General features: G+C 45.9%; 1 protein-coding gene across 1 annotated transcript; it reads right to left on the reverse strand.

The window, feature by feature from the left end:
* Window positions 1–12,314: 12,314 nt before the first annotated feature.
* Window positions 12,315–65,462, reverse strand: LOC137504607 (vomeronasal type-2 receptor 26-like). The gene is made up of 4 exons (XM_068233191.1): window positions 65,083–65,462; window positions 58,833–58,944; window positions 16,253–16,376; window positions 12,315–13,186 (listed from the first exon to the last, which is right to left on the reverse strand). Exons 1-4 carry the CDS (start codon window positions 65,460–65,462, stop codon window positions 12,315–12,317), a joined length of 1,488 nt encoding a protein of 495 aa, XP_068089292.1.
* Window positions 65,463–144,179: the final 78,717 nt, after the last annotated feature.

Here is a 144,179-nt window from a genome sequence, read left to right on the forward strand (position 1 = left end):
TAGAAGAAGAAGAAGAAGATATAGAGGAAGAAGAAGAAGAAGATATAGAAGAAGAAGAAGATATAGAAGAAAAAGATTTAGAAGAAGAAGATATAGAAGATGAAGAAGATGAAGAAGATATAGAAGAAGAAGATATAGAAGAAGAAGATGAAGAAGAAGACGATATAGAAGAATAAGATATAGAAGAAGATGAAGAAGATATAGAAGAAGATGAAGAAGAAGATATAGAAGAACAAGATATAGAAGAAGAAAAAGAAGATATAGAAGAAGAAGAAGAAGAAGAAGAAGAAGAAGAAGAAGAACATATAGAAGAAGAAGAAGATGAAGATGACGTAAATGAAGACTTCCAACTTAAAACCATTTTGGACACACCTTCTCATGCAAACACTTTTCATGAAGTTATGTAACTATTTTTGATACCTTTTTTATAACTACTACATCACCACCTAATCACTTGATGTTTTTCTTCATAAAAAAGGTGGTTTCATGCATCATTGACCTCCAAACAAGTTTTACAAGCTATTTAAGGCCAGCTCGAATATTTTACTCGAATACAGACTCGGATAGTGACGTCGGATATCCGAGGTCGAATCGGATATTCGATTACATCGGATATTGAACTTCGAGTGAATTCGGATAGTTTACTATCCGAATTCGACCAAACTCGAATAGGATAATGAGGTATCCGAGCAACACTGTATAACATAGTAGTCGGTATTAAGAGGTCCTCTCAGACTCAACACACAACATACAATCTTAGTTGTACATATTTGACAAATCCATGTAGTGTAAGGGCCTACATATTTCTAATAAGAAAACATTTATTGCTTGGATACGCTTTTAAACTACATGAAATTGTTACGATTTATTAACCAAGATTGAATGGTGTGTGTTCAGACTCCATGTATAGTAGCTTTGGATTATCCCTAACGGTATGAGAAAATTAACATAGTTGTATCTGCTTTATGGTGCCCAGTGCTTAACAAAGAGGTGGAGAGACAGAGGCCTGATATCATCATGCTTCAGGAGACTCATTTTAAACATGACTCTCACCCTGAGCTAAGGTTAAAAAAACTTTCCGATTGTTTATTATGCTTGCGGTAAAACGAAGAAAGGAGGAGTGGCTATCTTAGTAAAACAAGATCTTCCTTTCAAAATGTATAGATCATATCTTGATCCACAGGGCCATTATATATTATTACATGGCCAATTAGCCCACACAGAGTTGGTTATTGGTAATATTTATACTCCTACTACGCACCAGATTCATTTCCTGAACCGAGTACAGAGGCAATTAGAGACTTTCCCAACTGATTCCTGGCTTCTAGGGGGAGATTTTATTCTGACATTCTCTGCAGCACTAGATATATTAGTACCTAGACTAAATTCTTCCCAGAATAGGATAGAATATCTGTGTAGAGAGTTTAGAAAATGGGTTAGAGGAATGCATTTGGTAGACCTATGGAGACTAGCCCACCCTACTTCTTCCAAGCAATATACGTTCTACTCTAATCCTCATGATTGTTTTAGTAGATTAGATTACTTTTTTTGCATCAAAAATATTGATTTCTAAAATTACTCAGACAGAGATACATGACATAACCTGGTCTGACCATGCCCCAATCACAGCTTATTTAAATTGCTATACAAGGCCAAGAGGCCCATTCCACTGGCGTTCGAACAAATCGTTGCTAAAAGATGAAGTGATACATAATATAGTTAAACGTGAAATAGAAGATTATTTTACTTTAAACCAAGGGTCAGTAAACAACCCCTCTGTTCTCTGGGAAGCCCATAAGGCTGTCATAAGGGGATCTCTTATTAGAGAAGCAGTACAGAAAAAAAAGAAATGATAAAGCTCTACTGGATTGGAAGTTACGTACTCTTAGAGAAGCAGAGTCTAGATATATGCTTTTTCCTTCAAAGATTAACTTTCGATACTGTCAGGAAGCCAAATCAAAAGTATATGATCTACAAATATGGAGAGCAGAGAGGGCACTACTTTGGACTAAACAATTGTTTTATGATAAGGGAAGTAAACCCCACACTCTCTTCGCAAGGAGATTACGGGAGCTTAAGAAAAAGAGGGGGATCTATGCAGTAACTAATAAACGGGATAACTTCAGCAGACCCTGCTCATATTGCATCAACCTTTGAATCTTACTACTCAGAATTATATAATCTTACCCCCAACCCCCCCCCCCCCCCCCTCCCCGGAAGCCAGGAATCTTTACATTCTAAAATGGGAAAGTTTCTAGATAGACTAAATATCCCTAGATTCACAGCTGAACAATTGGAGGAGTTAAATGCACCGAATGAGTAAGGAGAGATCCGAGAGATCATTAAGGCTCTACCGTCTAGAAAGGCACCAGGCCCTGATGGGGTTTCATATGCCTATTACAAAAAATTCAAACATGTTCTAGTTCCATATATGTGTGATATGTTTAATGCTTTTTTTAAAGGAGAGACAATCCCTATGAGCATGAAAATATCCAATATTGTTATGATACACAAAGATGGTAAGGACCCGCAAGATGTACGCAGCTATTGCCCCACATCTCTAATAGACTCAGATTTAAAGATCTATACCAAGTTACTAGCAAACAGGTTGACCCCAATGCTACCTACGGTTATTGATGGAGACCAAGTGGGCTTCATCACTAAACATCAAGCAGGCGACAATACTCGTCGGGCAATAGATATTGTTGACTGGGTTGGGAACTCAGGAAGGCCTTCTCTGCTCCTGTCCTGAGTTTGGATGCAGAGAAGGCCTTCGACAGGGTAGCATGGCCGTATCTCTTTGAGGTACTTCAACATTTTGGTCTCTCGGATCTTATCCTTACTGCTATCCGTGGACTATACTGTGATTTACAGGGCAAGGTATGTGTCCCTTTGACGACCTCCTCCTTGTTCAAGTTATCAAACGGCACCTGGCAGGGGTGTCCTCTTTCCCCCCTGTTTCCTTTATGTATAGAACCGCTAGCTATAGCAATAAGAGAATCTAGGGATATCTCAGGTATATCTATTGGTGAAAGAGATTATAAATTATCTCTCTTCGCTGATGATGTGCTCTTATCATTATCTTCACCAGTCACATCCCTCCCCAACCTATTGAAAATAATACATGCTTTTGAGTTATTTTCGGGATTCAAGATGAACCCAGATAAAACAGAGGCTCTTCCTCTTAACACCCCCCAATAGCTTTTAGAGGCTTTGCGATATGGGTTCCCCTTCAGATGGAAAACGGATAGTATAAAATATTTAGGAGTCCAGATTGGAAATACCTATAGAAAAGTGTACGATCTCAATTATGTGCCATTATTAGCTCAACTACGTCGAGACCTAGATAGGTGGAATCAATATAATATTTCTTGGATTGGCAGAATTTATACCATAAATATGAATCTGCTGCCAAGATTTTTATATCTATGCAAAACCTTATCAATTGCTATTCCCTCCGGGGTTCTCCATCAAGCTACAAAAAGATGTACTACGATCTATATGGGCTAGGGGACGACCAAGAATCTCACGTACAGTTTTACTATCAGATAGGTCTAGGGGTGGCTTTTCAGTCCCTCATTTCCGTTTTTGTTATTTGAATGCAGAGTAAACAGTTGGATAAGCGCTCAGAACAAAAAGTCTCTATTAAAAAGTTCAAGTATATTCAATGATTCCTGGCATAAAAACATCACAGGGACATATCCCCCCCCCCCCCCCCAACGTGGAGAGACTCACCGGACTTTGCGGCCTGAAAGGGCCCGACAAGGCCTTAGGGGTATAGGCCACCCCTCAGCCTCTCTGGCAACCTCCGGAATGCTGCACTCTCCGCTTCCAGCTTGCTTGGCCGATTTTAGGCGAATGCCACCTCCATGCAAAAACAGAAGCCGCACATAGCGTAAAAGTGCTAAAGGGAATAATCCCACTTTTATTAAAAAACTTAAAACAACAGGCACAGCCTGAACGGATGTATCTTTAGCGGCTACGCAGGAGTGGGGGACAGCAACAGCTAATTGCTAAATGCTCTATCAGCCCGGCGTCTCCCCACCTCGTAAACCCTGGGGACCCCGCTGTGTAACTCAAACTCGGCGCGTCAGACCAGTCACTGCGGAGCTACGGAGCGGCGCAACGTCTGATGTCACTGGACGCAGTGACTGGTCTGACGCGCCGAGTTTGAGTTACACAGCGGGGTCCGCAGGATTTACGAGGTGGGGAGACGCCGGGCTGATAGAGCATTTAGCAATTAGCTGTTGCTGCCCCCCATTCCTGCATAGCCGCTAAAGATACATCCGTTCAGGCTGTGCCTGTTGTTTTAAGTTTTTTAATAAAAGTGGGATTATTCCCTTTAGCACTTTTACGCTATGTGCGGCTTCTGTTTTTGCATGGAGGTGGCATTCGCCTAAAATCGGCCAAGCAAGCTGGAAGCGGAGAGTGCAGCATTCCGGAGGTTGCCAGAGAGGCTGAGGGGTGGCCTATACCCCTAAGGCCTTGTCGGGCCCTTTCAGGCCGCAAAGTCCGGTGAGTCTCTCCACGTTGGGGGGGGGGGGGGGATATGTCCCTGTGATGTTTTTATGCCAGGAATCATTGATTATACTTGAACTTTTTAATAGAGACTTTTTGTTCTGAGCGCTTATCCAACTGTTTACTCTGCATTCAAAAAGCTATTTTCACTAATAGTCAGGCAGCGCTCCACCGTGCATGGACTGGTGTGTTCACAAAATTCTCTCAAAGCAATTTTATGTTTTTTTCCATTTCCTGTGAGTGCTTACGTACATTTCTGTTTTCGTTTTTATTATTTAGCTTCTCATATTTGCCAAATAGCTGAATGGTTAGCTACCCCGTTACGCACTAAGTGGGCAGAATTGGAACAGGCATCAATATCTCCATTCCAAAAACATACAGATAAGTTAATTGGCTCCCTCTAAAATTGGCCCTAGACTACAGTACTTACACTACATAATAGACATATGGCAATGGTAGGGATTAGATTGTGAGCTCCTTTGAGGGACAGTTAGTGACAAGATATAACTGTACAGGGCTGCGTAATATGTCGGCGCTATATAAATACTAAAATAATAATAATAAAATATCTCCATATGCAATAGGAGCACTTCCAGGCATGTTAGAGGTTATTCCAGAGGGGTTCAAACCAATCCTCAATGCAGTTAAATTTACTTGGCAATTATGGCGTAGAGCATCTAAACAATATACACCTGTTTCGTTTTCCATTTCGACTAGTGTATCTGAAGGGGAATCCATCCCTCCCAAGAAATTCCTTGACTAAATGTGAGGGTCACTTATCTACCACAGAACCCTATAAATTAAGTGATTTATATGATCACTCCTGCTCCAGAATGCTGACTTTTTCTCAAATTCAGGATAAATATCCGATACCACATCAAAAATGTTATGAGTTTCTCCAAATTCGCTCATACGTTACTAGAAATCTTGGGTCAGCTTCATGGGTGTCCCTACATATGGCAAATTAGGGCATTTGCCTCTCCCTGGCCGCCAGCTGCCCCCCCCCCTGGCCGTCCACTACTAACATTTAATAAAGTGCCTGTTTGTTCGTGTATTCTCCCCACAGTGCTCGCAGAGCTCCCCTACTACAGTCTCCTTCCGCCTCCTGGCCAATAGAGACACAGCTCTTCCTCACCTCTCCGCCCCTTCCTAGCATAGTATCCACAGAAGGATCTGCCACTGGCCCGCCTTTACCCCGCCCCCCACCAGCCAGACGTTCGAGGTTTCTCTCTAGGGTGCTGCAACTATGCGTCCCCCTGACACTGCTAACATGGCAGAGGTGAGGGTGAGCTGCGTGGGGGGACGAATCAGTGCAGCAGTGATAAGTGCAGAGGAGAGAGGACAGGTCTCCTGACAGGCAGCTGTTCCCTGTGTGAGCAGCTCAGAGCTGTGTATATCGGCATGTAGCATATGAACAGTAGGATGCTGATATACACATCTCTGAGCTGCTCACAGTGCACAGCTGCCTTGTCAGGAGACTCACACATCCTCTGCTATTATCAGTGCTGCTGCCAGGAGATCAGGAGATCATCACTCCTGATAAAAACAGAGACTGACCACCTGCTGGGGAGAAAGAGCAGCAATGAATACATGCTGACAGTTTAGGGGGAAGGGTGAGGGGAGATAAACAAGGGCATACTAAAGGTGGCCATACACTGGTCGATTTGCCATCAGATTCGACCAACAGATAGATCCCTCTCTGATCGAATCTGATCAGAGAGGGATCGTATGGCCACCTTTACTGCAGATTGTGAACCGATTTCAGCCTGAAACCGTTCACAATCTGTGGTGGTGGTGCTGCCGCTGCTCCACGCCCCGCATACATTACCTGCTCCGCCGGTGCGAGTCCCCTGGACACCGCTGCTCCGTCTCCGTGCTGGTATGGTCTCCGGCATGCTTCACTTCTTCCTGACCGGCAGGAAGTTTAAACAGTAAAGGGCGCTCTACTGTTTAAACTTCCTGCCGGGCAGGAAGAAGTGAAGCATGCCGAAGACCAGACCAGCGCGGAGATGGAGCAGCGGTGACAGCGGGACTCGCGGCGGCGGAACAGGTAATGTATACCCACTGTATTGCGTCGGGCATTCGAATGCTGCTATCGACGCACTCCCGACCCGCCGGCGCTCGAAAAAAATCTTCCGCACGGATGGATCGACGGGAGTCGACGAGAACGATGGATTTTGGACGGAAATCCATCATTCTGTCAGCGGTGTGCGCGGCGATTTCACAGCCGTTTCGATCACTGTGATTGAAACGGCTGTATATCGGCGGGAAAATCGTTAGGTGTATGGGCCCCTTAAGTTAGAACAATTATATAGGATTTTGCTCAAGGTGCCCATAGATCTAACGATTGTGGGCAGATCCACTAAGAGACAGATCTCTCTCTGATCGAATCTGATCAGAGAGAGGTCTGTCAGCTGCCCATACACCACATGCTGATTCCTGATTGATTTCAGCATGAACTCTGTCGAGAATCAGCCTTGTGACCCCGCATCCACCCCTGCACTGACCCCATAATGTGTCCCCAGGTTCCCTGTGCAGTGTATGTTACCTGTCAGTGTCCGTCTCTGCACTGCCTCACATACATATGCTCTACGTAGTTGCCGGGGTATGCGTATACATCAACATGCACCCACGTATATGGCAGTAGCCACCCAGGGTATGTGTATGTGAAGCAGTGCTGAGACATTGGTGGACACAGACAGGTAACGTACACGCACAGGGCACCTGGGAGCACACTTTACATTGGGGGACAGCACCGGGGGTTCTGTAGCGTTCGTGGGGGTCCCTTTCACTACCTGAACTGAAAGTCCCAGTCACTACCTGAACTGGGGGTCCATTTCACTACCTGAACTGAACTGGGGGTCCCTTTCACTACCTGAACTGGGGGTCCCTGTCACTACCTGAACTGGGGGTCCCTTTCACTACCTGAACTGGGGGTCCCTTTCACTACCTGAACTGAACTGGGGGTCCCTTTCACTACCTGAACTGGAGGTCCCAGTCACTACCTGAACTGAACTGGGGGTCCCTTTCACGAACTGAACTGGGGGTCCCTTTCACTACCTGAACTGGGGGTCCCTTTCACTACCTGAACTGAACTGGGGGTCCCTTTCACGAACTGAACTGGGGGTCCCTTTCACTACCTGAACTGAACTGGGGGTCCCTTTCACTACCTGAACTGAACTGGGGGTCCCTTTCACTACCTGAACTGGGGGTCCCTGTCACTACCTGAACTGGGGGTCCCTTTCACTACCTGAACTGGGGGTCCCTTTCACTACCTGAACTGAACTGGGGGTCCCTTTCACTACCTGAACTGGAGGTCCCAGTCACTACCTGAACTGAACTGGGGGTCCCTTTCACGAACTGAACTGGGGGTCCCTTTCACTACCTGAACTGGGGGTCCCTTTCACTACCTGAACTGAACTGGGGGTCCCTTTCACGAACTGAACTGGGGGTCCCTTTCACTACCTGAACTGAACTGGGGGTCCCTTTCACTACCTGAACTGAACTGGGGGTCCCTGTCATTACCTGAACTGAACTGGGGGTCCCTTTCACTACCTGAACTGAACTGGGGGTCCCTGTCATTACCTGAACTGAACTGGGGGTCCCTTTCACTACCTGAACTGAACTGGGGGTCCCTGTCATTACCTGAACTGAACTGGGGGTTCCTTTCACTACCTGAACTGAACTGGGGGTCCCTGTCATTACCTGAACTGAACTGGGGTTTCCTGTCATTACCTGAACTGGGGGTCCTTGTCACTACCTGAACTGAACTGGGGGTCCCTGTCACTACCTGAACTGGGGGGCTCCTGTCACTACTTAAACTGTGGGGTCCCTGTCACTACCTGAATTCAGGGGCTCCTGTCACTAACTCACTAACTAAACTAGGAGGCACCTGTCACTACCTAAACTTGGGGGCTCCTGTCACTACTTAAACTGTGGGGTCCCTGTCACTACCTGAATTCAGGGGTTCCTGTCACTAACTCACTAACTAAACTAGGAGGCACCTGTCACTACCTAAACTTGGGGGCTCCTGTCACTACTTAAACTGTGGGGTCCCTGTCACTACCTAAACTGGGGGGCCCTATCACTACCTAAACTGGGGGCTCCTGTCACTAACTAAACTAGGAGGCACCTGTCACTACCTAAACTGGGGGCCCTGTCACTACCTGAATTTGGGGGCTCCTGTCACTAACTAAACTAGGAGGCACCTGTCACTACCTAAACTGGAGGGACGGAAATCCATCATTCTGTCAGCGGTGTGCGCGGCGATTTCACAGCCGTTTCGATCACTGTGATTGAAACGGCTGTATATCGGCGGGAAAATCGTTAGGTGTATGGGCCCCTTAAGTTAGAACAATTATATAGGATTTTGCTCAAGGTGCCCATAGATCTAACGATTGTGGGCAGATCCACTAAGAGACAGATCTCTCTCTGATCGAATCTGATCAGAGAGAGGTCTGTCAGCTGCCCATACACCACATGCTGATTCCTGATTGATTTCAGCATGAACTCTGTCGAGAATCAGCCTTGTGACCCCGCATCCACCCCTGCACTGACCCCATAATGTGTCCCCAGGTTCCCTGTGCAGTGTATGTTACCTGTCAGTGTCCGTCTCTGCACTGCCTCACATACATATGCTCTACGTAGTTGCCGGGGTATGTGTATACATCAACATGCACCCACGTATATGGCAGTAGCCACCCAGGGTATGTGTATGTGAAGCAGTGCTGAGACATTGGTGGACACAGACAGGTAACATACACGCACAGGGCCCCTGGGAGCACACTTTACATTGGGGGACAGCACAGGGGGTTCTGTAGCGTTCGTGGGGGTCCCTTTCACTACCTGAACTGAAAGTCCCAGTCACTACCTGAACTGGGGGTCCATTTCACTACCTGAACTGGGGGTCCATTTCACTACCTGAACTGGGGGTCCCTTTCACTACCTGAACTGAACTGGGGGTCCCTTTCACTACCTGAACTGGAGGTCCCAGTCACTACCTGAACTGGGGGTCCCTTTCACTACCTGAACTGGGGGTCCCTTTCACTACCTGAACTGGGGGTCCGTTTCACTACCTGAACTGGGGGTCCCTTTCACTACCTGAACTGAACTGGGGGTCCCTTTCACTACCTGAACTGAACTGGGGGTCCCTGTCATTACCTGAACTGAACTGGGGGTCCCTTTCACTATCTGAACTGAACTGGGGGTCCCTTTCACTACCTGAACTGAACTGGGGGTTCCTTTCACTACCTGAACTGAACTGGGGGTCCCTGTCATTACCTGAACTGAACTGGGGTTCCCTGTCATTACCTGAACTGGGGGTCCTTGTCACTACCTGAACTGAACTGGGGGTCCCTGTCACTACCTGAACTGGGGGGCTCCTGTCACTACTTAAACTGTGGGGTCCCTGTCACTACCTGAATTCAGGGGCTCCTGTCACTAACTCACTAACTAAACTAGGAGGCACCTGTCACTACCTAAACTTGGGGGCTCCTGTCACTACTTAAACTGTGGGGTCCCTGTCACTACCTAAACTGGGGGGCCCTGTCACTACCTAAACTGGGGGCTCTGTCACTACCTGAATTTGGGGGCTCCTGTCACTAACTAAACTAGGAGGCACCTGTCACTACCTAAACTGGGGGCCCTGTCACTACCTGAATTTGGGGGCTCCTGTCACTAACTAAACTAGGAGGCACCTGTCACTACCTAAACTGGAGGGCTCCTTGCGCTACCTAAACTATCCAGGCCAGCCAGCCCAGCATCACCACCAGCCAACCAGCCCAGAATCGCTGCCAAAAAGGCCACAGCATCACCACCAGCTAGGCCAGCCCAGCATCACCGCCAGCCAGGCCAGCCCAGCATCATCCCCACCTAGGCTAGCCCAGCATCATCCCCAGCCAGGCCAGCCCAGCATCATCCCCAGCCAGGCCAGCCCAGCATCATCCCCAGCCAGGCCAGCCCAGCATCACCGCCAGTAGAGGAGAATTCAAAAGCCAGGTGAGAGGTGCCTACCATATTAAGAGGGCATTCTGCCTATTTATGTGAAATGCTGTCTATTTATGTGCCTCATGATTGCTGAATTTGTCTTGTTGGGGGCCTCATGATTGCTGAATGTGTCTTGTTGGGGGCCTCATGATTGCTAAATTTGTCTTGTTGGGGGCTTCATGATTGCTAAATTTGTCTTGTTGGGGGCCTCATGATTGCTGAATTTGTCTTGTTCGGGGCCTCAAGATTGCTGAATTTGTCTTGTTGGGGGCCTCATGATTGCTGAATTTGTCTTGATGGGGGGGCCTCATGATTGCTGAATTTGTCTTGTTGGGGGTCACATGATTGCTAACTGCGAGACTATGGAAAAAGCTGAATCATCATCAGATGAGACAATGGCATTAAACTTACTTTTTTAGTTTTTATAAACAGAAAATTAAAATTGGGAGGTTTTAAAAAGATTAATACATTTTTCAGGAGTAGGATGAATGAAATTGTTTATCTTCACAGTTTATTTTCAACTTGGATTTTCCATAATGTTCATGTATGAGTTAAAACATTTGTATTTAGTTTAAATTGCCATGTTGGCACTTTGCGATAGATAAGTGACTTTTGGGTTGCAGTTTGAACACTCGGCCTCCAAAAGGTTTGCCACCACTGTCCTAGTCTAATGTCCCACTATTGCTAAATTCACGTAAATTTGGCCCCACCCGTGACCACACCCACATTCTGGTCCTTGGCCACACCCACTTTTCGGCGCGGCGCGCGTAAAAAAAATGGTATTTGACACCAGATAGGCTTAGCAAGATATATCATGGTACCTCCAATTTGTGCTGGAGACAATGTGGGATGATAGGTACTATCGATCATATCTTTTGGTACTGTCCAAAAGTTTCTATTCTATGGAAATCAATTCAATCCTTAATTTATAAGACTATAAAGAAACATATCCCACTAGATCCGTGGATATATTTATTGGGAAAACCAGCTTCAGGTTTAAAGTCGCACACCCAACGTATGCTTAACAATCTCCTCACTGCAACTAGATTAACTATAGCAGCATTCTAGAAAAGGAATTCATGCCCTAGAGTAGAGGATGTGATAAATAGAATTAAAAATATAAGATCTATGGAATATTTGACCTCTTTAGTTCAGGAAAAAGAACAATTTAAAAAAGTCTGGGATTACTGGGATCTGAATGTAGAGGGGGAGGGAAGGGGGAGATTTGAATCAGATTGTTACCTTGCCTTTAAGTGATATATATTATGTCTTGGCTCTATGAGAGAATCTATATGGATGTCTTCATCTTTTGTCTCTTTTTCTAGACCCATATGATGCTTTAGGTCTCTTTTTTCTACAGCATTTTATGTGATGGACATTTTACTAAGAAGAGAATCGTACCTGCATATGCTTTTATACAATGCCCTATTTTCTTAATTCAATTGATGTAATAACCACACATAGACATAGATGATGTTTATAGTTGCTTTTATTGTGTTCCTCTTTTGAGCAAAAATGTCTATGTGTTGAACTGGAGATAGGTACTGCATTGTTCATGACATTCTCTTGCAGTTAATAAAGAGTTATAAAAAAAAAAAGACCAGTTCCGGTTTTCAATCCGAATATGGACGGATACTGGGGTCGGATATCCGAATTGAATTCGGATTTCAAAATTTCAAACTCAGATATCCGACCCGGATCGGATATCTAGGTATCCGGATCCGAATTAGTTCCAGATAGTGAAAAGTGGTAAGTTTCATATCTTCAGTGTTGTCCCATAAAAAGATATGATAAAACATACCGGTACGTGCTTATCTTCTATTTAAGTCAGGTCTAAGAAAAATAACATAGCATTTAGGAAGAAAAATACAGCATAATAACCCAGCACTGGAAGACAAGATTGCAAATATCTCCACCGCCACCATGTTGATTCCTGATGAGCTCAGATAGGTGGGAACAAATGCTGTCCACACACTGAGAAATATTAGCATGCTGAAACTTATGTTTTTGGCTTCATTATACCGATCTGGGAAATCCTTAGCTAGAAATGCAGTGGCCAAACTTGTCAGAGCTAAGAGTCCAATGTAACCAATTTCTAAAAAGAAAGCCGGGACTGAACCCACATTGCATACTAAGACCACTGTATCAGTGTCTATGCTGACATCTGGAAATGGTGGAGAAGATGAGATCCATGAGACTGTTAGTAAGATCTCAGCTAGAGAACAGAGACAGATCATTGTTATGGACCACCTAGTCCTCAAGAGTTTCTTCAGTTTACTTCCAGGCTTTGTGGCATTAAAGGCAATTAGAACAATCAAGGTTTTAGAAAATATAGTGGAGACTGAAACTGTGAAAGCTACTCCAAAAGCTGTTAGTTGGAGAAGACAACGTATACTAGAGGGCTGACCCATGAATAGCAATGGACAGAGGAAACTGAACATCAGGGAAATAAGAAGGATGTAACTCAGAGTCGGATTGTTGGCTTTCACAACTGGAGAAGCTTGACATTTCCAAAATGTTCCAAAAATAGCCACTGTTGCACTGAAGAGCAGCAGACTGAAGAGTGTAATCAGAATGCTTAAACTTTTCTTGTAGGTAAGAATTTGGATATCCTTTGGAATACACTGATCTCTGTTGTGATTGTGTTTCTCAAACGTGGAACACTTGAAACATCTTTGGGAGTCTGAAAAATGGAATTAAAGTAATTTTAATATTTTTTTTCATCTAGGGAGGTCAAACATTTAGGGGTCTCCTTTTTAAAGTTGTTTCACAGATGCCACTATGAACCCCCCTTTCCAGAGGCTTACACCCACAGGCCCGGGGGTAGCTAACCTAGCCTCTCTCGGAGAACCAGAGGTTGGGATGAGGTTTTTGTCCATGGTCCTTTGGGAAGAGGGGGAGGCTTTACCACCATGTTTTCCACAGCACCCATATCATGGACCATGCAGTCTGGTATAGCTCAGAGTGCAGAGCCTCACACAGTCTGGACTCCAAATTCTGGCTATGCCAGCCTGCATGGGTGATAAGTGGTTAAAAAGGCTTGGAAGGGATGACCCCTTGTTTATTTTTATGCAAATAATAGGTATGTTTGCCAGGGATCCTTATACAGCAGCATTGCGGCTGTACAGTTATCCCCGGCAAAAACATTGCAACTTACTGTGGATTGTCGTTGCTCATTACACTATCAGTGTGCTAACAGGAAACCCCGGCAGGAAATTCACTGCCTTAGCTCGGGATATACAGTATGTAAATCTGCTGTGCTGATGGGTGGGGATACATTATTTAGCTAGCAAATTTAATGATTCTAGCATGTATGGGAGATGTGCCATTTACTTCAATGCATTTCAACCAAAAATATACTGGCAAATTCACGAAAATGTGAAATGCAGATTTTAAAGTGAAATACGTGGCCATTTCACCCAAAAAAATGTTGGTAAGCAAAAACAGCCCAAGATGCCGAGACCCACGAGATTTAATTTTCAAATGCCTTATAGCCACAGTAAAAGAACAGCACAACTGCAGTACAATGGGAATACATTTGTCTATTAAAGTTGTGGTGTGTTTATGGCAGTGTTGCTTGTGAATTTTTTAATGCGATTTTAAAAAAAATATTTGCAAAAATACATTGTATTTTCATAATACGGTCAAAGAAAACAATTTTTTACCGCAAAAATTCACAAAAAGCATTAAAACTGTTATTGTTAGTGCAGATATCTGTGAGAAATGCAAAAAGAAACCCCACAAACTTATTAAAAAATTGATTTATGATGGCATGTTTTCTCGAAATTTGAATTTTACATAATTTTTTTCCAAAAATAATGCAAAAAGAATATCAGCATTTTTGCTCATTACTGGTTTATGGTTTGTTGGTAATGTGGTTCATGTACTCAGGTCTGATGATGGAAATAGAGTTCGGTTACCAATAAGAGGAGAGCAAGCAGGTAACAAAGGAAATTGGGAAGTTGTAGAGGCCACCTACCACATTCTTACAAATAACTTTATTACCAGGCAGAAGCAGGGCACAATACCGTTTTAAGAATATAAAAGAAATGTTGTAGGCATCTTCTCAGTTAGTAGGATCAATCCGGAAAACTCATTTGAAATCATTAGAGTGTCACTGTCAGAAGATATGTGGTGCAACCTATAATGGTTCAGTGTAGCCAATAGCGATGAGCAGGGACAGTCTCAGGAAATGGACATCTGTCCCTGCATGTGCAGGAGCCAAAGCAGAGGGGTTAACTCACTGAAACCACCACCTCTCAATGATGAGGCTGAGGGGGGTGTAGCAACACCCTAAAGAAAAGGACACAGAAACAACAAATTTGGGAGCCCAAAGAGCGTAGTATGTTCAAATAAAGGGAGAGAAAAAAATAATATAAAAAGGGCTACTCACAAAGGCAGGTTGCAGAGGGGTAACCAACCACTTGAATCAGGTGGAGACAATGAACCCGACTTGACTCGGGGTGTCCAGCCTGGACTGGGGATGGTCGCTCTCTTATAAGGTAAAAAACTGTTTCAAACTATGGTGTCCACCATGTCAGGCCAGAACAGACCCCACTCACCACAAAGTGTGTTCAGAATTGGGCTGAAGAGGCACCAATCCACCTCTCTATCTTTCTCTCTATCTCTCTATGTTCAAAACTGTAACTTTATCTGTAAAAATAGAAGTGTTAGAAAATGGAGAGTAGTGTGGAGTGTCTCTTTGAGAGGTGCAATTGAGGTAAAGAGGAGCCCAGATGTGTATAAAACTAGGTTTAAACCAAGGATAAGATTCAAAAGTAGTAATGCGGTGGTTTACCTCAAGAATGACAATCTCTTGGGACATAAGGCGCCTTTTGTCTTTTGGCTCATTTACAACGGGACTGTTATTGGCCTGAGGAGGCGGGCTTGCACCGTGAAATGCGTTGCCTTTGCACTAATAAGCATCTCTGTCCCAAGATATTGTCATTTTTGAGGTAAGCCACCGCATTTCTTCTTTCAAATCTTATCCTTGGCATTAACCTAGTTTTATACACATCTGGACACCTTTTTACCCCAATTACTCCTCTTAATGAAACACTCCACACTGCTCTCCATTTTCTAACACTTCTGCCTTCACAGATACAGTTCCAGTTGTGAACATGGAAGTGTTGGAAGATAGAGAGGCAGATGGAGTGTATTGGCTATTTGTGTAACATGCATTTCCATAGCAATGCATGTGTTACTCATGTACCATAAGTTGTGCTGCTAATTACACAATGCAAACAACTCTGCTGTTTAACCCCCCAGGACCGCCTCATGCCAATGGGCGTGGCCGCGGTGGCAGCCCCAGGACCGCCTAACTCCAACTGGTGTCAAGTCCTGGGGCTGCAGTTTGCAGGAGATTGCGTGCATGCTGCGCGTGCATCTCCTGCTTGGGGGCGGAGCTCCGCCCCGCCTTCAGTCTGTTAGATGGCAAAACCGGCATCTAATTAACATGTACAGCGCTGCAATCAGCAGCAGCGCTGTACTGGGGACAGCCATGTGACACGGCTGTCCCCTCCTGAGGCTGTTGGTGGGGAGAAAAGTGTGTGTGTGTGGGGGGGGGGGAATCACTAGTGTGCTATGTTGTGCGGCCCTGCAGCTTGGCCTTAAAGCTGCAGTGGCCAATTTAACTAAAAATAGCCCGGTCTTTAGGGGGGTTTAGCACTGTGGTCCTAAAGTGGTGAAAGTACCAGTAATATTGCCATGCACTGTCTGTCTGAGCTTGTGTACAACAATAATGTATTACCAGTTGAGTTGGATATTTCCCCATCTGGGCACTGGACACAGTCATAGCAACATGGAGATTCCTTGTCCCGTTTCACTTTTCTGTATCCCGCTTTACAGGACTCGCAACACACACTTTGCGGCATCTTGGTGCAAAACAGACAAAAGTAATAAATAAGGGCATGTAGGCATGGTATATGTCAGTATTGCATTTTATTTGATGTGCTACATTAACCAGTTCCGTACCACTGGTTCATATATATACACCCCTGGAGACTTCACTCAACACCCAGGGGACAAATGTACACATATCCGTTTGTTTACCAGTCGCCGCGTCGCAGAGCCGCCATTCCACCGCAATCTTGCTGTTTTGTGCTCAGGGAATGAGAACAGCTTGTTCTCAAACCCGATCACAGTGTCTGTAATGGATGAGTGCCTGCAACAATGAGGCACAGCTTCTCATTCACAAAACCCGAACGTAAACAGTACTTCCCTATATTGTTTATAGCACATGGAAGTAAGTGTAGTGCCATCTTGTGGCCAAAAATTAAAAATTCACTCTAACACAACATTACATACACAAAATATCCTTTCCTATAGTTACCAAAATAAAACCCTTGTAAAAAAAAAAAAAAGACACATTATTAAAAAAAAAACATACAGTAAATAGTTACCTTATAGACTTTTAAATATGTATGTCATGAGGGTATATTACTGTTGATTTTGCAAATAAAGGCTCATAATTATTGTGATAGGATTAAAAATCACAAAACGGAAAAAAAAATACAACTTAAATTCCAGATAAAATATTATCACCAAACATTGTACTATGGCCACAATTGTAAACATTGTAATAACCAGGACAAATGGGCGAATAAAACATGTGGGTTTTATGTATCCAAGCACACTTTATTTTAGCTGTCGCCCATCCATGGAGCTTAGTCTTTAAACAAGCGCTGCAAGTGCAAAACTGTTGTCGACCATCTCTCCTTGTGTCAGCTTTAGAAGGGTGATGTATATTTGATGAAACATCTGCATATGTTACCATGTACATCTGACTCATAACAACTACATTAAATGGAAGCTTCCTTTCCTCAGCTTCCCACATTGTCTTTCTTAAAGAGAACCCGAGGTGGGATTTAATTATGCTAGTGGGGCACAGAGGCTGGTTGTAGTGTTGGGCGAACAGTGTTCGCCACTGTTCGGGTTCTGCAGAACATCACCCTGTTCGGGTGATGTTCGAGTTCGGCCGAACACCTGACGGTGCTCGGCCAAACCGTTCGGCCATATGGCCGAACTAAGAGCGCATGGCCGAACGTTCCCCGAACGTTCGGCTAGCGCTGTGATTGGCCGAACGGGTCACGTGGTTCGGACCCGAACGCGCTCTGATTGGCCGAACTGTCACGTGGTTCGGGTAAATAAATACCCGAACCACGTCATATCTCCGCCATTTGTCTGTGGGTTTAGCTTTGGGTAGGCAGGCAGGGTAGTTCGCGCTCCAGCCACGCTAGCCAGGGTCCCCCCCAGTCATTGTGTGTCGCTGCTGGGAATAGTAGTACACCGCTCGCTCAGCATTCTGTTTACTGCCACTCTGTGTACCTCGCTCAGCCACACTATATAGCATTCTGTTTACTGCCACTCTGTGTCTGCTGGGAATAGTAGTACACCGCTTGCACAGCCACACTATATAGCATTCTGTTTACTGCCACTCTGTGTACCTCGCTCAGCCACACTATATAGCATTCTGTTTACTGCCACTCTGTGTCTGCTGGGAATAGTGGTACACCGCTCGCTCAGCCACACTATATAGCATTCTGTTCACTGTTCTGTGTCTGCTTGGAATAGTGGTACACCGCTCGTTCAGCCACACTATATAGCATTCTGTGTACTGTTCTGTGTCTGCTGGGAACAGTAGTACACCGCTCGTTCAGCCACACTATATAGCATTCTGTGTACTGTTCTGTGTCTGCTGGGAACAGTAGTACACCGCTCGCTCAGCCACACTATATAGCATTCTGTTCACTGTTCTGTGTCTGCTGGGAATAGTGGTACACCGCTCGCTCAGCCACACTATATAGCATTCTGTTCACTGTTCTGTGTCTGCTGGGAATAGTGGTACACCGCTCGCTCAGCCACACTATATAGCATTCTGTTTACTGTTCTGTGTCTGCTGGGAATAGTGGTACACCGCTCGCTCATCCACACTATATAGCATTCTGTTCACTGTTCTGTGTCTGCTGGGAATAGTGGTACACCGCTCGCTCAGCCACACTATATAGCATTCTGTTCACTGTTCTGTGTCTGCTGGGAATAGTGGTACACCGCTCGCTCAGCCACACTATATAGCATTCTGTTTACTGCCACTCTGTGTACCTCGCTCAGCCACACTATATAGCATTGCGTACTCTGCCAGTCAGTGTGTATATTGCTGGGATCAGTAATACTCCACTCACCGTCAACCACTATATGAGCTCAACATGAGTTCCCCAGAGACCTCCGCTGTGAGCAGCACTCCCAACAACAGCAACAGCCAACGCCCCACGCAAGCTATAACATCCACCCCAGCAGCCAGTGGTCAGCAGCAGCCCTCCCCGGAGGAGAACGTTGTGTCCATCAGTCCGTCGCCAGAGCGATTAATGAGGGCTGCCATTGAGGAGATGATGGGGCCTGATGTGGAGGAGGAGGTCTGGCTCAGGCCAGCATCCCAAGTTAATGTTGAGGACGATGAGGGGTCTGTGTCTGGGGATGTTGGGGTGGCAGAGGTGGTGGGTGGGTCAGACTCAGGAGAAGAGTTGTATGATGAGGATGATGATCGGGACCATCTGTATGTGCCTCAGAGTCCGACCCCGGAAAACATGTTGTATCGTGTGTTTAGGTACTAAAATCTGCGTTCCCTCCCAGTAGTGTTGGGCGAACAGTGTTTGCCACTGTTCGGGTTCTGCAGAACATCACCCTGTTCGGGGTGACTATATAGCAGACTATATAGCATTGTGTTTAATGCCACTCTGTGTACACGGCTCAGCCACACTATATAGCATTGTGTTTACTTCCACTCTGTGTCTGCTGGGAACAGTAGTACACCGCTCACCCGCCACTGTATAGCATTGTGCTCTGTGTCACTGCTGACAATAGTGGTACACCGCTCACCCACCACTGTATAGCATTTCTGTACTGCCACTGTACTGCTGCCAGTCAGCGTGTACTTTAAGGATAAGTGAAATGAGGAAGAAATCCGGTGAAAGAGGGAGGGGCAAGGGAAGAGGTGTTTCCCCTGACGGTTCACGTACAGGCCACAGGGGAGCACCCAAGAAAACCCACTCAATACTGCCCATGTTGTCCAGGACAACAACCCTCACAGATCCAAAAGAACAGGACCAGATAATTACTTGGATGACCTCTCAAGCGTCCAGCAGTGGGTTAAGCAGCACCAGCACATCACGCACGAGGTCCGAGTCCTCAGCCAGTTAAAGTCTGGGCTTTCTTTGAAGACTGCACTGAGGATGTTACCATGGCGATTTGCAAGGTGTGCAAGACCCGCCTGAGCAGGGGGAAAAGTATTAACAACCTCTCCACCACCAGCATGAGCCGCCACATTCTATCCAAACATCCCACTCTGTGGGCAAACGCGGCAGGACAGGGTACCACCAGCAACACTGCCTCCCTTGGGTTCACCAGACTCACCACCAGACCCGCCTCAGCAGCAGCAGTAGCCCAGCCATTGCGTGGTTCACAACATTCACAAACATCAGACGATGCTGACACTGTCACTTTCCGGACTAGTGCTCTTGAGGTCTCCCAGTGTTCATCAAACACAACAACCAACAGCCCTTCGGTGTGCAGCGCTACGGTTGAGTTGTCTGTTTCTGAGATGTTTGAGCACAAGAGGAAATTGCCAGCAAATGACCCCCGGGCCGTGGCAGTAACAGCCAGCCAGCATAGCCAAGCTTCTGGCCTGCGAAATGCTGCCATATCGAGTGGTGGAGACAAACAGCTTCAAGGGCATGATGTCAGTGGCCATCCCACGTTACGTGGTTCCCAGCCGCTACCACTTTGCGCGCTCTGCAGTGCCTGAGTTGCATGAGCACGTGGTCAGCTAAATAACCCGAAGCTTGAAGAATGCCGTTGCCTGCAAGGTTCACCTCACCACTGACACCTGGACGAGTGCGTTCGGCCAGGGTCGATACATCTCCCTTACCGCGCACTGGGTGAACCTTGTGGAGCCTGGCAGCGATTCCTCACCTGCTACGGCGCGGGTGTTGCCCACGCCGCAAACAGCTGGATAACAACAGCAGCACCTACCTCTCTGACTCCTTCTCCTCCAACGCATCTCAAAGCTGTACCTCATCCGGAAATGCTAACCCAGCACCAGCAGCAGTAGGATCGTGGAAGCAGTGCAGCACAGCTGTTGGCATGCGTCAGCAAGCGTTGCTGAAGCTGATCTGCCTTGGGGATAAGCAGCACACAGGGGAGGAAATTTGGAGGGGAATAAAGGAACAGACGGATTTGTGGCTGGCACCGCTGGACCTGAAACCGGGCATGAAGCTAGACACCTGGCACGAACTGGCAATGTACGCAATAGAGGTGCTGGCTTGCCCGGCAGCCAGCGTTATGTCGGAACGCTGTTTCAGTGCTGCCGGAGGCATCATCACAGATCGGCGTATCCGCCTCTCCACAGAAAATGCAGACCGTCTGACTCAAATTAAAATGAATCAATCCTGGATTGGAAACGACTACGCAACACTCCTGGACCCCAACCAAGTAACATGACCGATGAACATCTGGGATGGTTTAGCGTTTCCGGTCCCTGTTTATTGAACCTCTCATCTGTATTACATTTATGACTGCATGGCGGCAAAAAGCATTGCTGCTATATCCGCACGCTTTTTGTCCTCATGCAAGGCCTGGGTTGTTGTGTCTCACAAAGCGTGGCCTTCTCCTCCTGCGCCTCCTCCTGTTCCATCACGTGTGCTGCTGCTGCTGCTGCTGCTGGGTTAGCGTTGCCGCGTGGTCCCTGTTTATTGAACCTCTTATCTTTATTACATTTATGACTACATGGCGGTACAAAGCATGCTATCCGCACGCTTTTTGTCCTCATGCAAGGCCTGGGTTGTTGTGTCTCACAAAGCGTGGCCTTCTCCTCCTGCGCCTCCTCCTGTTCCATCACGTGTGCTGCTGCTGGGTTAGCGTTGCCGCGTGGTCCCTGTTTATTGAACCACTTATCTTTATTACATTTATGACTGCATGGTGGTACAAAGCATGCTATCCGCACGCTTCTTGTCCTCATGCAAGGCCTGGGTTGTTGTGTCTCAAAGCGTGGCCTTCTCCTCCTGCGCCACCCTCCTCCTGTTCCATCACGTGTGCTGCTGCTGGGTTAGCATTACCGGTCCCTTTTCCTGGAACCTCTTATATGTATTACATTTATGACTGCATGCCGACAAAAAGCATGTTACCTGTGCAAAGAAAACAGACATTTCCCGCATTTAAAAGACAGTTTTCCCTTTGAAACTTTAAAATCGATTTTCTCAAAAACTATAAGCTCTTTTTGCTAAATTTTTTTTTCCTCTTGTACCCACTCCCAAGGTGCACATACCCTGTAAATTTGGGGTATGTAGCATATAAGGAGGCTTTACAAAGCACAAAAGTTCGGGTCCCCATTGACTTCCATTATGTTCGGAGTTCGGGTCGAACACCCGAACATCGCGGCCATGTTCGGCCTGTTCGGCCCGAACCCGAACATCTAGATGTTCGCCCAACACTAGCTGGTTGTACACACTAACACCAGCCTCTGTTGCCCCATGGTGTGCCTCCAAGACCCCCCTGCGCGCCGCTATACTCCCCGCAGTGCTAGCGACAAGCAGCGTGTTGCCAGCACAATGTTTACCTCTGCCTTTCTGTTAGTGCCGTTCCTCCGCCTCCTCCGTATCGGCGCTACCCGCCCGCGTCCCTTCCCTCCCGCTGATTGGAGGGAAGGGATGAGGGCGGGTAGCGCCGATATGGAGGAGGCGGGGGAGCGGCGCTAACCGACAGGCAGAGGTAAACATTGTGCTGGCGACACGCTGCGTGTCGCTTGCACTGCGGGGGCTTTAGCGTCACGCAGGGGGGACATGGAGGCACACCATGGGGCAACAGAGGCTGGTGTTAGTGTGCACAACCAGCCTCTGTGCCCCACTAGCATAATTAAATCCCACCTCGGATTCTCTTTAAATTGATGTATCTAATTACTACTGCTTGGAGTGAATACACGGTGTGGATAGGAACATTGTACAGTGTCTGTGTTGCCTAACCCAGGTCAGTTTTGAGTGTGAAGGTTTTCCTTTTCTATTTATGATTGAAGAATTGTTTTAAAACCATAGTGGCTGAAAACTGAGAAATAATGATTTGTTTTCCTTTTTTTCTAATTATTCCCTTTAAGATGCATATAAAGAAAAAAAAATTCTTATCAAAATGTACCAACCAAAGAAAGCCTAATTCATGGAAAATGAATCAAGATATAGATCATTTCAATGTGATAAGTAACAATAAAATTATGGGCTAATGCATGGGAGGAGCATGATGTGAAAATCGCTCTGGTTGTTAATGGTAAAAAACCTGTGGTTGGGAAGTAGTTTAACCACTTAAGGACCACAGTCTTTTCGCCCCTTAAGGACCAGAGCCTTTTTTTCCATTCAGACCACTGCAGCTTTCACGGTTTATTGCTCAGTCATACAACCTACTATCTAAATGAATTTTACCTCCTTTTCTTGTCACTAATACAGCTTTCTTTTGGTGTTATTTGATTGCTGCTGCAAGTTTTGGTTTTTATTATATTCATCAAAAAAACATGAATTTTGTCAAAAAAAATGTTTTTTTTTTACTTTCTGTGATAAAATTTGTCAAATAAAGTAAAATTTCTGTATACATTTTGGTCCAAATTTATTGTGCTACATGTCTTTGATTTAAAAAAAAAAAACATTCAGTGTATATTTATTGGTTTGGGTAAAAGTTATAGCGTTTACAAACTATGGTGCCAAAATTTTCCCATTTTGAAGCATCTCTGACTTTTCTGAGCACCTGTCATGTTTCATGAGGGGCTAGAATTCCAGGATAGTATAAATACCCCTCAAATGACCCCATTTTGGAAAGAAGACATCCCAAAGTATTCACTGAGAGGCATGGTGAGTTCATAGAAGATTTTATTTTTTGTCACAAGTTAGCAGAAAATGACACTTTGAGACAAAAAAAACCCTAAAAGTTTCCATTTCTGCTAACTTGCAACAACAAAAAAATGAAATCTGCCACGGACTCACTATGCTCCTCTCTGAATACCTTGAAGTGTCTACTTTCCAAAATGGGGTCATTAGTGGGGTGTGTTTGCTGTCCTGGCATTTTGGGGTGATAAATTGTAAGCACCCCTGTAAAGCCTAAAGGTGCTATTTGGACTTTGGGCCCCTTAGAGAAGTTAGGCTGAAAAAAGTGCCACACATGTGGTATTGCCATACTCAGGAGAAGTAGTATAATGTGTTTTGGGGTGTATTTTTACACATACCCATGCTGGGTGGGAGAAATATCTCTGTAAATGACAATGTTTGATTTTCTTTACACACAATTGTCCATTTACAGAGAGATTTCTCCCACCCAGCATGGGTATGTGTAAAAATACACCCCAAAACACATTATACTACTTCTCCTGAGTACAGCGATACCACATGTGTGGCACTTTTTTGCACCCTAACTGCGCTAAGGGGCCCAAAGTCCAATGAGTACCTTTAGGATTTCACAGGTCATTTTGAGACATTTGGTTTCAAGACTACTCCTCACGGTTTAGGGCCCTAAAATGCCAGGACAGTATAGGAACCCCACAAATGACCCCATTTTAGAAAGAAGACACCCCAAGGTATACAGTTAGGAGTATGGTGAGTTCATAGACGGTACTTTTTTTGTCACAAGTTAGCGGAAATTGACACTTTGTAAAAAAAAAACACTATAAATCAATTTCCGCTAATTTGTGACAAAAATAAAATCTACTATGAACTTGTCATACACCTAACGGAATACCTTGGGATGTCTTCTTTCTAAAATGGGGTCACTTGTGGGGTTCCTATACTGCTCTGGCATTTCAGGGGCCCTAAACCATGAGGAGTAGTCTTGAACCCAAATGTCTCAAAATGATTTGTGCAATCTTAAAGGTACTCATTGGACTTTGGGCCCCTTATTGCAGTTAGGCTGCAAAAAAGTGCCACACATGTGGTACTGCCGTACTCAGAAGAAGTAGTATGTGTTTTGTGGTGTATTTTTACATATACCCATGCTGGGTGGGAGAAATATCTCTGTAAATGACAATTTTGTGATTTTTTTTTTACACACAATTCTCCATTTACAGAGAGATTTCTCCCACCCAGCATGGATATGTGTAAAAATACACCCCAAAACACATTATACTACTTCTCCTGAGTACGGTGATACCACATGTGTGACACTTTTTTGCAGCCTAGGTGCGCTAAGGGGCCCAAAGTCCTATTCACAGGTAATTTTGAGACATTTGGTTTCTAGACTACTCCTCACGGTTTAGGGCCCCTAAAATGCCAAGGCAGAATAGGAACCCTACAAGTGACCCCATTTTAGAAAGAAGACACCCCAAGGTATTCCATTAGGAGTATGGTAAGTTCATAGAAGAATTTATTTTTTGTCACAAGTTAGTGAAAAATGACACTTTGTGAAAAAAACAATAAAAATCAGTTTCCGCTAACTTTTGACAAAAAAAATAAAATCTTCTATGAACTCGTCATACACCTAACGGAATACCTTGGGGTGTCTTTTTTCTAAAATGGGGTCACTTGTGGGGTTCCTATACTGCCCTGGCATTTTAGGGGCCCAAAACCGTGAGTAGTCTGGAAACCAAATGTCTCAAAATGACTGTTCAGGGGTATAAGCATTTGCAAAAATTTTTGACAGGTGGTCTATGAGGGGCGAATTTTGAGGAACCGATAAGCAGGGTGGCCTCTTAGATGACAGGTTGTATTGGCACTGAAGTGCAGGAAGCGCAGGATGTTCTCAAATCGTGACCTGGACATGGCAGCAGAGAACATGGGCATGTGATTGATGGGTGTCTCAGGGGGTGATCAGAGGGGAAAATAGATGCAATCAATGCACTGGGGAGGTGATCGGAAGGGGGTCTGAGGGGGGATCTGAGGGTTTGGCCGAGTGATCAGGAGCCCATATATAAATAACACACCTGATTCAATGCAAATAACACATGTTACCCTAAATGTAGAGGACTAAATTTAAAACTTAACCTTTATTAATGTTTCTAAAATGGAATCTATTTTGCTAATATTTGCAAAAGATGTGACACATGGGTGGGAGGTATTGTCACGGTCAGAAAAAAACACCCTCCACTTCCCCACTAGTAATTTATAAACCCTACACAAAACTCGACATGTTTCATTTCCTCTATGGGAAATTTCGTCAGGAGTGAAAAGTGCTCAGTGCTAGAGTGCCATAGTGCTAAAATATAATTACAGTATAAATCACATAACTAATACAACATCAGCAAAGTAACAGAGTATCGGCCGCAATCCTACAGCCCGCTAAGGAAGTAACCGCTCCAGCCTCCCTTTTATAGTATACTGGATAACCTCCAGGAATCATGGGTAGGGCGGGTACTGGAAACGCCCCTCAGAGGGGTGTGTGAATAATATTGATTGGTCCCTATGAGCCCACATGGGGCAAATTAGGGCCTGATCTGATGGGTAGGTGTGCTAGGGGGTGACAGGTGGTGACAGGAGGTGATTGATGGGTGTCTTAAGGTGTGATTAGAGGGGGGAATAGATGCTAGCAATGCACTGGCGAGGTGATCAGGGCTGGGGTCTGAGGGTGTTCTGAGGGTGTGGGCGGGTGATTGGGTGCCCAAGGGGCAGATTAGGGTCTGATCTGATGGGTAGCAGTGACAGGTGGTGACAGGGGGTGATTGATGGGTGATTAGTGTGTGATTAGATGGCATAACAGATGTAAACAATGCACTTTGGAGGTGATCTAAGGGTGTGTTTGCGGGCGATCTGATGGTGTGGGTGGGTGACCAGATGCCCGTAAGAGGCAGTTTAGGGTCTGATCTGATGGGTGGCAGTGACAGGTGGTGACGGGGTGATTGGTGGGTGATTGACAGGTGATTGACAGGTGATTGACAGGTGATTACAGGGGAGAATAGATTATACAGTACACGGGGTGAGGTCTGGGGGGATCTGAGGGCATTCTGAGGGTGTGGGCGGGTGATTGGGTGCCTTAGGGGCAGATAGGGGTCTGATCTGATGGGTAGCAGTGACAGGTGGTGACAGGGGGTGATTGATGGGTGATTGATGGGTGATCAGTGGGTGATTAGATGGCAGAACAGATGTAAACAATGCACTTTGGAGGTGATCTGAGGGTGGGTCTGCAGGCGATCTGATGGTGTGGGTGGGTGATCAGATGCCCTTAAGAGGCAGGTTAGGGTATGATCTGATGGGAGGCAGTGACAGGTGGTGACGGGGTGATTGACGGGTGATTGACGGGTGATTGACAGGTGATTAACAGGTGATTACGGGGAGGATAGATGTATACAATACACAGGGGGGTCTGGGGAGGATCTAAGAGTGTGTGGGGGGGGGGTGATCAGGAGCCCCCAGGGGGCAGTTTTGGAGCTAATCATAAAAATAGTGTTGACAGATAGTGACAGGGAGTGATTGATGGGTGATTGGGTGCAAACAGGGGTCTGAGGGGTGGGCAGGGGGGGTCTGAAGGGTGCTTTGGGCGATCAGAGGGAGTTTGGGCAGATCAGTGTGCTTGGGTGCTTACCTGCGTGGCTGCAGCCTGCCCTGGTGGTCCCTCGATCACTGGGACCACCAGGGCAGGAGGCAGCCTGTATAATATGCTTTGTATACATTACAAAGCGTATTATACACTTTGTATGCGGTGATCGAGCAGCTAGCAACCCGCCGGCGCTTCCGAACGGCCGGCGGGTTACTGTGCAAGGGGGCGGAGCCTGTCGCTGGCGGCTGATCGCGTCACAGATGACGCGATCGCCGCATAACCACGCCCACCCACCGCCGATGGGCATATTGTGGTCGTTTGGGCCCAGCCCTTGCCGCCGCCCATCGGCTGTGGGCGGTCGGCAAGTGGTTAAGAGGATCTGTAACCAAGGATTGAACTTCATCCTAATCAGTAGCTTATACCCATTTTCCCATGAGAAACCTTTACCTTTTCTCCAATAGATCATCAGGGATGTCTGTATGGCTGATATTGTGGTAAAAGCCTTCCCACAGTGTGATTTTAGGCCCTAGGTCTTGACATCACATTGTGGGAGCCTTGTTGCATTGTGGGAACTGTGGGGGCTGTCTTCAACTGTCAAGAAACCAGTACCTCCCTCTTTGCATATGTATAGTTTTAAAAATGCAACCTGTTCGCCTATTGCATTGTTGGGGGGCATGATTATAGAAAATGGCAGTTGGTGCTGTCTGTTTTTTTTTTTTCCATGTTTGCCAGTAGTAAAGATAAATACATGCGTGCTGATTGTGGATCATGTGAAATTGGTTTTCTGCACTGATTGTTATTCACATTACAATCCGGATTACTTCAGGAAGAGCCTTATTTTTAGATGACTACTGTACTTGTGACCTATATGAAAAATATATATGGTTTGGTCACTGGTAACCTGATGAACATTTTCATATTTCTTTTATGGGGTTGACCTAAACCACAGCACCATCATTGCAATTCTCAGTAACGGAATGTCCTGCACTATTCATGTCTGATATAAATGTGATCCATATTCTTTAAGGGTTGCAGAATGTGTTATTATTATTTGTGTGTGATGCATATTCCCGGGGATGTGGACCGGTCATATATTTGAGACTAATATTTCCCCCAAATGTAAGGGGTCAACGAACCTCTAGAGCAGGGGTTGCCCCTGAGTTCCACCCTTTAAAACTTGATCCTACATAAGGAAGAGACTGAAATCTTTTCAAAGGTCTTTATTTACCAACATCTAAAGATTGCAAGCTAGCAAGAGAACCCCAGGCTAGCTTCCATTTTTGACTGAATTCTGAACAAAGGAACTTTCCATTTTGTTTGGACTTCTCCAAGCCTTCGTCAGGTGAGACTCACCTGATGAAGACTTGGAGAGGCGAAACGCATTGTGACGTCAGTAGCAGAGGTTCGTTCACCAGAGTGCCAGCCTGCCTTCCCTCTTCCAACTGGGACTGACCACTTCTGGCCATAGTGACAGAGACAGGACCCACCTTGTGATTCACAAAGGGTTTTTACCCTTGAGATGTGATTTTAACTTCCAATGTCTAGTAAGTGCAATGGTTTATTACGGGTGTGAATAAAACTTTTTTTATATGTGCTTCACGAGCCAGCACTTTTCTTCTCCTCTCTACTGTTTTAAGTTTAAGCTGCCTGTCACCCGGGCCAAAACAGCTGCAGAGGATCGTGATAAGCACAAAGCCCTTGTTCATTTACCAGCACAATGAAGCACAAGATTGCACATCACTTTATGTGACTTCCAATGTAAGTCTGCACACAGCAGAGTGAACAGATCCAGAGTTGGAGGGGTTAAAGTTCTGCTGTGCTGCACTGCCAATTAAAGTGTTTGAGAGAAGTGGGTAGCAAGAAATGCCCCAAGTACACATAGGTGCCACCAGTATTAGATATTTAGATGTAGCCCATAGTATCAGATAGTCAGAAAGCCCACCCTAGTAGTAGGTAGTCAGGGCATTCACCCCAAAATTAGGTAGCCAGAGGGCCTACATGCAAAACAGTGAGTAGAGTCTGTGGGGAGGTAACATACCTGACCACACACAAGCAACCCAATCTAGATTCATCCTCCTCAGCCTCGGAGTCTTAATACTACTGGTACAGCAGGTCACATGAGGAGTGATGCCACTGTAGCCATTGAGATGGGTTGCTGAGAATAAAGTGAGATGGGATGCTGAGAATAAAGTGAGATGTGTTGCTGGATTGCAGATGGGTAAGTTACCTCTCCAAAGAATCCGCTGGTGACTAGTTACTTGTGTGACTCCGCAGTACATGAGACCTCCAGTGAGGCCCTTGGTCCCCGAATGGTACAATAAGGTCTGATGCAGCTGCATCAGCTGCCTTGTAGGTAATCTGGCCTAAAGCAGTTTTCTCATGGCCCCCATGCAGACACATGGGCCACTGTTACACCACCATTATTCATGACTTCAAAGTGAACCCGAGGTAAAAATAAACCGATGAGATAAACAACTGTATTTATCCTCCTACTCCTAAAAATGACTTTCTTAAAGTGTACCACAGATGAAGCAACCTGTTATAATTAACACTATGCACAAATAGGGACATGAGAACAGACACTTACCCTGCTGTCTTTTTCATGCTGATCTGCCATGTGAGCTTGTAATCCCTTCTGTAAAACCACCAACTGAGCTCTCAGTCGGCTGCTTCATTAGGGAGTTCAATAACAGTGAGAGCAGTCTGCTCAAGCCCGCCCCCCTCTCTACCTGTGTTTTCCCTATCTGTGAGAGCAGCCTGCTCAAGCCCACCCCCCTTTCTGTCTGTGTTCTCCATATCTGTGCACAGAACGGTATCACAGAGAGCAGTGCCTGTGATAAGAGAAACAGTTCAGGAAACATAGATTTATTTATCTATGCAGCTTACTAATGTCAGGGCTTGAGTTACTCACTTATCTCTCCCAATCTGAGCTAGGAACATACAGGTCCAATTACCCTTTCTCTGAAACAAAAGGCAATCACGGCTTCTGCAGTATTAGCAACCTTTGATCTGTGTACAATTATCATTATTTAAGTATTTGCATTCCACAGAGAGACACTGCTCTAAGGGCAAAAGTGATTACAGCTTCACACCACAGCACAATACTGATGATGACTGTACACAAATCAAATGCAGCAGCAGCTGTGCTTGTGTTTTGTTTCATCTGTATTAGTGCCATACAGTTACAGAGCAGACAAGAGACACGACATGTTTCGGGCGTAGCCCTTCCTCAGGTATGGAAGGGCTACGCCCGAAACATGTCGTGTCTCTTGTCTGCTCTGTAACTGTATGGCACTAATATAGATTACTTGAAGAAGCTACTTGTGTGCTGTCTCCTTATTGTGGTTAAAGTACAAGTGAGTGCAGGAGTGGTGTACCTGCGGGAGTTCAGCGCCGGCTTCCAGGCCTGGAGAAGAAGAGGCCTGTGACCAGGGCCGGATTTAGGACAAGGCAACCTAGGCCATGGCCTAGGGCACCACAGGAGCAAGGGCACCAAAGCAGCAGGCTAAACTGGTGCAAGCTTGCAAATGCTGCAATGCAGGGAGATCAGGCGAGCGCCTGACCGCAGTACTCTGCTGCTAGCCGCCTGTGCAGCAGCCATCTTGCTCTCTGTGCACGTTTGCATTGTGGCCGGCGGCTAAAGACTTAGGCAGCATTAGAGATGGAAAGGAAGGAGAAGCGTCTGCACTGGAGATGAGTGGAGAAATGAGTGACACAGATTGGCTGCTGTGGTGTGAAGGCGAGCTGGCTACCTATACTGAAGGGGGGGTGGGAGAAGGAGGGATTAAGGGAGTCATCTGGCAACCGATACTGGAGGAAAAGGGGGGAGGGGTCATCTGGCTACCTATACTAGAGGGAAGGGGGGAGGGGTCATCTGGCTGCCTGTACTAGAGGGAGGGGGGGGAAGGGTCATCTGGCTACCTATACTGGAGGAAAGGGGTCATCTCGCTATCTATACCTAAAGGGGGCGGCTGGTGACAGTGGCCTTGGGCGGTAAAGAGTACAAATCCGGCCCTGCCTGTGACAGGTGTGTGAAGTGTGAGTTCTACAGCCTAATGACGGTGGCCATCTTGGTTGATTTTAGACACAATATAAAAATGAAAAAAAAAAAATAAATAAAATAATGAAATGAAATGAGCATGGGAGAGCAGCAAAATTTACAGTAATAGCATGTATTTTGCATGCATTTTTTATATACAGTACAGGCCAAAAGTTTGGACACAGCTTCTCATTAAAAGAGTTTTCTTTATTTTCATGACTATGAACATTGTAGATTCACACTGAAGGCATCCAAACTATGGATTAACACATGTGGAAGTATAGTACATAACCAAAAAGTGTGAAACAACTGAAAATATGTCATATTCTAGGTTCTTCAAAGTAGCCACCTTTTGCTTTGATTACTGCTTTGCACACTCTTGGCATTCTCTTGATGAATTTCAAGAGGTAGTCACCTGAAATGGTTTTCACTTCACAGGTGTGCCCTGTCAGGTTTAATAAGTGGGATTTCTTGCCTTATAAATGGGGTTGGGACCATCAGTTGCGTTGTGGAGAAGTCAGGTGGATACACAGCTGATAGTCCTACTGAATAGACTGTTAGAATTTGTATTATGCCAAGAAAAAAGCAGTTAAGTAAAGAAAAACTAGTGGCCATCATTACTTTAAGATGAAGTCAGTCAGTCCGAAAAATTGTGAAAACCTTGAAAGTGTCCCCAAGTGCAGTCTCAAAAACCATCAAACGCTACAAAGAAACTGGCTCACATGCGGACCGCCCCAGGAAAGGAAGACCAAGAGTCACCTCTGCTGCGGAGGATAAGTTCATCCGAGTCACCAGCCTCAGAAATCGCAGGTTAACAGTAGCTCAGATTAGAGACCAGGTCAATGTCACACAGAGTTCTAGCAGCAGACACATCTCTAGAACAACTGTTAAGAGGAGATTGTGTGAATCAGGCACTCATGGTAGAATATTTGCTAGGAAACCACTGCTAAGGACAGACAACAAGCAGAAGAGACTTGTTTGGGCTAAAGAAAACAAGGAATGGACATTAGACCAGTGGAAATCTGTGCTTTGGTCTGATGAGTCCAAATTTGAGATTTTTGGTTCCAACTACTGTGTCTTTGTGCGGCGCAGAGAAGGTGAACGGATGGTCTCTACATGTCTGGTTCCCACTGTGAAGCATGGAGGAGGAGGTGTGATGGTGTGGAGGTGCTTTGCTGGTGACACTGTTGGGGATTTATTCAAAATTGTAGGCATACTGAACCAGCATGGCTACCACAGCATCTTGCAGTGGCATGCTATTCCATCCGATTTGCGTTTAGTTGGACCATTATTTATTTTTCAACAGGACAATGACCCCAAACACACCTCCAGGCTGTGTAAGGGCTATTTGACCAGGAAGGAGAGTGATTAGGTGCTGCGCCAGATGACCTGGCCTCCACAGTCACCAGACCTGAACCCAATCGAGATGGTTTGGGGTGAGCTGGACCGCAGAGCGAAGGCAAAAGGGCCAACAAGTGCTAAGCATCTCTGGGAACTCCTTCAAGACTGTTGGAAGATCATTTCAGGTAGTGGTGCTCAAATACCCCTTTTCAAAATTCGAGTTAGGTCGAATTCGAATAGTAAATTATTCGAGATCAGTCGAATATTCGAGTCGAATAATTTTTACTATTCGATTCGACCTCGGAATTCGAGCTCACTATTCGAGTCGGTATTCGAGCTCATTATTCGAGCTGACTATTCGAAATGGCCTTAAATAGCTTCCAACACTTGTTTTGAGGGTGAATGATGCAAGAAACCTCTTTTTTTCCAAGTAACAACAGCAAGTGATTATGTGGGGATGTTCCTTTAAAAAAAAAAAGTTGAAAAGAGAAGTTGTGTCCAGAAATTTGTTCAGTACTGTATATACTTCTTCTTCTTCTTCTTTATCTTCTATATCTTCTTCTTCTTCTTCTTCTTCTTCTTCTTCTATATCTTCTTCTTCTATATCTTCTTCTTCTATATCTTCTTCTATATCTTCTTGTTCTTTTATATTGTCTTCTTCTTCTTCTTCTTCTTCATCTTCTTCATCATCATCTTCTTCTTCTTCATCTTCTTTTTCTTCATCTTCTTCATCTTCTTCTTCATCTTCTTCTTCATCTTCTTCATCTTCTTCTTCATCTTCTTCATCTTCTTCATCTTCTTCTTCTTCTTCTTCTTCATCTTCTTCATCTTCATCTTCTTCATCTTCTTCTTCTTCTTCATCTTCTTCTTCTTCTTCTTCTTCATCTTCTTCATCTTCTTCTTCATCTTCTTCTTCTTCTTCATCATCTTCTTCTTCTTCATCTTCTTCATCTTCTTCATCTTCATCTTCTTCATCTTCTTCATCTTCTTCTTCTTCATCATCTTCATCTTCTTCTTCATCTTCATCTTCTTCATCATCTTCATCTTCTTCTTCTTCATCTTCTTCATCTTCTTCATCTTCATCTTCTTCATCTTCTTCTTCATCTTCTTCTTCTTCTTCTTCATCTTCTTCATCTTCTTCTTCATCTTCTTCTTCTTCTTCTTCATCATCTTCTTCTTCTTCATCTTCTTCATCTTCATCTTCTTCATCTTCTTCCTCTTCTTTTTCTTCATCATCTTCTTCTTCATCTTCTTCTTCTTCATCATCTTCATCTTCTTCTTCATCTTCATCTTCTTCATCATCTTCATCTTCTTCTTCTTCATCTTCTTCATCTTCTTCATCTTCATCTTCTTCTTCTTCTTCATCTTCTTCTTCTTCTTCTTCATCTTCTTCATCTTCTTCTTCTTCTTCTTCTTCTTCTTCTTCATCTTCTTCATCTTCTTCTTCTTCTTCTTCTTCTTCTTCTTCTTCTTCTTCTTCTTCTTCTTCTTCTTCTTCTTCTTCTTCTTCTTCTTCTTCTTCTTCTTCTTCATCATCTTCTTCTTCTTCATCTTCTTCATCTTCTTCTATATCGTCTTCTTCTTCACTTATTTCTCTTTTCAAATTTTTTTTTTTAAAGAAATGCAGCTATTTTTGAGCGTAACAAATAGCTGGTGGCGCACGCATGTTGGAAGCGCCATTGTATGTGCTCCCTGGCAGTGGAAACACACAGACAGCAGGAGGTAAATTCAGCAGTAGAGTTGGGCCGAACCTCCGATTTTAGGTTCGCGAACCGGGTTCGCGAACTTTCGCGGAAGGTTCGGTTCGCGTTAAAGTTCGCGAACCGCAATAGACTTCAATGGGGAAGCGAACTTTGAAAAAAAAAAAAAATTATGCTGGCCACAAAAGTGATGGAAAAGATGTTTCAAGGGGTCTAACACCTGGAGGGGGGCATGGCGGAGTGGGATACACGCCAAAAGTCACCGGGAAAAATCTGGATTTGACGCAAAGCAGCGTTTTAAGGGCAGAAATCACATTGAATGCTAAATGACAGGCCTAAAGTGCTTTAAAACATCTTGCATGTGTATACATCAATCAGGGAGTGTAATTAAGGTACTGCTTCACACTGACACACCAAACTCCACTGAACAGAACAGGTATGCAGTGGCGGGTTCACTGAACAGAACAGGTATGCAGTGGCGGGTCCACTGAACAGGTATACAGTGGCGGGTCCACTGAACAGAACAGGTATGCAGTGGCGGGTTCACTAAACAGGTATACAGTGGCGGGTCCACTGAACAGAACAGGTATGCAGTGGTGGGTTCACAGAACAGGTATGCAGTGGCAGGATCAATGAACAGGTATGCAGTGGCAGGATCACTGAACAGGTATGCAGTGGCAGGATCAATGAACAGGTATGCAGTGGCAGGATCAATGAACAGGTATGCAGTGGCAGGATCAATGAACAGGTATGCAGTGGCAGGATCAATGAACAGGTATGCAGTGGCAGGATCAATGAACAGGTATGCAGTGGCAGGATCAATGAACAGGTATGCAGTGGCAGGATCACTGAACAGGTATGCAGTGGCAGGATCAATGAACAGGTATGCAGTGGCAGGATCAATGAACAGGTATGCAGTGGCAGGATCAATGAACAGGTATGCAGTGGCAGGATCAATGAACAGGTATGCAGCCAGGGACAAGCTAAGGCTAACTAATCTTTCCCTATGAGAGACTGCAGTAGCTCGCCCTACTCTAACTAATGCAGGCACACGAGTGGCCACGGCCGCCGCTGCCTGCCTATATAAGGGGGGGTGGGGCTCCAGGGGCTAGTGTAGCCTAATTGGCTACACTGGGCCTGCTGACTGTGATGTAGAGGGTCAAAGTTGACCCTCAGTGCATTATGGGGCGAACCGCAATGGGGCGAACTTTTCCGCAATAAAGTTCGCGTGCGGTACCCGCACGCGAACCACCTAGGTTCGCGCGAACCAGGTTCGCCGGCGAACCGTTCGGCCCAACTCTATTCAGCAGCAGGAGGAGGAGGATGAGTGTGTGGCAGCAGGCAGTCAATGAGGCAGGCAGCGTGACATAATAGCCCTGGTACCTAGCGGTGATACCAGGGCTGTAAATAAACACAGCAGGCAGGAGGTCCCAGACAGCGGTCGTGCAGCCCACATTGTGTCCAATACACAACTGGGACAACACAGTTTTCAACCCGGGCACCTCAGAAAAATTAAACCTTTTTTTTTTTTTTATGGTTTTGTAGTTTTGTTTTTACAACAAATTACACAGACAGATATAGCTATTTTTTGACGTAATAGCTGGTGGCAGAGTGGCAGCAGAAGGTAAATCTGTGTACCCTGGCGTTGGGAAACACAGACAGACAGACAGCAGCAGCAGCAGCAGGAGGAATGGAGGAGTAATGTGAGCAGCTATTGTTTGACGTAATAGCTGGTGGCAGAGTGGCAGCAGAAGGTAAATCTGTGTACCCTGGCGTTGGGAAACACAGACAGACAGCAGCATCAGCAGGAGGAATGGAGGAGTAGTGTGAGTGTGGCAGCAGGCAGGCAGCGTGACATAATAGCCCTGGTACCTAGCGGTGATACCAGGGCTGTAAATAAACACAGCAGGCAGGAGGTCCCAGACAGCGGTCGTGCAGCCCACATTGTGTCCAATACACAACTGGGACAACACAGCTTTCAACCCGGGCACCTCAGAAAAATTAAACCTTTTTTTTTTTTTTTTATGGTTTTGTAGTTTTGTTTTTACAACAAATTACACAGACAGATATAGCTATTTTTTGACGTAATAGCTGGTGGCAGAGTGGCAGCAGAAGGTAAATCTGTGTACCCTGGCGTTGGGAAACACAGACAGACAGACAGCAGCAGCAGCAGCAGGAGGAATGGAGGAGTAATGTGAGCAGCTATTGTTTGACGTAATAGCTGGTGGCAGAGTGGCAGCAGAAGGTAAATCTGTGTACCCTGGCGTTGGGAAACACAGACAGACAGCAGCATCAGCAGGAGGAATGGAGGAGTAGTGTGAGTGTGGCAGCAGGCAGGCAGCGTGACATAATAGCCCTGGTACCTAGCGGTGATACCAGGGCTGTAAATAAACACAGCAGGCAGGAGGTCCCAGACAGCGGTCGTGTAGCCCACATTGTGTCCAATACACAACTGGGACAACACAGTTTTCAACCCGGGCACCTCAGAAAAATTAAACCTTTTTTTTTTTTTTATGGTTTTGTAGTTTTGGTTTTACAACCAATTACACAGATATAGCTATTTTTTGACGTAATAGCTGGTGGCAGAGTGGCAGCAGAAGGTAAATCTGTGTACCCTGGCGTTGGGAAACACAGACAGACAGCAGCATCAGCAGGAGGAATGGAGGAGTAGTGTGAGTGTGGCAGCAGGCAGGCAGCATGACATAATAGCCCTGGTACCTAGCGGTGATACCAGGCCGTAAATGAACACAACAGGAGGTCCCAGACAGCGGTCGTGCAGCCCACATCGTGTCCAATACACAACTGGGACAACACAGTTTTCAACCCGGGCACCTCAGAAAAATTAAACCTTTTTTTTTTTTTATGGTTTTTTGGTTTTGTTTGTAAAACAAATTACACAGATATATAGCTATTGTTTGACGTAATAGCTGGTGGCAGAGTGGCAGCAGAAGGTAAATCTGTGTACCCTGGCAGTGGGAAACACAGACAGACAGCAGAAGGGCAGTACACAGCAGCCCACTGTAGGTGTAAAATGTGTGGCTGCAGGCGACGTAATAGTCAAAGTGAACCAGGCTGGCTTAGTGAGCAGGAGCCAGGAGGTGGTAAAGGGTGGTAAGGCACATTAACGATGGTTCTTAGCCAGTTCATGTCCCCCTCTCGCCGACAACAGGGGCCAGGAACTCGCCTTCCACCCACGCCTGGTTCATCTTGAGAAACGTCAGTCTGTCCACAGACTTGTGAGACAGACGTGAGCGTTTCTCGGTGACCACACCACCAGCTGCACTGAAGCAGCGCTCGGACAGCACGCTGGAAGGGGGGCAGGACAGCACTTCCAGGGCGTACTGCGCCAGCTCGCTCCAGATCTCCAGGCGCTTGACCCAATACTCCATGGGATCAACAGGGGCATCGCTGTCAAGCCCGCTGTAGGACCCCATGTAGTCAGCCACCATGCGGGTCAGGCGCTGGCTGTGACCGGTGGAGGATGCTGCTGCATGCACCTCCTCTCTAGTCACTGCTGCCGGAGCCTCTACAGTCCTGTAGAGCTCGTGGCTGAGAGACAGCAGGTCTGTGGGGCGCTTGCTGCTGGATGCAGGCACCTGCTGCTGCCTCTGTGCTGGCTGCTGGACAGTGGGGGTGGAAGGCTGGGGGAAGGCTTCCTCCAAGCGCTCAACAAGGGCCTGCTGCAAGCTCCTTATTTGTTGCGCTGGGTCTCCTCCTGCAGGCGGCAGGAACTGGCTCAACTTCCCCTTGAGGCGTGGGTCCAACATCATGCTGATCCAGATGTCCTCCCTCTGCTTCATCTGGATCACCCTGGGGTCTCTGCGCAGGCACGTCAGCATGTGCGCTGCCATTGGGAAGAGGCGGGCCACGTCTGCTGGCACATCGACGGCAGTGCTGCTGTCCTCATCCTCCTCCTCTGCCTCGTCAGCCTCATCCTCTCTCCACCCCCGCACCAACTCAGCTGCACTGTGCTGATCCCCCTCATCAGCAGCAAGGTCAGGGACCTCCACCAAGTCCTCCTCCTCCTCCCCCTCAGAGGTGGACTGTGCAGCTGCTTGCCGCTCCTGCTGGTCCAAGGCTGCCGCTCCCTGTTCCAGCAAAGCATCGAGGGCCCTGTTCAGCAGACAAACCAGGGGCACCCACTCGCAGACCATAGCATGGTCCCTGCTCACCATGTTAGTGGCCTGCAGAAAGGGAGCCAGCACTAAGCACACCTGCTGCATGTGCCTCCAGTCATCATCGGGGACGATGGACGGGATGTTGCTGGTCTTGTCCCTTCTCTGAGCGGCGGAAACAGTGGCCAGGGCAAGGTACTGTTTGACAGCGCGCTTCTGTTCAACCAGACGCTCCAACATCGCCAGGGTGGAGTTCCAGCGAGTCGGAACGTCAAGGATCAGCCGATGGCGTGGCAGATCCAGCTCCTTTTGCACGTCTTCCAGGCTCGCACAGGCTGCAGCCGAGCGCCGGAAGTGACGCACAACGTTCCTTGCCGTTTCCAGCAGTTCGCCCATCCCCTGGTAGGTGCGCAAGAACTTCTGCACCACCAGGTTCAGCACGTGGGCAAGACAGGGGATGTGGGTCAGGTTTCCCCTGTCTATTGCGGCAACCAGATTGGCCCCATTGTCGGCCACCACCTCTCCGACTCTGAGGCCTCTGGGGGTCAGCCAAATCCTCTCCTGCTCCTGGAGTTTGGCCAACACATGGGTTGCCGTCAGCTTGGTCTTCCCAAGGCTGACCAAGTGCAGCAGCGCTTGGCAGTGGCGGGCCTTCACGCTGCTGCTGAGGCGGGGGGTTTGGCCAGGTGTGCCGGAGGATGGCAGAGGATCGGAGGAACCTGCTGCAGTTCCCCTGACCCTGCGGGGTGGCACCACCCACTGTGTTGCTGCTGCTGCTGTGCCCGCTGCTGCTCTCCCATCCTCACCCCCTTCCACCAAGCTGACCCAGTGGACAGTGAAGGACAGGTAGCGGCCTGTCCCGAAGCGGCTGCTCCAGGAGTCCATGGTGACGTGGACCCTTTCACCAACCGCGTGCTCCAGCCCTCGCTCCACATTGGCCATCACAAAGCGGTGCAGTGCAGGAATGGCCTTGCGGGAGAAAAAGTGTCTGCTGGGGAGCTGCCAGTCTGGGGCTGCGCAAGCAAGCAGCGCACGAATGTCGCTCCCCTCCTGCACGAGCGTGTACGGCAGGAGTTGGGAGCACATGGCCCGTGCCAGCAAGCCGTTCAGCTGCCGCACGCGACGGCTGCTGGGAGGCAGAGCCCTAACCACCCCCTGGAAGGACTCACTCAAAAGGCTCTGGCGTGGCCTTTTGCTGGCACGGGAATCAGCAGACACAGCGGAGGAGGCCACTGAGGACTGGCTGCCAGAACAGGCCTCAGTGTCGGCGGCAGGAGTTGCAGAGGGGGGAGGAGCAGTGCGTTTCCGCACTCCTGCTGGTGCTGCTGGAGGAGCAGGAGGGCGGGTGGCTGCTGTTGCTGCTGCTGCTGAAGGCTGTGCAGTGATGGGTGTGGTGCCACTGCCAGCACCAGATGCCTTCAGCCTCTGGAACTCCTGATGCTGGTGGAAATGTTTCGCAGCAAGGTGGTTGATGAGCGAGCTGGTGCAGAACTTTAAGGGGTCTGCACCTCTGCTCAACTTCCGCTGACAGTGGTTGCAAGTGGCGTACTTGCTGTACACTGTGGGCATGGTGAAAAAGCGCCAGATTGGTGACAGAAACATCCCCCTACGGCATGGAAGCGCTGCTGCCTGTCTCCCTGTGGTGGTTGGGGGGGGGGCTTGGGGGGCTTGGGTGCGGCTGGTGGTGGTACTGGCAGATGCTGCTGCTGCTGCTGCTGAGCCTGAGACACCAGCAGGCTGTGGGACCTGCCTACTGCTGCTGCCAATGCTTGCAATGATGCGCCTCCTTGCAAGGCCCACAAGAGCATCCTCCTCCTCCTCCTCAGAGCTGCTGAGGACGACATCCCCTGGAGGTGGTGGCACCCAGTCTCTGTCTGTCACCGGGTCATCATCATCCTCCCCCTCCTGAAACATGTCCTGCTGGGATGAGGACCCCCCAAACTCCTCTCCTGATGCATGGATGGGCTGCTTGACTGTCGCCACAGTCTTGCTGTCCAATCCCTTATCCCCCAAAGTGCCCATCAGCATCTCCTCCTCAAAATCGCCAACAACAGCAGACAATTGACTCATGATGCCTGGGGTCAAAAGACTGCTGAATGACAGGTCGCCAACTGACGGTGAACTGGCCTCCTCCCCAGGCCCTGCTGGGCGGCTGCTGCGAACAGGGGTGGTGGTGAGGGTGGAGGCCTCGGATGCAGAGCTGATGGCGGGCTGCTCATCCTCCGTCATCAGTTGCACCACAGTGTCTGCATGCTTTTCCTCAATGGGACGTTTCCGACCCGGCTGGAGGAAAATCGGAGCAGGTGCTACACGCTGCTGCTGCTGTGTCTCTGCAGCGTGAGTTGCAGATGCTCCTGCTGGGCGGCGCCCAAGGCGTCCACGGCCAGTGGCTATGGGAGGAATGTTAGCCACTGACGCTGCTGCTGCTGCTGCGGAACTGTGCATGGTGGCGCGCCCGCGCCCGCGGCTTGCCACAATGCTGCTCCCTCTCCTCCTGATTCCCTTGCTGCCCTTCCCCTTGCCCAAACCGCGCTGGCTGCCACTTCCAGACATCTTCGATGTTTTGGGCGTATAGACAAAAGTTTTTTAAAAGGGCGGGTGAAAAGTGGGGTACTTTAATGGAGTGGGTTGGTGGGTGAGGTGACTGAGTGAGTGTCCCTAGTACAGTAAGTAAGTAGTAACAGTCAGGAAGTACAACTAGCAGTTACAATAATCAGTAGTATTCACAAGTAAATTTAGTGTGTGTACACTACAGACAGTGAGTGCACGCACGCGCAAACACGCGCAGGAGCTAGCCTATGAACAGTGACTGAGTGAGTGTCCCTAGTACAGTAAGTAAGTAAGTAGTAACAGTCAGTAAGTACAACTAACTAATTACAATAAGCAATCAGTTATCAGAAGGAAATAGAGTGTGTGTAGTGTGTGTACACAGACAGTGAGTGCACACACGCAGGAGCTAGTAGCCTATGAACAGTGACTGAGTGTCCTAGACTCCTAGTACAGTAAGAGTAAGTAGTAACAGTAAGTACAACTAACTAATTACAATAAGCAATCAGTTATCAGAAGGAAATAGAGTGTGTGTAGTGTGTGTACACAGACAGTGAGTGCACACACGCAGGAGCTAGTAGCCTATGAACAGTGACTGAGTGTCCTAGACTCCTAGTACAGTAAGAGTAAGTAGTAACAGTAAGTACAACTAACTAATTACAATAATCAATCAGTTATCAGAAGGAAATAGAGTGTGTGTAGTGTGTGTACACAGACAGTGAGTGCACACACGCAGGAGCTAGTAGCCTATGAACAGTGACTGAGTGTCCTAGACTCCTAGTACAGTAAGAGTAAGTAGTAACAGTAAGTACAACTAACTAATTACAATAAGCAATCAGTTATCAGAAGGAAATAGAGTGTGTGTAGTGTGTGTACACAGACAGTGAGTGCACACACGCAGGAGCTAGTAGCCTATGAACAGTGACTGAGTGTCCTAGACTCCTAGTACAGTAAGTAGTAACAGTAAGTACAACTAACTAATTACAATAATCAATCAGTTATCAGAAGGAAATAGAGTGTGTGTAGTGTGTACACAGACAGTGAGTGCACACACGCAGGAGCTAGTAGCCTATGAACAGTGACTGAGTGTCCTAGACTCCTAGTACAGTAAGAGTAAGTAGTAACAGTAAGTACAACTAACTAATTACAATAAGCAATCAGTTATCAGAAGGAAATAGAGTGTGTGTAGTGTGTGTACACAGACAGTGAGTGCACACACGCAGGAGCTAGTAGCCTATGAACAGTGACTGAGTGTCCTAGACTCCTAGTACAGTAAGAGTAAGTAGTAACAGTAAGTACAACTAACTAATTACAATAAGCAATCAGTTATCAGAAGGAAATAGAGTGTGTGTAGTGTGTACACAGACAGTGAGTGCACACACGCAGGAGCTAGTAGCCTATGAACAGTGACTGAGTGTCCTAGACTCCTAGTACAGTAAGTAGTAACAGTGAGTACAACTAACTAATTACAATATTCAATTACAATAATCAATCAGTTATCAGAAGGAAATAGAGTGTGTGTAGTGTGTACACAGACAGTGAGTGCACACACGCAGGAGCTAGTAGCCTATGAACAGTGACTGAGTGTCCTAGACTCCTAGTACAGTAAGTAGTAACAGTGAGTACAACTAACTAATTACAATATTCAATTACAATAATCAATCAGTTATCAGAACTTGGAAATAGAGTGTGTGTAGTGTGTACACAAACAGTGGGCTTGATTCACAAAGCGGTGCTAACTGTTAGCACGCCTGTGAAAACCCCCTTAGCACGTCTAAAGAAGCTTTTCGCGCATAAAACTTTACACGCGCAAAACTTTATGCGCGTAAAACTTTATGCGCGTACTGCACAGTGCACAGGGCGCACCGTGCGAAGTGCCCATTAAAGCCTATGGGACTTAGCGCGCGTAAAACTTTGTGCGCGTAAAACTTTACGCGCGCAAAGTTAGCGCACGATCTGATTGAGAAATCCGGTGCTAACCTACTTAGCACCCTGGTTAGCGCGTCTAAAGACTTTAGACGTGCTAAGTAGGTTAGCACCGCTTTGTGAATCAAGCCCAGTGAGTGCACACACGCAGGAGCAGCTAGTAGCCTATGAACAGTGACAGTGAGTGTCCTAGTACAGTTACAGTATATAACTACAATACTAATACAATCAGTAGTAAAGGACAGCAGAAATACTGGTATAGAATAGAGAGAAATAAACAGAGGACAGGAGGACAGCTGCCCACACAGGCAGGCCCTGAGGCCTAAAGCTGTAAGCCTGCAGCAGCTGGCCTGTCTCTATGTAACACAAAAGCTACTAACTAAAATACAATGTCTAACTAACTAACAACAATATAGGTGTGTATAGGAGGTGTATGTGAGCAAAAACGCTAGGTAAATGACCACAATAAAGCTCTTGCTAAGCCAAAGCACAAAGGAGCAACTCTCTCTCTATGCAAGTCTCAGGCAAGGACGGAGAAACGTAACATGGCGGCCGCTATTTATAGGGTAGGGGCTGGCCAGGGTCCCCCTCTGTGATTGGCTGCCGTCAGAGGGCCTGGGAGCCCTCTGATTGGCTCTAAGGACATCAATCTGGGCTATGACGCTATTCGAGCTCGGTACCGAGCTCGAATAGCGCCGTTTGCTCGAATAGCTCGAATAGTGAATGGGCTATTCGAGTGTACGCGAATAGCCCATTCGAATAGCTACAGCTATTCGGAGCTCGAATACCGAGCTCGAATAGCTGGAAAAGAGCTCGAATATTCGAGCTACTCGAATATTCGAGCTCTGCTGAGCACCACTGATTTCAGGTGACTACCTCTTAAAGCTCATCAAGAGAATGCCAAGAGTGTGCGAAGCAGTAATCAAAGCAAAAGGTGGCTACTTTGAAGAACCTAGAATATGACATATTTTCAGTTGTTTCACACTTTTTGGTTATGTACTAGACAAGACAAGACACATAACATTTACATTGTGCTTTTCTCCTGGCAGACTCAAGGCACCAGAGCTGCAGCCACTAGGGCACACTCTATACGCAGTAGCAGTGTTAGAGAGTCTTGCCAAAGGTCTCCTACTGAATAGGTGCTGGCTTGCTGAACAGGCAAAGCTGAGATTCGAACGCTGGTCTCCTGTGTCAGAGGCAGAGCCCTTAACCATTACACCATCCAGCCACTCCACATGTGTTAATTCATAGTTTGGATGCATTCAGTGTGAATCTGCAATGTTAATAGTCAGGAAAATAAAGAAAAAAACTCTTTTTGAATGAGGTGTGTCCAAAGTTTTGGTCTGTACTGTATACATATCAAATAGAATGATAACATCGTCCTTTATTTTTGTACCTGAGAGAAATATGGAGCCCACAGATCAGAAGTATTGTCCATTTTAAGCTGCTCCCCAACAGGAGACGAGACATCAAATCTTCCGACCTTTACTGGTAACAGTCGTATTATTGAAGTAAAAAAAACCTTAAGTATATCAAAATACGCAGGAACGCTTTTGTCACCATCAAAGTAGATTGTGTCTCCAGAAGTTGTGGTGAAATGAACTTTTTGAAGGAATAAGTTAAGCTGGTGATAAAAGACATGGTTTATGACAGGGTCTGTTAGCATGTATTTAAAAAGGAAAACCATGGAGTTTCTTTGTAGTGGGAATTGACTAAAGATAACCTTTTTGATTTACAGAATTGTGAAATGGCTTGTCCTTCAGAAGACATTGTCTGCACAACAGAAAGACTCACTTAGATTCCTAACTTACAAATAGTGTTGGGCGATCAGTGTTCACCACTGTTCGGGTTCTGCAGAACATCACCCTGTTCGGGTGATGTTCGAGTTCGGCCGAACATCTGATGGTGTTCGGCCAAACTGTTCGGCCATATGGCCGAACTAAGAGCGCATGGCCGAACGTTCCCCGAACGTTCGGCTAGCGCTGTGATTGGCCGAACGGGTCACGTGTAGTGTTGGGCGAACATCTAGATGTTCGGGTTCGGGCCGAACATGGTCGCGATGTTCGGGTGTTCGAGCCGAACTCCGAACATAATGGAAGTCAATGGGGACCCGAACTTTTGTGCTTTGTAAAGCCTCCTTACATGCTACATACCCCAAATTTACAGGGTATGTGCACCTTGGGAGTGGGTACAAGAGGAAAAAATTTTTTAGCAAAAAGAGCTTATAGTTTTTGAGAAAATCGATTTTAAAGTTTCAAAGGGAAAACTGTCTTTTAAATGCGGGAAATGTCTGTTTTCTTTGCACAGGTAACATGCTTTTTGTCGGCATGCAGTCATAAATGTAATACAGATAAGAGGTTCCAGGAAAAGGGACGGGTAACACTAACCCAGCAGCAGCACATGTGATGGAACAGGAGGAGGGCGGCGCAGGAGGAGAAGGCCACGCTTTGAGACACAACAACCCAGGCCTTGCATGAGGACAAGAAGCGAGCGGATAGCAATTTGCATTTTGTCGCCATGCAGTCATAAATGTAGTACAGATGAGAGGTTCAATAAACAATAAACAGTAATTGGTGTTGTCCAGAATGCGCACAATGCGTGGGTCGCGTTCAATGCAGTCCTAGGCCGAAGAGGTCATAGCCTAGGGTCACAAAAACCTGTTTATTTGGGCAATTTCAATGGTGGCGAGTTTGACGTACATAAATCGCAGCAATGGCCGTTAGCAACGTCTGAATCTCACGAAATGTCTCATGCAGGTAGAAGACATATTGTTAGACTTGGGCTCCAAAGATGGGTTCCCTACATCTCTGCAAACCAGAGTTACAGGGCTCCAAATTTGGTAAAATCCCCCATAGGCTTTTATTGGGCCTCCTATTTACAGTTCCAAAATCTCACATCTTTTCAAAGGGCAATTGCTCAGCAGTGGCAAATTTTCTAGCATTGTAGGGACCCTTAGGGGGAACATGACTGGTGAGTTTCGGGCCCCTAGGCCAAAGAGGTCATAGCCTAGGGTCACAAAAACCTGTTTATTTGGGCAATTTCAATGGTAGTTATGCTGACGTACATAAATCTCAGCCATGGCCGTTAGCAACGTCTGAATTTCACAAAATGTCTCATGCAGGTAGAAGACATATTGTTAGACTTGGATTCCAAAGATGGGGTCCCTACATCTCTGCAAACCAGAGTTACAGGGGTGCAAAATTGGTAAAATCCCCCATAGGCTTTCATTGCCTCCCTATTTCACTTTCCAAAATCTCACATCTTTTCAAAGGGCAATTGCTCAGCAGTGGCAAATTTTCTAGCATTGTAGGGACCCTTAAGGGGAACATGACTGGTGAGTTTCGGGCCCCTAGGCCAAAGAGGTCATAGGCTAGGGTCACAAAAACCTGTTTATTTGGGCAATTTTAATGGTAGTTATGCTGACGTACATAAATCTCAGCCATGGCCGTTAGCAACGTCTGAATTTCACAAAATGTCTCATGCAGGTAGAAGACATATTGTTAGACTTGGATTCCAAAGATGGGGTCCCTACATCTCTGCAAACCAGAGTTACAGGGGTGCAAAATTGGTAAAATCCCCCATAGGCTTTCATTGCCTCCCTATTTCACTTTCCAAAATCTCACATCTTTTCAAAGGGCAATTGCTCAGCAGTGGCAAATTTTCTAGCATTGTAGGGACCCTTAAGGGGAACATGACTGGTGAGTTTCGGGCCCCTAGGCCAAAGAGGTCATAGGCTAGGGTCACAAAAACCTGTTTATTTGGGCAATTTTAATGGTAGTTATGCTGACGTACACAAATCTCAGCCATGGCCGTTAGCAACGTCTGAATTTCACGAAATGTCTCATGCAGGTAGAAGACATATTGTTAGACTTGGATTCCAAAGATGGGGTCCCTACATCTCTGCAAACCAGAGTTACAGGGGTGCAAAATTGGTAAAATCCCCCATAGGCTTTCATTGCCTCCCTATTTCACTTTCCAAAATCTCACATCTTTTCAAAGGGCAATTGCTCAGCAGTGGCAAAGTTTCTAGCATTGTAGGGACCCTTAGGGGGAACATGACTGGTGAGTTTCGGGCCCCTAGGCCAAAGAGGTCATAGCCTAGGGTCACAAAAACCTGTTTATTTGGGCAATTTCAATGGTAGTTATGCTGACGTACATAAATCTCAGCCATGGCCGTTAGCAACGTCTGAATTTCACGAAATGTCTCATGCAGGTAGAAGACATATTGTTAGACTTGGATTCCAAAGATGGGGTCCCTACATCTCTGCAAACCAGAGTTACAGGGGTGCAAAATTGGTAAAATCCCCCATAGGCTTTCATTGCCTCCCTATTTCACTTTCCAAAATCTCACATCTTTTCAAAGGGCAATTGCTCAGCAGTGGCAAATTTTCTAGCATTGTAGGGACCCTTAGGGGGAACATGACTGGTGAGTTTCGGGCCCCTAGGCCAAAGAGGTTATAGCCTAGGGTCACAAAAACCTGTTTATTTGGGCAATTTCAATGGTAGTTATGCTGACGTACATAAATCTCAGCCATGGCCGTTAGCAACGTCTGAATTTCACGAAATGTCTCATGCAGGTAGAAGACATATTGTTAGACTTGGATTCCAAAGATGGGGTCCCTACATCTCTGCAAACCAGAGTTACAGGGGTGCAAAATTGGTAAAATCCCCCATAGGCTTTCATTGCCTCCCTATTTCACTTTCCAAAATCTCACATCTTTTCAAAGGGCAATTGCTCAGCAGTGGCACATTTTCTAGCATTGTATGGACCCTTAGGGGGAACATGACTGGTGAGTTTCGGGCCCCTAGGCCAAGAGGTCATAGCCTAGGGTCACAAAAACCTGTTTATTTGGGCAATTTCAATGGTAGTTATGCTGACGTACATAAATCTCAGCCATGGCCGTTAGCAACGTCTGAATTTCATGAAATGTCTCATGCAGGTAGAAGACATATTGTTAGACTTGGATTCCAAAGATGGGGTCCCTACATCTCTGCAAACCAGAGTTACAGGGGTGCAAAATTGGTAAAATCCCCCATAGGCTTTTATTGCCTCCCTATTTCACTTTCCAAAATCTCACATCTTTTCAAAGGGCAATTGCTCAGCAGTGGCAAATTTTCTAGCATTGTAGGGACCCTTAGGGGGAACATGACTGGTGAGTTTCGAGCCCCTAGGCCAAAGAGGTCATAGCCTAGGGTCACAAAAACCTGTTTATTTGGGCAATTTCAATGGTAGTTATGCTGACGTACATAAATCTCAGCCATGGCCGTTAGCAACGTCTGAATTTCACGAAATGTCTCATGCAGGTAGAAGACATATTGTTAGACTTGGATTCCAAAGATGGGGTCCCTACATCTCTGCAAACCAGAGTTACAGGGGTGCAAAATTGGTAAAATCCCCCATAGGCTTTCATTGCCTCCCTATTTCACTTTCCAAAATCTCACATCTTTTCAAAGGGCAATTGCTCAGCAGTGGCAAATTTTCTAGCATTGTAGGGACCCTTAGGGGGAACATGACTGGTGAGTTTTGCTACTGCTGAGCCATTGCCCTTTGAAATGGTGTGAGATTTTGGAACGGTAAATAGTAGGCCCAATGAAAGCCTATGGGGGATTTTACCAATTTTGGAGCCCTGTAACTCTGGTTTGCAGAGATGTAGAGACCCCATCTTTGGAATCCAAGTCTAACAATATGTCTTCTACCTGCATGAGACATTTCGTGAGATTCAGACGTTGCTAACGGCCATTGCTGCGATTTATGTACGTCAGACTCGCCACCATTGAAATAGCCCAAATAAACAGGTTTTTGTGACCCTAGGCTATGACCTCTTCGGCCTAGGGGCCCAAAACTCACCAGTCATGTTCCCCCTAAGGGTCCCTACAATGCTAGAAAATTTGCCACTGCTGAGCAATTGCTCTTTGAAAAGATGTGAGATTTTGGAAAGTGAAATAGGGAGGCAATGAAAGCCTATGGGGGATTTTACCAATTTTGGACCCCTGTAACTCTGGTTTGCAGATATGTAGGCACCCCATCTTTGGAATCCAAGTCTAACAATATGTCTTCTACCTGCATGAGACATTTCGTGAAATTCAGACGTTGCTAACGGCCATGGCTGAGATTTATGTACGTCAGCATAACTACCATTGAAATTGCCCAAATAAACAGGTTTTTGTGACCCTAGGCTATGACCTCTTTGGCCTAGGGGCCCGAAACTCACCAGTCATGTTCCCCCTAAGGGTCCCTACAATGCTAGAAAATTTGCCACTGCTGAGCAATTGCCCTTTGAAAAGATGTGAGATTTTGGAACTGTAAATAGGAGGCCCAATGAAAGCCTATGGGGGATTTTACCAAATTTGGAGCCCTGTAACTCTGGTTTGCAGAGATGTAGGGAACCCATCTTTGGAGCCCAAGTCTAACAATATGTCTTCTACCTGCATGAGACATTTCGTGAGATTCAGACGTTGCTAACGGCCATTGCTGCGATTTATGTACGTCAGACTCGCCACCATTGAAATTGCCCAAATAAACAGGTTTTTGTGACCCTAGGCTATGACCTCTTCGGCCTAGGACTGCATTGAACGCGACCCACGCATTGTGCGCATTCTGGACAACACCAATTACTGTTTATTGTTTATTGAACCTCTCATCTGTATTACATTTATGACTGCATGGCGACAAAATGCAAATTGCTATCCGCACGCTTCTTGTCCTCATGCAAGGCCTGGGTTGTTGTGTCTCAAAGCGTGGCCTTCTCCTCCTGCGCCGCCCTCCTCCTGTTCCATCACGTGTGCTGCTGCTGGGTTAGCGTTACCGGTCCCTTTTCCTGGAACCTCTTATCTGTATTACATTTATGACTGCATGCCGACAAAAAGCATGTTACCTGTGCAAAGAAAACAGACATTTCCCGCATTTAAAAGACAGTTTTCCCTTTGAAACTTTAAAATCGATTTTCTCAAAAACTATAAGCTCTTTTTGCTAATTTTTTTTCCTCTTGTACCCACTCCCAAGGTGCACATACCCTGTAAATTTGGGGTGTGTAGCATGTAAGGAGGCTTTAAAAAACACGAAAGTTCGGGTCCCCATTGACTTCCATTATGTTCGGAGTTCGGCTCGAACACCCGAACATCGCGGCCATGTTCGGCCTGTTCGGCCCGAACCAGAACATCTAGATGTTCGCCCAACACTACTTACAAAGCACCCAAAGTGTGCAAAACAAAGAGTTCCATATTTAGGATCAATAAATAATTCACAATCAAATTTTATCAACTTGTATCAGTAGCAGTCCCCTTGTCTCTTTGGTTGTCAACTTGTCATATTGTCTATATTGAGCAATTGTCATTTCAAGTTAAAAGACAACCGAGGTGACATGTGACATAATGAGAAAGACATGTGTAAGGCACACAAATAACTATGCTGTATTCATGTTTTTCTTTCTCTGCCTAAAATAGTTAAACATCAGGGGCTTGGTTCACTAAAGCGTGCTAACAGTTAGCACGCTGGTGAATAGCCCATTATCACGCCTAAACTCAGTTTAGGCGTGATAAAATAAACTCAAGCGCAAAGCAGCGCGGTGCGCGCACAGCGCCCATTAAACGCTATGTGACGTTGTGCGCGCACCGGACTTTGCACGCGCTGGACTTTGCACTCGACTTTATTCCTCAAAACGGTGCTAACCTACTTAGTGCAATGGTTATCACACCCAAAAGTCTTTAGGCGTGCTAAGTTGGTTAGCACCACTTTGTGGATCAAAACCTAAGGTATGCAAGTGACCGTTACTGTCTGGGTCGAGACCGGTTCGGACTGGGTAAGACTATAGCATAATCCTCACTGATAAGAAATGACAGCAATAAAACACTTTCCTGTCAGTAATTGGCTTCTGAGAGCAGGAAAAATAGTCAATAATTCATAGATTTGAACTCTGGCATACTGCAATGAAGGTGTAATGGATTGTGGAGACACCGCCGCGCGGTCTGACAGTGAGGCAGCTGTTTCCGCGTTCAGACCAGCGGTTTCTCCTCATCAGCATGCGTCTGGTTTGTCTGAACCTAGTAGTGCACACAGATGGAGAGCTACGCGCGCGCGCGCTGCAAGACAGGCTCTTTAAGCCAATAAGAGAGGGGTCATCTGATCGGGACGATCAGCTGATCCCGGCGTGGCAGGGGATTGGCTGAAGGGAACTGGGCGGTGCTGAGGAGCGCTTTGCTATATATACTCCTTGCCTGTCAGTTGCTAGTTGTCTGGCGTTGCGAATGCTTATGTGTTAGCACTCAGACCTTAGTCAGATCCTTCAGTGTGGTTGAACCAGGAGGACCTGGGAATCCACACTTAGCCAGATTACTGTGTTACTATTGTGTTATACTTCAGACTAGTTCCAGGGTGTTGAGACCACAGACCTCACACCCAAGACTAGGGATACTGTGTTACTATTGTGTTATACTTCAGACTAGTTCCAGGGTGTTGAGACCATGGACCTCACACCCAAGACTAGGGATACTGTGTTATTATTGTGTTATACTTCAGACTAGTTCCAGGGTGTTGAGACCACGGACCTCACACCCAAGACTAGGGATACTGTGTTATTCTACAGACTAGTTCCAGGGTGTTGAGACCACGGACCTCACACCCAAGACTAGGCCTTGTTTGATGTCTGTTATGACCTATTGCTTTTGCTTTCCTGACTCTCCTTCTGCTTTCTGATTCGGTGCCTACGCATATCTGATTACCTGTTGCCAACCTTGCCTGTCCCTGGTTACCGAATCAGCCTTCTGTCTCTGTACCTTATCTGCTCGTGTGTTGCCGACCCGATCTGGCCGACCCTTCTGGCTGTCACCCGACCCCTGGGTGTTCAGTCCATCTGCAGGGACCCCCTGTCTCTCAGAGGGACCTCTCTGCAAACCAGTCAGAGGCTCATCCTCTAGGAGTCCTTTGACTGCAGTAGAGTCTGACTTTTCTGGTTAGAGTCATCTGCTCATCAGGTGATTCTACTTATTACTGTTGCACCAATAATCAGATTCTCTTTGTGTGCTGACACCGATCGTTACAGAAGGTATCAATGAGCAGAGACAATGAAACAGTAAAAACTTAAAAACTAGATTTAAATATAAATTAAAACTGTGGGATATCTAAACAAGTCCTTTTTAGGAGAAGGATGATAGATACTATTGTTTTTCTCATCAGTTTATTTTCACCTCGGAAGTCCTTTAAAGCGGAATATAACCCAGCATTTAAACTTTGCTCTAAAACATTATTTACAACATATTATATGCAAAAAGCATTTTTTTTTTTTACTAGACCAGCATTGGAAGGGTTACACACAGAGCTTTAAAGTTCCGTGGAGAGAACTGCTCCCTGTAGCCGAAGTTTAGATAGATACATTTTTTTTTTGAAAGTATAATTTTTATTCATATTTTGTATAAACAATGCAACTGTGCCAGCCAACCATGGCAGCACTTCAACAACAATAACATTAACATGGACCTGACCATTATCCATTTCAGAGCAGATTCATATAGTACATTATCGCTCAAGACTGAGATGTGGGAGAAAGAAAGAACAAAAGAAAGGGGTGGCATGACCCAGGTGCATCTCCCTACAAACACCCAGGAAAACTTCTCCTTTTCTTTACCTTGTAGCAGTATTTAATCTTCAAACTTTAGTTTGTAATGCAGAATCCAACAAGACCGTATTTTCTTGAACTTTTTAGGGCATTTTCTCTTAAGGTTTGATAATTGCCAACTCTTTATGTACATATGAGGACCAATCCTTTTTGCTGGGAGCTAGGGCTTGCTTCCATCTGAGTGTAATCATCTTTCTGGCGTATGCAACAAGGGACCTATATGCCTGCAATTTGTGTGTAGAAAGCGAGTTTTCGGGTAAACATCCCAATAGAAGATGTTCAGGGTTCATATCGAAAGCGGTTCCAAATACTCGCTGAAGTTCTGCGTGTATCTGTGACCAGTAGGAGCATATACGTGGGCAGAGCCATACCATATGAAAAAAATCTGCGGCTGGTTGCTGGCATCTGCCACATCTATCTGATGCAGCGGGATCAATTTTGCATAATTTGGTTGGTGAGAGATAGCTCCTATGTAAGAATTTAAGGGCAATAAGACGGTCCCTTGCAGCTACGCCCGTCGTGACAAAGTATCCCAAAATATTGTTCCACGTTTCTAAAGTTAAACTAGGAATATCTGTTTGCCATGACCGAAATAACTTGTCTATTTTAGCCTGTCCCTTGGAGGGAAATGTTTTGTATATTACAGAGACAACATGTTCCAGATCCTTTTTTATGATTTCCCCCTCAGTGGTATGGGTCTGCACCAACAGTGTTCTACCCCCCTTGAGGAATTGTGCCTTTAAGGCATGCTGCAGCTGCAGATACCTAAAGTACATATTGTAGGGGATACTGTTATCCTGTCTGAGAGTGGTAAAGGATTTTATTTGGTGATTATCTGTTATATCTTTTAATTTATAAATCCCATAATCTGCCCAAGCTTTGGGATCTGGCACTGTTAAGAATTCATGTAATGATGGGTTCATCCACAATGGGGTATGAGGGGATATCTGTCCGGGCCGCTGAGAGATTTTATTTATTTTTTCCCATATCTTGACAGTTACTAACATATTTGGCGTGGCTCTAGGGATTTGTCTGCTCCCACTGAATGGTAGGCTGGAAAGAGCTAAGAAGGATCCCATTATTTCTACTTCCAAGGCAGTTGCTGGATTGGTTGGGGACTGCTCAAACCACCATCTGATGGTGACTGCAGCTGAAGCCCAATAATAATGTTCAAAGTCTGGTAACCCAATGCCTCCACTATTCTGGTCTCTTTGCAAAGTAGATAGTGCTATACGTGGATTCTTAGGGTACCATAACAATGACGTGACCGCTTTATTAATAGATTGGAAGTATTTGGCTGGGATATATACAGGGCTGTTTCTGAAGTAGTACAAAAACTTCGGGAGCATGTTCATCTTAATAGCATTAGCATGACCTAGCAGGGATAAAGGGAGCGTCTGCCACGTTTTGCATTTCTGCTTGAGTTTAGATAAGATCGGGTCGAGGTTAAGATTATAATAATCATTAGTGTTTCTGGTGACCTTAATACCCAGATAGGTAAATTCTGTGACCCACTGGAGGGGAGTGGGAGCCGGTTGTGGTAGTATCTGCCCATCTAACTGTAGTATAGTAGATTTATCCCAATTTACCTTAAACCCTGAGAACGTGCCGTATTCTTTGATGATCCCCAGAGCATTAACCAAAGAGGGGCCAGAATCTGAGAGATACAATAAGAGATCATCAGCATATAGCGAAAGTTTTTCTACCCTGGTACCATATGCAAGGCCCCCAACCAATGTGCTAGCTCGCAGGAGTATAGCAAGTGGCTCTACGACCATAGCAGAGTGGGCGAAAGCGGGCAGCCCTGACGGGTACCCCTGGAAAGGAAGAAAGGAACCGAGACTGTATGTCCTGTGCGTACTCTGGCCCTCGGCGTGGTGTAGAGGGTCCTAAGCCAGCCGACAAATTTTTCACCCAGCCCAAAATGAAGGAGTGTTCCCCATAGGAAATTCCAGTCCACCACGTCGAAGGCCTTTTCCGCATCAAGCGATACTATAATGCGGTCCCCGGGCTTATCATGCGTTATGGCCAGGTTAGTCATAAGCCTTCTCAAATTGATGTCCGTCCCCTTTCCAGGAATAAATCCTGATTGGTCAGGGTGTATGAGCTTAGTAATTATCATATTCAGTCGAACAGATAGTATTTTTGCCAGTATTTTATAATCTTGATTGAGCAATGAGATAGGTCTGTATGACTTACATACGGTAGGGTCTTTACCCTTTTTGGGGAGAACAGTGATTAGAGCCTCGCACATGGACCCAGGGAGACTATCATTCTCAAGGATATGTTTAAATGTCTTCTGCAGGTATGGGAACATATCTTTGCTGTATTTTTTATAAAATTCGGCTGGTAGCCCGTCAACCCCTGGTGCTTTAGAATTAGGTAGGCCTTTGATGACATCCCGTATCTCCTCTCTAGTGATGTCCGCCTCCAGGAAAACTCTGTCATCGGCAGACAACACCGGAAAGGAAATTTTCCCCAAGTATCCCTCCAGCTGGGCCACTGTATAATCTGCATCTGATGTGTACAGGGTTTGGTAATAGTGTAAAAATTCCTCATTGATGCCCTCTGGTGTTGTCAGTGAGTCACCAGTAGGGGTTTTAATGGTCCCGATATGATATATTTGTTTTTCTTCCCCTATTAGATAGGCCAGAAGCCTGCCCGTTTTGTCTCCCTGCTCATATATCCTAAGACGGCGTGTTGTTTCAACCCTCGAGGAAGCTATTAATTGTTTGTTAGATAAATGTGCCACAGCTACCTGCCAGTTGTCATATGTACTTTTAGATTTATGATTGAGAAAGTCTTTTTCTGCTGCCTCAGCAGCCTGTTCTGCATTAAATAAAATAACTCTATCCTGAAACCGGGCTTCCGATATAACTTTAATGTAGTTTCCTCTAGCAACTGCCTTATATGCATCCCATACCACCGAGGGGGCAGCGGAAAGGCTATTAAACCGCCAGTATTCCGTCAGAGGTTGTTGCATGCTAAGCGTTACGAAATCGTGGTCAATCCAACCTGGGGAGAGTTTCCAAAGGGGTCTGGGCGTGGTTGCGGATAATAGTAAGGTGGTTTCAAGCGGGGCATGGTTCCGATATGCCTCTGGGCAGTAGTTTAGTGTGGCCCATCTGCACAGCCATAGAGGGAGAAGCCAATAACAGGTCAATCCTTGACAATGCACAGTAAGATGTTGAATGACATGTGTATCCTGGTTGGTGAGGGTTGTGCATCCTCCACATATCTAGTAAATTGTAGGATTGCACCCAGTTGTATAGTAGTAAATTGTCCCTAGGGTTAGGCGTCATTCTATCCATAGAGGGGGAGAGAACCATATTAAAATCACCGCAGAGCAGTATTTTAGTCGTTGGGAATTTAGCTACTTTGCTCATGATTTCATTAAGCAAGGACAAGTTTGCCGGAGGTGGATTGTATAGTCCTACCAATACTATCTCTTCTGTATATATACGGGCATGGATTATTATATATCTGCCCAATTCATCGATGTGGAGATGAATCAATTGAAAGGGAACTGTTTTATGTATAAGGATCGCAACCCCTCTAGAAAAGGATGAGTATATAGCATTATAGTAATGCCTTACCCACGGCTTTTTTAGTGCAAGTGTTCTACTGCCCTGCAGATCTGGGGGCTGTGACTCTTAAGATAGTTAAATACTAGAGACCTTTTTACTTTGGAGTTTAAGCCCCTAACGTTCCACAGTAATAGTTTAACCATCTTGGAGGTATATTATAAATATTTCACACAGTGTAGTAGGTTTTATATATTTACCACCTGGTGTTTGCGTGGTGTAAAGCACTGAGTATGCACCCGAGTCAGGCCAGTCTCCAGCCAGAGCTGTATCAGAAAGAGTGGAAAAATGGTCAGTACAGAACAAAACAATTAAAACATTAACAATGATAGGCCTTAACCAACATTGGCCTATAGGTCCCATAACCCCCACCCTGCTACGCCCTAACAACCTGTCTGGAGTAGCTTTTAGATCCCTGAACTTGTCCCTTCCCTAACTATCCGTCAAGGAGTAGGGTCGACTGAAGAATAGCCCGCGTTACCTACCGCAGAGCTATGTTAGGGGGTGCCAAGACTAGTATGGAGAGGAGGAAAGAGGGAGGGGGCCCTGCCGCCTGGCCACTCCCAACCGCATCAAAGAATGTTAACAATTGCACTTAACTAGTAGATTACTTGAACCTGAATTTTAACTCACTGGCTGGTAACAACCGTGTAGGGATGATATGATTGCCGACACATCTTGTGTATCAGAGAGTTGATAGAGTATGATTATAGGCCAGAGCACAAGCTAGAGACTAAGCCCTATGATGGAAAACAGGGGGGGGGGGGGGGGATGATCTTGCTAATTTATAGAAAAGAGGTACACCCAGGTGGCACTAACTTTCCTAAATACAAGGTTATCAGAGCCCCACTGCAGCCCGCACTGTAGGTATTATTATTACTGTGTGTCTCACTGGGTGCATACATGCCATGATGTCCCTTGATCAGTTGCAAAAAAGAATATATACATGAACCCTCATACACACGTATTCTGAGTTTACATTGGGGGCTATGTCGGCTTGGCTGAGAACGAAAGAGTCTGATAACCATATGCACAGTTCCAGAATATTTCCATCTGTGAAGACCATAGCGGCCCTGCCTCATACATGGGTATGCAAGGGTCTCTTGTACAGTGCAGCAGTGACCTCCAGTGGCCTAGCATGAGTCCGTCATCCCTGCTGTTTCATGCGTAGATACAAAGCGAATAGGGATCTTCAGCCCTGAATCGCAGTTATATAGCAGTGAAAATGATAACATATCAGTTCCATCATAAGGTGCATTGTTCAGTGCGTTCATTGTAGATATAAAGTTGCATGGCCTATAAGCAGTTACCTGGTAATTGAGATATAGTACAAATCCCTCTGATCACCATGCCGCAAAGATAAAGGAGGGGAGGAGGAAAACAATCACTTATCTGGAAGAGTGTCCAGCCATTTTGAGACATCTTCTGGTTTTTCAAAAATTTTAACCGTCTCTCCGTCCTGCACCCGTAATTTAGCGGGGAATAGCATCGCATATTTGAGGTTGCGCGTTCTCAGCTTGGCTTTCACTGGCACAAAAGATTGCCGTTGCTTTTGCGTTTCAATTGTATAGTCGGGGAACAACATTATTCTAGCGTTTTCAAAGCTGAGCTCCCCAGCCTGCCTGGCTGCCTCCAAAATGGCATCCCTGTCCTTAAAGTTAAGGAGCTTGAAGATCACTGGTCGTGGGGGGCGCCTGGTGGGCCTTGCTTGGCTGGAATTCTGTGGGCCCGCTCAATAACAAAATGCGCAGAAAAAGTGTTCTCCGGGAGCAGTCTTTTGAGCAACATTTCTATATATGAGGAGACATCCTTACCTTCAGCCCCCTCCGGGAGGCCCAGCAACCTCAGGTTGTTTCGTCTGTTCCGATTTTCTGCGTCCACCGCTCGATGCTCCAGAGCGGTGAGACGCTTATCCATGCACGGAATGGCGGCATCATGCGCCCGGACTAGGTCTTCTGTGCCGGAAGTGCGCCTCTCCAGTTCTATGGTACGGGACCGGATTGCAGCGAGGTCCTCCCGGAGAAGGCCGAACCTGGAGTCAAGGTGATCAAATTTCTGAGTGAGGGTAGCTTGGCAGGTCTGGATGGCAGCAAGCAAGTCCACCGTGCTCGGGGCTGTATCGGATTCCTCTGCTTCCATGTCTGCCGCCTCCTCGTTCTTATCCGCCATCTCCTCGTGCTTGCTAGACTTTGTGCGAGCATTTTGCTTAGATGGGGCTGGGGTGGCTGGGGCATCGGCTTGTATCCCACCTTTGTCAGCCTTGTCTCTCTTGGAGTTTCGCTGCGCCATAGTGATGGGGTAGGGAGATGGTCGATTTGCCGCGTGGGTATGGCGGGAGGGCCCCGGGGGAAGGTTCCAGAGGTCGTCTGCAGCGGTATTAACGACCCCTGCCACGGTCGGTTCTTGTTCACAGTAGTCTGGCTCGGTCATAGAGGCTGTGCAAGTGCTGAGAATGGCTGTTCAGGTCGGTGGAACAAGTGCAGTGTGAAGATACGAGATGCCAGGCAGCGGAGCTCCTGAACCCACGTCCTCTCACTCCGCCACCTTGGCCACGCCCCAGATATATACATTTGAATAAACAGAATGTAACAAGTGAGTAATGTTACACACTCTTTGATTGTCCTCCAGCTCCTGCATAGTCAGAGAGAGTGAGTCAAATTCCACACTTCTATCACATCACCACACTATCTATCTAAACTTCGGCTGTGGGGAGAAGTTCTCTCCACGGAACTTTAAAGCTCTGTGTGTAACCCTTCCAATGCTGGTCTAATGAAAAAAAAATGCTGGTTGCATATAATATGCTGTAAATAATGTTTTAGAGCAAAGTTGAAATACAGGGTTATACTCCGCTTTAAGTGCAACCTAACCTAGCCAATAAAAATGTAACAAAACAAAAGGATCTGCTTCTCATTACAGCCTTGGTAAACTGAATTAATTTGTTTCATGTTTTATCCGTATGGACACAAAGGTTGATCTACCTTCCACTGCTGAAAGTTGCTTAGTTGGTTCTTTGCTTTCCCAGCAATGGTCATCATAGCATGAAGAGCGTGGGCCAGAGCGTATGTTGCAGTATAAATGCCATAGGAAATCCTGAAAGTAAAAATATCCAGAAGTGATAGAAAATCCTCATTTAGAGTTTCATTCCCATTGCAGTGAGGAAGAGAGCCAACATTATGCCTAAAAATGCAATTAGCTACAGCTTCCCAAAAACTCTGAAAAAGCACATCATTTGGGAATTGGGCCGGCCTTAGGCTATAGAAATACTCTTTAAAGCCAGGTATAACTCCTTGCTGTAATGAAATAGACAAGCTTCCATTAAGTGTCTTTTTGATATAAAAAAACCTCAATTTTGTGACCTCGCTAAAAAATAAGGACATGATCCAAACTTTGTTGGGCAACTGAAGTATTGAAAAAATTCTTGCAAAAGAGGTAACAACATTTGCATGAACAAATGCCACAATCACATTAGCAGAGGTTTTCGTGATTTTGTCTTTGATTTCCTCTGTAGGATTCAGTTCATGGAATTCAATGTAAAAAGCTACACAACCCCCATAATTGTTCATTTCCTGTTTAAGTATCTCACCAGCCCTGTGGCCCGTTTCTTCAGCTGATACCAAGATTCCAACCCATTTCCATCCAAAATACTTCAGCATCATCACAATTGCATCTATTTCAGCCAACTGTTTGGGAAGAATCTGGTAAAATGATGGTGACTGGGCTGTATCTTTAAACATTGGACTCATCGATCCATAACTTATCTGTAGGTCAAAGAACAGTTTCATATTACAAAGCCATTAAAAGTAAATAACGATTAAGTTTTCAGGATTAGCCACTTCTGTACCACGCTATTTTGTGATGATCTGTGCTGCGTGGGCTCTCCAGCCCACAGCACAGATCAGGTTGCAGCCAGGCCGATCAGACTTCCCCCCTTTTTTCCCCACTAGGGGGATGTCCTGCTGGGGGGGGTCTGATCGCCGCCGGCTGCTTGCGCTTGCGGGGGGGGCTCTTCAAAGCCCCCCTCCGCAGCACTTCCTGGTCTCCTTCCCCTTCCCTCCCTCTCCCTCCCCCTGTGAGCGGCGCAGGACGGATTTCCATCCTGCGCCTGATGGGATAGGCTTTAGCCTATCAGATGCCGGCGATCCCCGGCCAATTAGAGGCCGTGGATCGCCGATCTCCTCCACGGCGCTGCTGCGCAGCAGCGCCGTATACATGTAAACGCCAGGGAAGATCTTCCCCGTGTGTTTACATTTACCCTGCTAGCCGCCGATCGGCTCGCAGGGTGTTCACGGAGACACCCTCTGTGAGCTGACATGGAACCTCATGGAATCCACTTCAGGATTCAGGGGCGTATATATGCGTACGCAGAATCCTGAAGTGGTTAAAGAACTTTGATTTATTCTTATAAGATAACAATAGAAAGGGTTACCATATGTAAAATGGAAAGGTGGAGGTTACGTAAAGCGGGATTGTCACCATAAAAATCAAATTTCAAAAGCAACTTGTCTGAGTGTATTAAGTGACAAAGATGCTAATCCTGAATTCAAAACTTTCAAAACTTTTTTTGCTGTTATGGTTCAGAGTTATCACATACCTTATAGGGGCACTGGCCCTTTAATTGCCATTGCCATCAACTGGCAAAACAGTAGCATGCTGGGGAGTCTTTTTATCTTACTAATATTATAAATGTGAAAGTATGGATGTTTGGATGTTTGTTACTTAATCACGCAAAAATGGCTGAATAGAGATGGCCCGAATAGTTTGACGTATTCGGCAAAGATCAGGTATTTGCACTCGCCGTGCACTTGGCGATATTCGACCCACCCCCATACAACATAATTTGGCTAAACGTTGACCCCTTACATCTTAGTCAGCAGGCACATGGCAGCCAATCAGCTTGCACTCCCTCACGGACCCACCCGCCACAGTGTCTGCCATGTTCCAGTCTGTTTTGGGCTGAAATAGAGAGAGGAAGGAAAAGACATTGCTGGAGACAGGGAAAGCGGTAGTTAGGCTTGTTTATTTTGATCCTCGATGGCTGATAGCAGTTTAATCATCCCAAATAGCCCTTCCAAGGGTTACTTCATCCTTCTGCTGTTTTTTGTTTTGTTTTGTCTTGTTTTGTTTTTTTTTATTTATTTATTTTTTGTGTGTGTGGACAATAGAGAAGCAATAATAGTTGGAAGGAATTAATTGTGGGAATTGTTTTATCTTTAAAGAGAATCTGTACTCTAATATTCTTACACTAAAAAGCATACCATTCTATTCCTTATTTTCTCCTGTGCCCCTCTGTGCTGTTTCTGCCACTCTCTGCTGCAATCCTGGCTTGTAATTAACAGTTTTAGGCAATGTTTACAAACAAACTAACCAGCTTCTAATAGGCTCAGCTAAGCATAGTGTGTGAGTATGCAGGGGGCCTGCAGAGGGTGTGTATCGCTTCTACCAATCACAAGCAGCCCTGCACATTCCACACAATCAAAGCCTTAGCCAGACAAACAGGACAGAGGAAAGATACATTGATTTATTACAGAGACAGTGTAATTAGGAAGAGCTGCAGTAAGCCCCAGCACATTAGAACAGGCATAGGAACTCATAGGATAGAAGAACTAAGGCTGAAAAAATTGTTACAGAGTCTCTTTAATGTTTGGAAGGGGATCATACTAAGAAGATCCTACATTAGAAGCACAATTGGTGAAGAACGTCTCTCAATGTGTGTGGAATTAATCAGGGGAGAACTCAGATAAACATTGAAGAAATAGACTTTTAGCTTATTCTGTTTCCAAATATACTTGTGAATAATACATGTTTTTGATTATTAATAAATTCAGTGTACAGTGATTAGTTGCAGATTTGTGGTATGTATGGTTAAGGGAGTAATGGGACTTCTCTATCTCAATACGCAGCTACTACTACTACTACGACTACTACTACTACTACTACTTATACCACTACTACTGCTACTACTACTACTACTACTACTACTACTACTACTACTACTACTACTACTACTACTACTGCTACTTATACTACTATTACTACTACTCCTCTTCTCCTACTGCGCTACTGCTACTTATGTTCGCGAACCTCGTACGCGAACTCCCGCCAAAGTTTGTGTCGGCGCAAACCATGCGAACTGCAAGAGACTTCAATGGGCAGGTGAACTTTAAAAACGACAAACACTGTTTCTGGCCACAAAAGTGATGGAAAAGATGTTTCAAGGGGTCTAACACCTGGAGGGGGGCATGGCGGAGTGGGATACATGCCAAAAGACCCGGGGAAAATTAAGTATTTGACGCAGAGCAGGGTTTTAAGGGCAGAAATCACATTGCAATGCTAAATTGGAGGCATAAAGTGCTTGAAAAATTTTTGCATGTGTATACATGGATGAGGTTGTGTAAATAGTGTACTGCTTCACACTGACAGACCAAACTCACTGTGTAACGCACCGCAAACAGCTGTTTGTGTAGTGACGACTGTGCTGGACTAGTGCGCACCATGGCCAGAGTGCAGGCGATGGCGGTTTTCCAGCCCATATGGTCGGGCTGTGGTAGCTCAATGACAGAACAACAGTGACTGTCCAGCTGATCGAATTTGGTCTGTCCACAATGAAGCAATGACCTTATTATCTTGGGTCAGGTGTGCCCTCCAACACACTCATATAGGTCATAGCTTCATTGTGATATGTAAGCCCCTTCACTGTGGCAAGGTAACGATCATGAAGGGGAATTGACACATGTACATGTCTTTTGTTTTTTTGTTGCAGCTGCAGTGCACCCAGAAAAATTAGGCAGGCATGCACATGCACCCAAAAAATTATTATAGTTCTTGTTAGTGGCCGCTGCTAGCAGCGGCCTTAAAAATTCAGGAATCCACCTGAAGTCCTGGACCCTGTTGGTGGTGGCGGAGAAGGCAGTCAAGCGGCCTGCAGGCAGAGATGCTGTGTGGGGACCAACTTAGTCTTGGGGCAGGCAGTCACATGGCGTGCAGGCAGAGATGCTGTGCGAGGAATGACTTAGTCTTGGGGCAGGCAGTCACATGGCATGCAGGCAGAGATGCTGTGTGTGGGGACTGACTTAGTTTTCAGGCAGACAGTAGCCCTCCGGGATCCATGCCTCATTCATTTTGATAATGGTGAGGTACCGAACACTTTTTTGACCTAGGCGACTTCTCACTGACAATGCCTCCAGCTGCGCTGAAGGTCCTTTCTGACAGGACGCTTGAGGCAGGGCAAGCCAGAAGTTGGATGGCAAATTGGGACAGCTCTGGCCACAGGTCAAGCCTGCACACCCAGTAGTCCAAGGATTCATCGCTGCTCACAGTGTCTACATCCACACTTAAAGGGAACCTAAACTGAGAAGGATATGGATTTTTCCTTTTAAAATAATACCAGTTGCCTGACTCTCCTGCTAATCCGGTGTCTCTAATACTTTTAGCCACAGCCCCTCAACAAGCATGCAGATCAGGTGCTCTGACTGAAGTCAGACTGGATTAGCTGCATGCTTGTTTCAGGTGTGTGATTCAGTCAAACTGCAGGCACAGAGATCAGCAGGACTGCCAGGCAACTGGTATTGTTTAAAAGGAAACACCTATACTCCTCTCAGTTTAGGTTCCCTTTAACCACTTCAGCCTTTAGGGTTTTTTCACCTTATGCATCCAAGCAATTTTCACCTACCATTCATTCCCCAATAACTTTTTTACTACTAATCACAATTAAATGATCTATATCTTGTTTTTTTCTGCCACCAATTAGGCTTTCTTTGGGTGGTACATTTTGCAAAGAACTATTTTATTCGAAATGCAATTTAATGAGAAAATTAAGAAAACATTGAAAAAAATCATTATTTGTCAGTTTTCGGCCATTACGGCTTTAAAATAATACATGCTACCATAATTAAAACCCATGTATTTTATTTACCCATTTGTCCTCATTATTACACCATTTAAATGATGTCCCTATCACAATGTATGGTACCAATATTTTATTTGGAAATAAAGGTGCAATTTTTCATTTTTGCATGCATTACTCTTTACAAGCTTATAATTTAAAAAAAAAATAATACTAATACCCTCTTGACATGCATATTAAAAAAATTGAGACCCTTAGGTAACTATTAATGTTTTTTTTTTTTTTTTTTTTTATTTATTTTTTTTAATTAAAAATTTTATTTTAGTATTTTTGGGTGTGTGGGAGGTTCACAGTTAATTTTAAATGGAAAAATGTGTCTATTCATTTACAAAAATGTATGCAGCTGTAGTTTTACTGTTTGGCCACAAGATGGCCTCCGTTAATTTGTTGAAGAGGGGATGTGTAACAGAACGATTGCGGCTTTTCCATAGAAGCCAGCGATTGTTCTAACGGGACTTAGATCAATGAATGGGAACTGCGTTCCCATTCATTGATCTCCGGGGTAACGGGCGGCCCTACGCACCCAGGCGGTTGCGGCCCCGCGAACCCCCGTGGCTCCTTTTTTTTTCATGGACGTAGCTCCTACGTCCACCATGCATTTTTGGACGTAGGAGCTACGTCATGAAAGCTAAAGTGGTCGAGGACAGGTAGTCGGCTACCTGCCGGTCGAGGCGTTGGTGGAGGGTGGATCCGCAAGGGCTAAAGAACTATCCGCATGTCTGACAACATCATGAGATCGCTAGAGCTTCCTGTCCTTGCCTGTGTGGACATGGGAGGAGGAGGAAGATTACTGGCAGTGGCACCTTTATTCCGTTGTGCTGTGACATCACCCTTAAACACACTGTAAAGCATACTTGCCAGCTTGTTGTGCAAGTGCTGCATCCTTTCTGCCTTCTGTTGATTTGGTAACATCTCAACCACTTTGTGCTTATACTGAGCTTCTAGTAGCATTGCCAACCAGTACAGGTCATTCCCCTTGAGGTTTTTTTATACGGGGGTCCCTCAACAGGCTGGACAGCATGAAAGACCCCATCTGCACAAAGTTGGATGCCGACCTACTAGCCATCTCCTCTTGCTCTTCCTCAGTGATGTCAGGTAAGTTCTCCTCCTCCCCCCATGAACAATAGCACAGGATAGGTGAGCAGCACAAACCCCCTACGATGCCTGCTGCAGTTGTTCTTCTGCCTCCTCTTCAAAAAAAAACACCTTCCTCATCTGACTCCTCTTCCCCAGATGACGACTCCTCCTCCTTCTCCTCCTCCCCCCTCCTCTGTGCTGCCGCAGGTGTTGATGACAAATCTGGTTCTGGTTGTGATGGTTCCCACAACTCTTCCTCCTCTTCCTGTTCATGCTGCTCTACATCTTGATCCACCACTCTACGCATGGCATGCTCCAGGAAGAAAACATATGGGATCAAGTCGCTGATGGCGCCTTCACTGCGACTCATCAGGTTTGTCACTTCCTCAAACGGATGCATGAGCCTGCAGGCATTATGCATGAGTGTCCAGTACCTTGGCAAGAAAATCCCCAGCTCCCCAGAGTCTGCTCTGGCACCGTAGCTGTACAGATACTTATTGATGGCTTCCTCCTGTTGTAGCAGGTGGTCAAACATGAGGATCATTGAATTCCAGCGAGTCGGGCTATCACAAATCAAGCGCCTCACCGGCAAGTTGTTTCTCTGCTGAATATTGGCCAAGCAAGCCATGGCCGTGTAGGAACACCTGAAAGGCCCACACACCTTCCTGGACTGCTTCAGGACTTCCTGTAAGCCTGGGTACTTACACCCAAATCTTTGGATTATTGGATTCAGCACATGTGCCATGCAGGGTACATGTGTCAACTTTCCCAAACTCAAAGCTGAAATGAGATTGCTGCCATTGCCAGTTGGTGCGGGGTCAGCCACTGATCCACCTGTTTGTTCATAGCAGCCAGGAGAGCTGCTGCAGTGTGACTCTCGGCTTTGAGGCAAGACATGTTCAAGATGGCGTGACACCATCGTACCTGGCATAAGGCATAGGCCCCGGGGTGCTGGGGGTGTGTAGTTGGAGAAGAGATGGCAGCACCAGTAGAGTAGCACTGCCACTCAGCCAAGGAGGAGGAGCAGGGTGACAGTGAAGAGGATGTAGCAGGAAGAGTAGGAGGAGAAGGAGAGGAGGTGGCATCAGGCCTGCCTGCAAGCCGTGGAGGTGCCACAACTAGGTCCGCTGCACAGCCACATACTCTCTGCTTGCCAGCAGTGACCAGGTTCACCCAATGTGCCATGTAAGTAATGTACCTGCCCTACTTTACAGACCAGGCATCTGTGGTCATATGGACCCTTGACCCAATGCTGTGTGCCAGAGATGACACCACTTGCCTTTCAACATCATGGTACAGTTTGGGTATTGCTTTTTTTGAGAAATAATTGCAGCATGGAATCTTCCACTGCCATGTCCCAATCGCCACAATTTTTTGGAAGGCCTCAGAGTCCACCAGCTGGTATGCTAACAGCTGGTGGGCTAACAGTTCCGCCAAGCCAGCTGTCAGATGCTGAGCAAGGGGGTGACTGGCAGACATTGGCTCCTTCCGCTCAAAGATTTCCTTAATGGACACCTGGCTACTGTGGGCAGAGGAGCAGGAACCTCTTAAGGTGAGAGGAGGAGTGGAGCAGGGTGGCTTTGAAGGTGCAAGGAATAAAGCGACTGAAGATGCTGCACCTGAAGGAGCAAGAGGAGGCGGAGGGTGGCTTTGCTTTTGTGTGCTGCTTTTCCTCAGGTGGTCATCCCATTGCAGTTTGTGCTTTTTCATCATGTGCCTTCATAAGGCAGTTGTCCCTACGCAGGTCTTGGTCTTTCCATGGCTCAATTTTTAGTGGCAGAGAGTACAGATGGCATCGCTCTCATCTGACGCAGACACACAAAAAAATTCTACACCGCTGAGCCCTGGGATGATGGCATTGTGGTGGTGGCAGCAGCTGACCTTGAAGGGCATGTTGGATGGCTGTCCATAGCTGGCAATACATGCCACCAGACACTGCCATGAGCTGTTTCTGATGACAAGCTTCTCCTGCTTCTTTCAGCAACTCGTCTCCTCCTACTACTCTCTGACTCCCCATCAGAACTGTCCTCCTGTTCATCTCCTCTATTCGGAACCCACATGACAACCATGGCATCATCATCATCATCATCAACCTCAGCTTCACTTGTATCAGACACCTCAAAAACTGCACCGACAGCAGATACTTCATCATCCTCACACCTTACATCCATACTGATGCCTAACGCAGACATATGAGGTGGTGTAACATGCTTAGGGCCTTCATCTTGTTGTAACAATAATGGCTGTGAATCTGTTAATTCCCCACCAAATAACTCATGCAAACTGTCAAATGGTACGGATGTGGTGCTAGTAGTAGTGCTGGTGGCTGCCAGCTGAGTGTTAAGTGGGGTGCCAGAATCAGAGCAGGAGGAGGAAGATATGTCACGGTTCTGTGCAGAAGCTGAGGAAGATGAGGTGTTCTGTGTTAAATAGTCAACTATGTCCTGACAATCTTGGGAGTTGATGGCACGTGCCTTCTGAACACTCTACTTTGGTCCAGAGCTGCACAAAATCACTTCAGCACAACCTCGAACAGACCTGCTGGGTGGCCTGCCTCTGCCTCTGCCTGTTGTTTTGTCCATATTGGGGGGATAAAGTGAAAGGTATGCACTGACTTGACTAATACAATGTGCAGTCACACAGATGAAGTGAAAGGTATACACTGACTGCTGGTATAATACAATGTGCAGTCACACAGATGCAGTGAAAATATCCATTAACCCTTCGCACACTCACATGCAAATGTTCAAACAATTGCATTCACAGATTCACTCATCCAGGCACAACTGTTATCCCTACAGCTAAATTAAAAGCCAGGGTTTTAGTTCACAGAAGAATGCATTCTTATGCTTAATCACCTATACTGCGCAGAAGTACCCAGGTAAACATAGGTGTCCTAACTCTGGCCCTGTAACATGCATAGTGCAGACATGCTAAAACCCTGGCTTTTAATTTAGCTGTAGGAATAACAGTTGTGCCTGGATGAGTGAACATTTGCATGTGAGTGTGCGAAGGGTTAATGGATTTTTGCTGTTTTCTAGCCACACCCCCTTCGGCACCTCCCTTTCCCTAATAATTTATTTAATGTCCTAACTAGAGGCGATGTGCCTGGATATATGTATGTAGATGCAGTGAAAGGTATGCACTGACTGCTGTATAATGATAAGACAAATACACTTGAAATCCTATAACGAGAATCTGTTATGGAAGGCAAGTCTGCCATCCATTCAAATGAAAGGTATACACTGACTTGTATAATGCAATGTGCAGTCATAGAGATGCAGTTAAAGGTACTGATTGCTGATATTATACAATGTGCAGTCACACAGATGCAATGAAAGGTATACACTGACTGCTGATATAATACAATGTGCAGTCACACAGATGCAGTAAAAGATATGCACTGACAAGTATAATACAGTGTGGAGTCACACAAATGCAGTGGAAGGTATGCAGTGACTGGTATAATACATTGTGCAGTCACACAGATACAGTGAAAGGTATGCTGTGACTGGTGGTATAATACAATGTGCAGTCACACAGATGCAGTGAAAGGTATGCAGTGACTGGTATAATACAGTGTACAGTCACACAGATGCAGTGGAAGGTACGCAGTGACTGGTGTAATACAGTGTGGCATCACACAGATGCAGTGAAAGGTATGCAGTGACTGGTATAATACAGTGTGGAGTCACACAGATGCAGTGAAAGGTATGCAGTGACTGGTATAATACAGTATGGAGTCACACCGATGCAGTTAAAGGTATGCAGTGACTGGTGGTATAATACAATATGAAGTCACACAGATGCAGTGAATAGTGAGGTCGTCAAACGGTTCCTGAACCGTTCACTGGCGAACCCCTCACCCTGTACTACTTCTGGGTCGCTATGACCCGTAGTAGTACGGCTGCGCTGGGCCAGCGGTGCGCGTCCTTGATTGCGCACGTGTTGCTGGGCACTTTCTGCGCATGTGCGTGATGTCATGAGTGACATCACACTCATGTGCAGAGAGTGCCCGTCAACAGGGGCGCAATCAAAAATGTGCACCGCCGACCCAGCGCAGCCGTACTACTACGGGTCATAGCGCCCCGGAAGTAGTACAGCCACACTGATTGGCTGCCATGTGTCTGCTGACTGTAATGTAGAGGGTCAAAGTTCAGCCCAATGATGTAGTATAGGGGGCGGGTCGAACTCGCTAAATGTTCGCGTTTGACATTGTTCATGCTAACAAGTTTGCACGCAAACCGTTCGGGCCATCTCTACTTATACCACTATTACTACTACTCCTCTACTCCTACTGCTGCTACTTCTCTTCCTACTATTACTACTATTTACTACTACTACTACTGCTGCTGTTGCTACTACCACTACTACTACTACTACTACTCTCCTCCTCCTAATTCTACCACTTCTGCTGCTGCTACTACTCTTACTATTGCTACTTCTACACCTCCTAATAATAATAATCACAATAATGCATTTGAAGATATGCATACCTGAGGGTACCTGTAAAGTCCAGCTATCAGGGCCATGCTGTAGGAGGAGCTAGGTGCCAAGTCACCTATGAATCCCACCACTTGTGTCCACTTCCAGCAGCTGTAGTTTGGGATCATCTTGCCTTTACCTGATAGAATGGTCAGGGTGTTGGCAATGGCATATTGGTCAATAGCGCATGATTCCAGTGTCTTGTATCCCAAGGTAAGGTTGGGCAGAATGTCATCATTACTATTAATCTCCTTAATGGCAAAATGGAAGATGAGTACATGGCGGTACAGGTGAGCTGAAGGACTACGACATATAACATAATATTAATATACAAAATATACAGTCTGCAGGGGATAAAGATATGCTTAAAGTGTACAGAGAAAAAGACAGAAATGTTTTATACATACCTGGGGCTTCCTCCAGCCCCCTCCATGCAAATCACTTCCTTGCTGCCCTCCTCCACCTCCTGGATGGTCCAGTAGATGACACGTTATCTTAGTATCTTAGTACTGTGCAGGTACAGAACGCTTCTGGTGATGGGAGTTCGGCAGGGCATGCACACATGACCAGAGGCGTAGCTAGGGTTTTCAGCGCCCGGGGACAAAGACAGATTTGGCGCCCCCTACTTCCCAGTCCTGCACCGTGCAACAAAATGGCCGTGGCCACGTATCAGAATTTGGGCGTGGTCATGGGTGGAGCTATGACTATGGCAAGGATTAGATTGTGAGCTCCTCTGAGGACAGTCAGTGACATGACTCTGTAAAGTGCTTGCAGGAGAGATTAGTGCTATATAAATACTAATTATAGTATGGTAGGACATCAGACTAAGACTTTGACAGGTATTAGATTCTGAATTCTTTGAGGACAGTCAGTGACATGGCTATGTACTCTGTAATGTGCTGCAGAAGATGTCAGTGCTATATAAATACATAATATTAATATGGTAGGACAATAGACTATGACTATGGTAGGTTTAGATCATGAGCTCCTCTGAGGACAGTCAGTGACATGACTTTGTACTCTGTACAGTGCTGCAGAAGATGGTAGTGCTATGTAAATACTTAATAATAATATGGTAGGACAATACACTATGACTATGGTAGGATTAGATTGTGAGCTCCTCTGAGGACAGTAGTCAGTGACATGACGATGTACTCTGTAAAGTGCTGCAGAAGATGGTAGTGCTATATAAATACATAATAATAATATGGTAGGACATTAGACTATGGTAGGATTAGAGTGTGAGCTCCTCCAAGGGACAGTCAGTGACATATGTACTCTGTAAAGTGCTGCAGAAGATATAAGTACTGTATAAATACATAATAATAATATGGTAGGACATTAGACTAGGAGTATGGTAGTATTAGAGCTCCGTGAGAACACATGGCGACATTACTGGGTACTCTGTAAAGTGCTTCAGAAGATGTTGGTGCTATATAAATATGTAATAATGATATGGGGGGCAGGGCTGGGTTTACAAGTTAAGAGTCTGTAGGCACAAATGTTCTGGCGCCCAAAACCCCGACCCTTAACACAGGCCACACCCCCAATATTCTGAACTCTAATTCTTGCATCGTGTCACTAAAGGTCAAGATGCCATTAGAGAGTGATTAGAGTGTAAGATCCAAAGGACAGTTAGTAAAATGACACAGGGATTAGAGTTCAGAATATTTATTTTAAGGATTAGGGTGTAAGCTCCTGAGGTCAGCGATATCAGGCAGTGATTAGACTCTAAGATCATGAGGTCAGTGATGCAAGGCAGGGATAGAGGACAGAACAGTGAAGGATGAGGAGGACAGAGCAGTGAAGCTGGGGGATGAGATGGAGAGAGCAGTGAAACTGGTGGATGAGGAGGAGAGAGCGGTGACACTGGGGGATGAGAAGGAGAGAGCAGTGACGCTGGCGGATGAGGAGGAGATAGCAAAAGACAAACACTTATATTGCGCTTTTCTCCTGGCGGACTCAAAGCGCCAGAGCTGCAGCCACTAGGACGCGCTCTATAGGCAGTAGCAGTGTTAGGGAGACTTGCCTAGGGTCTCCTGCTGAATAGGTGCTGGCTTACTGAACAGGCAGAGCCGAGATTCGAACCCTGGTCTCCCATGTCAGAGGCAGAGCCCTTAACCATTACACTATCCAGTCACTAGCAGTGACGCTGGCGGATGAGGAGGAGAGAGCAGTGATGCTGGCGGAAGAGGAGGATAGAGCAGTGACGCTAGGGGATGAGGAGGACATAGCAGTGACGCTAGGGGATGAGGAGGACAGAGCAGTGACGCTAGGGGATGAGGAGGACAGAGCAGTGATGCTAGGGGATGAGGAGGACAGAGCAGTGACGCTAGGGGATGAGGAGGACAGAGCAGTGACGCTAGGGGATGAGGAGGACAGAGCAGTGACGTTGGCGGATGAGGAGGAGAGAGCAGTGACACTGGCGGATGAAGAGGAGACAGCAGTGACGCTGGTGGATGAGAAGAGAGCAGTGACGCTGGCAGATGAGGAGGAGAGAGCAGTGACGCTGGCGGATCAGGAGGAGAGAGCAATGAAGCTGGCGGATGAGGAGAAGAGAGCAGTGACGCTGGTGGATGAGGAGGAGATAGCAATGAAGATGATGGATGAGGAGGAGATAGCAGTGAAGATGGTGGATGAGGAGGACAGAGCAGTAAAGCTGGCGGATGAGGAGGACAGAGCAGTGAAGGATGAGGACAGAGCAGTGAAGCAGAAGCATAAGGATGGAGCATTGGAGGATGAGAGGGCAGTGAAGCAGAAGGATAAGGCTAGAGCAGTGAAGCAGGAAGATGAGGAGAACAGAGCAGTGAAGCAGAAGGATGAAGACAGAGCAGTGAAGCAGAAGCATGAGGATGGAGCATTGGAGGATGAGAAGGAGAGGGCAGTGAAGCAGAAGGATAAGGCTAGAGCAGTGAAGCAGGAAGATGAGGAGGACAGAGCAGTGAAGCAGAAGGATGAAGACAGAGCAGTGAAGCAGGATGAGAACAGAGCAGTGAAGCAGAAGGATGAGGACAGAGCAGTGAAGCAGGAAGATGAGTAGGACAGAGCAGTGAAGCAGAAGGATGAAGACAGAGCAGTGAAGCAGGATGAGAACAGAGCAGTGAAGCAGAAGAATGAGGACAGAGCAGTGAAGCCGGAAGATGAGGAGGACAGAGCAGTAAAGCAGAAGGATGAGGATAGAGCAGTGAAGCGGGAAAATGAGGACCGAATGGTGAAGGATGAAGATGATGTGGTGGAAAAAGCAGTGAAGGATGATGAGGAGAGATCACCTGGAAGTTGTGGCTGTGCTGTTGCTCGGTGACCTCTCCTGTCAGGGGCTGCAGCCTGCAGCTGGGCTGGGCAGTGCGTTGCACTCCTCCTCGTACATCTCCGGAATATCTATGATGTTCCTGTGACATGTGGGTGGGCCGGTGTTGTGTCTGATTACGCTGCCTGTGGATTTGCGCTGCCCCGCATGCACAGTAGGAGACTGTGCGGCCACAGTTCCTGTAGAATGATGCTGCTGGAGATAAAATACTAAATATCTCCACTCCCACACCTCTTACACTCCCCAAATTTTCAGGGTAGGGAGGGGACCCCCCGAACGACCTCTATGCCAAATTGCAGCCCCCGAGACCCGCTGGTTCCCGAGATACATTTCTCTAATCTATCTCCTGAACCAGCGGGTCTCGGGGGCTGCAATTTGCCATAGAGGTCGTTCGGGGGGTCCCCTCCCTACCCTGAAAATGTAGGGAGTGTAAGAGGTGTGGGAGCGGAGATATTTCGTATTTTATCTCCAGCAGCATCATTAACTTCACACTGAGCATGCGTGCTACTCAGTGTGGAAGGGAGCTTCCGGGCAGCGCAATCAGACATTACACCAGGCATTGCAGCATGGGCCAGTTTTCAGGAAGCAGGCAGTTTTCACATGCCTCTTCCACCGAGACAGGCTGCGGGGGCGGGGTTTCCAGCGGGCGAGGAGCATACAGCACATGCCCCCCACCTCTTTGAATTCTTCTGGTCCGGATCATTCTTTCTTTTCCTGGGAGGGCGAATGAGCTTTTACATACATTTTTACTTGTCTCTGCAGAGACAAGTTGGATTTGGCTGCTGGCTCCGCTCGGCGCTCTAACTCCAGCAGTCCCGCTCAAAAGTAGCACCTGTCCCTGGCCTGCCTCGTCAGCTCCTCCTCACACCCGGCATCAAATGGATGGGGCTGGCTCTGTGCAGCGTTCCACTGCCATGGACGCTGCTTGGCAGCGGCGACGTGTGACGTCACTGGGAACGTCACTGACCTAAAAAGGAAACCCCGGCCCCGCGAGCAAGCCTGCAAGGTGGGAAATCAGGAGAAAAAAAAAAGGACACAGCGCAGCTGGGCGCCCTAAGGGACCCGGCGCCCGGGGGCACATGTCCTACCCCGACCCCCCAAGCTACGCCCCTGCACATGGCTGGGCCACACATGCACAGTACGCCTGACTGGTCAAAGATAACAGGCATCTACTGGACCCTCCAGGAGGTGGAGGACGGCAGTGAGGAAGAGATCTGCATGGAGGGGGCTGGTGGAACCCCCAGGTATGTAGAAATTCCCATGCCCAGCACCTAGGAGAAGGTGAGGATAACTACCCCAATATCTGTAAGTAAAGGCACCGGTACGGTACATGGCGATATTCAACCCTCCCCCATACAACATCAATGACCCCTTGAATCAGTCAAGACAAAGACAAGACAAATAACATTTATATTGCGCTTTTCTCCTGGCGGACTCAAAGTGCCAGAGTTGCAGCCACTAGGACGCACTCTATAGGCAGTAGCAATGTTAGGGAGACTTGCCTAAGGTCTCCTACTGAATAGGTGCTGGCTTACTGAACAGGCAGAGCCAAGATTTGAACCCAGGTCTCCTGTGTCAGATGCAGAGACCTTAACCATTACACCATCCAGCAGGCACATGGCAGCCAATCAGCCTGCACTTCCTCACCGACCCACCCACCCCAAATAAAATGGAGCAGCACCCACCATGTTCCAGTCTGTCTTTGGCTGGAATAGAGAAAGGAAGGGAAAGACATTGCTGGAAATAGGGAAAGCGGTAGATAGACTTGTTTATTTTGATGGCAGTCTAATCATCACAAACAGCACTTTTGAGGGCTACGTCATCCTTCTGCTGTTTTTGTGTGTGTGTGTGTGTGTGTGTGTGTGTGTGTGTGTGTGTGGTGTGTGGTGTGTGTGTGTGTGTGTGTGTGGTGTGTGTGTGTGTGGTGTGTGGTGTGTGGTGTGTGTGGTGTGCGTGGTGTGTGTGTGTGGTGTGTGGTGTGGTGTGTGTGGTGTGTGTGTGTGTGTGTGTGTGGTGTGTGTGTGTGTTTGTGTGTGTTGTATGGTGTGTGTGTGTGGTGTGGTGTGTGTGTTTGTGTGGTGTGTGTGTGTGTGTGTGTGTGTGTGTGTGTGTGTGTGTGTGTGTGTGTGTGTGGTGTGTGTGGTGTGTGTGGTGTGTGTGGTGTGTGTGGTGTGTGTGGTGTGTGTTGTATGGTGTGTGTGTGTGTGTGGTGTGTGTGTGTGTGTGTGTGTGTGTGTTTGTGTGTGGGTGTGTGTGTGTGGTGTGTGAGTGTGTGAGTGTGTGTGTGTGTGTGTGGTGTGTGGTGTGTGTGTGTGTGGTGTGTGGTGTGTGTGTGTGGTGTGTGGTGTGTGGTGTGTGTGTGTGTGTGGTGTGTGTGTGTGTTTGTGTGTGTTGTATGGTGTGTGTGTGTGTGTGGTGTGTGTGTTTGTGTGGTGTGTGTGTGTGTGTGTGTGTGTGTGTGTGTGTGTGTGTGTGTGGTGTGTGTGGTGTGTGTGGTGTGTGTGTGTGGTGTGTGTGTGTGTGTGTGTGTGTGTGTGTGTGTGTGTGTGTGTGCGTGTGTGTGTGTGTGTGTGTGTGGTATCTGTGTGTGTGTGTGGTGTCTGTGTGTGGTGTCTGTGTGTGTGTGTGTGTGTGTGTGTGGTGTCTGTGTGTGGTGTCTGTGTGTGTGTGTGTGTGTGTGTGTGTGTGTGTGTGTGTGTGGTGTGTGTGTGTGTGTGGTGTGTGTGTGTGGTGTGTGTGTGTGTGTGCGTGTGTGTGTGTGTGTGTGTGTGTGGTATCTGTGTGTGTGTGTGGTGTCTGTGTGTGGTGTCTGTGTGTGTGTGTGTGTGTGTGTCGCTCCACAGCCCACAGACATCCACCACCATTGTGTCCAGCAGGGCCGCCTTCAGGAATTTCTGAGCCTCATACTGGACAAACCAACTGCCCCCCCCCCCCCCCCCAACACTCCCCCCCATACCAAAAAGACTCTGAAGGCCTGAACACAGCCAGGTGACACACAGGAGACAGAGAGACTGGAGACAGAGGGACACACAGGAGGCAAGAGACAGGGGAAGACACAGGAGACTGAAGACAGGGGGACACACAGGAGGCAAGAGAGAGGGGGAGACACAGGAGACAGGGGGACTGGAGACAGAGGGACACACAGGAGGCAAGAGACAGAGGGAGACACATGAGACAGGGGGACTGGAGACAGGGGGACACACAGGAGGCAAGAGACAGGGGGAGACACAGGAGACAGGGGGACTGGTGACAGAGGTACACACAGGAGGCAAGAGACAGGGGGAGACACAGGAGACAGGGGGACTGGAGACAGAGGGACACACAGGAGGCAAGAGACAGGGGGAGACACAGGAGACAGGGGGACTGGAGACAGAGGGACACACAGGAGGCAAGCGACGGGGGAGACACAGGAGACAGGGGGACTGGAGACAGGGGGACACACAGGAGGCAAGAGACAGGGGGAGACACAAGAGACAGGGGGACTGGAGACAGGGGGAAACACAGGAGGCAAGCAACAGGGGGAGACACAGGAGACAGGGGGACTGGAGACAGGGGGACACACAGGAGGCAAAAGACAGGGGGAGACACAGGAGACAGGGGGACTGGAGACAGGCGGACACACAGGAGGCAAGAGACAGGGGAGGCACAGGAGACAGGGGGACTGGAGACAGAGGGACACACAGGAGGCAAGAGACAGGGGGGGACACAGGAGACAGGGGGACTGGAGACAGAGGGACACACAGGAGGCAAGAGACAGGGGGAGACACAGGAGACAGGAGGACTGGAGACAGGGGAACACACAGGAGGCAAGAGACAGGGGGAGACACAGGAGACAGGGGGACTGGAGTCAGAGGTACACACAGGAGGCAAGAGACAGGGGGGGACACAGGAGACAGGGGGACTGGAGACAGAGGGACACACAGGAGGCAAGAGACAGGGGGAGACACAGGAGACAGGAGACTGGAGACAGAGGGACACACAGGAGGCAAGAGACAGGGGGAGACACAGGAGACAGGGGGACTGGAGACAGAGGGACACACAGGAGGCAAGCGACAGGGGGAGACACAGGAGACAGGGGGACTGGAGACAGGGGGACACAATGGAGGCAAGAGACAGGGGGAGACACAGGAGACAGGGGGACTGGAGACAGGGGGACACACAGGAGGCAAGAGACAGGGGGAGACACAAGAGACAGGGGGACTGGAGACAGGGGGAAACACAGGAGGCAAGCGACAGGGGGAGACACAGGAGACAGGGGGACTGAAGACAGGGGGACACACAGGAGGCAAGAGACAGGGGGAGACACAGGAGACAGGGGGACTGGAGACCGGGGGACACACATGAGGCAAAAGACAGAGGGAGACACATGAGACAGAGGGACTGGAGATGGGGGACACACAGGGGGCAAGAGACAGAAAGATGGAGAGCAGCAGAGTAAGCAGCATGCAGAGTAAGCAGCACTGAAGATGAGCTCCTGATTCTATACAACGTATACCTTGTAATGAGCAAATTGAAGGACATCACAAAAGCAAGGAACAGACATACAGACAGAATGAAAAACTAAAGACATGGACTAAACAATTTTAAACAAGGACATCCAGACAAAATAAAAGAAACAAGCTTATGGAGTAACAACAAGCAGACTGCTGAAGAGACCCCTGCCCTGCCCTCAGAGAAATAACAGAAATCCAGAGGAACAGAACACAAGCCCTCCCCAAGGTAAGGGCTTTCTGCCATACAGCTGCATAAACTGCATAAACTTGTCAATACATTATAATAGAAAGACAAAGATATAAAATAAGAAAAGTACTGTGATAATGGAAAGGCAAAGGCAAAGCAGCATAGACAAGACTGAAGCCTCAGAGACAGAAGGCAGAGCCAGCAGGAGGTCAGGAATCCTAAAGATAACATATCCACAAGGAACAAACAAAGATCAAAGGAAGGCAATTAAGAGGTCGATACTGAAAGACAATACAGAAACTCTATGTGCAGATTATAACAAACTAGGGAGCATAACTAATTTAATATTATATACAGAACATATCTTCGCATGGCACAAGGCAATATGTGAACACTACAAAGATATTACAATTGTGGACATCAACCAGGATGGAGACACAGGCAGGCAAATCAGAACTCAGGATGAGGACTCCCCCCAGCAGACAGCATTAACCATCAGTGTTTATAACAGTGGAACCATCTTGATCCAAGGTGCTAAATGCAGACTGCAGGAATTTGAGAAGCTATCTCCCCATATCAGAGAGAAAGCAGAAAACTATAAAACCATAAATAACCCTGCTACACAAAAATGTGAGGATCAAACTACAAAACAGGGAGAAAAACTGCCCCCCAGAGACTCTCAATCACACCCCTCCCTGGAGACCCTCAGAGATTGAGGTGACAACAAAATGTACAAGGGTTCCCACAAGTCGTGCGCTGATTGAGGACTGCACTGTACACCACACACAAGATACAGTAAACACCAAAGACCACCACAGCCAGCTGGATCCCTCCCCAAATGCTACCAACACATGCCCACCCAACACCCCAGAGCCCAGCCACTGCCAGCCAGACCCCTCCCCAAATGCTGCCAAGACTGCCCCACCCAACACTCCAGAGCTTAAGCCTAAACACCAAGCAAATGGCTCCTATAGACCTCGCAGTCCTGACATTGTGCTGATTATAGACTCTAATGGGACATACCTGGACATAAAGAGACTCTTTCCAGGGAAGAATTTCATTAAAATCACCTGCTCAACTATTGAACAAGTAGCAGGGGTCATTAATGAGCCTCATTTCACTGACCCAAAACATCTCATCCTGCACACCGGGACCAATGACATTAAAGGGGAACTGAAGAGAAAGGTATATGGAGGCTGCCATGTTTATTTCCTTTTAAGCAATACCAGTTGCCTGTCAGCCCTGCTGATCCTCTGCCTCTAATACTATTAGCCATAGCCCCTGAACAAGCATGCAGCAGATCAGGTGTTTCAGACTTCAAAGTCAGATCTGACAAGACTAACTGCATGCTTGTTTCTGGTATTATTCAGATACTACTGCAGAGAAATAGACCAGCAGGGCTGCCAGGCAACTGGTATTGATTAAAAGGAAATAAATATGGCAGCCTCCGTATACCTCTTACTTCAGTTCCCCTTTAAACAAAGCACCATAGACCAAGAAACCATCACAGACAAACTGTCACAAATTGCAAAAAGGGCACAGCTGAAATTCCCCAATACAAAGATTATCCTCTCTTCCCTGCTCCCAAGAAAAGATATCTCTCACCAGACAATCCAACAAATCAATGCAAAGCTGACCTCCAATCTCAGATCCTCACCAGGCATACAACTGGCACAGCACCCTACAATCTCAGCTCACCGCCATCTGTACAACAACAAGCACCTTAGCAAACAAGGAGTCAGCCTCCTTGCAAAGGAGTTTAAGGACATGGTACTTAATAGACCTCGGACACCCCAAGAAAGACCTAATCCAACACACAGATGGCAAACTCCAATAAAGCGTTACCAAAGAGAGCCCCCACAAACACAACAAATGCGGAGGAAACCGCCTGACCCACAATGGCAACACGGAACAAGGGAGCACAGAAACACGGCAGAAATCAGGACTTTGTGTAGCACTTTATATAGTATACTGATGCAACACCCCGAAAATATTGAGTCCTATGACAATCCCTGCTCATTACAAGGTATACAGACCCAAAATGACATCACTCATTATCAGTAGCTGGAACATTCAAGGGCTGAATGCCTCAGCTTTTGGATGCAAAACAAATGATCCAGACTTTAAAAAGAGACTTGAAAACATTGATATTCAAATCCTCCTGGAGACATGGACTCGGGCAGAGGATGAATCTCTTGCACCCATGGGATACAGGGAATTCTTTGTATCTTCACAGAAAAACAAGAACGTTAAACAGGGTCGTCGTTCAGGAGGCATACTAATCTGGTACAAGGAGGAGCTTACAGAGCACATTAAAGAGACTCCGTAACAAAAATTACATCCTGTTTTTTATCATCCTACAAGTTCCAAAAGCTATTCTAATGTGTTCTGGCTTACTGCAGCTTGTTCTACTATCACCATCTCTGTAATAAATCAACTTATCTCTCTCTTGTCAGACTTGTCAGCCTGTGTCTGGAAGGCTGCCAAGTTCTTCAGTGTTGCGGTTCTGCTATGAACTCCCCCTTCCTGGCCCCTCTATGCACACTGCCTGTGTATAATGATCTCTTGAGATACAAAAGGAAGGATGTATACAGCCTGCTTGTGTATGAGTGTATTTTCTATGTGTGGACATACTGTACATCAACCTACTTCCTGTTTTGGTGGCCATTTTGTTTGTTTATAAACAAACTTTTTAAAACTGTTTTTAACCACTTTTAATGCGGCGAGGAGCGGCGAAATTGTGACAGAGGGTAATAGGAGATGTCCCCTAACGCACTGGTATGTTTACTTTTGTGCGATTTTAACAATACAGATTCTCTTTAAAGCTATCAAACGAGGAGACAGCCACATCTGGATCAAAATAAACAGCTCCATCCTCACCTCTCAGTCTGACATGTACCTGTGTGCAGCATATATCCCCCCAACAGAGTCCCCTTACTACAAACCTGATATTTATGAGGTCCTACAAAGAGAAGCCAGCCACTTCCAGTCTCAGGGCAGAGTACTCATCTATGGAGACCTTAATGCGAGAACAGGCACAGAGAAGGACTATCTGACCTCTGAGGGAAACACATACATACTTGGAGGAGAGAGCTACTACCAGGAACCAATGCAGACAGCAAGAAACAGCTATGACAAGACAGTAAACAAAAGCAGGAAAGCCCTGTTGAACCTGTGTCAGAGCCTCGGCCTATACATAATGAATGGGCGAACCAGGGGTGACTCTCTTGGGAGATTCACTATGAACTCACACGTAGGCAGCAGTGTGGTAGATTATGCTGTCACAGACACAGATCCCATAAACATCAATGCCCTCATAGTCACCCCTGAAACACACCTGTCAGACCACAGCCAAATCCTGCTGTACCTGAAATCCACCGACAAACCAACCACACAGCAGCCTCATCAGACCGGTCTCTACAAGCTGCCACCACCCCTCAAATGGCCCAAACAGTCTGCCACCGAATACACCAACATGACCAAAACTGCCAAAATCCAAAAACTGCTGACAAACTTTTATAATAACCCATATGAACCAAACCAACAAGGTGTCAGCCATGCAGTGAAGGACTTCAGTAACATCCTACATACCATGGCAGTACAAGCAGGCCTCAAGCAGACCAACTTCAAGAGATCCACAAATAAACAGTCCCAAAAATGGTTTGACAGTGAATGCAAGGCTCTACGTAATTTGCTAAGGGCAGCCTCTAACCAAAAACACAGAGACCCCAACAACCGAGACCTAAGGGAAACCCATGACCACCTACAGACAATACAAAGACACCCTCAGGCAGAAAAAACAGAGCCACATCTCCCACAAACTCCAACAGCTGGAGGACTCCCTCCGAGACAACTCATTCTGGGAGACCTGGAACCATATCGGTGCAAAGCCTAAAAAAAGCCCTCTTCATATCCAAAATGTCCACATCTGGCTCCACTACTTCAGGAACCTCTACAAAGACATCCCAGAAAATGCCCAAACCCTGGAGCAGAAACAAATAGCCGCAAAACTGAAGGACATGGAGGAGACAATCAAGGACTTTCAAAACCCTCTGGATACACCAATCACGGTGCAGGAAATAAGAGAAAGAACAAAGCTGATAAAATGTAAGAAGGCTAGCTGTACCGATGGCATCCTGCCAGAGATGATCAAATACAACCCCCAGGAAATACATGAGGCACTCGCAAGACTATTCAACCTTATCCTGAGGGCGGGCTCCTTTCCTCAGGCCTGGAGTGAAGGCCTCATAACACCCATCTACAAGAATGGAGACAGATATGATCCAGCAAACTACAGAGGAATCTGGGTCAGCAGCACACTGGGGAAACTGTTTAACAGCATCATCAATAAGAGGATCCTCTACTTCCTCACACAGCAGGACGTACTCAGCAAAAGCCAAGCAGGGTTCATGCCAAACCACCGCACAACCGACCACATCTACACACTGCACAGCCTCATCAAGACCCATGTTCACAGCTCACGTGGCAAAATACACGCTTGCTTTGTTGATTTTAAGAAGGCGTTTGACTCAGTGTGGCACCCAGGCCTTTTCCTAAAACTCCTAGAGAGTGGAATAGGAGGAAAAACCTATGATGTCATCAAGAGTTCATATACTGGGAACCAATGCAGTGTGAAAGTCGATGGAAAGAGAAGTGCGTTCTTCAAGCAGGATCGAGGAGTCAGGCAGGGCTGCCGTCTGAGCCCCAAACTCTTTAACATATACATTAACCAACTGGCTGTAGCCCTGGAATCCTCCCCAGCACCAGGCCTCCTCCTGCATGACCGTGAGGTGAAGTTCCTGCTGTATGCAGATGACCTTGTGCTGCTCTCCCCAACAGAGAAAGGACTACAGGACAGCCTGTCAGTATTGGAGACTTTCTGTACCACATGGGCACTGCCCATCAACCCAAAGAAGACAAAAGTGATGGTGTTCCAGAGGAAGAATGGAAATAAAACCCCCACCTCCTCATTTATATTAAATGGCTCCCCACTGGTGTCCACTAACAGCTACACCTACCTGGGGCTGGAGATCAACCAATCAGGAAGCTTTAAACCAGCAGTACAGGCCCTGAAAGACATAGCCTGCAGAACATTTTATGCCATCAGAAGACAGCTTTACCACCTAAAACCACCAGTGAGAGTGTGGGCAAAGATATTCGACAGCATCATCACCCCAATCCTGCTCTATAGCAGTGAGGTATGGGGCCCGGTCACCTACCCTGACCAATCAAAATGGGACTCCAGCCCAACAGAAATCTTCCATCTAGAGTTCTGCAAGTATCTCCTCCAAGTCCATCGAAGCACTTCAAACTCAGCTTGCCGGGCAGAGCTAGGCAGGTTCCCACTATGGCTTACTATCCAGCAGAGGGCACTTTCATACTGGGCGCATATACAGAGCAGCAACCCCAGCACTTACCACCATAAAGCCTCACTGAGCCAGGGGGGCGAGGCCATACCACGCGCTCTCAAGCAAAGCATCAGCAGCCAGCCCAGCCAAGGCCACCAACACAGGCTGACAAAAGTCCAAATAAAACAGACTATAGAAAGCTGCAAGGAACGAACCATAGAGGAATGGAGAAGTGACATAAAGAATTCCAAGAAACTCGCTGTCTATCAACCACTACAGAGGGAGTACTAATGGCTCCATATCTGGGGAGGCTACATCACCACAAAGACAGACAGGTCTTGAGTTTGTACTGTCTGAGTTCCCACAGCCTGGAGATAGAGACAGGGCTGCACATACAGACATGGAAGCCCCGGGAGGAGAGACTGTGCAGACAATGCGACCAGGAGGTCTTGGAGGATGAGGCCCACTTCCTGCTACACTGCAGCAAATATGCACCTGTGAGGACCGCCCACTTCCAGAGACTCTCTGCCCACATCCAGGATTTTACCTCCACAGATGAGGAGAGGAAACTCTACATCCTACTGGGGGAGGAGGAAACAACCGTGCAAATAGCTCCCCGATATGTCACAGCCTGCCACCAACTGAGAGGAACATGATACCACATGGACTGTATTCCCCCCAATACCCCCCTATGGACTGTATATCCCAGTCCCCCATGCTGTCCCTTACATCCTCCACACACCTATGGACTATATACCCCAACCCACTTTATCCTTCCCTTATTCCCACAATCCCCCCCCCCCCCCATGTTAATGTTTTGTTTTGTTTTGCTTTGGCAATGCTAAATGTATTTGATCCTGCCAATAAAGCTTTTTTGGATTTGGATTTGGATTTGGACAGGGGGAGACACAGGAGACAGGGGGACTGGAGACAGGGGGACACACAGGAGGCACGAGACAGGGGAGACACAGGAGACCGGGGGACTGGAGACAGATGGACACACAGGAGGCAAGAGACAGGGGGAAACACAGCAGCAGGGGCGCCTTAACCTACTGACCACCCAGGCAGCGGCTTGGAGCGGCTTTGATGGGGTAGGCGCAATAAATTACTGTCAGTCCAAGGGGAAATAAAAATTCCTGACCTGAAAGACCGTTGTAAGGGACTGGAGAGAAATAGATTTCCTTCTGTTTTAAGAAGGCAAATTACACCAAGCTTTGCTTTTTTAGTAAGAGGGCATTTTGGTAACTTTTATCCCCCTATACATTCCTAGTAGCTTGGGTCACCCTGAGCTGCTTGGATACTCTGCTCTTTTCACAAATAGCATTCTGCTAAGTCAGGGATAAAGAATCATTCAGAGTTCAGATTTATAGATACTCCCTAAGAAGAAGGTGTCTGGTTTATAACTGTTCTCTGCCCCCACCTTTCTGAGCCTGAGTGACTGACTGCCGTTTAAGGGTATGTAGAGAAAGTTTTCTACTCTCTGTTTTAAGAAGGCAATTACACCTAGCCTTGCTTTTTTAGTAGGAGGGCTTTTTGGTTCCTTTTATCCCCCTATACATTCCTAGTAGTTTGGGTCACCCTGAGCTGCTTGGTTACTCTGTTCTACTCTCACAAGTGTTTTTAGGAATGCATCTAATAAGGATTCATAGAAAGATTTGAGACAGTCCCTCAATATTCAGTGTACAGAGGTGACAGCGCCCTACCCCCAAATGTTACTGAGTCTGCAGAGCGAGCAAGACAAACAAACAAACCTTAAACTCTGCAGACAGCCTGTGTGCTCTGCTAGAATGTCCTGCATGTCTAGATGTCAGGATGATCGCCATGACTAGCTATGGAGCGGTAGGATCATCTGATGCTCTCTCCCTCTGACTGGGACACACAGCCTGCACTTCTCCCTGAGTTCCCAAGGACAGTGTTTGAAGTGTGTAATGGACACAGTGGGGGTTGCAGGTTTTGTCTTTCATTGTGAGAGAGTGAATAGGAGGGCAGCATCTAAAGCTCAAACAATGATAATGGACATGTAAGCAATGTGTGTAATTACATCCATCACTACTTATAATTAAAGCTGGCATAATAATGTATTTCCATTAATGCTGTCTGTTTGCCCTCTCTCTAATGCTATGTACCACCTCACGATTTTTCCAACGATTTTCCCGATGTCCATCAATTTTTTTTTGAGCGACAAGTAGTCATTTACACGATGTCGTGACATCGCTTAGCGTTGTGTGGTGAAAAATGACCGTCACTGAGGATCGGATCTGTAAGATCCTTGACGACACCCCATAAAGTACTGCGGTTGCTTGACTTCTCGTTGGTGCCCGTCCTGTAATGTCACGTGACATCTCGCATACCCGCTGGCAGGAAGATGAATCGCTGGACGCTTGTCATGAGGGACACCTCGCTGGATCCATCTTCCTGGGTTGTTGCAGTCACTGTGGTGAGTGTGGAGCTTAACTTTGCTTGCCCTCACCCTCTGCTCATGCTCCCTCTCCCACTGTCTCCCTGACCAAACAACTGCTACTTGGAGAACAATGTGCACAACTATGTACAATAGTCTGAGCACTCTTCAGGGGAGCCAGTAGCATTTGGAACTTGTATTGTGTATTTATGTAGCACTGACATCTTCAGCACTTTACAGAGTACATAGTCATGTCACTGACTGCTCACTGGAGCTTACAATTTAATCCCTACTATAGTCAAACTGTAATGTCCTACCATATTATTATTATGTATTCATATAGCACTGACATTCTGCAGCACTTTACAGAGTACATAGTCATGTCACTGACTGTCCTCAGAGTAGCTCACACTCTAATCCTACCATAGTCAGTCTAATGTCCTACCATATTATTGTTATGTATTTATATAGCACTGACATCTCCTGCAGCACATTACAGAGTACATAGTCATGTCACTGACTGTCCTCAGAGGAGCTCACACTCTAATCCTACCATAGTCATAGTCTAATGTCCTACCATATTATTATTATGTATTCATATAGCACTGACATTCTGCAGCACTTTACAGAGTACATAGTCATGTCACTGGCTGTCCTCAGAGTAGCTCACAATCTAATCCTACCATAGTCATAGTCTAATGTCCTACCATATTATTATTATATATTCATATAGCACTGACATATTCTGCAGCACTTTACAGAGTACATAGTCATGTCACTGACTGTCCTCAGAGGAGCTCACAATCTAATCCCTACCACAGTTACAGTCTAATATTTTAAATATAGGATTGTTTTGGGGTAAACCAGTTGACTTATTAGTATGTTTTTTAGGATGCAGGAAATGTCTGAAGACAGAAACTCCATGCAGATTTTGCCCTGGCCAATGTTCAAGCCTAGGACTCAGCACTAAAATGCAGTAGTGCTACCCACTGAGCCTCTATTCTACTCATAGATATCTGCTCATCCATGTCATCAATTCTGAGAATTTCTGACCCTCTACTACCCTTCCTCCCTCCATTCTACTTCTCTTCTCTTGTATCACTTACACTACAAACACACTGTGCTTATCTCCAGAATGGATTATGAATCAAACCATTAGGCCCAGTGCACACCAAAACCGCTAGCAGATCCTCAAAACGCTAGCGGTTTTGGGAGCAGATTTCAGAGCGATTCTAGGCATGTTTAGAGACATTTTCTAAACATGCCGAGCGTTTTTGTGAAGCAGATTACAAATCTTGTTACAGTAAAAGCTGTTACTGAACAGCTTCTGTAACAAATACGCCTGGAAAGCTGCTCTGATCTAGCGGTTTTCAGAGCGGTTTGCATTTTTCCTATACTTTACATTGAGGCAGAATTGCTTCTGCAAACAGCAAATGTGCAGCAGGAGGCACGTTTGCGGTTTGCTGAAAACCTCAAACCGCTGGTGTGCACCATCCCATGGAAATACATTAGCCAAGCGTTTTCACAGACAAATGCGGTTGGCGGATCGCTGCTAAAACCGCTCGGTGTGCACTGGGCCTTAAACGACCTTACCATATCAGCCCTTCAATGTCATGCTATACCCACTCCAGTCCTACCCCAACAGGTGGTAACATATCTGCATATCTCATAATGTTTGTGAAAAATTATTCTGAAAGGAAGAATGTCTTGCTTGATAATCCAATCTTGCAATGTGACTGCCATTGGAACTTGTAGTGTGGGTGTTGTATTTATTTGAGGTGCATACTGGCAGCATGTGCTGTATGGCATACAATGCTGATCATCCACAAGGCAAACTTAGGCAGCTGCCTAGGGTCTAGAGAGAGTTTAGGGGCCTGGTGGTTGCTAGTCCCCACCAAATCTAACTAAATAAGCCAGGTGACCATCAGTGGAGGGCAAAGTGTTATCTTGCCTAGGGCCCCATTTCATAGTTATCCCTCTCTGATGGCTTATATCATGTGTGAAGTGTTCTATAATGTATATGATTTTTGTTTTTGGGGGGCGCCACAGGATTTCTTGCCTGGAGTGACAAGGAGGCTAGAGGCGCCCCTGCACAGGAGACAGGGGGACACACAGGAGGCAAGAGACAGGGGGAGACACGGGAGACAGGGGGACTGGAGACAGGGGGACACACAGGAGGCAAGCGACGGGGGAGACACAGGAGACAGGGGGACTGGAGACAGGGGGACACACAGGAGGCAAAAGACAGAGGGAGACACATGAGACAGGGGGACTGGAGACGGGGGGGACACAGGGGGCAAGAGACGGGGGGAGACACAGGAGACAGGGGGACTGGAGACAGGGGGACACACAGGAGGCAAGAGACAGGGGGAGACACGGGAGACAGGGGGACTGGAGACAGAGGGACACACAGGAGGCAAGAGACAGGGGGAAACACAGGAGACAGGGGGACTGGAGACAGAGGGACACACAGGAGGCAAGAGACAGGGGGAGACACAGGAGACAGGGGGACTGGAGACAGAGGGACACACAGGAGGCAAGAGACAGGGGGAGACACTGGAGACAGGGGGACTGGAGACAGAGGGACACACAGGAGGCAGAAGACAGGGGGAGACACAGGAGACAGGGGGACTGGAGACAGAGGGACACACAGGAGGCACAAGACAGGGGGAGACACAGGAGACAGGGAGACTGGAGACAGAGGGACACACAGGAGGCAAGAGACAGGGGGAGACACAGGATACATGGAGACTGGAGACAGGGGGACACACAGGAGGCAAAAGACAGGGGGAGACACAAGAGACAGGGGGACTGGAGACACGGGGACACACAGGAGGCAAGAGACAGTGGGAGACACAGGAGACAGGGAGACTGGAGACGAGGGACACACAGGAGTCAAGAGACAGGGGGAGACACAGGAGACAGGGGGACTGGAGACAGGGGGACACACAGAAGGCAAGAGACAGGCGGAGACACAGGAGACAGGGAGACTGGAGACAGGGGGAAACACAGGAGGCAAGAGACAGGGGGAGACACAGGAGACAGGGAGACTGGAGACAGGGGGAAACACAGGAGGCAAGCGACAGGGGGAGACACAGGAGACAGGGGGACTGGAGACAGGGGGACACACAGGAGGCAAGAGACAGGGGGACACACAGGAGACAGGGGGACTGGAGACAGAGGGACACACAGGAGGCAAGAGGCAGGGGAGACACAGGAGACAGGGGGACTGAAGACAGGGGGACACACAGGAGGCAAGAGGCAGGGGAGACACAGGAGACAGGGGGACTGAAGACAGAGGGACACACAGGAGGCAAGAGACAGGGGGAGACACAGGAGACAGAGGGACATACAGGAGGCAAGAGACAGGGGGAGACACAGGAGACAGGGGGATTTGAGACAGGGGGACACACAGGAGGCAAGAGACAGGGGAAGACACAAGAGACGGGGACTGGAGACCGGGGGACACACAGGAGGCAAGAGACAGGGGGAGACACAGGAGACAGGGGGACTGGTGACAGGTGGACACACAGGAGGCAAGAGACAGGGGGAGACAAAGGAGACAGGAGGGACTGGAGACAGAGGGACACACAGGAGGTAGCGGCACACACAGAAGCAGGTGGCCAGGAGACGGGGGGCACATAAGAGGCAGGGAGGACACACAGGGAGACAAACAGGAAGTGGGGGACAGGAGAAAGGTGGTGACATAGGGTGCACAGGGACAGGAGATACACAGGAGGCAGAAGGACACACAGGAGGCAGGGGGACAGGAGACAGGGGGGCACACAGGAGGCAACGGAGCAAGAGGAAACACAGGAGGCAGGTGGACAGGAGACAGTGGGACACATAGGGGACAGGAGATGGTGGACACATAGGAGACAGGGAGAAACACTGATTGCAGGTGAACAATGGGACAAATGGGACACAGAGGGGACAGGAGACAGTGGGACCCACAGGAGGCAAGGGAACAGGAGACTGGGGACACACAGGATGCAGGGGCTCACGAGACAGGGGGACAAATAGGAGACTGTGGGACACACAGGAGGCAGGGGAACACACAGGAGATGGGGGACAGGAGACAGTGGGACACATAGGGGACAGGAGATGGTGGACACATAGGAGACAGGGAGACACACTGATTGCAGGTGAACAATGGGACAAATGGGACACAGAGGGGACAGGAGACAGTGGGACCCACAGGAGGCAAGGGAACAGGAGACTGGGGACACACAGGATGCAGGGGCTCATGAGACAGAGGGACAAATAGGAGACTGGGGGACACACAGGAGGCAGGTGAACAGGAGACAGTGGGACACATAGGGGACAGGAGATGGTGGGACACATAGGATATAGGGGGACACACTGATTGCAGGTGAACAATGGGACACAGATGGGACAGGAGACAGGGGGACACACAGTAGGCAGGGGCTCATGAGACAGAGGGACAAATAGGAGACTGGGGGACACACAGGAGGCAGGGGAACACACAGGAGAAGGGGACAGGGGGACATGAGAAATATGGACAGGAAAGAGGGGGACACAGGAGGCAGCAGGACAGGACACAGGGAGACAGAAGACAGGGGGACACATAGGGGACAGGAGACGGGGTCACACAGGAGGCAGGGGGACACACAGGGGATAAGAGACAGGAAGACACACAGGAGGCGGAGGGCAGCAGACAGGGACACACAGGAGGCAGGGGGCAAACAGGAGGCAGTAGGACACATGGGGACGGGAGGACACACAGGGGACAGGAAGACACACAGGAGGCAGAGGGCAGCAGGTGGGGACACACAGGAGGCAGGAGGGCAAACAGGAGGCAGGAGGACACATAGGGGACGGAAGGACACACAAGGGTCAGGGTGACAGATAGGAGGCAGGGGTACAGGAGACAAGTGGACACACAGGGGCAGGGGGAAACCCCAGGGGACAATGGAAAACCCAGGGGACAAGAGAAAAAGGGGGGCAGGAAAACACAGAGGACAGAGCAGCACTAACTCACAAAAGTCAGCTGCAGCATTCAAATCTTCTTCTCTGCCAGGCTCCAGTGAACTGCACCATGGGATGTAGACAGTGACCATGCCAGGCAGATGCTCCAGTCCCTGGCATTCTTCCTGCTTCCTCTCCTGACTCAACATGTCACTTCAGAAAAGGGGCAGAGCTACACAGAGCTCAGCCAGAGTCCTGACAAGCATCATCAGCCAAGGCTCTCAGTGCTGTGCATGTATGCAGGGCCAGATTTAGCACTCAGGAGCCTATAGGCACAGGTGTTCTGGCACCCTAAACCCCGCCCCTTAACACAGGCCACACCTCCAAGTAAAAATATTTTAAACTCTAATCCCTGTGTCATCATTAACTTTCCTTAGGTTTTTACACGCTAATCACTGTGTCATGTTACTAATTATGACATTAACCAGTAATTAGAGTGTAACAACAATAACAATAACAATAATATTTATATAGCGCTTTTCTCCCTGGGGATCCTAAGCGCAGTTACCATAGTGACATGACACAGGGATTAGAGTTTAGTATATTTTTTTAAGAATTAGGGTGTAAAATGCTGGAGTTCAGTGATATTAGCCAGGGATTAGACTGTAAAATCATGAGTGTGATGAGGATTAAAGAGCAGTGAAGATGGGGGATGAGGAGGACAGAGCATTGAAGTTGGGGGATAAGGACAGACCAGTGATGTTGGGGATGAGAAGGAAAGAAAAGTGACGTTGGGGATGGGGAGGACAGAGCAGGCAAACAGGAGGACGGGGAGAACAGAGCAGGCAAAAGGGGGGACGGGGAGGGCAGAGCAGGCAAACAGGAGGACAGAGCAGGCAAACAGGAGGACGGGGAGGACAGAGCAGAGAAACGGGAGGACGGAGAGGACAAAGCAGGCAAACAGAAGGACGGGGAGGACAGAGCAGAGAAACGGGAGGACAGAGAGGACAGAGCAGGGAAACAGGAGGACGGGGAGAACAGAGCAGACAAACAGGAGGATGGGGAGCACAGAGCAGGCAAACAGGAGGACGGGGAGGACAGAGCAGGCAAACAGGAGGACAGAGCAGGCAAACAGGAGGATGGAAAGGACAGAGCAGGCAAAAAGGAGGACGGGGAGGACAGAGCAGAGAAACAGGAGGACGGGGAGAACAGAGCAGGGAAACAGGAGGACAGGGAGGAGAGAGCAGGGAAACAGGAGGATGGGGAGGACAGAGCAGAGAAACAGGAGGATGGGGATGACAGAGCAGAGAAACAGGAGGACGGGGAGGACAGAGCAGGGAAACAGGAGGACGGGGAGGAAAGAGCAGGGAAACAGGAGGACGGAGCAGGAAAACAGGAGGATGAGGCGGAGAGAGCAGGGAAACAGGAGGACGGGGAGGACAGAGCAGAGAAACAGGAAGACGGGGAGGACAGAGCAGAAAAACAGGAGGACGGGGAGGACAGAGTAGAGAAACAGGAGGATGGGGAGGACAGAGCAGAGAAACAGGAGGATGAGGAGGACAGAGCAGAGAAACAGGAGGATGGGGAGGACAGAGCAGAGAAACGGGAGGACAGAGAGGACAGAGCAGGGAAACAGGAGGACAGGGAGGAGAGAGTAGGGAAACAGGAGGACGGGGAGAACAGAGCAGGCAAACAGGAGGACGGGGAGCACAGAGCAAGCAAACAGGAGGACGGGGAGGACAGAGCAGGGAAACAGGAGGACAGGGAGGACAGAGCAGGGAAACAGGAAGGCGAGGAGGACAGAGCAGGGAAACAGGAGGACGAGGAGGACAGAGCAGGCAAACAGGAGGACGGGGAGGACAGAGCAGGAAAACAGGAGGACAGAGCAGGCAAAAAGGAGGATGGAAAGGACAGAGCAGGCAAAAAGGAGGACGGGGAGGACAGAGAAGAGAAACAGGAGGACGGGGAGGACAGAGCAGGGAAACAGGAGGACAGGGAGGAGAGAGCAGGGAAACAGGCGGATGGGGAGGACAGAGCAGAGAAACAGGAGGACGGGGAGGACAGAGCAGGGAAACAGGACGGGGAGGACAGAGGAGGGAAACAGGAGGATGGGGAGGACAGAGCATGGAAACAGGAGGACGAGGAGGACAGAGCAGGGAAACAGGAGGACAGGGAGGACAGAGCAGGGAAACAGGAGGACGGGGAGGACAGAGCAGAGAAACAGGAGGATGGGGAGGACAGAGGAGAGAAACAGGAGGATGGGGAGGACAGAGCAGAGAAACAGGAGGATGGGGATGACAGAGCAGAGAAACAGGAGGACGGGGAGGACAGAGCAGGGAAACAGGAGGACGGGGAGGAAAGAGCAGGGAAACAGGAGGACGGGGAGGACAGAGCAGGAAAACAGGAGGATGAGGCGGAGAGAGCAGGGAAACAGAAGGACGGAGAGGAGAGAGCTGGGAAACAGGAGGACGGGGAGGAGAGAGCAGGGAAACAGGAGGACGGGGAGGACAGAGCAGAGAAACAGGAAGACGGGGAGGACAGAGCAGAAAAACAGGAGGACAGAGAGGACAGAGTAGAGAAACAGGAGGATGGGGAGGACAGAGCAGAGAAACAGGAGGATGAGGAGGACAGAGCAGAGAAACAGGAGGATGGGGAGGACAGAGCAGAGAAACGGGAGGATGGGGAGGACAGAGCAGGGAAACAGGAGGACAGGGAGGAGAGAGTAGGGAAACAGGAGGACGGGGAGAACAGAGCAGGCAAACAGGAGGACGGGGAGCACAGAGCAAGCAAACAGGAGGACGGGGAGGACAGAGCAGGGAAACAGGAGGACAGGGAGGACAGAGCAGGGAAACAGGAAGGCGAGGAGGACAGAGCAGGGAAACAGGAGGACGAGGAGGACAGAGCAGGCAAACAGGAGGACGGGGAGGACAGAGCAGGAAAACAGGAGGACAGAGCAGGCAAAAAGGAGGATGAAAAGGACAGAGCAGGCAAAAAGGAGGACGGGGAGGACAGGGAAGAGAAACAGGAGGACGGGGAGGACAGAGCAGGGAAACAGGAGGACAGGGAGGAGAGAGCAGGGAAACAGGAGGATGGGGAGGACAGAGCAGAGAAACAGGAGGACGGGGAGGACAGAGCAGGGAAACAGGACGGGGAGGACAGAGCAGGGAAACAGGAGGATGGGGAGGACAGGGCAGGGAAACAGGAGGACAGGGAGGACAGAGCAGGGAAACAGGAGGATGAGGAGGACAGAGCATGGAAACAGGAGGACGAGGAGGACAGAGCAGGGAAACAGGAGGACAGGGAGGACAGAGCAGGGTAACAGGAGGACGGGGAGGACAGAGCAGAGAAACAGGAGGATGGGGAGGACAGAGGAGAGAAACAGGAGGATGGGGAGGACAGAGCAGGGAAACAGGAGGACGGGGAGGACAGAGCAGGGAAACAGGAGGACGGGGAGGACAGAGCAGGGAAACAGGAGGACGGGGAGGACAGAGCAGGGAAACAGGACGGTGGGGAGGACAGGGCAGGGAAACAGGAGGACAGGGAGGACAGAGCAGGGAAACAGGAGGATGAGGAGGACAGAGCATGGAAACAGGAGGACGAGGAGGACAGAGCAGGGAAACAGGAGGACAGGGAGGACAGAGCAGGGAAACAGGAGGACGGGGAGGACAGAGCAGAGAAACAGGAGGATGGGGAGGACAGAGCAGAGAAACAGGAGGACGAGGAGGACAGAGCAGAGAAAAAGGAGGATGGAGAGGACAGAGGAGAGAAACAGGAGGACGGGGAGGACAGAGCAGGGAAACAGGAGGACAGGGAGGGCAGAACAGGGAAACAGGAGAACGGGGAGGACAGAGCAGGGAAACAGGAGGATGGGGAGGACAGAGCAGGGAAACAGGAGGACGAGGAGGACAGAGCAGGGAAAAAGGAGGACGGGGAGGACAGAGCAGAGAAACAGGAGGATGGGGAGGAAAGGGCAGGGAAACAGGAGGATGAGGAGGACAGAGCAGGGAAACAGGACGACGGGAAGGACAGAGCAGGCAAACAGGAATGATGGGGAGGACAGAGCAGGCAAACAGGAGGATGAGGAGGATAGAGCAGGGAAACAGGAGGATGAGGAGGAGAGAGACCAGTGAAGTAGTAGGATGAGGAACAGGGATCACCTTGACATTGTAGCTGTACTGCTGCTCGGTGACCTCCTATCAGGCACTGCAGCTGAGCTGGTCTGTCCTCCTCTTACTGCTCCAGGAACTCGGCAGCGGTGCTATCGGCAGACTGTGAGACTGTAGCATGGACCGAGGTGTGGAGCACGGAGACTGCCTGGCTACAATTGCTGCAGCCATGCTGGTTGCCTGCTTTAGTACAGGAGAGAGGGGCGGGGTGGATCTTTTTGCCTGCAGCCTACCTGTGCTGTGCCGCTTGAATCGCTCTCCTCTTTATCCCCGATTCCCTCTCCATCAGGCTCTGGGCGCACCGGCGCAGGCAGGCTAAGTCTGTGCGACTTGCCAGTAAGTGATGCCCGCCTCGCATTGGCCGCCCATCCACGTGGTTCCTCAAGCTGCCGGCCAGCCCAGCGGGCAGCAGACGGACAATCGCACCGCCCCCCGCCGCTTATGCACGCAGCTGTTGTTCACTCAAGTTGCAGTGCTGAGTGCAGGCATGGAAACGGCGGCCGGTGGGCGGGGAAAGGTAGCAAGCGGCTGCTATTGCGTTTTTTCAGTAAAAGGGGACATTACATGTACCCGCCCCTTGACCAATCAGGCGCTTGTAGGCACATGCCTAGTGTGCCTTATTGGTAAATCCAGCCCTGCATGTATGTGTGATGTCTCCAGTATGTAGAGGCAGAGCAGGATCCTGTAAACTGCAGTGTTCACACAGCGAGGGGAGCTGAATCACACAAACAGCATTGTCTGCAGTGGCCTGGGGCCCAGTGTGTGTGGCACTGTTCACCAGGCCCCAGATTCACTGGGCCTGCAGGCCCCTTGCCTCTCTGATGCCCTGTTGGCGGCCGTGGTGCCCAGTGCCCACTACAAGCATAATGGTGCTCCAGGGCCTGTGTTATTATCACTGTATTGTGTTTGAACTGTTGCATATCTCGATGTGTGACACTAGACAGGCCACTGACAACCAGAGCCATATTATAACACAAATGCATTGCAGTCTATGGGCATGAGGAAACACATTATCACACAAATGCATTGCAGTCTATGGACATGAGGAAACACATTATCACACAAATGCATTGCAGTCTATGGACAGGAGGAAACACATTATCACACAAATGCATTGCAGTCTATGGACAGGAGGAAACACATTATCACACAAATGCATTGCAGTCTATGGACAGGAGGAAACACATTATCACACAAATGCATTGTGGTCTATGGGCATGAGGAAACACATTATCACACAAATGCATTGCAGTCTATGGGCATGAGGAAACACATTATCACACAAATGCATTGCAGTCTATGGGCATGAGGAAACACATTATCACACAAATGCATTGCAGTCTATGGACAGGAGGAAACACATTATCACACAAATGCATTGCAGTCTATGGGCATGAGGAAACACATTATCACACAAATGCATTGCAGTCTATGGACATGAGGAAACACATTATCACACAAATGCATTGCAGTCTATGGACATGAGGAAACACATTATCACACAAATGCATTGCAGTCTATGGACAGGAGGAAACACATTATCACACAAATGCATTGCAGTCTATGGACATGAGGAAACACATTATCACACAAATGCATTGCAGTCTATGGACAGGAGGAAACACATTATCACACAAATGCATTGTGGTCTATGGGCATGAGGAAACACATTATCACACAAATGCATTGCAGTCTATGGACAGGAGGAAACACATTATCACACAAATGCATTGTGGTCTATGGGCATGAGGAAACACATTATCACACAAATGCATTGCAGTCTATGGACATGAGGAAACACATTATCACACAAATGCATTGCAGTCTATGGACAGGAGGAAACACATTATCACACAATACATTGCAGTCTATGGACATGAGGAAACACATTATCACACAAATACATTGCAGTCTATGGACATGAGGAAACACATTATTACACAAATGCATTGCAGTCTATGGGCATGAGGAAACACATTATCACACAATACATTGCAGTCTATGGACATGAGGAAACACATTATAACACAAATGCATTGCAGTCTATGGACATGAGGAAACACATTATCACACAAATGCATTGCAGTCTATGGACAGGAGGAAACACATTATCACACAAATGCATTGCAGTCTATGGACAGGAGGAAACACATTATCACACAAATGCATTGAGGTCTATGGACATGAGGAAACACATTATCACACAAATGCATTGCAGTCTATAGACATGAGGAAACACATTATCACACAAATGCATTGCAGTCTATGGACATGAGGAAACACATTACCACACAAATGCATTGCAGTCTATGGACAGGAGGAAACACATTATCACACAAATGCATTGCAGTCTATGGGCATGAGGAAACACATTATCACACAAATACATTGCAGTCTATGGACAGGAGGAAACACATTATCACACAAATGCATTGCAGTCTATGGACAGGAGGAAACACATTATCACACAAATGCATTGCAGTCTATGGACATGAGGAAACACATTATCACACAAATACATTGCAGTCTATGGACATGAGGAAACACATTATCACACAAATGCATTGCAGTCTATGGACATGAGGAAACACATTATCACACAAATGCATTGCAGTCTATGGACATGAGGAAACACATTATCACACAAATGCATTGCAGTCTATGGACAGGAGGAAACACATTATTACACAAATGCATTGCAGTCTATGGACATGAGGGAACACATTATTATCACACAAATGCATTGCAGTCTATGGACATGAGGAAACACATTATTATCACACAAATGCATTGCAGTCTATGGACATGAGGAAACACATTATCACACAAATGCATTGCAGTCTATGGACATGAGGAAACACATTATCACACAAATGCATTGCAGTCTATGGACATGAGGAAACACATTATCACACAAATGCATTGCAGTCTATGGGCATGAGGAAACACATTATCACACAAATGCCTTGAGGTCTATGGACATGAGGAAACACATTATCACACAAATGCATTGCAGTCTATGGACAGGAGGAAACACATTATCACACAAATGCATTGCAGTCTATGGACATGAGGAAACACATTATCACACAAATGCATTGCAGTCTATGGACATGAGGAAACACATTATCACACAAGAGATTTTTTGCGATAAAATATAAATTTTTCAACTGGAAACCGTGAACATGTGAGCTTTTTTTTGAAAATGTGTGAAATTACTTTTTTTTTTCAATGTGAAAATGACTTTGCAAAAATTTTCAATCAACACTGATAATACTACAGATAATGACGTACACAAAATATGGAGATTGGTGAATAATGTAGAATTGACAGACATAGGAATCACAGTGACAAATGTAACATGATGATCAGAATGCATAACAAATTGCAAGACACAAGCTTTTAGGACAGTTCTGTTGTCTGACACGCTGTGTGACACGGGAGAGACTTGCATTACACAGGAAGCAATCAGTAAGAGATTTTACACTGCAAAGTCTGATAAAAAAAAAGGTCAACAAACACACATTACACAATACATAAGAATGCCTTTAAAATATTATATGAACTTACAGTCCACAAAAGATTGGTTTTGGCTTTTTAAAAAAGTTAAACTCCCGAGCATAAAATGTGTTCACCTTCATGACCCCACCAATCATTAAGTCCCCTTCCTTGTAGTAGCCATCTATAATGTGTCTATGTAACATGCATCTGGCATCAGGCAGGGCTACCTCTTCACACACTGTTGAGAGAATCTGCAGCACTATGATCAGTGATCCCAACACACAGGGTCTACCCAGAAGTATCGTAGCAAGGAGGCTGGGCAGCATGGCACAGAGCATGAGGGCTGGAGACAGAGGAGCTTCTGGTGTGATCATCACGTGACCATGGCAAGGACATCTGCACTTACAGCAATAACCAAGGTCTGTAATATAGTATGTGCAACCAATATATATTTACTTGAGTCCCATAAAAATAATTTTCTGCTTGAAATATTCTGTTTTTAAAACAATCAGTTTACAGAAACAGGTTTTTGTCATGTTTAAAACTTGGGTATTTTTAGATCAACAGAATACATATGTGGAATAATTCACAAAACAACTTGCAAGATTTGGTCAGGACAAGTTTCAAGTGAAATTTAACTTTTAGCTAGAAAGCTTTGCTCTAAATATGTGTTAGTACCGCACAAGTCTTGTCATAACTTTTTTAAAAAATGATATATCCGGGGAGGAGTTCATGACCAACCGAGGACATGTGCCTTTAGAACTCCCCACATAAGCACCAAACTAGCAACCCCTTTCTTAGAAAACCTTTTATCCCCCCCCCCCCCCCCCCCCCCCCCAGTGGCATGGCAAAAGGTGGGTGAAAGAGGAGCATCGTGGGATCTACTTCACAACTGGCAGTTCCAGCTTCATCAACCCTGTGGCCTCCAGCAACCAATATGGTAGATCCATAATTACCCATGTGCCCATCCGCATGCTTTTCCAGCTCTAAAGCTCAGTAAGCCCGCACTCTGGAAGACATTTGGTGGCACCTCTGAGACCTCACCACTAAGTGGTACCTTAATGAGCAAACAAGCACAATTCTAACCTCTACTTGGACAGAATTTGCAGCCATTTAAGAGGCGTACATATGAATTGGCCGCTGGGAGACTTGGGCGCAGGACATAGCCGGTGTATGGCTTATCCTGCTGCTGAACAAGTTCCTGGCAGTAATGCTGCGAAATTTCGCATTGAAATTCACCATTTTCAATCGTAAGGTTAATGCAAAATGTATGGGTGAATGCGTAGTAAATTATGCAGTAATGGTAATGCGAAATTTCGCGCAACTGCTTAATTTTGCAAAATTACGTTGACGCGTATTTTGATTGATCTATGCTAAGAAATTTCCGCATTCGGGCACGTGCGTGCATACGTTTTTATGCATTATAAACATCATTGTACGCATTGATATGCACATATAATGCACACACACATTGGCAAGTTTAACGAAAAAATTAATACGCAAAATTACGCTTCGCAATTACGTTTCAATACAAAGTACTAAAAGACAACCAAACAGAAGTCCATATTGAACCAAATATTCAAAGAATCAATGCAACTCCAAGCAAGGTAAATAATAAATTTATTTAAGGAATGTTGATAAAAGCAATTAAAAAACCACACACAGAGCCCAACACTCTCCGTACAGCAGACAATGAATAAGTACTATGAAATAAATATGAAATATATATGTATCCTGCATGCATCATGGGAAATACTCATACCGTAAACATACATGAAAATCCAAATAGGCTGCCATGCAATAATATTTCCGTAAATACGTGGCAGTTGGTATGTAATAATGGTATCTAGTAGATCTGCTTACCCCCAAGAATGCTGCTGTCCGCTGGGCGAGGCTGGGCTCACTGACTGTCTGACGCGTATCGGACTACCGTCCTTCGTCGGAGACAGTGTGATACACTAGCGCATTGCCTTAAAAACCCTGTCCGTGTGCCTGAACGATCGGAGGGCGTGGCCACGCCCCCCGCCAGACTGGGTATCGCGTCATAGACGCGCAACCCCCTTCCGGCGCACCGCCGAGTCCAAGCCTCGCTCTCAATACACAGCAACACACGAGGGGGACTGGAGCGCAATAATAAATAACCAATAATTATTAATATTATGATAATACATAGAAACAGCATGAATATACAATAAGAAAGGTATCAAGAATGTATCAAAATAATACACATATATGTATATATAAATATATAAAGAAAGCACACTCGTGTACAGATATATGGCAACGATAAATAATGCCACACTGCCCTCTTGTGGTGAACATGGATAAATACATACATATAGAGAAACTAAGCAAAAACCTTGTGCTGGAAAGTGTAACACTGTATGCATGCCATATATACACGCAATTAGATACATATACATGTAGGGCAAATATATAAATATATAAAAATATCCCTATTCAAATACATGTCTCTCCAAAGAAATCAAGCCATGTGTGTGCAATTAAACAATATAATATAATATAAAGTGCCGGTAGTCCGATACGCGTCAGACAGTCAGTGAGCCCAGCCTCGCCCAGCGGACAGCAGCATTCTTGGGGGTAAGCAGATCTACTAGATACCATTATTACATACCAACTGCCACGTATTTACGGAAATATTATTGCATGGCAGCCTATTTGGATTTTCATGTATGTTTACGGTATGAGTATTTCCCATGATGCATGCAGGATACATATATATTTCATATTTATTTCATAGTACTTATTCATTGTCTGCTGTACGGAGAGTGTTGGGCTCTGTGTGTGGTTTTTTAATTGCTTTTATCAACATTCCTTAAATAAATTTATTATTTACCTTGCTTGGAGTTGCATTGATTCTTTGAATATTTGGTTCAATATGGACTTCTGTTTGGTTGTCTTATGATTTGTTGGTCCATGAACATGTATTTATTGTATTACTTCTTCATTGTGCTCAAATCGTTGTTATGCTGTGTCAATACAAAGTACTGTCGCCATAATTACGTTATACCCGTCATTTCGTAAAATATAACGAAAAGTTTAATGCAAAAAATTTGAATGCAAAATTTTTTGAGAAATTTGTGAAACAGCTTTTTGGCCATTACGACCACTACTGGTTCCCGACGGCATAAATACTATTCCCCCTCCATGTCCAGGTGGGTAGTGGGAAATGATATAATTCAGCTTCCAGCTATTGCTGGAGGCCGAATTATAGTGTTTTAAGAGCAACTTCAGCTCCGACTTCTGACGGTGTTGAAGTTACTCACACTGCTCTGTCTATGGGACTGCGTCCAAATCTCCTGCGCTGTTATTACAGCGCTTGATTTAAGAGGCTCTCACCTCTACAAATACTAGGGTACATGATCTAGAGAAGGAGGTGACAACTTTACATACTCAGAAGAAGCAGGAGACCCTAAACTCCTTTTTTTACAGAATACAACTGGAAGACCTCCAGAACTGGAGCCACCACAACAATTTTAGGCTGAGACAACGCCCAGAGGAGATGTGGACTAAAGACCTACTGCCAACAGTGCATGAATTATTCGGCAGATTATTAAACAGGTCTGCAAAACAGGATTTAAAAATAGATTTTGTTCACCGGGCATCAAGACTTATCTTTCTTGTAGCATGTTCCACTAGGGACTTGGTTTGCAAGCTCCATCAATTTTCACTCAAAAAAGAGGTTTTAGCTGGAGCCAAAAGCTATGATACCATAGATTTTTTATGAAGATTTTTATGGAGCCTCCATCCATCTATCTGTTTCAACATCTTGCCCCAAGCACTGTGAGCCAGAGATAAGCACTTAAGCCTCTTTAGAAGGCCCTCTAACAATAAGGAGCAATTGCTCTACTGAGCCTTCTCCTTCCGCGTCATAGTGAAAATGGGCCCAACTCCTCTTGATTAAAATGATCTGTATTATTGCACGAGTGATTCTGTGTCTGAGACTTAAAAGACAACTTGAGTTGGTCAGAAAGGCAGTGGTGGATACCCTAGCTTTCAGATCTATAGTACAGTCCTGAGAAGGCTAGGCTCAAAGAGGCAAAGCTACAGTCCTGCTCTCCTGCCCGCCCACTGCACTTGTAGCGGCCACCCACGAAGTCACCCTGGAGCACCCATAGCACCCTGACATAAAGGCTCTATCAAGGTGCTATATGTGCGGTGAGAAAGAGAGCGGCGGAGAATGCATGGGGACGGCGGAGCTCTAGTTATGTTATGTATAGCTAGAGCTTAAGCATCTTTAAATATCCCTCCAGGACTCCCCGTTGGTCTGTTAACAGACCAATTGGGAACCCTGCAGGGAAATTTGAAGATGCTTTAGCCCTAGCTATAACTAGTATAGCTAGGGCTGTGCAGAGAGCGTTGGTGTGTGTCGTTGGGTGCGGCAGAGATCTTCAATCAAGCTCTTTAGAGGATATTGGCATGGGACTTTTCCAAGGATATTGGCGTGGTAACATTTTTTCTAAAGGTACAGTTAAGTATTTATGGTTAATGAAGTAAAATAAAATACTTTTTTCATTGTTGTGCTTTTATTTCATTTAACCCTTTTTGTAAGTAGTGGTAGAGCAGCACTTCTGTTGATAGTTGCTCTGATGTGCCTGGCTGATAGGGCTCACAGCACTACAGGATCTTCTCAAAAAATTAGCATATTGTGATAAAGTTCATTATTTTCTGTAGTGTACTGATAAACATTAGACTTTCATATATTTTAGATCCATTACACACAATTGAAGTAGTTCAAAGCCTTTTATTGTTTTAATATTGATGATTTTGGCATACAGCTCATGAAAACCCAAAATTCCTATATCAAAAAATTAATGTAACATTTGCGAAATCGTTTTCGCGGTCAGCGCACAAGATGCGCACTGACACAGCGAAAACTCTCCACAAGCATTATAATTGGGTGAACCCAGGCTAGGTGCAATGCACCAGCAAAGGGCAATTTCCACCGGCAGATGGCGCTGTGGAGTGCAGACGAGCACAGCCTCTGCACAGCCACAAATGCCAGATGGGAATTGTACAGATCTAAGACAATGCGGGGCTGAACAGCCCTTAAAGAGAAAGAGCACAGATACAGGATGAATGTGTGTTCACCAATCTAGTCGCGACCCTGCGAAGGTGAACACACATCAGCAGAAACAAAAGCAAGAACGCGATCGCGAGAAAGGCGATTGCCAGAAGTGACACAAGACTGATCAGAACAGAACTCAAAAGTAGCAAAGGCACAGCAAACGACAATGAGAAAATAACGAAAATAACAAACGCTAATTTAACGCGAACACCGCACTCATTCGCAACAGCGAACGCGTTTACAGCGCAATCTCCGCACATTAAGCGCAACAGAGACAAGCACGCCTAACTAACAACCGACAGACAAACACGAAACAGAGGACGTGAGCGCTTGCTTAGCGGTTACCTCACCGAGCCTACAGCAAGCGTTCGTATCAGACAAGACAGACAAGGGGAAAACAGGAATAAGAGAGGAGCGATCCACTGCTCTTTCCATCAGAGCGAGTGCGATCCGGATTCAGGAACAGGCTAGGGAAGATCCACTGCTCTTTCCGCCAGAGCGAGTGTGATCCGGGTACAGGAACAGGGACACAGATCAGAAGGATCCACAGCCGCTACCGCCAAGGGCTAGTGCGATCCAAGCAAGACAGGCAAATGAGATAGCTGGTAGCAACCGCTGCTCCAGCTTACACTCCAAGAACATAGATCAGAAGGATCCACAGCCGCTACCGCTAGACGCTAGTGCGATCCAAACACGACAGACAGATGAGGTAGCCGGTAGCAACCGCTGCTCCAGCTTACACTCCAAGAACTTAGATCAGAAGGATCCACAGCCGCTACCGCTAGAGGCTAGTGCGATCCAAGCAAGATGAACATAAGGGGTTTCCAGTAGCAACCGCTGCTCTGGTTAGCACCCCAGACAGACAGAACGATTTCCTGATGCCCACCGTTGGCGACAGGACAATCGCAGCAGAGAGGCAATACAGACAAAACAGATAACAATCTAACTGCACTAGGGAAACTGCCTAGTGCAGTCCCAAGAATTACTCTAAGATAACTTTGACAAGAAATAACATGGCTGACACTCTAGGAGTGTTTCAACAAACCCTGAAGGGATGACCAGCAAAGGACTCTGGGAAAACATAGCTTTTTATACTGCCAGCCTACAAAGGAGGCAGCTGGGTGATTTGCATAACCAATATATGCAAATCCCTCAGCAGCAGGACAGGTCTGGAACTTGCAAAGAAAAGACAGGTCTCTCTTCCAGAGACCTGCAGCCCAAAGACTAGAGGAATGGTCAAACAGCTGTCTGCCTGTGCAGCCAGCTGAGCGGATCATTACAATTAGCATATCATGAAAAGGTTCTCTAAACGAGCTATTAACCTAATCATCTGAATCAACGAATTAACTCTAAACACCTGCAAAAGATTCCTGAGGCTTTTAAAAACTCCCAGCCTGGTTCATTACTCAGAACCGCAATCATGGGTAAGACTGCCGACCTGACTGCTGTCCAGAAGGCCATCATTGACACCCTCAAGCAAGAGGGTAAGACACAGAAAGAAATTTCTGAACAAATAGGCTGTTCCCAGAGTGCTGTATCAAGGCACCTCAGTGGGAAGTCTGTGGGAAGGAAAAAGTGTGGCAGAAAACGCTGCACAACGAGAAGAGGTGACCAGACCCTGAGGAAGATTGTGGAGAAGGACCGATTCCAGACCTTGGGGGACCTGTGGAAGCAGTGGACTGAGTCTGGAGTAGAAACATCCTGAGCCACCGTGTGTACAGGTGTGTGCAGGAAATGGGCTACAGGTGCCACATTCCCCAGGTCAAGCCAGTTTTGAACCAGAAACAGTGGCAGAAGCACCTGACCTGGGCTACAGAGAAGAAGCACTGGACTGTTGCTCAGTGATCCAAAGTACTTTTTTCAGATGAAAGCAACATTTGCACGTCATTCGGAAATCAAGGTGCCAGAGTCTGGAGGAAGACTGGGGAGAGGGAAATGCCAAAATGCCTGAAGTCCAGTGTCAAGTACAGGTCAGGCGCTTCTGCCGCTGTTTCTGGTTCTGCCTGTACACGGTGGCTCTGGATGTTTCTACTCCAGACTCAGTCGACTGCTTCCACAGGTCCCCCAAGGTCTGGAATCGGTCCATCTCTACAATCTTCCTCAGTGTCCAGTCACCTCTTCTCATTGTGCAGCGTTTTCCAGCCACACTTTTTCCTTCCCACAGACTTCCCACTGAGGTGCCTTGATACAGCACTCTGGGAACAGCCTATTCGTTCAGAAATTTCTTTCTGTGTCTTACCCTCTTGCTTGAGGGTGTCAATAATGGCCTTCTGGACAGCAGTCAGGCCGGCAGTTACATAGTTACATAGTTAGTTTGGTTGAAAGAAGACATACGTCCATCGAGTTCAACCAGTACAAAGTACAACTCCAGCCTGCTCCCTCACATATCCCCGTTGATCCATAGGAAGTCTTACCCATGATTGCGGTTTTGAGTAATGAACCAGGCTGGGAGTTTTTAAAAGCCTCAGGAATCTTTTGCAGGTGTTTAGAGTTAATTAGTTGATTCAGATGATTAGGTTAATAGCTCATTTAGAGAACCTTTTCATGATATGCTAATTTTTTGAGATAGGAATTTTGGGTTTTTATGAGCTGTATGCCAAAATCATCAATATTAAAACAATAAAACTGTGAGGAAACGCGGAAAAGCCGCAAGGGCTCAGAGTGAGGTGGCTGTTTCCGTGTCCAACATGGCGGCACAATGCGGAGAAACCGCCGCATGGGCAGAGCGGCGGAGTCCGCGTTGGAGGCGGCAGATGACATGGATGGCAGAGTTGCTGACAGTGCAGCTGAACGCGGGGAAACCGCCGCTCCCTTAGAGACCGGGGCGGCGGTCCCCACGCTTGAGTCTAGAATCACATTGCAGGACATATCTGGTGTGGCTGGGACTGCTAGTCCACACGGATTCGGAAGGACGCGCGCGCGCGCTCAGAGGCAGAGCTTATATGGCAGCCAGAAAAGGGTCAGCTGACCAGGCCGGTCAGCTGACATGTTCACCACTTACCATTGGTCCAGCACTTGGGGAGGCGCTGGAGAGTACCTCACTATATATACTGGGTGCTGGGCATTCTCTGGTTGTCTGCCGTTGCGATCGCGGCGTGGTGGCACTCAGACCTTGTCCGTATCTGTGTTCTAGCATAGTTTCCAAAGGTGTTGACATCAAGGCGTTCATACCTTAGCATTAGGAACATTGAATTGTATTGTTTGTTGTGATCTTCTGCCTGTCTGGCCACTTCTTTGGGCTCTGATCTTGTACCTTGCTATTTCTGATATCCTGTTGCCGAACTCTGCTCGTTCCTGGACTCTGTACTTGCATTCTGATTCTGTACCTTATCTGTCTGTGTGTTAACAAACTGGCTTGCCGACCTCGAGAACTGACCTTACAGTTAGAGGCAGTTCCCAGTCCTGTTAGTGACACCCTCTCTTTCGGGTGTCACTCACGCTCTGACCTTCCTACTCTTAGCCTGGCTCCTCCCTCCTGGAGAGTCTAGGCCATAGGAAGGAACATTCTTCTGGTTATATACTCAAAGTATGCTGTTGCATCTATAGACTCACTTGTTCTCCTTGGTGTCCAGAGGTTAGTAGATATATCTGATTGTCGGTGATACTGCAGATCACCAATGGTCGGGTATGTTCTGTATTCCTGGTGAGACTGCAGTTCACCGGTAATCAGACCCTCTCTGTGTTACACCGATCATTACAAAAAGGCTTTGAACTACTTCAGTTGTGTGTAATGAATCTAAAATATTTGAAAGTCTAAAGTTTATCAGTACATTACAAAAAATAATTAACTTCATCACAATATGCTAATTTTTTGAGAAGATCCTGTAGTGTCCCAGTCAGATTTTCAAACAAATTGTAAGCCGGCACCACCCATGTATCATGCTCTTTTAGTTTATTTAAAGATTGACAGACATATTCAGATACAACGTTTCAGAGGCGGACCTCCTTTGTTAAGTTATGCCTGTGTCTCAAATACAAATCACTAAAACATCACTTTATATATCATCACATCAATATGGATAAACCAATCACGTCATGTTATCGGCCTCTGGTGACCACTCCCCTCCCATCCAGCCAAGCGGACCATATTGGGAACTTCACTACACATACCTATGACGTGTCTCTACACGGACGTCCTCTCCCGTGTGGGTATGCGACTAGAGGGCAGGACTTCCCTGTCCGCTGGCCCGAACACACCCGTCTAGCCGGCGACCAATCAGAACAGAGGATCTATTTGACCTCATCAGGTTCACGCCCCTCTAGGAGCAGACTTGATGGGGAACCTCTGTTGCTGTGTGCGGTGCTAGCACTGTTCGGTTGGATTGGCTACAAGGCTACCACGTGTATAAACACATAGTCGCCTTCTGGTCTGAATGTGCATTGTGGCCGCCTACCAATAGGAGCTAGACAGATGTAAACAAAGCCCCACATGCGCCGGGAACCAGTGCATAGGGCTTGAGTCTACCTCGCATAAGGCGGCTATGAGCCGCCTGTCAGTCGCCCTCTCTCAGAGCGAGCACTGATTCGCTCATGCTGGTATGCACAATAGACGCCCACCCCTCCAAAGGCACACCCACATAGGAGGTCACAGGGACTTAGCAGTTACCAAGGAAACAGTAAACACTCTATGTTTCTAATCATACAACATGTATGCCAGTAATAATGCAGCAAGAACTATTATTCTTAATTATTCATTAGATCAAAGGAAGCATATCATATTCTCTATTCATGCCCCATGGTTCAAGTGTGTCAAATCTGTGAATCCAGATTACCTCCTTATAAAGGAGTTTTTTTACCCTATCACCCCCTCTCCTCAAGGGGGGTACTTGTTCTAGAATCTGGAAACGCAGCTGGCTCACACTATGTCGAGCCTGTACAAAATGGGAAGATACAGCTAATTCTTTTTTGCGTGTTCTTCTAATGGCACTCTTATGAGATGACAGCCTGACCTTCATGGCCTGAGTAGTCTGACCTATATACAGCATGCCACAAGGACATTTAAGGGCATACACTACATATTTTGAATTGCAATCAAATTGTCCATGTATTCTATATTTAACCCCTGTATATGGATGACAAATCTCTTTAGCTTTAATAACACTACTACAATGTACACAATTAAGACAAGGGAATGTACCATCTGGTCTACACAATCTATCAAACAACTTTTTTGTACCCACATCTGCATGTACTAATTTATCCTTTAGAGTTGGGGCTTTTTTATATGACATTAAGGGAGAATTCTGTATCTCAGCCACCTCAGGCAAGCCATCTCTCAGTGAGTGCCAATGTCTCCGTATAATATTAGCTATTTTATTACTGCATACATTATACTGGCTTACAAATGGAATTCGTTTATTTTGTCCTCTTTTCTGATCACATCGATCCGCCAAATCTCCCTGAAACTTTGACCTAGCCCTGCCCAACATATTTCTTGGATATTTTCTTTGCAAAAACTTTTTCTCCATCTCATCCAATCTAGCAGTTTTTATAACTTGATCTTTAACAATTCTATCAACTCTCTGATACTGACTAAAAGGGATAGACAATTTGGTGGCTGGGGGGTGAAAGCTCTCATAACTTAAGGTAGAATTGGTGTCCGTAGGCTTAATGTATAAGTCTGTGCTTAGCCTACCCAGGGACGCCTGTACCATTGTGTCAAGAAAGCTGACCTTCCCCAATTCACTATGGATAGTTAATTTAATCGATGGACATAACTGATGTAATGTATCCACAAATTCTACTAGGCTCGAATGTGGCCCCTCCCACATGCAAAAAACATTGTCTATATCTCTGTACCAACATAGGGCATGTTTAGTAAACAGCTTACTCGTGTATACGAACATCTCCTGATAGGCATTCATAAAGATGTTTGCATAGGATGGGGCCACATTTGAGCCCATTACCATACCTTGTACCTGTAAATAAAAAGAATCTTCAAACAAAAAATAATTACACATTAGCACCTGCTTCATTAAGTCATAAAAATGTAACCTGATCGCTTACCTATAGTGGCAGGGATTGATTCAATTTATTCCCCGTTAGCCAAATATTTGGACATTGCACTTAGACCATACGTAATAGCTGGAAAATTGTATCTGAGAGATACTACTATGTTTTTGGAGGAGATTAATAAGATCTCATCAATACCTATGGGAGCATATTTGGGGATGTTGGATGTTGAAAGCCTCTACACCTCCATCCCACATGATGGAGGTGTAGAGGCGGTAGAACATACCTTGTTCTGTGCGTCAGGTTTTAATAGCGATCAGGTTATATTTTTATGTGACTTACTGAAGCTGGTACTAACGTGTAATTATTTTTTGTTTGAAGATTCTTTTTATTTACAGGTACAAGGTACGGCAATGGGCTTGAATGTGGCCCCATCCTATGCAAACATCTTTATGAATACCTATGAGGAGATGTTCGTATACATGAGTAAGCTGTTTACTAAACATGCCCTATGATATAATATAATATGATATGATATGATATGCTTCCTTTGATCTAATGAATAATTAAGAATAATAGTTCTTGCTGCATTATTACTGGCATACATGTTGTATGATTAGAAACATAGAGTGTTTACTGTTTCCTTGGTAACTGCTAAGTCCCTGTGACCTCCTATGTGGGTGTGCCTTCAGAGGGGTGGGCGTCTATTGTGCATACCAGCGCGAGCGAAACAGTGCTCGTGCTGAGAGTGGGTGACTGACAGGCGGCTTATAGCCGCCTTATGCGAGGTAGACTCAAGCCCTATGCGCTGGTTCCCGGCGCATGTGGGGCTTTGTTTACATCTGTCTAGCTCCTATTGGTTGGAGGCCTCGATGCAGATTCGGGTTGCTGGCCACGTCAGACCTGGAAGGCGTCCACGTGTTTATACACGTGGTAGCCTTTTAGCCAATCCGACCGATCATAATGGTAGTATGGTTTATGCTATGCCAGCTTTAGCATGTAGTGTGGTTCATGGTCTAGAGGGTAAGACAGATACCTACTACACACTGAGTCCTTGGTTCAAATCCCAGCTATGGTATATAAGCATGCTTTTCGAAAAGTACAAAGTATTGCAGTCACAAAGATCAGCTGGACTGCCAGGCAACTGGAATTGTTTACAGGAAACATCCATATCACTCTCAGTTAAGGTTCCCTTTAAAGGAGAACTGTAGTGAAAGGTAAATGGAGGCTACCATATTGATTTCCTTTTAAGCAATACCAGTTACCTGGCTATCCTGCAGATCCTCTGCCTCCAATACTTTTAGCCCTAGACCCTGAACAAGCATGCAGCAGATCTGGTGTTTGACATTTTTGTAAGATCTGACAAGATTAGCTGCATGCTTGTTTCTGGTGTGATTCACACTACTGCAGCCAAATAGATCAGCAGGGCTGCCAGGCAACTGGTATAGCTTAAAAGGAAATCAATATGGCAGCCTCCATATACCTCTCACTACAGTTCTCCTTTAAGCAACCTAATGTTTCTATTGCATTGAGCATAATGGTGAATTTTAGGCCAGCTTCACTTACTACTGTAGTGGTACAGTGGTTAGGGTGACTTGCCTATCACACAGTGAGATCTGTGTTCGATTCCCAGCTATGGTATGATGCATACTGGTTTTTGAAATAGTATAATTCCCTGGCAGGAGAGACCCTCCTCCCTCCGGTAGGAGGGAGGAGGGAGGAGGGAGGCTAATTAAAATCTCCCTAGCAGAGTGTGTAGCAGCTGTCCCATAACTAATTAGTGTAGGCAGACAACTGAGTTAAATGGTATAAGGACCTAGCTTGGAGGAGGAGGAGGAGGGAGGGTGGGTCCTCCAGCAGTGATGTGTATTTCAATCAGGTGTGCCTCCAGGTATCAGAGCTGTTGAAACATGTTTTCTATCATTTTTCCAGCCAGTAGAATTTTTTCAAATTTTCAAAGTTCGCCTACCCATTGAAGTCTATTGCGGTTCGCAAACTTTTACGCGAACTGAACCTTTCGCAGAGGTTCGCGAACAGGGTTCGCGAACCGAAAATCGGAGGTTCGGCCCATCTCTAGCCAGGACTTCATATTCTGGCTATATCAGCCTGCAAGGGGGAAAAGGGGTTAAGGAGGCTCGGGGGAAGGGGGGGGCACATCATTTTTTAAAATATTTCCCACACTCTGACTATTAGAAAAAAAAGTACATTTATATACATCTTAAAAGAGAGAAAAACACAAAAGGGACACTGAGAGCCTGATATGGTGTACTATGTAAGGATTCTAAGGAGGGGTAATGAAGAGTTAGTAAATTATACTCACAAACCAGGGTTACCGAGTAGGCAACCACTGTGAAGGCAGGTGGGGAGATTAGATCTGTCCCCACTCAGGAATAAGAAGTCGCTCTCTGTGGATAGGAAGAAACGTATAATGTCTTCCACCCTTCCACCAGGGTGGGCAGACAATCGATGCAAGTGAACAGAGGTGCCAACAGGATAAAACAACGAGATAAAAGTTTTAAAACATGGACGTGGCAGCAATGGTTAAGTGGCCACTCGAAAGGACACTCGGGTACACATGTGTTAAAGGGTATAACACAAACAAAAATGTATTTATACACTCCACAGTGTTATACCCTTTAACACATGTGTACTCAAGTGTCCTTATACTTGGACTTTGCAAAGGCCTTCAACACTGTTCCCCACAAAAGTCTGGTGCAAAAGTTGAGGATGCAAGGACTGGGGAAGAGTCTGTGTGCATGGATAGGGAACTGGCTAATGGCCAGAAAACAAAGAGTTGTGGTCAATGGATCATACTCAAAATGGGAGACTGTTAGCAGTAGGGTCCCACAGGGGTCTGTACTGGGCCCAGTGCTCTTCAATTTATTTATTAATGACCTAGTAGATGAAGTAGTGAGCAATGTTGCTATTTTTGCAGATGATAAAAAATTGTGCAGAATCATCAACTCTCAGGAAGATAGTATCATATTGCAACAGGATCTGGATAGGATGGCTATATGGGCACATACATGGCAGATGAAATGCAATGTTGAAAAATGTAAAGTCATGCATTTTGGTTGTACCAATGGTCTAGCACCATACAAAATAAATGTGATACAGTTGGGGACATTAAACTTAGAGAAGGACTTAGGAGTACTCATCGACAACAAGTTAAATAATCGTACTCAAACCAAAGCCGCTGCAGCTAAAGCTAACAAAATTTTGGGATGCATTAAAAGGGAAATAAAAACTCGAGATGCTAGCATAATATTGCCCCTGTTTAACTCTCTAGTAAGACCACATCTGGAATATGGAATTCAGTTGTGGGCACCACATTACAAAAAAGATATTGCAGTTTTAGAGCAGGTGCAGAGAAGAGCAACAAATTTGATGTGTGGGATGGAAGGTCTCACTTACCAAGAAAGGTTAGATAAACTGGGTTTATTTAGTCTAGAGAAAAGACGCCTTAGAGGGGATCTAATTAACATGTATAAATACATCAGAGGGCAATATAATAGCTTAGCGGATGAGCTTTTTGTCCCTAGGCCTTCTCAAAGGACTAGAGGACATGATCTGCGCATGGAGGAAAAACGTTTTAGCCATTTATTTAGGAAAGGGTTCTTTACAGTAAGAGTGATTAAGATGTGGAATGCATTGCCACAAGAAGTCGTTAGGGCAAACTTTATACCTGCATTTAAAGGGGGCTTAGATGCTTTCCTTGTGTTGAAAGACATCCATGGCTACAATTACTAGGTAATGCCTAATGATGTTGATCCAGGGATTTTATCTGATTGCCATCTGGAGTCGGGAAGGAATTTTTCCCTTTAGGGGCTAATTGGACCATGCCTTGTAAGGGTTTTTCGCCTTCCTCTGGATCAACAGGGATATGTGAGGGAGCAGGCTGGTGTTGTACTTTGTTCTCTGGTTGAACTCGATGGACGTATGTCTTTTTTCAACCAAAATAACAATGTAACTATGTAACTATGTCCTTTGGAGTGGCCAGTTAACCACCGCTGCCACGTCCATGTTTTAAAACTTTTATCTTGTTGTTTTATCCTATTGGCGCCTCTGTTCACTTCCATTGATTTATATACATCTGTCATTTTACCGCATTTAAATCACAACTTTTTTTAAACATACATTTTCTCAAAAACTATAAGGTATTTTTGAAAATGTGTTTGGCTCTTGTTCCCACCACTGCCCTCCTTAACATGCCCTACAAATTTGGTGTTTGTAGCACATCACATAAGGTGGCTTTGCTATTAACCACTAAAGTCGGTGGCCGTTGAAACACTTCCCACACTCAGACCAAAAACTTTAAAATCCATTTTCTCAAAAACTGTAAGGTCTTTTTGATTTGTTTTCCTCTTGTACCCACTGTCCTTCTCCACATACCCTGCAAATTTGGTGTTTCTAGCACATAAGGGGGCTTTGCTATTAACTGCTAAAGTCATAGTTACATAGTTATTTAGGTTGAAAAAAGACATACATTCACCGAGTTCAACCAGAAAACAAAGTACAACACCAGCCTGCTCCCTCACATATCCCTGTTGATCCAGAGGAAGGCAATAAAACCCTTACAAGGCAGGGTCCAATTAGCCCCTGTAATGAATAGCGGAGATGCTGCCGCGCGGTCTGGCGGCGGGGCGGCTGTCTCCGCGTTCAAACCGGCGGTTTCCGCACAGCAACATGTGTCTGGTTTGCCTGGGCCTTCTAGTGCACACAGATAGAGAGCTACGCGCGTGCCAGAAGACAGGACCTTTATGCCAGCAGGAGAGGTATCAGCTGATCAGGACGATCAGCTGATCCCAGCGGAACTCCTGATTGGCTGAGTGGCTGGGGGCGGCGCTGCGGAGTGCTGTAGTATATATAGATCTTGCTTGTCAGTTGCTGGTTGTCTGCCGTTGCGAATACTTACGTGTGAGCACTCAGACCTCAGTCAGATCCTACAGTTTGTTAGAACCAGTTGGAACTGGGAATTCACACTTAGCCAGATTACGCTCTTGATGTTTACTTTGTCATCTCTGTGTTATACTTTAGACCAGTTCCAGGGTGTTGAGACCAAGGACCTCACACCCAAGCATATAATTACTGTGTCATTACTGTGTTATACTTTAGACCAGTTCCAGGGTGTTGAGACCAAGGACCTCACACCCAAGCATAGGAGACTGTGTTATTCTTTATACTAGTTCCCGGGTGTCAAGACCAAGGACCTCACACCTCAGACTAGGATTGTGCTTGATATCTGTTATGACCTCTGGCTCTGTTGACCTCTCTCTTGCTTTCTGATTCGGAACCTCTGCCTATCTGTCTACCCGTTGCCAACCTTGCCAGTACCCGGTTACCAAATCAGCCTTCTGTCTCTGTACCTTGTCTGCTCGTGTGTTGCCGACCTGGCCTGTCTGAACCTTCTGACTGTCACTTATCCCTTGAGTGAGCAGTCTGTCTATATTACCCGTGACACTAATCCACCAGGTGTCAGTTAGCTGCAAGGATCTTCTGCTCCTCAGAGAGTCCTTCCTGCAGTCCAGCCAGTGGCCTCTACCCCATAGGAGTCCACTGGCTGCAGTACGGTCTGATTCCCAATCCATCAGGGAATCACTGGCTGCAAGATTATCTCTATCTCCTCCGCTTAAAGAGATAGTCCCTGCACAGTCAGAGGCCGCCTGCTCCTCAGGTGGTCACTGGCTACAGTAGTATCTGTATCTCTCGCTCCACGAGAGATAGCCTTACAGTTGCACCAAGCACTTACACACATTAGGTGTCCAGAGGTTAGTCATACTTGTATTATTGGTGATTCTGCAGATCACCCATAATCAGGTATACATCTGTATTGTTGATGATACTGCAGATCATCAATAATCAGATACTCTCTGTGTGCTGACACCAATCGTTACAGCCCCAAAAGGAAAAAAATATTCCTTCCCTGGATCAATATCACTGGGCATTACCTGGTAATTATAGCCATGGATGTATTTCAATGCAAGGAAAGTGTCTGAGCCCCCTTTAAATGCAGATATAGAATTTGCCATATCTACTTCTTGTGGCAATGCATTCCACATCTTAATCACTCTTACTGTAAAGAACCCTTTCCTAAATAAATGGCTGAAATGTTTTTCCTCCATGCACAGATCATGTTCTCTAGTCCTTTGTGAAGGCCAAGGGACAAAAAGCTTATCTACCAAGCTTTTGTATTGCCCTCTGATGTATTTATACATGAATAATTAGATCCCCTCTAAAGCGTCTTTTCTCTAAACTAAATAAACCCAGTTTATCTAACCTTTCTTGGTAAGTGAGACCTTCCATCCCTCATATCAATTTTATTGCTTGTCGCTGCACCTGCTCTAAAACTGCAATATCCTTCCTGTAATGTGGTGCCCAGAACTGAATTCCATATTCCAGATGTGGCCTTACTAGAGAGTTAAACAGGGGCAATATTACGTTAGCATCTCGAGTTTTTATTTCCCTTTTAATGCATCCCAAAATTTTATTAGCTTTAGCTGCAGCTGCTTGGCATTGAAAATTGTTATTTAACTTGTTGATGAGTATGCTTAAGTCCTTCTCCAAGTTTGATGTCCCCATCTGTATCTGTTTGGTCATACCAATGATCTAACACTATACAAAATAAGAGAGGGAGACACCGAGAGCCCAGTAAAGTGTAGTATGTACTGGATTAGTGAGGTGGAAAAAATGGTTTGTAAGTATTATACTCACTAGACTTACCTCCCCAATGTAGCAGTTGGCTGATGGTGTAATGGTTAAGGGTTCTGCCTCTGACACGGGAGACCAGGGTTCGAATCTCGGCTCTGCCTGTTCAGTAAGCCAGCACTAATTCAGTAGGAGACCTTTGGCAAGTCTCCCTTACACTGCTACTGCCAATAGAGCGCGCCCTAGTGGCTGCTGCTCTGCTCTGGCGCTTTGAGTCCGCAAGGAGAAAAGCGCAATATAAATGTTTCTTGTCTTGTCTAGACACAAGATAATGTTGATTTTTCAACAAAGATAATTCATGCACATACTCCAAAATTTTGCAACACGTTTTGTGGGCACATCCCACTTCATCAGGCTATAAACAGGAGTACAACAAGTGTAGGACAGAGGAAACAGTGATAGCTAAGTACCCTAGTACAATGAGTTCACATTATGTCATAATTCTTTATATATATATATATATATATATATATATATATATATATATATATATATATATATATATATATAGGCAGGGTGTATGTGTGTGTGTGTGTGTGTGTGTGTGCGCGTGTGTGTATGAGTAAAAACATGGACAAATGAAATAAAAAAAACATATTTATACAGTGTTGTTGATTTTCATATACATGCGTGCAATCCTATATATATATATATATATATATATATATATATATATATATATATATATATATATATATATATATATACACACACACACATACCGTATATACTCGCAAGCAAGCCGAATTTTTGACCCCCCAAAAGTGGGCCAAAAGTTGGGGGGTCGGCCTGCTTGCGAGTCATGGGTGGGTGGGTGGGTGGATAGGTGCTGTCCCTCCCCGCTCCCCCCGCGGCCACCGCTCCTATTACCTTAGGCGGCGCCGCTGCCTCTATCCCCGTCCTCCTCCGGTAACTCATTCACAGCAGCGCGCCCCCCGCTGCTGTGATGACGCAGGAAACCATAGAGAGCGGTTCCCATAGTAACGGCATCGCGCTACAGGAAGCCGCTCTCTATGGTTTCCTCGTCATCACAGCAGCGAGAGGCGCGCTGCTGTGAATGAGTTACTACCGGAGGAGGACGGGGATAGAGGAAGCGGCGCCGCCTGAGGTAATAGCAGCAGCGGCGGCCGCAGGGGGAGCGGGGAGGGACAGCACCTACCCACCCACCCACCCATACTGGGGCACTATGCTAGCTATATGGGGCACTATACTAGCTATACTGGGGGCACTATACTAGCGGCACTATACTAGCTATACTGGGGGCACTATACTAGCTATACTGGGGGCACTATACTAGCTATACTGGGGGCACTATACTAGCTATACTGGGGGCACTATACTAGCTATAATGGGGCACTATACTAGCTATAATGGGGCACTATACTGAGCACTATACTAGCTAAACTGGGGCACTTCACTAGCTATACTGAGCACTATACTAGCTATACTGAGCACTATACTAGCTATACTGAGCACTATACTGAGCACTATACTAGCTATACTGAGCACTATACTAGCTATACTGGGGCATTTTACTAGCTATACTGAGCACTACCTACCTATACTGAGCACTATACTAGCTAAACTGGGGCACTTCACTAGCTATAATGAGCACTATACTAGCTATACTGAGCACTATACTAGCTATACTGAGCACTATACTAGCTATACTGGGGCATTTTACTTGCTATACTGAGCACTACCTACCTATACTGGGCACTATACTAGCTATACTGGGACATACTGGGGGATCACGCGGCCAGCGTTTCCTACCCCCGGCTTACATGAGGGTCAATCATTTTTTCCTGTTTTTTGGGGTAAAAGTGGGGGGGTCGGCTTACATGCGGGTCGGCTTGCTTGCGAGTATATACGGTATATGTGGATATTACTTTTAAAACATTATTCTTTATAACGAAAAAATACCCTATATTATCAAAACAACAGTTTGGTGTGCAGTATCATTCTATTCAAGTGATTATTAAGTGGTGCGAGATGGTGTTAATATAAGAAGAACAGCTGGGTCAGAGGAATCTCCTATTTCGTTAGTGAGGCAACGGTGAAAAGAAAGAGTTCTGTAACATGCTTGCCCCTTAAGGGAACTGACAGGTGTCCAAATGTTAAATGGACAGAGTTCTTACCTTGTGCCATGGGTAAATCAGCTTAGCGCCTCTGTGTCAGGCTGCCGTTTGTTGGCGCTTTTTATTATAGGACTAATTGGGTAATGGGGCCCTTGTTGGCCAATCAGAGGTTTCCCTCTGTGTGACAACCACGCCGCACGTCTGATGACGTCACGCGCGTGCGTGGTTACATTGGAGTCAGTGAGTGTTGGGTTTTGTAATTGTCTAGGTCAATGCAGTTGTTGAAAATTCTTTGGTATTGGCTATATGGTGTATTACGAATCCAAGGTTTGTGATGAAAACTGTCAAAATGCATGTAATTATTTGTGTCAACGGGTTTGACAAAGGTTTTTGTTTTTATTGAGTTGGTTGGTAGTCCATGGTAGTGGGATGATGGTGGAAAGTGAATTTAAGGCCTGCTAGGTTGGAATTTAGGAATTGGACGAAGGTAGGGATTAATTGTTTTCTCCTCTCCATATGAAAAACAGGTCATCTATGTACCGTTTGTACAGAATGATGTGTTCAGTGAATGGGTTGCTATGGTTCATTTTTTGATGCTCTATATAGCCCATGGTGAGGTTTGCGTAGGATGCGGTGAATGAGCTGCCCATGGTAGTGCCGCTGGTTTGTTGAAAGATTTTGTCTTTGAATGTAAATATATTATGGTTTAGAATGAACTCTGTGCATTGGCAAACAAACGGTTGCTGAGCTGGGGGCATGTCGGCATTGGAGGAGAGGCCGTGAGACCAAAACTGTGTGGAATATTTGTATATAGTGAAATCACGTCACACGTGAGCCATACATAATCTGGTTGCCAGTCAATGTTTTGAAGGAGTTACATGAGGCGTTGGGAATCTTTGAGGTATGAAGGAAGCATTTTTACATGTGATTGTAAATGATGATTGACAAAGCGGGATAGGTTGCTGGTGATTGAGTTGATTCCGGGTGGTTTGTTGAGGCTTTTTTGGATCTTGGGGAGGTAGTAAAAGAACGGGGTTAGAGGATCTTGGTTGATGATGAAATTCCTTTCGACGATGTTATTGAAGAATGCTGTATTGATAAAGGATTTTAATACGGTGTTGTGTTCTATGGTGGGATTGGATGAGAGTTTCTTGTAATGTATGGGAATCTCTATGAGGCTTCTTCTAAATAGTCAGTTTTGTTAAGCATAACTATCCCCCTCCTTTGCCCGCTGGTTTTATTACAAGATACTGGTTCTTTTTGAGCGTGTTAAGGCTAGAGTTGGGCCGAACGGTTCCAGGCGAACTTTGGGGGTTCGCGTTCGCCTGCATCAGGCGAACTTTTGCGGAAGTTCGATTCGCCCCATAATGCTCTATTAGAGCAAAATTTTGGCCCTCCATATCATTGTCAGCAGACATGTTATTGTCAAACACTGCTCTCAGTGCTAGAGAACCCGCCCACCCTCCCTTCAAGCTAGGTCCTTTATACCATTTTACTCAGTTGTCTGCCTACACTAATTAATTATGGGACAGCTGGTACACACTCTGCTAGGGAGATTTTAATTGCACCTCCCTCCACCCCTTCTACCTATTCCCTCCTACCGGAGGGAGGAGGGTCTCTGGTCTCCTTTGTCAGAGGCAGCGCCCTTATCCATTACACCATGCAGCCACTGCTTACAGATATTTAGCCAGACATGGCCTTCTCTTTTGTGTTATTTGTCTTGTCTACTTTTTCTCTTGTATTGAGCATAAATAGTAAATTTTAGGCCAGCAATTTCAGGCCAGCAATTTCAGGCCAGCTTCAGTTGGTATAGTGGTTAGTGTGCTTGTCCACCATACAGTGAGACCCAGGTTCAAATCCCAGCCAATGTGAGTTGGCTTTTATGCTACAAATCCTTAAAGGGAACCTAAACGGAGAAGGATGTGGATTTTTCCTTTTAAAATAATACCAGTTGCCTGAATCGCCTGCTGATCCTGTGTCTCTAATACTTTTAGCCACAGCCCCTGAACAAGCATGCAGATCAGGTGCTCTGACTGAAGTCAGACTGGATTAGCTGCATGCTTGTTTCAGGGTGTGATTCAGCCACTATTGCAGTCACAAAGATCAGCTGGACTGCCAGGCAACTGGTATTGTTTACAGGAAACAGCCATATCACTCTCAGTTAAGGTTCCCTTTAAAGGAGAACTGTAGTGAAAGGTATATGGAGGCTACCATATTGATTTCCTTTTAAGCAATACCAGTTACCTGGCTATCCTGCAGATCCTCTGCCTCCAATACTTTTAGCCCTAGACCCTGAACAAGCATGCAGCAGATCTGGTGTTTGACATTTTTGTAAGATCTGACAAGATTAGCTGCATGCTTGTTTCTGGTGTGATTCACATTACTGCAGCCAAATAGATCAGCAAGGCTGCCAGGCAACTGGTATAGCTTAAAAGGAAATCAATATGGCAGCCTCCATATACCTCTCACTACAGTTCTCCTTTAAGCAACCTAATGGTTCTATTGCATTGAGCATAAATGTTAAATTTTAGGCTAGCTTCACTTACTTCTGTAGTGGTACAGTGCTTAGGGTGACGTGCCCACCACACAGTGAGATCTGGGTTCAATTCCCAGCTATGGTATGATGTATACTCATGTATGTATTCCCAGCTATGGTATGATGTATACTCATGTATGTATTCCCAGCTATGGTATGATGTACCAGCTATGGTATGATGTATACTAGTTTTTAAAATAGTATAATTCCCTGGCAGAAGAGACCCTCCTCCCTCCGGAAGGAGGGAGGAGGGAATGGGTAGGAGGGGAGGAGGGGAAATTAAAATCTCTGTAGCAGCTGTCCCATAACTAATTAGTGTAGGTAGGCAAATGGTATAAAGGACCTTGCTTGGAGGAGGGAGGGTGGGCGGGTCCTCCAGCAGTGATGTGCATTTCACTCAATTAGGTGTGGCTCCAGGTATTAGAGCTTTTAAAACATGTTTTCTATCATTTTTCCAGTTGATAGAATTTTTTAAAACTTTGAAAGTTCGCCTCCCCATTGAAGTCTTTTGCGGTTCGCGAACTTTTTCGCGAACCGAACCTTTCGCGGAAGTTCGCGAACAGGGTTCGCGAACCTAAAATCGGAGGTTCGGCCCAACTCTAGTTAAGGCCTGTTCGTTCTTGGTGTCAGGTTGGAGTTCGATAAGTGGTCTGTTAACTGTAGGGATTGTAGATCTTCTAGTACTAGTGAATAAAAAGAAGATAGAAGGTAGAAACATGATCTGCCCTTTAGATTGGTTGTTATGTATTTTTCGGTTGCAATGGTATCTGATTGTGCAGTGACAGTTGTTAAGTTATCGTCTGTTGTTATGATGAATGTAGTATCGGGTTCTGTTTGGAGGGTTTTCAGGTTTTTCTTGATGGCAAAGTGACATTTTAAGGTTAGTTTTCTGATGTAAGTGTAAATAGCTCAAACATGTTGGAGGATTTATTTGGGCAGTACGATAAACCTTTTTCTAACAGTGTGATTTCATGCTTAGATAGTATGTGTTTGAATAGATTGAAGGTACATTTTGTTTGCTGGGGTGATTCTTGAGGGTTTATGTGAAGGGGTTTTTGTTCTGTTTCTTTTTTTCTACTACCTTTTCCTCTACTGCCTCTATTTCTGATTCTGCTAGAGGTCTTTTCAAGTTGTTCCTGGGTTGTAAGATTGTGTGGTTTGCTATGGGGCTGGGTAGTTTCGATGTTAGAATGTTCTGGGTGAGGCTGGAGGGGAGTTCTAAAAAAGACAATATCAATGTGTCATTGGGTTTTTCATTTTGGGCCAGGGATATGTTAGATTGATTCTGCACTGGTTGAAAAAAGTTTTTGATTAACCACTTCACCCTTTAGTGTTTTTTCACCTTATGCATCCAAGCAAATTTTACCTCCCATTTATTCACCAATAACTTTATCACTACTAAACACAATGAAATGATGTATAGGTTGTTTTTTCCACCACCAATTAGGCTTTCTTTGGGTGGTACATTTTGCTAAAAAATATTTTATTCTAAATGCATTTTAACGGGAATAGTAAGAAAAAATTTTAAAAAATTCATTATTTGTCAGTTTTCAGCCATTATAACTTTAAAATAATACATGTTACCATAATTAAAACCCACGTATTTTATTTGTCCCGCTTATTACACCATTTAATGATGTCCCTATCACAATGTATGGTGCCAATATGTTATTTGCAAATAAAGGTGCATTTTTTCAGTTTAGCATCCATCACTATTTACAAGTTTATAATTAAAAAAAAATATATTAGTAATATAACCTCTTGACCTGCATATTAAAAAAATTCAGAGCCTTAGGTAACTATTTATGGTTTTTTTTGTAATTTTTTTTTAAATAAAAAACTTGATTTAAGTATTTGTGTGTGTGGGTGGGGGGGGGGGGGGGGTAAACAGTTAATTTTAAATGTAAAAAAGTCTATTCATTAAAAAAAAAAAAATGTAGATGTAGTTTTACTATTTTGCCACAAGATGGCCACAGCCGATTTTTTTTTGGCTTCCTGTAAGCGTACTTACAGGAGGTGAAGAGGGGATGTGTAACAGAACAATTGTGGCTTCTCCTACGTCCAGCATGCATATTTGGACGTAGCAGTGTAATGATCTGCTCTGCTGTCTGCACAGGCAGACAGATTTTTGACCATTTGTTAGGTCTGAGTGCTGCAGGTCCCTGGAAAAGAGACCTGTCTCCACTCTGCAAGCTGCAGAGTTGCTTTTCTAGTGAGGAATTTGCATCCACTTGTCATGCAAATTGCTTAGCTGCTTCCACTGATGGCTTGCAGTATAAATACCATTTCCTCCCAGAATTCCTTGCTGGTCATGATATTTTGTTCCTGCTTACTTGCCTGCTTACTTTTTGCTAATATTGCTATCTTAGAGTAGTTCCTTGGGAGTGCCCTAGCATTCCTGTTAGCATAGTCAGGTTGTTTGTTACCTGTATTGCTTTGTACTGTCTATCTGTTGCGATTGTCTTGCCACCAGCGGCGGTCGACAGGAAATCGTTCTGTCTGTTGGGATTGCATTTGCCCTAGCGGTAGAGGTGGTGGTTCCTTCTGTATTCTGCCTTAGGAGTGTAGCCAGAGCAGCGGTTGCTACTGGCTGCTCAATCTGTCTGTCTGTCTGGAACAAATGCTTGCTGTCGTTTCAGTGAGGTAACCGTTTAGCAAGCGTTCGCGTTCTCTTTTGTTTTCGTGCTTCTTTGGTTAATCAGGGTTGGTACGCTTTGTCGCTATTGCGTTTCTCATGTGGCGACCGTGCCGCGCACGCGCTTTGTCGCTATTGCAGCTAACGTGTGGTGACCGCATGTAGTTAGTCCTGTCTTCTTCTGTGTGTTGGATTACTGTTTTTTATCAGTTCTGTCTTTATTCTGTTCCTTTGCTCTGTATTACTCAGTCTGGTGTCGCTATTAGCAATCACCATTCTTGCAATTGCGTTCCCACTTGGTTTTCATTGTTGTGTGTTCACCGTTGCCGGGTGGCGACTAGATTGGTGGACACACATACATTCTGTCTCTGTGCTCTCTCTCTCTCTCCAAGGGCTATCTTGCCCTATATTGCTTCACCTCGTACAATTCCCATCTGGCATCTGTGGCAGTGCAGAGGGTTTATTCCTCTGCATTCCACAGCTCCATCTGCCGGTGGGAATTTCCCTCTACAGGTGCATAGCACCATAGCTGGGTTCTGTTATTTTATACGCTTGTGGAGGATTTCCGCAGTGTCAGCGCGCATCTTGTGCACTAACCACGGAAATAATTCCCCAATCGTTACAAGGAGCGACATCCTAAATGCTAAAGTGGTTAATGTTTGTTTTTGGGGGAGCTGTTGGTGAGGGGAAAGAAAATGCTGTTGTGGAACAGGATTGTGAGTTGAGGAGTCCCGAGAACTCGGGGGAGTGAGGTTCTGAGTTGTAAATACTAATTTGTGATGTTCTAAGTGCTGTGGGTGATTATTCTGTGGCGATATCCTGATTCTCTTTATCAAGGGACTTATTTGGACCATTATTGCAGAAGTTGTAGTTGGGGTTGGTAATTTGTAGTTGTGTAATAGGGTCTGGTTTATCAGTATTATTGGACAATACAGGTGTACTGGTTGTTGGGAGGGTTTTTTTTATTTCTTTTGGGGTGTTTTTTTTTATCCTTAATTTGTGGTCTCGGGGGTTTGGGTTTGGGGGTTGGACAGCACGCCCAATGTCTTGGGTATGAAGGCACTGGTAGGTATCATGGGGGCAGTGAAGGATTGGGGGTTTGTTTGAGTTTCATTCGTGGTAGTGTTATTTTATTGGGTGTCCATGGTTTCTGTGGTAGATAGTGCCACAGTTGGATTTGGGGTGTTTGGTGTGGGTTCTGAGGTGGGTACAATGGTGGGTGGTTGGAAGGGTGATGATGGAAATGGAGGATATCTATATGTGAAGGGTGGTGGGATTTTTAGACTCATAAGTGGTAGCGGAATTGGGAGTGTGCCTCCTAAAGGTGTGTGTCCTGATGTGGGTACAGGAGTGGCTGGGAGGGGTCTAGGTTTTCGTTCCCTCTCGCGGTGTTCTGCGTATGCCAGACGTTCTCTGTGAACTCATTGTACTAGGGTACTTAGCTATCACTGTTTCCTCTGTCCAACAGTTGTTGTACTCCTGTTTATAGTCTGGTGAAGTGGGATGTGCCCACGAAACGCGTTGCAAAATTTTTGGAGTATGTGAATAAATTATCTGTATTGAAAAATCGGCATTATCTTGTGTCTGCATTAGGAAGGTAAGTCCACCACTAGCCTCCCTCCTTTTTAAACTTTTATCAATATTTTACACTACTGGCGCCTCTGGAACAGTGTTTACCATATAAAATGTTTATTTTGTATGGTGTTAGACCATTGGTATGACATTTTTCAACATTGAATTTCATCTGCCATGTATGTGCCCATATAGCCATCCTACCCAGATCCTTTTGCAATATGTCACTATCTTCCTGAGAGTTGATGATTCTGCACAATTGTGTATCATCTGCAAAAATAGCAATATTGCTTTCTACTGCATCTACTAGATCATTAATAATAAATAAATTGAAGAGCACTGGACCCAGTACTGACCCCTGTGGGACCCAACTGCTAACCGTCACCCATTTTGAATAAGATCCATTGACCCCACCTCTTTTTTTTTTCTGTCCATTAGCCAGTTCCCTATCAATGCACACAGACTCGTCCCCAGTCCTTGCATTCTCACCAGACTTTTGTGTCAACATATGTCAACATTTACAGGAACAAACAGAGCTATTCACTGAAAAAAAAAGAAAGAAGGGGGGACTGGAAGAACACTGAGGGAGTTGACAAACAATTGGGGGGGGGGGGGGGTTGGAAGAAGCCCCAGGTAAGCAAAAATCTTTTTCTCTCATTCATCAGGTGCACATGAATAAAAATGCTTATTGTTAACAATATTACTTCATGAATTATTTAGTAAGTGTTAGTCCATTGTAAATGTTTTCCTCACCCTGATTTACATTCTGAAAATAATCACAAGGGGCTACATCTTTACTGCTGGCGGGGTACATCACTATGGAATGTTTGTTTGTTTCCAATTGTTCCAAAGTGGTTAGAAACAACACCTGGTGTTCCTGAATGCACTCATAAGAGAATTCTGCATAATAAACAGTGTGGGCTAATCATTACTGAGAGGCCAGGGCTGCATACCAATATACAGCAATAGTATCTCAAAAAAGTGAGTACACCTCTCATATTTTTGTAAAGTTACCACCACATAAGCTTGACGCTATCTGTACCAAATAAGTTATTCTTTATCTCAGACATATGAAAAAGAAGACCCCGAGAGCCCAATATAGTGTAGTATGTCCTGGTGATAGTAGGATTGATGAAAAGAGTAATACACTTATACTCACAAAGTAGGGTTACCACACAGGCAAGCACTGTAAATGCAGGTGGGGAGATTGGACCTGAACCCACTCAGGACTAAGAAGATGCTTTCTGTGGATCAGAAGAAAGGGGGTAACACCCTTCCACCAAGGGTGGACAGCCAAACCAATGGCCATGAGACCCAAGGCAGGATCTATTCTGAGTAGAGCCTGTCCTGTAAAATTGCTGCATGGTCTGGGCCACCATATTGCTGCTCAGTTTTAGGGTGTTGGCAATCTTCTTATAGCCAAGACCATCTTTATGTACAACAGTTCTATTTTTAAGATCCTCAAAGGAGTTCTCTACCATGAGATGCCATGTTGTACTTCCAGCTACCGGTATGAGTATGAGAGAATGTGAGAGCAATAACACAAATTTTAACATACCTGCTCCCCATTCACACCAAAGACATTGTAACACTAACGAGTAACATGACCTCGGGGAGAGAAAATGTGTAGTTGGGCAGAATTTTGGCATTCTTCTTTTGGGGATGTACTCACTTTTGTTGCAAGCATTTTAGACATTAACCTGTTCCCCGTACCCATCGTCAATAAATAGTGGCTGTGTGTGCACAAAGTCACATGCACCCCCACTTATTGTCATAGTGCACTTGTCCTATTTGAACAAGAAAAAGTACATTTTGCAGTAAAGAGTTAATGGCTGTGTGTTGAGTTATTTATTGTTCTAGAAGGTGTACACCGACATTTTACATTGTATCTAAGTTTCATATCTTCAGTGTTGTCCCATGAAAAATATAATGAAATACACGCGCTTATCTTCTATTTAAGTCAGGTCTAAGAAAAATAACATAGCATTTAGGAAGAAAGATACAGCAAAATAACCCAGCACTGGAGGACAAGATGGCAAATATCTCCACCACCACCATGTTGATTCCTGATGAGCTCAGATAAGTGGGAACAAATGCTGTCCACACACTGAGAAATATTAGCATGCTGAAACTTATGTTTTTGGCTTCATTATAACGATCTGGGAAATCCTTAGCTAGAAATGCAGTGGCCAAACTTGTCAGAGATAAGAGTCCAATGTAACCAATTTCTAAAAAGAAAGCTGGGACTGAACCCACATTGCATAATAAGACCACTGTATCAGTGTCTATGCTGACATCTGGAAATGGTGGAGAAGATGAGATCCATGAGATTGAAAGTAAGATCTCGACTAGAGAACAGACACAAATCATTGTTATGGACCACCTAGTCCTCAAGAGTTTCTTCAGTTTACTTCCAGGCTTTGTGGCATTAAAGGCAATAATGACAATCAAGGTTTTAGTCAGTATTGTAGAGACAGAAACTGTGAAAGCTGCTCCAAAAACTGTTGGTTGCAGAAGACAACTTATATTTGAAGGCTGACCCATGAATAGCAACGGACAGAGGAAACTGAACATCAGGGAAATAAGAAGTATGTAACTTAAAGTTCGATTGTTGGCTTTCACAATTGGAGAAGCTTGAAACTTCAAGAATGTTCCAAAAATAGCCACTGTTGCAATGAAGAACAGCACAGAAAGAGATGTGATCATAATGCTTAAACTTCCCTTGTAGGAAAGAAGTTTGATATCCTTTGGAATACACTGATCTCTGTTTTGATTGTGTTTCTCAAAGGTGGAACACTTGAAGCATCTTTGGGAGTCTGAAAATGAGATTTAAATAATAGTATTAATCTGTTATTACTGTTATTTTTGCTAGTAAGGACTTACATTATTGTTTGAGTACCCAAAACCACATAATGGAAAATATACACCTTTATTTCCAAATAGAATATTGTCGCCATACATTGTACTAGAGACACAATTTAAATGGTGTAATGACCGGGACAAATGGGCAAGTAAAATGTGTGGGCTGTAATTAGTATGTTTTATTTTAAAACTATATTAGCTGAAAATAGAGAACTAATGATTTTCTTTTCTTTTTGTTCACTTTAAAATGTGTATAAAATAAAATAATTCTCAGCAAAAAAAAGTACCTCCCAAAAAAACTTAATTTGTGGCAAAAAAACAACAACAATGTATAGAATAGATCATTTCAGTGTGATAAGTAGTGTTAAATGTATAGCCGAATAAATGGACGCAGTGCTGAAATGTGAACATTGCTCTGGTGTTTAAGGGGAAAAATCCTTGGAGGTAAAGTGGTTAAAATGGTTGGATGACGGAAATGAAGATTCTGTGGACCATCCATTGCATCTTCTAAGCCAAGCAACTGAAATGTATACTTAGGCTGGGGAGAGGTAAATAACGTTATTAGCCTCCTTGCCGGTTATCCCGAGCTCAGCTCGGGGTAACCTGCGCAGGAGGATTTCTCCGGCCCCGCTGGGCCGATTTGCATAAATTTTTTTTTGTTAAAAGCAGCTAGCACTTTGCTAGCTGCTTGTAACTTCTGATCGCCGCCGCTCGCTGCTAATCCGCCGCAATCCGCTGTGCTGACCCGCCTCCCCCCCTCCAGACCCCTTGCGCAGCCTGGCCAATCAGGGCCAGGCAGCGCTGAGGGGTGGCCCGGGATTCCCTATGACGTCCCGTCATCCCGCCCCGTCGCCATGGCGACCGGGGAAGCCCAGCAGGAAATCCCGTTCTGAACGGGATTTCCTGCTTACTCCGATCGCCGGAAGCGATCGGAGTGGCTGAAGTAAAGAAAAAAAAAAAAAAGTGCTGCGTTGCCTCCTTGCCAGGGGAATTAGACCGGCAAGGAGGTTAACAGGCTGAAACAAGGCAAAATACTGTTTAAAGAATGTTGGAGAAATGTTGTAGGCACCTCCTCAATTTTTAGGGTCAGCCCAGCAAACACCATTAAAATCAGCAGAGAGTTAGGCTAAGTTCACAGAGGGACGTTAAAGTCGCGCGTTAAAACAGCATTTAACGCAGAATAACTCACTGCAATGAAAAATCAATGCCCTGTTCACAGTGCACACGTTGCGTTTGTGTGTAACGTGTAGCATTATTAGAAAGTGCTGCATGCTGTGCGTTATACACGTTATTAGCTGCGTTGGACTGTTTGCACATGCTCAGTAATGACTTGGAAGCATACTTTTCATTGCCTGTATTTTTTACTGTATCTGCTGTATGCGACGGTAACGCTGCGTTGCCACTTTTTGGGCGCGTTGCGTTGTAAGCTTGCGGTGCGACTTTAACGTGGCATCAAAACGCAACGTCCCACTGTGAATCTAGCCTTACTGTCAGAAGATGTGCGATGCAACTCAGTGTTGCTCGCAAATTTTCGCCAAGGTAATTTCTGCATCGAAAATGGCATTTTTGATAAAAAAAAAATTAAAAAAAAAATGTGCAAACGCGGAAAACAATATTTTTACAATGAAAATGCAAAAATAGTTATTTTTACTGTGAAACACAAAAATTTATATTTTTACAGCAAAAATGTAAACATTCTTTATTTTAGCCTGAAAATTCAAGAAAAATGCGAAAAATCACAAATTTACTTACAAAGTGATTTCTGGTGGCATTTTCGCTCAAAAGTCGCATTTAGCCTTACATAGTTACTTGCGTTGAAAAAAAAGACATCCATCCATCGAGACTTTTTTTCGCAAAACTAAATGCAGAAAGAATATCATCATTTTCGCTCATAATGACATTGGTTCAATGTGGCCAATAGGGATTCACAAAATGTAAAACTGTCCCTGCATGTGCAGGGGCCACAACAGAACAGTTAACTCACCTAAACCGACGCCTGTCAGCAAAGCACTCCACACCGCTCTCCATCTTCTAACATTTCTGCCTTTACAGCCAAAGTTCAAGCTGTAAACGCAGAGTTGTCGGAAGATAGAGAGCGTGGAGCATATTGACCACTTGCATAACATGTAATACCATAGCAATGCACATGTTACCTGTGTACCGCTAGTTGTGCTAATTGCATGATGCAAACAACATAATATATTACCAGTTGAGTTGGATATTTCCCCATCTGGGCACTGGACACAGTCATAGCAGCATGGAGATTCCTTGTCTCGCTTCACTTTTCTGTATCCCACTGTACAGGACTCACAACACACACTCTGCGGCATCTTGGTGTAAAACAGACAAAAGTAATTATTATTATTATTTATTATTATTTGTATTGATTTATAAAGCACCAACATATTCCTTGGGGTGTACAAAGTAAGAAACAAACATGGGGTGCATAATACAGACAATAATGTACACCAATATACAAGATACATAAAGGGACACCGAGCAGTGCAGAAACTATGGAAAGATGCATATCATTTTAAAGCTCTCTTTCTCCTCTTTCCAATGATATATAAACCGCCGCCCTACGCCTTTTAGTTTTCGCTATTTTAGCAATTGAATTTGCCGCGGCCGCGAATTCGATCACGAAAATAGAGAAAACTAAAAGGCGTAGCGCGACGATTTAGGTGTCGCCAGAAAGAGGAGAAAGAGAGCTTTAAAATGATACCCATCTTTCCATAGTTACCTTGTATTACACAGGGCGACTTTTTCTCAAAGTCAGCAGCTCCATTCAGCAGAAAAAGTCGGCGATGTTATACAATGTAACTATGGAAAGATGGGTATCATTTTAAAGCTCTCTTTCTCCTCTTTCTGGCGACACCTAAACCACGGCCCTACACCTTTTAGTTTTCTCTATTTTCGCGATCGAAATCACATTTCGATCGCGAAAATAGCGAAAACTAAAAAGCATAGGGTGGCGGTTTATATATCATTGGAAAGAGGAGAAAGAGTGCTTTAAAATGATATGCATCTTTCTATAGTTTCTGCACTGCTCGGTGTCTCTTTAATTAGTGACAAAATACAAAAATGATACAAAATACAAAATACAGAATTGGTAATGACCGTGATAAACGTAATATGATAAATAAAATGTATAATGATTTCCAAGAAACAAAAGGGGGAGTGAGCCCTGCCCTTGCGAACTTACAATCTAAAGGTAATGGGGGGAAACAAGAGGAGGGGTAGTATACAACAAATATATAGAGGCAGTGTGCTTTAGGATACCTAGTAGGAGTGCAATTTGGTCTTAGGACAAAGGGAAGTGGCCTAAGGTAGCGCATATGCTTGTCGGAACAAATTCGTTTTTAGAGGTGTTTAAAGGTAACAAAGATTGGCGAGTGACGGATGTGTTGTGGGAGGGCATACCAGAGGAGGCGTGAAGCGCGTGCAAAATCTTGTAAATGTGAATGTGAGGAGGTAATTCTAGAGGAGGAGAACAGAAGATTGTGTGCAGATCTGAGATTGCGATTAGGTTTGTATCTGGAAATTAGTGAGGATATGTACCGGGGAGAGAGATTGTGGAGAGCTTTGAAGGTTGGGGTCAGGAGTTTGAACTGGATCCTCTGGTTAATTGGCAGCCAGTGACAGAGAGGGGCAGCAGAGGAAGATCGAGAAGAAAGATGAATGAGACAAGCACCTGAGTTCAGTACAGATTGGAGCGGTGCCAGTCTGTTAGTTGGGAATCAGCAAAATAGTATGTTACAATGGTCCAGACAAGATATGATTTTGGTTGTTGTTGGCTCCACCACTTTTTCTAAGGTCAGTACCGACTGGAGTGGGGCCAGTATGTTAGAAGGTAATCCACAAAGTAGTATGTTGCAGTAGTCCAGATGAGATATTATAAGACCATGTATTAATATTTTCTTGAGTGAGAAAAGGTCGGACGCGAGATATGTTTTTGAGTTGGAGCTGGTTATGGAGTGAACATGAGGAATAAAAGAGAGAGATGAGTCGAATATTACCCCCAAGCACCGTGCTTTGGGAACTGAAGTTATGGGAGTGTTATTAACATTTATTGTAACTTCGGGCAGAGAGGTGGACAGAGACAGTGGAGAAATTATTAGTTCTGTTTTACTCATATTAAAGTTTAAAGAAGTGAGAGGACATGAAGGAGGATATAGCAGACAAGCAGTCTGGAACACATTTGAGGAGGGAGTTAAGGTCCGGGGCCGAGAGGTACAATTGTGTATCGTCTGCATATGGGTGGTATTGAAACCTGAATGAGTTGATTAAGTCACCAAGACCATGCATATAGATGGAAAAGAGGAGGGGACCAAGGGCAGAGCCTTGAGGAACCCCGACAGACAAAGAATGAGGAGAAGAGATCTGATCTGAGTAGGAGACTGTGAAAGACCTTCCAGAGAGGTAGGAAGATAACCATTTGAGAGCGAGGCCCTTTATTCCTACATTTGAAAGTATTTGTAAGAGTGAGTAAGTATCAAATGCTGATGACAGGTGAAGAAGAATGAGTATAGAAAATTGACCTTTGGATTTAGCTGTAAGAAGATCATTGGCCACTTTAATAAGGGCAGTTTCTGTGGAGTGGTTAGAGCAAAAGCCAGACTGGAACTGATCAGGTAGGGAGTTAACAGATAATTAATGGCTTTATTCTGCATGTATATGGCATTCAAGTAATTTGGATGCAAATAGGAGAAGTGACACTGAGCGGTAGTTGGCGAGTGTGGTAGGATCTAGAGATTATTTTTTTTAAGTAGTGGTGTCACAACAGCCTTTTTGAGTGGGATGGAAAGATGCCAGTGGAGAGGGACAGGTTAAATAGCGATGTTAGTGCAGGCATGAGAGATGAGGAAAGCTGCGGAATGAAATGGGAGGGAATAGGATGCAAAGAACAGGTGGTTAGATGAGCTTTGGATATTATAGAAGTCAATCTTTGGTACGAGAAAAAGACACAGGGACACCGGGAGCCCAATATAGTGCAGTATCGTCTGGTTAGATTGGATTAATATGTGAGAGAGTGTATATATACTCACAAGTGTGGGTTGCACACCAAGCAACCACTGGTAAACGCGTGTGAGGAAGTACCGTCCTCCCTCGGCCTTTTCTTTGAGGTAGAAGTCACGGTCGCAGCTCCAAAACAAAAAATATATACAGTCTTTTAGCTCAATTGAGATACAAGACTAAGCGGACTCCTTTTTGGGAGTCCGCTGTGAATTCTAGATAGGGTAGGAGGCGCCCAAGGTATAGCTAATATCACTATATATAGGTAAGAAGTCTTACCTTATTTCAATCGGATTTCAAATAATGAACGTTTCTCGAAAAAGTAGTTAAATTTTAATATGCACATTTAGACAACGCGTTTCGCGGACACACTCCGCTTCATCAGGTCAAATTGTAGTGCCTCAGTGGGTCAAGCAATAGGTTTGAGGCGCTATTGCACTACTGAGGCACTACAATTTGACCTGATGAAGCGGAGTGTGTCCGCGAAACGCGTTGTCTAAATGTGCATATTAAAATTTAACTACTTTTTCGAGAAACGTTCATTATTTGAAATCCGATTGAAATAAGGTAAGACTTCTTACCTATATATAGTGATATTAGCTATACCTTGGGCGCATCCTACCCTATCTGGATATTATAGAGGAGACAGAATGTTCAGAGAGTGGAGTGAAGGCAGTTAGAAAGCAGTCAATGAGAGGTGTGGAGGTGGGTATTGAGGGCTGCATGGCGAATTCACCTCGGATTTTTATCAGTGAAGTATGTTGCAAATTATTCAGCTGATAAGCAAGAAAGAGGGGGATGGAGAACGGAGTAGAAGGTGCTGTACAAGCGTTTTGGATTGTGTAAATGGGCGGATATTAGGGAAGAAAATAGGACTGTTTTGCCACAGAGAGTGCATTTCTGAAGTTGTTCCAGGCTATTTTATATGAGATGAAGTCTTCACTTGTGTTAATTTTCCTCCAATGCCGTTCAGCTGCTCTAGAGCATCTTTTTAACTGTTTAGTGGCTTTGGTCATCCAGGGTTGGCAATTGACACAGTGAGGGCGCACATTGGCGAGAGGGGCAAAGTCATCCATGACTTTTGTAATGGAGCTGTTGTAGTGTATAGCAGCTGAGTCTGGGTCAGTGAAGGATTGTGTGAGGAGAGGTGCCAGGGCATCAGAGACAGATTGCATGTCTAGATTGCGATAGTTTCTGCGAGTATGGGAGTGTGCTTGTGCCAGGGTGGTAGGAAAAGAGGAGTAGAGATGGGTAGTTAAGTAGGTTATGGTCAGAGAGTGGTAGTGGATCATTTGTAAAGTCAGTGACAGAACAGAGATAAATGAAGATGAGGTTGAGCGTATGGACATCAGTGTGGGTTGAGGTAGAGGACCACAGAGACAAGCCATAATTCATAAGGGCATGTAGGTATATGCCAGTATTATATGTTACCCGCTCTACTACATTAAATATCTCTGCAGTTGAAAAGTTTCATGGCTGTCCTCCAGTACAGTTTCTTGGCAGATCCCAGCTATACAAAGATCTGAATGTCCCCAGTAAAGTTGAGCGAGGACAGTTTTGCGAGAAGAATGACTGCACCAACATGTGTGTGGACAAGGAGCCACAGCAGAGTTGATTGACTTACCTGCTTTGCTGCCTCTCACCATTGCACTGCATGCTTTGATCCATCTTCCCAACTCATCCTCCTTCACATCCAGAACTTCTGCTGTGAAGGAGGAAGTGTCTGGAAGATGGAGAGCAGTGGCACAACAGAGAGAGGTGGTGATACAGGTAAGGTAACCCTCTCTGCTGCAGCCTCCTGCTTGCACAAATTCGAATCCTGTATTGCTTTTTGTGAAACTGTTCTTCTCACATATCTTTCTACCCTTTCCTGAAGACACGTCAAAAGATAAAGATGGTTCACTAAGTGCATTTGTCAACTGCAGCGGTCGAGTATGGTTCCTAAAAGGCTACATGCATGCAGGGACTATCAAATTATTCTACTGCTAATTACTTGAAAAGGGACCGCCAAGTAAAGGAACAGGAATGCCTATGAAAGTGAGTGTGTTTGATAGGTAGACAGGTCAAATTGTTTATTTCTTGTTGGTCCGTTCTGCTTTCCATTCGTTTTTTCTGATTGACTTTGTATAGAAGTGATCGGAAAATCGATTCAACCCATCTATCTGACAGGAAATTTCAGGGTGTGTACCAGGCATTAGGGACACACTGCTCTGACAGGAAATACAATAATTTTACATTTGAGAGAAAACATACAGTACACACATAGACATGACTAAAACAGGCTTTTCCTATTGCAAACTAGTGATGGCTAGTCAGGGTGTTTGACAAAATGCTATTGAGAGGGGGTGGGGGTGGTTGGTGGCAGTGGGCCTTGGCCACTGGAAAGTAAAAATCCGGCCTTGCCAAACGTCTTTAGCCCCTAGATATTGGTGATGATGTTTTGCAGGTAGTATTGCTGGTGACGTTTTGCAGGTAGCTGCACAATTATGTTATTTCATTGGGAGTATGGTCATGTCTGGATGTGGCGGTGACCATTTGAAGAAAAACAAGTGTTTGTTGCTGGCTGTGGTTCGGTGCAGCTAAAGTAGAGTTGAGCTGCAATTTTCGTAATTTCGCATTACTATAATTACGCATGCGAAATTTGCGATTACGATGCGAAATTAGCGTAGCAAAATTGCCATTAAAATCGTAATTGAAAATACCGTAAGCGTAATTTTCAACGCGAAATTTCGCGTTTCGTTCATGCCGTAATTTCGCATTAAACGCTACCGTAATTTCGCGTTAAACCGTAACGCTCCGTATAATATAAAAAAGCCGCCGACTTTAAGGGTTAATAGCAAAGCCCCCTTAAATGCTAAGAGCCTCAAATTTGGAGAATATATTAAGGAGATCAGGAGGAATAAGAGGAAAAAAATTTTTTTCAAAAAGACCTTATAGTTTTTGAGAAAATCGATGTTAAAGTTTCAAAGTAAAAATGTATACATTTAAAAACCCGCCGACTTTAACGGTTAATAGCAAAGCCTGCTTAAAGTTTAGGAACACCAAATTCCCAGGGTATATTAAGGGGATCAGTGGGAATAAGAGGAAAAAATTTTTTTTCAAAAAGACCTTATAGTTTTTGAGAAAATCGATTTTTAAGTTTCAAGGGCAAAAATGTCTTTTAAATGCGGAAAATGTCAGTTTTTTTTGCACAGGTAACAATAGTGTATTATTTTCATAGATTCCGAAAGGTGGGAAGAGTTTTACTTACTTCGTTCTGAGTGTGGGAAATATAAAAAAAAAACGACGTGGGGTCCCCCCTCCCAGACCTCTTTAACCCCTTGTCCCCCATGCAGGCTGGGATAGCCAGAATGCGGAGCACCGGCCGCGTGGGGCTCCGCACCCTGACTATACCAGCCCGCATGGTCCATGGATTGGGGGGTCTCGGAAGGGGAGGGGCAGCCAAGCTTTCCCCTCCCCCTCCGAGCCCTTGTCCAATCCAAGGACAAGGGGCTCTTCTCCACCTCCGATGGGCGGTGGAGGTGGAGGCCGCGATTTCCTGGGTGGGGGGTTCATGGTGGAATCTGGGAGTCCCCTTTAAAAAGGGGTCCCCCAGATGCCCACCCCCCCTCCCAGGAGAAATGAGTATAGAGGTACTTGTACCCCTTACCCATTTCCTTTAAGAGTTAAAAGTAAATAAACACACAAACACATAGAAAAAGTATTTTAATTGAACAAAAAACATAACCACGAAAAAAGTCCTTTAATATTCTTAATTAACCATTAATACTTACCTGTCCCTTTAAATAAATGATCCCACGCAATATCCTCGGAAATGTTCTATCAGTTACAATGTAACAAAGTTATTACCATGTAACAACTTTGTTACATTGTAACTACGCCGCACCCGACGTCACTCACCGCCGCCGCCGCCGCCGCGTCTGCGCTGCAGGACCCGACAGAGCTCTGAGCTATAGCTCAGAGCTCTCGAAAGCATCTTTGTATTTGGGCTCCAAGGAGCCCCATTGGTCCTTAGCAGACCAATGGGGTTCCTTCTGATTTGAAGGAACCCCATTGGTCTGCTAAGGACCAATGGGGCTCCTTGGAGCCCAAATACAAAGATGCTTCTCAGAGCTCTGAGCTATATAGCTCAGAGCTCTGTCGGGTCCGTGCAGGACGCTAAGTCCCCGCCGGCTCCGCTGCCCTCCCCGCCTCTCCCACATGTCACCCACATGTCACCCACATGTGGGTGACATGTGGGTGACAGATGTGGGCGGGGTGGACAGCGGGAGCTGCGGGGACTTAGCGTCCTGCACGGACGCGTATGCGGCGGCTGAGCGGCGAGTGGCGTCGGGTGCGGCGTAGTTACAATGTAACAAAGTTGTTACATTGTAATAACTTTGTTACATTGTAACTGATAGAACATTTCCGAGGATATTGTGAGGGATCATTTATTTAAAGGGACAGGTAAGTATTAATGGTTAATTAAGAATATTAAAGGACTTTTTTCGTGGTTATGTTTTTTGTTCAATTAAAATACTTTTTCTAAGTGTCTGTGTGTTTATTTACTTTAACTCTTAAAGGAAATGGGTATGGGGTACAAGTACCTCTATACTCATTTCTCCTGGGAGGGGGGGTGGGCATCTGGGGGACCCCTTTTTAAAGGGGACTCCCAGATTCCACCATGAACCTCCCCCCCCAGGAAATCGCGGCCTCCACCTCCACCGCCCATCGGAGGTGGAGAAGAGCCCCTTGTCCTTGGATTGGACAAGGGCTCGGAGGGGGAGGGGAAAGCTTGGCTGCCCCTCCCCTTCCGAGACCCCCCAATCCATGGACCATGCGGGCTGGTATAGTCAGGGTGCGGAGCCCCACGCGGCCGGTGCTCCGCATTCTGGCTATCCCAGCCTGCATGGGGGACAAGGGGTTAAAGAGGTCTGGGAGGGGGGACCCCACGTCGTTTTTTTTTTATATTTCCCACACTCAGAACGAAGTAAGTAAAACTCTTCCCACTTGGGGGAATCTATGAAAATAATACACTATTGTTACCTGTGCAAAAAAAACTGACATTTTCCGCATTTAAAAGACATTTTCGCCCTTGAAACTTAAAAATCGATTTTCTCAAAAACTATAAGGTCTTTTTGAAAAAAAAATTTTTCCTCTTATTCCCACTGATCCCCTTAATATACCCTGGGAATTTGGTGTTCCTAAACTTTAAGCAGGCTTTGCTATTAACCGTTAAAGTCGGCGGGTTTTTAAATGTTTACATTTTTCCTTTGAAACTTTAACATCGATTTTCTCAAAAACTATAAGGTCTTTTTGAAAAAAAAATTTTTCCTCTTATTCCTCCTGATCTCCTTAATATATTCTCCAAATTTGAGGCTCTTAGCATTTAAGGGGGCTTTGCTATTAACCCTTAAAGTCGGCGGCTTTTTTATATTATACGGAGCGTTACGGTTTAACGCGAAATTACGATAGCGTTTAATGCGAAATTATGGCATGATACAACTGTAATGCGAAAATGACGCAAAAATTACGCTTACGCGAAATTTCGCGAAATCCTTCTTCATTACGATTATGTACTTACGGCCATAATCGTAATTACACTAATTACGCGAAATTTCGCAAAATCGTAATTAGGTCATTACGCTCATCTCTAAGCTAAAGGACCAGGTGAGCGTTCTAATCAGGTGGTGGTGGTAGCTAAAAGTCACCTGTTGGAGGCTGATGAACCGCTTTTGTGTCCCAGGGATGGAGCCTGAAGTTACTATGCCAAACAAACTATACTATGAGTGTTTATTTTTATGAGGATCTATCTGGACGCAGTGTAACATGAAGAATAAAGACAGTGGAGCCTTTACTGTGGACATTTTTATAGGACTGGGACGTTCTCTCTATCAAACGGTTTGTATAACTATCATTGGTTGTGCATGTAACACTAATGCAGGGGTGCAGCAGGCCCAGAAAAAAATATTCTATAGGGTGGGGCGGGCACTCTTTTCCAAATTAGATTTTTGCATAAAAGGCAGTGATTGGTGACAAAATATAGAGGTGGCAAGAAGAGGAAGAAACTCAAACTACAAACCATAGGCCACCTGCAAAAATGCCCTGCCCTCTAGGTCTCCTCCTTGAATAAGTCAGGTCAACCTCCCTCCTTCACTCCCACCTCTAAAACATGCAGCCGCCATTCACCCTTCCCCTATGAGGATGAATAAGTGCTGTCACCTTATTTCCAGCTTGAACATGTGTGGACAAAATAGCTTCCCTTCCCCCCATCTCAAAGCAAGATTAGGCTGCATAACCACCCCTTCCCACTCCCAAATGTGTCAGGTCATTATAACTCCCATTTTCATCCACATTGCACAGAGACTCCTTCTCCACTTAACAACTGTGGCCAGTGTAACACTTCTGCCTCCCCACACTTTACACACACACTACACACACACACACACACACACACACACACACACACACACACACACACACACACACCCACACACACACACACACACACACACACACCACACACACACACACACTACACACACACACCACACACCACATGTGGAATGGGAGGGGAACTGCTGCACATAGACATACTTGGTAGAGGCAGAAAAAGTATAAATCCAGCTTCGGTGTTGAGCACATTTCTCATGTCCCCCCTGCAGTCACATGGGCCATTGTTACACCACTTTTATTCCTAACTTCACCTCAGAGCCTACCCTAATATGCAATGGGGATGATTAAAACCCACCTCCTCCTGGACTCCAGGGTCTATTATTCTAATGTGTGATTTCTAAGAACAACAGGCATGTTCTATTTCTTTTTTAACCATTTAAGGACAACGCTAGTTGAAATCTACGCCCTGTTTTGATACTGATCTGGCTGCCGGAGCGTAGACTTCATCTCATCATCGTTGCGCGTTCCCGCTGCTCTCGTCGCTCCCGGCGATCTCGCCACTCTCTCTACCCACCACCCATTGGCTTACATTGATAGACACGGTCAGGAGCCAATGAAAGTGGCTCATGACCGGCTCACAGAGCTCTGCCGTCAAAGAGCCGACAGGTTCGGTGGCCTGATGTTCCCGGCGTGCGGCGTGGATGGCAGTTGCAGCAGGTATTTGCCCGCGGGTATGTATATTCATCGGTATTCGTCTGTGTTCCGCCGTTTCTAGTACCAACGGTCTCTGGTCCTTAAGGGGGCAGAGACTGCTGGTACTTAAGTGGTTACATGTCAAATAGAATGAGAACATCATCCTTTGCCCATTGTACCTGAGAGAAATACGGAGCCCACAGATCAGAGGTGTTGACCATTTTAAAGTGATCCACAACAGGCAATGAGGCATCAAATGTTCCGACCTTCACTGGTAACAGTCTTGATATTGAAGTAAAAAATAATTTAAGTATATCATAATACACAGGAATGCTTTTGTCACCATCAAATTTGATTGTGTCTCCAGAAGTTGTGGTGAAATTAACTTTTTGGAGGAATAAGTTAAGCTGGTGATAAAAGACATTGTTTATGATAAAATCAGCATGCATTAAATAGGTAAAACTATAGGTAATAGGTAAAACCATGACGTTTCTTTGGGTACTGAATAAAGATAAGCTTTTCAATTTACAGAATCACAGAATTGTAAAACGGCTTGTCCTTCACACACATAAAAGGTGCACAGTTCTGTTCTGTCTTTCCAATTCCCATTTTGCATCAGTTTTCTATCAGTTTTACAAAACTGTACACAGTGTGTGTGCAAACCCACTGTGAGAAAACGCGGAAAAGCCGCCGCCAATTCTCAAGGTGAGGCGGCTGACTCCGCGTTCAACATGGCAGCTGGCGCGCAGTCGGAGCACGGAGAAACTGCCGCATGCTCTAACAACAGGGCGGCGGATTCCGGCAAGTTGCTCGCATAGGCTTGCTCCTCTCAGTAAGGCGGAATGCGGAGTAAACGGATTCCGCATATAACACAGCAGAAACATTACAACACATGACTGGTGTGGCTGGGACTGATAGTCCACACTGGTTTAGGAGGACGCGTGTGCGCGCAGAGAGGCAGGGCCTTTATGGCAGTCAGAAGAGGGTCAGCTGACCAAGCCGGTCAGCTGACAATTGCGGCAACTTTCATTGGTCCAGCACTTAGGGGTGGCGCTGGAGAGCGCCGTGTATATATACTGGGTGCTGGTCATTCATCTGGTGTCTGGCGTTGCGATCACTACGTGGTAGCACTCAGACCTTGTCAGTATCTGTGTTTATTAGTCAGTTTCGTAGGTGTTGATGATCACGGAGCTAACACCTTAGCCTAGGAATTCTGTTATTATCTGTATTGTTATCTAGACCAGTTCCAAGGTGTTGACGGCCAAGGAACTCACACCTTAGTCTAGGAATTGTGTACCATCTGTATTATTTGTATTATCTAGTCTAGTTCCTGGAGTGTGAGAATCTAGGAGCTCACAGTCAAGTCTAGGCATTGTTGATTATCTGTTATGACTTTCTGCATTCCTGACCATTCTCCTGATCTCTGATTTTGTACCTTTGTCATTCTGATTCTCTGTTGCCAAAACTCGGCTAGTTTCTGGATTCTGAATCTGCCTACTGTCTCTGTACTTTATCTGTCCGTGTGTTAACGACCTGGCTTGTCCGACCTCGAGAACTATCTCTCCTGTTAGGAGATAGTTCACAGATCTGTCAGTGACACTTCTCCATTGGTGTCATTCACGTTCTGTCCTTCCCACTGTCTCAGCCTGGCTTCGCCCCTTGGGGAGCATCAGGCCTGTGGAAGGAAGCTGATCCATAACAGTTACCCCTACTGTCTAGCACCCATCCCATGGGTACTTTCCTCAAAGTATTACTGTTGCACCAAACACTCTCATCTCTCAGGTGTCCAGAGGTTAGAAGATATATCTGATTATCGGTGATTCTGCAGATCATCAATAATCGGGTATATTCTGCATTCTCGGTGATGCTGCAGATCACCGGTAATCAGACCCTCTCTGTGTTACACCGATCGTTACACCCAGCCATAGAAAACAGATACAAAGCTGACAGGACAGGACTGGAATGGAACTGTATACCATTTATGTGTGAACCCAGCCATATACAGTATTGCAGAACTAAGCCTTTATTTATCTGCTAACTCCCTGCTTGATCAGTTCCAGTCTGGCTTTCACTTTAACTACTCCACAGAAACAGCCCTTACTAAAGTGGCCAAGTGATCTTGTTGCTAAATCCAAAGGCCATGTTTGCATACTCATGCTTCTCGATCTGTCATCAGCATTTGATACTGTTGACCACACCTCAAGGTGGCCACACACACCATACATTTTTTTTTTTAAATATCTGTTCAATTTAAGAATTGCAATCAATTTTTCTGACTGATTGTAACATTTCAAAAATCTGACCATTGCACCACATACCTATGTTCAATTCTTTCCTCAATTATGATAAAAATGATTGGAAACTCAGAGAAAATTGCTAGGGTGTGTATATTAATAAATTAACAATCCAACACACACCATCCAATATTTAGTAGAGTTTGAAGAGAAATATCTGGCATTCCGGATCGATTTAAATAAAAAAAATGGGAAATCCGATCAGATACATAGGTTTTAATTATGGTAGCGTGTATTATTTTAAAGCTATAATGGCCAAAAACTGAGAAATAATGATTTTTTTCCATTTTTTTCTTATTTACTCTTTTAAAATGCATTTGTAAATAAATAATTCTTAGCAAAATGTACCACCCAAAGAAAGCCTAATTTGTGGCGGAAAAACAAGATATAGATCAATAAATTGTGATAAGTAGTGATAAAGTTATTAGCGAATGAATGGGAGGTGATAATTGCTCTAATGCCTCAGGTGAAAAATCCCCGCGAGCTGAAATGGTTAACATCAGTTGTATGCAAACTATTTGAGGGGTTACTAAGAGATACTATACATGACTTCATAGTAGAAAACAATCTTATTTCTCAGCATCGGCATGGGTTTACTAAAGACAGGTCCTGTTTGACTAACATGCTCAGCTTTTATGAGGTGTGGAGAAATGAGAGCAGAGAATGTGCGATGCTGTGGGAAGCCAGTGTGACTCATACTAGCAGAGGGATAAGCTACGACAGGAGCAGAGCCAATAGAAACAGCCCTGTATCCTGCAAGCCGCGATTTTGATGGGACATGAAGTCTTCTCTGGTAGGTCTAACTTTTCTAACCCCAGGCAGTGATGAGCAGAGAGAACGAAACCACAGAAGTTTCCCCTGCCTCCCTTCGACAGTTTAAGCTCTTTGTTCCTGTTTGAAGTTGCAGAGTAGCTAGTGGGGAAATCTTACTAGCTACTAGCCGGGGTCTAAGCAGGGCATGTGGAAAGTCTCTTGGAAGTTCATCTAAGCTGTGGCAATTAAATAAAATCTTAGGAAAAAATAATAAGAAAAAAAAACACACATACTGTATATTCAGGCACATCACTTCTAGTTAGGACAGTTAAATAAGTTATTAAGGAAAGGAAGATGCTGAAGGGGGTGTTGCCAGAAAAATAGCAAAAAACAAGTAACCCTTCGCACACTCACATGCAAAAATGTTCAAACAAATGCATTTACATATTCACTCATCCAGGTACCACTGCTATCCCTACCGCTAAATTAAAAGCCGGGGTCTTAGTACACAAAGGAATGCATTCCCTTGCTTAGTCCCCTACATTGCGCAGAAATACTAATAGACAGATTCAGAGTGAGCAGTAGCAGTATAACAAACAGTATAGCAAAACATGTACATCTAAAGGGATGTCAGGATGCCTCTTACTATTACTCTTACTATTGAAATGCTGTCTCTGCACAGAGTTTTGTCTATTGAAGGCGGTAAATGACTGAGCTGCCACCACACCTGTGAACATTTCTATGAATTAGCACGCAAAAGTCTAAAATACAGAAAGCGGTGGTTTAACGAGCACTTTACATTCACCGCACTGTGCTCTATGAATCGAGGCTATACTGTAGTATGGCTGCACGATTTTAGGTAAAAATTGAAATTGCGATTTTTCTCTCAAAAATTGCGATTTCGATTTTTACACGATTTTTTTTTTCAAATCGCGCTTTAAACGGCAGCGGTAGGCAGTGCTGTGCTCTCTGTATTTTTACACCATTATGGAGCACTGCCAACAGATCTATATGCTTCAAAGGGTACTTGAGAGGATGTTACCTACAACATGGAGTACTTGGAATGTACCATTTTACAATAAAGGGGTAGATGCTGAAAGAATGTTGTATAGCAGTTCCCTGGCTAGAATACACATCAATACAGCAAAGCACACTGTCCTTATCAGGATATATGTTACTTCGCAGACAGGGCGCGAACTGGATTTTCATGTCCTTCAGACATGTGACACGGAGGCCAGTCATTGGGATGGATCAGTGCAGAGAGACTCTTGCTGGAGCTGCTGATGGATTCTCAGCATCCGCCTACCGCTGCGCCGAGGACATCCAGTGATTGGGCAGAAGCAATGCTTGTGATTGTTAACAATGCTATGATTGTTAATGAGCCGGGCAGCGGGGGGCGGATCCACTCGAGGGAGTGGCACACAGCTTCACCAATTGCTGGATAGCGATGGAATGACGGCAGCGGTAGGCGGAGCTGTACAGAGCGTACAGCTCCGCCTACCGCTGCCGTCATTCCATCGCTATCCAGCAATTGGTGAAGCTGTGTGTCGCTTGCTCGAGTGGATCCGCCCCCCGCTGCCCGGCTTATTAACAATAATAAATATTCACTGCTTCTGCCCAATCAGCGTAGCGGTAGGCAGGCCAAGCGTACAGACAGCAGGCAGCTGTCTGAAAACCGAGGATATTGACGATCACCAGATCGTCTTCACATGAACCACGGTTTCGGTTTAAAACCGAAAAACCGTGCAGCCCTATACTGTAGTATGGGAGAAGCAGATTCTGTAGTAAAATGCTTAGCATGTAATAACGGCGTCTATTAAAAGGGGCGCTTCATTCACATCAATGTAAATATTTTGTCTATTGGCGCCAGGTACATAGAAAGGGCGCCGTATTGATATAAAACAACGTATTATATCGTTTGTAAAAGGGTGCCGCAAAAAAACAAAAACATTGCATGGTATCTTTATTTCATTC

Source organism: Hyperolius riggenbachi, chromosome 4 (genome assembly GCF_040937935.1).
Source record: "Hyperolius riggenbachi isolate aHypRig1 chromosome 4, aHypRig1.pri, whole genome shotgun sequence".
Lineage (NCBI taxonomy): Eukaryota > Metazoa > Chordata > Amphibia > Anura > Hyperoliidae > Hyperolius > Hyperolius riggenbachi.

Coding starts and splice junctions, on each gene's coding strand:
- LOC137504607 (XM_068233191.1), bottom strand. CDS start 65,462: ATGGCTTGCTTGGCCAATATTCAGCAGAGAAACAACTTGCCGGTGAGG. Junction 58,945..65,082: donor CAGGAAGAGGAGGAAGAGTT/GTGGGAACCATC, acceptor TTTTACTTTCAG/GATTTCCTATGGCATTTATA. Junction 13,187..16,252: donor GGAAATATCCAACTCAACTG/GTAATACATTAT, acceptor TCCATTTTTCAG/ACTCCCAAAGATGTTTCAAG.